At 42.2% G+C, this 132,718-nt stretch overlaps 4 protein-coding genes across 4 annotated transcripts; all 4 read left to right on the forward strand.

Annotated features, from left to right (window-relative positions):
* The first annotated feature begins 1,994 nt into the window (after positions 1–1,994).
* On the forward strand, positions 1,995–28,747 carry LOC115336920 (cytosolic phospholipase A2 epsilon-like). Its single transcript, XM_030004717.1, has 20 exons — positions 1,995–2,136; positions 3,708–3,780; positions 11,251–11,387; positions 11,711–11,842; positions 13,062–13,102; positions 14,001–14,043; positions 14,625–14,688; positions 16,052–16,212; positions 16,425–16,517; positions 17,178–17,215; positions 18,261–18,417; positions 18,907–19,043; positions 19,553–19,775; positions 20,990–21,104; positions 21,733–21,870; positions 22,554–22,661; positions 23,846–24,037; positions 24,514–24,680; positions 26,144–26,327; positions 27,198–28,747. The coding sequence occupies exons 1-20, from the start codon at positions 2,110–2,112 to the stop codon at positions 27,434–27,436; spliced, it is 2,469 nt and encodes an 822-aa protein (XP_029860577.1). The 5' UTR covers positions 1,995–2,109; the 3' UTR covers positions 27,437–28,747.
* A 3,003-nt stretch (positions 28,748–31,750) lies between these two features.
* On the forward strand, positions 31,751–67,141 carry LOC115336931 (cytosolic phospholipase A2 epsilon-like). Its single transcript, XM_030004744.1, has 20 exons — positions 31,751–31,886; positions 34,097–34,169; positions 47,835–47,971; positions 51,462–51,593; positions 52,692–52,732; positions 53,183–53,225; positions 53,971–54,034; positions 54,592–54,752; positions 55,023–55,115; positions 55,548–55,585; positions 56,247–56,382; positions 57,877–58,013; positions 58,495–58,717; positions 59,281–59,395; positions 59,927–60,064; positions 63,152–63,259; positions 64,285–64,479; positions 64,894–65,060; positions 66,258–66,444; positions 66,667–67,141. The coding sequence occupies exons 1-20, from the start codon at positions 31,860–31,862 to the stop codon at positions 66,873–66,875; spliced, it is 2,424 nt and encodes an 807-aa protein (XP_029860604.1). The 5' UTR covers positions 31,751–31,859; the 3' UTR covers positions 66,876–67,141.
* Positions 67,142–75,073: 7,932 nt separating this feature from the next.
* LOC115338603 (cytosolic phospholipase A2 epsilon-like) lies at positions 75,074–110,971 on the forward strand. The gene is made up of 21 exons (XM_030007251.2): positions 75,074–75,186; positions 76,450–76,539; positions 85,126–85,198; positions 89,113–89,249; positions 89,745–89,876; positions 91,015–91,055; positions 92,163–92,205; positions 93,033–93,090; positions 93,546–93,712; positions 93,830–93,916; positions 95,063–95,100; positions 97,015–97,162; positions 98,055–98,191; positions 99,176–99,398; positions 100,878–100,992; positions 102,092–102,229; positions 103,664–103,771; positions 104,979–105,170; positions 105,962–106,128; positions 107,454–107,640; positions 108,805–110,971. The coding sequence occupies exons 1-21, from the start codon at positions 75,091–75,093 to the stop codon at positions 109,011–109,013; spliced, it is 2,586 nt and encodes an 861-aa protein (XP_029863111.1). The 5' UTR covers positions 75,074–75,090; the 3' UTR covers positions 109,014–110,971.
* Positions 110,972–111,377: 406 nt separating this feature from the next.
* LOC115338604 (cytosolic phospholipase A2 epsilon-like) lies at positions 111,378–130,125 on the forward strand. The gene is made up of 21 exons (XM_030007252.1): positions 111,378–111,479; positions 113,466–113,549; positions 115,822–115,894; positions 116,874–117,010; positions 117,416–117,547; positions 119,031–119,071; positions 119,796–119,838; positions 120,612–120,684; positions 120,884–121,053; positions 121,194–121,274; positions 122,007–122,044; positions 122,725–122,860; positions 123,537–123,673; positions 124,095–124,317; positions 125,018–125,132; positions 125,520–125,657; positions 126,914–127,021; positions 127,692–127,883; positions 128,363–128,529; positions 128,906–129,092; positions 129,606–130,125. The coding sequence occupies exons 1-21, from the start codon at positions 111,426–111,428 to the stop codon at positions 129,812–129,814; spliced, it is 2,538 nt and encodes an 845-aa protein (XP_029863112.1). The 5' UTR covers positions 111,378–111,425; the 3' UTR covers positions 129,815–130,125.
* The last annotated feature ends 2,593 nt before the right edge of the window (positions 130,126–132,718 follow it).

The raw sequence follows: 132,718 nt of genomic DNA on the forward strand, positions 1-132,718 counted from the left end.
GTATGGAACAAAGTTCTAGGAAATGGATAGGAGAAAAAGATTCACTCCTATGGAAAAAACAGCTGGTGGTGCATCTTAGAGCAAATTTGGGTGGTGGAAGAGGAGGAATGGGCCATGTTTTTCACCTACGAGCACGTTCATTGTTTTCGTGCACCTGAAACACCTGAAAGGGCACGGTGTAACTCTGTTTTCAGGTACAGTGTTGCATGTTTAAACCTAGATTATTAGTCCTCCACGTGTGTGGCAGCTGTAACTGTGGTTTAACTCCAGCACACTAGAATATCAGCTCATGGGATCCCTCTGGGTCTTTTCCAGAGATATCTTTGGTTTTACTCCCATGGTTTCTAAGATCTTTTTGCTGGAAATGAAACAGAGCAGGGTGGAAGAGGTTTCAGTCTGTTTTACAGGGGAAACTTACTTAACAACAGCATGGAAAAAAGCCAGATAGGTGCATGACACAGCCTGAGCCTGATTAACCCTGCTTTTCATCAGGGTTAATTAGTCCATCTTCCAGCCATGACTGATTACTGTACTGACATAGGCGTGCTGCATCCCAAGTCAGCCTTGGGGTATCTCTGCATTGTGTCCTGCTGGCTGATACAAAACCTGCCTTTCCCTCTCTGAGGGAGTTCCTCCTACTCTCAAGATCATTCTGCAGCTCTTTCTTTCAGCTTCCCCAATGTTTCAATATCCTTTTTTTGAAACAGGGCACCAATAGTGATTTTTTTTTTTTTTTAAATTTCCAGATCATTGATAAAAACATGCAATAGGCTTATAACTGAGCTGTTTGCAATCTCTCTAGGAATATTTTCCTTTGGGGTTACCTTCCTTGGACTACTGCTTTTTGTGAACTGTTAGTTATCCATCCTTAATGTGTTTAAAGTTTGGGTGACATTTGTTGCATCTAGTTCTTAAGTTAGAGTGTCTGAAAATGCCAAATGTTTATGAAATTCAAATTATATCATGTCTGTGAAGTTACCTTTATCAATCAGTTCTCAATTCATTGCAAAGTGAAATGAGATTATTTTGAATTTGATTTCTCTGTTGAATTTCATAATAGCGAGGGTGATGTTTTTTTAAAAAAATCTCTCATTGTTTTTACTTCATGTGTACTCACTTTGTGTACACCCTCACTGAGACAGGGGCCACCTCACATGATGTGCAGTGCCCTGGACAATGAAGCCTTATAAATGTGAGGACATAAAGAATACATGAGAACATAAAGAATAATTAACATTAATATCAACATTAATTTCACCCTCCCAAATGTATTCTCTTGGAGAACATTCACTCAAGCACCTTAATTCAGATGTACAAAGCAAAAAAATTTCTGAGAAAGCGAGTGACCTTTTAAAGCTTTGCCTTTACAAGGGAAACTCTCTTACAGTTTCAACAGGTGAGTTGGGAATTGTTTCACGCAATATTTGTCACTGCAATATCTGCTTGGCTGAAAGACAGCTTACTGCCTGGGTCGAGCAAAATGGAAAGTGAGATGGGGATTAAAAAAATTCTTTCAGATGTGTCTTTAAGGAAAGACCCACCTACTCCCTATAGGCGATAAAAAGCTACAAAAAGTCTTTTGTATGCCCATCGGTTTGTTCGGATGTCCTTGGCCAAAGAAGTCCTTGTTGCCCACTTCTGGGCAGCCAGCTGGACCCTGGCCTGCGTCAGCCACCTGCACACAAGGGGCTGCAGTGGGACAGCCCTCCGGTGTGCAAAAGCACTGTGGCCTCCTCAAGAAGTGATGGGGATGCTTAAAAGTATAAAACATGTGCTCGGTGCCCATAACCGCGAAGGGAAGATCCCTTTCGGGTCTCGATGTCCCTCTAACTACAGCTGCAAAGGCCATCCTTCTGCAGTGCCGGTCTGCAGCACGCACTCACCTCCAGGGCAGCGAGGAGGAGGAGGAGGAGGAGGAGGAGGAGGAGGAGGAGGAGTTGGGGATTGCTCAAGTGGTGGCAGTGGGGTGAGGCGGCGTTGAGTCAGGCACTAACACACCTGCCTGCCTGCTCCCAGCAGCTTAAAGCACGAGAAGCTGCCTGGCTGAGAGTCTCCTGTACCCATCCGCTGCCACGTTTCGCGCCTGGCTCGGACCCAGAAAAGACCACGATGGGGCTGTTCTACAGTAAGAGCCAGGTAAGACAAGGCAAGAGGGGGCTCCGTGATGAGCTGTGCGGGCAGGCCCTTGGCGGCAGAGGGGACCCGCTGTACGAGGTGGTGTTCTACCTCCTGCATCTTCGGTGCTGAGATTTCTTCTTCAGCACCAAGGCTGTGAGAGCAAGGCAGGGCTTCTGCCTGGGGTTTGTGCCTACTTTGTGTTTTGGCCTTCAGGAATGCAAGGACTTCAACGCTGCAGTAATTTAACTATTTTGAAAATTCCCAATTAAAAAAAAAAAAAAGGTCTTTTTGTTCATTGGCATTGTCTTTTGCTTCCATCCTGTTGGGCTAGGCAAAGCAACCTGCTGAGAAAAAATAAGGAGGTATCACTAATGACAATGAGTGCATGGGGAAAGCCAGGAAACTAATATTATGTGTGGAGTTATATATAGCTCTCTTAAAAATTGTGGCAGTTTTTGGGCACAAGGCAATGAATGGTGACACGTTGTTATATATCAAGCTATGTATTCGTTGCAGTGATATTCCCTGCTCTATAGGTAGTGTGCGTGACCTGTTTCTTATATGTGTTTGTCGCATCACTACATTTTGCTCTTCCATTTTTCCTCCTCTTCGTTGTTGGTTGGATTTTTTTGTGGTTTTGAGGTTTTTTGGTTGGTTTTGGTGAGGGGTTTTTTTGTCATTTAGAGCATTAAATGTGCAGGTTTTCCTCCTTTTATTCCTTTAAAAAAGACAATTATCTAGGGAAAAAGTACCTCATCTTCAGCGCCCGTACTTTTGATTAAATACCATGTTTGTCTGATCCTTGCTTAGGATGAGAGAGGATGACAATCAAACCAGTTTCCTGGCAGGTTTGTTAAATGTCTTTTGATAACCACTTAGGTTTAGGTGGTTTCCCAAGATTTCCATTGATACCTTCCTGTGACCTTTGCTTAAAGGAAGATTGGATGAGCTGAATTATTCAGAGAGAAATAATTACAGAGTTGTTGCTTTCACTCCCCCCTTCTGAGAAGGCAGGGAGATAGCTCTCTGGAAGACACTTTTCAGGTCCTCATTGCGTGAGAGCCAGCACTGCTCTACGTCAAACATAACAATGGAGTTACATGGCTATAAACCAGCTGACGAGCAGCATCGTTACACCATGATATCGTTACTAATTCCTGCCCTGCTAGATTGTCTGCTGTTTGTTGTGAAATATAGTGGATATATATGACATCCTTTGAATTTGCACAGACCAAGATGTGTGTCAGCTGTATTAACGACACAGCAAGGCTCACTATCATATGTTTCTCTGTGATTAGGTTGTAAAAGTCAGAGACCTCGAGTTGAGGGTTACCACAAGTTTCCTCAGAATGGAAAATCCAGGATGTCAGAGGCTTGTTCTGTGTTTGAATGTACATTTTGGGTCTCTGGCCACACCTGGCTGCAAACCTTCTGGGAAGAAGGAGAAGACAATGCACAAGGAAGAACCTCAGTTCAGGAATGTTTTGGATGGTTGGAATTGAAACACTGAATTCAATGCTATCTCTGACTGTGCTTCTGTTCTTTTTCTCTGCATTCTCATCCCATGCATTTTGTGTGCTGTTCAACAGACAGAACCATCTCCATGCAACTTGCTCACTGTAAAAATCATACGGATGAAAAATGCCAGGAAAGCAGACTTGCGTGAGTATCTTTGCTATATCCCTGGAGCATCCACATGCTTGTAAAACTACTTGGAATATAACCAAGTGTCACAAACACTACCAAGTACTTATAAAAGGAGAGAGAGAGAAGATGTGTGACTGTGGCATGCTGAAGATGAGGTAGCATAGTTAGAAGATATTATTTATTCTTCTATCTTTGCCAGTGTAACACTGAAGTCTAGCCACCAGCTGTAGTTCGGATCATGTTTGCACAGAATGCATAAAATGTTTTACATCTGAATCTGCAAAGAAAGGGTGTTTTATTCACAGGGAAGACTGCAATAAGAAGTTTAGATAAGGCACTTCTTTCTGTGGTTCCTTCTTACAATAATGTCCACCCTGTGCACCCCTGGACCTAACAGAATATTTTATGTGAGCTGAGGACTGGACGCTTGACATCTCTCATGGACTGTCAAATTTGATTCAGCCATAGGAACAGCCATGTTTCAAAACCTAGTTGAGGGCTCATACTGTTAGCTTTTCTATTCTTAACTATTTTTACAAAATCCCCAGGAATGATAGTTACGTAAAAGTTTATTAATGCTCCATAAATACCTGAACTGCAAAGCACTAGAAAAAAAGGCGTGAATGACAATCATCTCCAATCTGAGGAGATGACCGATTGTCTTGCATTTATTCATTTATACACATAAGAAGGTCTGAATCCAGAAAGTTTCTATAGGAACCAGACCAAGCTAAATTTGTTCAGGAAAAATGATGCAAGACAAGACACCTGTCTGGGCCTTTCCAAAGTAATTTACTTTGAGTTCTGCTATAGTTTCTCTAGAGACCAAAGGTATATGAAGAAGATTTTCTCACTCTAATTTTTATTGAAGAAAAGTAAAATACTTTCTTGTTGCTGAATGTATGGGGAAGAAAACTCTGTATGAACCTTCCCACTGGACTACTAGTAAAGTGCGGAAAGGAGATATGAAGCTCAGTTATAGGCTGGAGACAAATCCCTTGCCACAGCTAAAACCTATTTGAAAATACAAATGTGCACTCTGAACTGAAAAAGGTGTGGAAAACTATAGCCCTTAGATATCTCCCAAATAATCACGTTCTATTAAACCATATGCATGATAATGAGCTTACTAAACTTCCTCTCCACCTTTTTCTCATCTAGGTCAACGCTTTTTATTTTTGTCTTGAAACTATTTTTATTCTGAAGGGAGTTTCCTATGTTTTGATGCTGTCTTTCCCAATACTAGAAAATTTCTAGGGCAAGGGACAGGTACTGAAATGCTCAGGCATTTCTGCTTCCCAGTCCAAGACAGATCCCACCAGCCTGTAAAGCTGCTTAAAGGAGCAGTTGGAATGCCAGAGGTGCTTTTGGAGCGCGGCACAGGGTCTGGAGCAGCAGTAAAGCTGCAGCACAGCTTTCCAGGCTGAGGCTGTTCTGCCTTACACTGTGTGAAGTGTATACTGGCTGTGGACCACAAAACAGAATGACAGACATTCACCACCAACATTGCCAAGCTATCATCTGTTTGAAATGGTAGTATCAGTCAAAATATTGAGGGGAAAAAATTTTGCACAAACAAAACAAAAACGATATTTGCAAAAGGTGAATGCTTTGCTTGTTGGGTACTTCCATCATGTAGGAAAAGAAAATCATACCAGTCATGGCACTGCCTTGCTTATGCTTAATTGTTGAATCTGGTTTTGATTGACAGCTGCTTAATTCCAGTAACATTTGATTTTGCTGAGTGTAAAATTTGTCCATTGCATTTATCAGAAAGATCTGCTTTTAAACCATTTCAGGACATAGTTTTCTATGTAGCCAGACTTGTAGAAGTCACATATTTCAATGGCCTCCCAGAAGGTCTCCCAACCTGTTGCCTCAGGTTAACTTCATTATTCGTCTATCATCTGCTCCATTTTCTAGGTAATGGAGATGGGAAAATTAATCCCTAACAATAGACTCTCAAAACCTCACTAACATCTCCCATGGAATAGATAATACAAGACCTTTAATAGAAGTTCAGTGCATAAGATAGTATTTTTATCTAAGACAATTTGAATTGTTTAATTCTGCTTTTTAAATCCTGAGTCTTTTCAGTGTGCCCTTGTGCTATTTTGTCTTTTCTTCCCACTGATCCATCCGTGTGTAAATTATAACACTAATTTCCACTTGTGTTTTGATGCATAGCTGATACCATTGATACCACCTGTGAATTTAGTGCCTTGTTTGTGTTCTCCACATTCCCCCTTCCCACTGAGCACACCCACATCCCCATCAGGCTCATTGGGGCTCTTGATATTCCTAGACCTGTGAACACTTGCCAGTTCCCAGATTTGGGTGTGTGTCCCATCTGCATCCTGACTCCCTAATGGGGTGAGACTTGGATGTGCACCAATCCAACCCACCCTTAAAAACAGGGCTTTCGCTGCAGAGAATTTCAAATTTCAAGCTTGGCCTCTCACAGTCCTTGAACAACCGCCATAGTTCCAAAAAAACCAGAAGGACATGTCTTTTCGCAGCACGTGGTTCAGCTTGGGAACTCCCCACGGCAGGAGATCAAGGATGCCAAAAGTTTACGTGGGTTCCAGGTGGAGACTGGACAATTTCATAGAAGAAAAATCTAGTGAAGGTTGGCTTAGGAAGTCTCTGAACCTTAAATTGTGAGGGCTGGCCGTCTTAAACTTTTCCTTAGACATCTACCACTAAATGTGAGGCATATTCTCCTCTGGCACTGATGTCCATCCCTAACAAGATGTACAATCCTTCCCAAAAAAAGACAAAGGGGTTAAAGAACAAGATACTGGAGAGAAACAAAATCATTAAGTGGAATTAACAAATGAAAAAGAAAACAGAGTGTTAAGGGTTAAACAAAAAGGTAAAAACAGGTAACTAGATGGGAACACTGAGCTGAGCAATTTTAAGCCATCATTCACTGCTTCCTGAAAACATCCAAAAGCCCTCAGTGGACACTGGCTGTGTGCCCTGGGCTAAGTGGACCTTGATTGGTGTAGAGTTAAAAATATTCTTCAGCATTTTCTTAGTAAGAAAATGATATTTTTTAAGCTTTTATGGATTTTTTTTTTTTTTTTAAATCAGGCTTGTTAATTTTGGAAACTTCCAAGTTTTGGACACTTTTTATATAAGGCTTATATTATTTTGGGTACAATATTTTCTAAAATTATTAAGTATGTTTTACATTTTTATAAAAAACCCATATTTTATGGCATTGCAGTAGCAGTTCTGCCATATATGAGATCAATTAATGTAATGGCCATTGAGATCCTGAAAAGAAACATAGCCAGTGAAATACATTATTGTTTAAGGAACTATGGTTCAATGTGATACTTATTGCAGGAACCCACAGACTTCCTCCAGTGTTTTGTTCTTGCACTGTTGTTATTGTTTCATTGTTATTTGTTACTTACTTCACCATTTAAGCAGTTGCAATTATGTACCAACAGCCTGTTGCTCTAGATGCTGCTTGAAATCTTGTTATAAAATAAAAGCATGTGGACTGATAAAGCCCAGCAAGGGAGAAAACAAGGAAAAAAAAGTAAGGTTATTCAGCAATATCTCAGCAAAGGGATGTTTTAAGGAGGGATGTAAATGAGACTAGTGATACTATTTTAGGGATGCGTGTAGAGTGCTCCACCCAATGTGAAGGGCAGGGTGGGAGAAAATGTGAAAGCTTTTTATTGAAGTTTAGCTATTAGGAGATTAATGCTGAATGCTCCCTGGAGGCAGGAACTGATCTCCCGGGACTAAATGAATTCTTACAGTCTGACTGTGAAGGGCCTTGAGAAGGAAGGTGTTTACTTTCACAGAAGTAACCCACATTCTTATTTAAAAAAGCATGTAAAAAGTTCCAATGATCTAAATTATCTAATATTCTGCACTCTAGAAAACAGCAATGCCTGCCTGTCCACCCACCCTCAGCCAGATCTCTGCTCAGCTCCACAATGTGGGAGGAAGAAGAAAAATGCTTTTCTCAGCTGGTGGGGATAGTTTGTGTTTTGTGACATGGATAGGCCCAACTGAGGGGAGACATCGTCAAGGAGATGATCTGGGCAAACAGTGTTTGAGGCCACATTCTTGGTTTGGATCCCTTCAGCACAATAAGAAAAACTATACCGTAACAGTCATGAAAAAATCTACCCCCTAGAAATAGCCTCAATGCGAGCACTTAAAGACAGCCCAAGAAGAGGAGGAGGATGTCTCGGTTTCTGCCCAGGTTACAGGGGGGCTGGAGGTTGTGTCTGTTAGCATCAAAAAAGGAGGTAGAAGTAAAATGAAAAAATTTTGGTTTAGCCCTGTTTGAATTCGAGCTGTCTATGAGACAGGTGAGATTTTAGCTCAAGCCAGAACAGCCGGTGCTCTGCTCTTGTCTGGGATGCAGCATGGTGCCGGGGCTATGGTGTTTCTGAGCATGGGTCATGTCACTGTAATGCTTTCTAATGGTAAAGCACAATTAAGATCCAGTCCTGCTGCTATCCTGGAAGATAATTAGAAACTTAGTGTAATAACTGGACGAAGAGACCGTGCTGTCATAAATACCTGCTGCCACGCCTGCTTTTGGCAGGATATTGCCCCACGGTGATACCACGGCTGCCACTGCAAGCACGTTTGACGGCTGCTCATGTGTCACGGTCCAGGGGAGGGACACAACAGGTTGCTGCTGTGAAGTTCTGATGTGTGTACCACGTGTGAGTGTAATCGCCATCGTTAGGTGGTGGTTAGGCTTACGTACCAGGGTAATGATGCTTTGCTTGCACGTGGCTGTCAATGGGAACCTCGTACGTATACGTGAAGAGGCACTTGATACGAGGCAATGGGATATCGCGGCGAGACCGACCGGCTCGGGCACAGGATACGCTGTGGAGTGCCAGTTCTCACAGCTGCTTGTGCCTGGAGCTGGTCGGGCAGAATACAGGCCTGAGGTATCCGAGAGGTGTAAAAAAGGTTCCTGGGAGTTGTGAGTGCTTCTCGTAACACCTGGAAAATACTTCATGAACAAGAGGTAATTAGGTTTCAGAGGACACCTCTGAAGTACAAAAGGCATCACCAAACACGTTTGCAGATGGGAAGAGGGAAGCAGGCTTGTTTAGTGGCTTTGTCAGAAGCCCCCCAGAGAAAGTCAGAGACCTGAAATGAGAAGTCAGAGCTCTGCTGTCTGACAAGAAGTTATTTCTTAAAGGTGTATGATACAGTGCAGTAGCAGACAGTGATCATTTGCAGAAAAGAAAGAATTGGTGGACTTTCAAAGTAATACTTTGTTCTTTGCCACAGACCTAGTCAGAGCATGTATTGCTATTTGGGAAATGTCAATGAAATAAAGTTTGGATTGCTCACGAATTTCTGGACTGAGGTCCTTCTGATCCTCTTCCTAGTGGGGACAAGAGCTGACAGCAGTCTGTGCTAATACCAACCTGGACTTCCCAAGAGCCTAAAAGGATTTTCATATGGACATTTCCTGTATACACACAAAAGTTTAGAGTGATTAGGACTGTTAGAAATTCAGGTGATTTCTAGGAGTTTTGATTTTATTTGTTTTTTAGAATTTATATCTTTGTATATGCCACAACTACCTTCATCAGTCAAAGTTAGTCTTTTGTTTTGTTCAGAGTTACTCAAAGAAAGATGACTTAAATCTCAGGGGAGTCAGGAAAAAAAACCAACAGCTGGCTTTGTTAATTCTTCAGTTACATACAGAGTGTGATAAAGGGCCGAGTCAATTATTCTGTGTTTCCCAAAGTCAGGTCTGCCAGTAACACTAGGTGGGACAAGACTAAGTCTAGTCAGATGAAGGTGTGTCTGCTATGCAATGGCAGGAATGCTCAAGTAGGTGGTGTTACAAAGAGAGGAAATATAATCCTAATGATGGGATTGGCATTTATGCGCAATAGTCCCACATGCTATCTTTGGCACTTGTGTGCGTGGTTGTCCCTAACTAACAGATTGTATTCTGTAGGGTGATCATCCCTGACTTTTGAGTGTGGGTCCACAGGATTGTTAATCTCGTGACTCATGTTTGCCTTTTATTTCTTAATAACTATGACAAAACATATTTGCAGGCAGATTATTCTGACCTCAGAATGAAAGTGCTTGTTGATGATGTAAGCACTGCAGACTGCTGCTAACCACTCTTTCATACTGAAGCTTTGGTGCTGAACATCCCTCACCTACAATGGAGCTCAGGTGGGAATCCAAACTTTATAACAGGCCTCTTCATCTGGGAAAGCAAAATGAAAATACTAAAGCTGCCCTCCCTACAGCTGGAAACATTAAAATTCATAAGTGAACTTTATGACCTGAATACACCTCTAATTGAAACAGCAAAGCCAAAGCAATGCAATCTTGTGCAAAGAAGCAATGTGACCTCGCTCTGTGCTGGGAAGCACAGACAAGCTTTCACCTGCCCATCGAGTGTTGCAAATACCCTTATCCCTCTCTGGCTGAGGCACAGAGATGCAGGTGAAAACAGTGGCATTAAGCAAGATTTTTTTATACAGCTTTCCTGGCAAAAACTCTCCTTCAGGACAGTTGCTTCTCAAACCAAATGTTACACCGTCAGTCTCTTCAACATTTCAACACCTTTCTTACATGTGCTCATTTTAATCCACTTCAGAGGATTAAATGCAATTAATCTTTTCCACAGGTGATTAATTTATTTTTCTTGAAATTTTTTTCTTGAATTTTTTTCCTTGAAAAGCTCTGTTGTTGAGCTCTGTGGTGTATGTGTGTGTTCCCTTCTTTAACTTTCCAAAAGGGAAGGCGGCAGACTTTAATCAAATGCCTTGGTGGAAGACCTGCCTTCTGTAACAGCAATGGGGCTTCATGGGAACCTTCAGTGAAATGAGCTCCTGTCGCCACTGCGTTGGCAGCCAGGTGTGCTAGAGAAAAGAAAGGTTGCTCCAAAAAGTAGACAATACAGAACTTACAGCCAGAGCTACCCCAGTAACATTAAAGCATGTCCATGGCTACCTGTGGAAGCCCACTCTGTATGAGCTGGGCTCTGTCTGTCCAGCAGCCCGCATCACAGCTCTTAATGTTATCTGCTCCGTGTTGCTGACAGGCAGCTGAACCATCAACGGCGCCCAGCCCTCTGAGGCTCTCGTGGGTGCATGCCCCTGTGCGTATGCATGGCTCGTCAGTGTTAAAACCTTTGAAGTCTGATATATATAGATAGTCTGGCTGTGTATTTCTCCAAAAAGGAATGCAATGTAACTGCGTATTTTGAATGTTTATTGTTTTTCCAGCACTTAAAAGAAGTGGTCCTCAAGAAGAGCAAACTGCCAGGCTTTCACAAAGAGTAAAGCAAACTGGTTGCGTAGCACTGGCTTGATAGCGCCTTAGCTAGCATCCTGGCCTACGTTCTGCATATTGTCCTGTGTACAGAGGTTAAAAATTCATACACTGCAACACCTTATGGGGTACTAGATGTGTTTCCTTGGTCCATTGCTTTCACACTTTCCTTCTCGTCAACAGTAACCCAGTCGGACTGCTACGTGAGCCTAAGCCTGCCAACAGCGTCTGTGCAGCATTTCCGCACCAAAACGGTCCAGAACAGCAAGAACCCGACATGGAACGAAACCTTCCACTTCACGATTCAGAGCCAGGTTAAGGTAGGAACGGCGGCTAGCCCCAACAGGTATTCTTACCAGATATCAAACCTACCGTATAGCCTTTGCACACTGCGGGTATCTCTGAGTTCCCTTACAAAGTATTCGTACTCTCTTACGTAGTTATTTAACTTTCAATGGTTGGATAACACTGTATCTTCCTGAATAGTCAATTGTCTGTAGAGTGCAACTGCAAAATTTCCATTTTACTGCTGCCTTTGCTTTCATTCTCAAACTTCTTTCCTAAATTCCTTTAGCTAACATGAAATATCTGTGGCATCTGATATTTGTTAAACCTTATACAATCTAATTTTTTTTGATTCCAGAACATTCTGGAGCTGAAAGTTTGTGATGAGGACAACGTAACTGAAGATGACCATCTCCTCACTGTATTCTTTGATGTCTCCAAAATCCAGCTTGGAGAAAACATTCAGCTGTGTTTCCAGCTGAATCCACAGGTATGGATAAAATTCAAGGACAAAGCTAAGGTGATGTGGTCAGGTGAGAATGTAGTTATCTCATCTTTCCTCTTGTGTGTCCCATACACAAGCCTTTATTATTGCCCATTTAGCCACCCGAGTATGTCCAACTGTTTCAGGGGTTGATACCCAGTGTTGCTTCTGTAATTACTGCAAATGTGGGGTGCTGCTTCTACAGCAGGTGGTCAGCATTATTGGACTTGATTGTCTGGTTGCTGTCCTTGATGTCAAAATAGGGAGAATTTAATCCAACAGTTTTGGGCAACCCTTTGCAGTTGGAGCTGGTGCTTCTGAGCTGTGCATTATGTTTTGCTAATATAAAAGTAGTGATCTGCAGTCATAAGCTGCAAACCCAATTTTCATAAGTGAGTTTTTCAGCAAGTCTTTATGTCATAAAGCTGAGACAACTTTATACTGAAGTTTTAATGACAGTGTTTTAAGCCCAGAAATACTTTACTTCAGTGAGTGCTGATTTGATATGATACCTGTTTTGGAAAGGCTGGCTCTCTGTCCTGTATTTTCCTTAGCACTCACGCTATGGGCCAACAAGATGATGGGAGGTGCACCAAAACCTGCGAAGGAGAAAGGAATTGTCAGGGGAAGGGAATTACAAAAGACAAAGATGAAGACTGAGCATGCAATGAGGCTATGTGTGCAGACTCCACCAAACCAAAGTGCACTCTCCAGAACACCCTGGACTTCATACGCCCAAGTGTGCCACCATATTAATGTGCCACCAGGCCCATCTGCACAGGCTGTGGGCGAGGGCTGGGAGAGGGGCAGGATGATTTGGATGCACCGGAGAAATCCAGCCTCGCTCACGCTGAGGATCAGTGGGGAGTGCTGAGAGCTTGTGGGAGAGGAAGGGAAAGGGGATTGCAGGTGGCCTGTGAAACAGTGAGGGGTGAACCTATGACTGCAGAAAGGGGGAGCAACCACCAGAGGCCCTGCACTATGTATTACATTTGGCCTGCAAGGTCTAAACTAGAAGTCTGCTAAAATAATGGGTATAACATTAGAAGTATGTGACGCTAGAATTATAGCAGATAGGACATGAAGAAAATCAAATCTGTTGCATGCACGTTAACAAAAGGTGGACACTGGCTTACAGATTCCCCCAAAGAGAACAGATTCCTGTAGGTTATCTCTCTTCACAGGAGAATCAACCTGCTGTGACTGCATTCATTTTCTTTCACAGGGAAAAGAGGAGCTGGAGGTTGAATTCACAATGGAGAGCAGGTGCGTAAGGTCAAATAGGGGATCAATAGAAATGTAAACCAGAGGCAAAATGTTACTGACACAAAACATCCGTTTTACACTTGCAACCCCTAACACTATCACCATCTGAATAAAGCGGAGGGGAGCTTTGGGTGTTCAGGAAATGCCTGTGTAGGGCATTTAATGGAGAAGGGGTGCATGATGTGTGTGCATCTACGCTGGGCATCCAGGCACACGGAGAAGCGAGCACAGATGCAAATGGGAGGCTAGAGATGTCCCTGATGGCTGCTGTTCCCCAGGCTGCAAGGGGCATTCGGCACAGGGGGAGAGTTTTAAGTTTCAAACCCCTCTTGCTCTTGATACTTGGAATTTGTTTCAGTTGTGAGAATAGGTTAGAAAAATTGTTTACTGTGTTTCCATATTGACTGTACAGTTAATGGAGAGAATGGGTGTGTAAATCAGTCCTAGTGCTGCTGTTGATTTTTAAGGTAAATGGTAGTATTTTTTCCTTTTTTTGTTATGGCATGTTGGATGAATTAACCCATGTTTCAGCTCTGATCCCTCAGGTTTGAACTGAGCAATATGGAGCAATAATGTATTTATGCCATCCCTGTGTAAATTTGCTTCAATGATGTGTCAGAAAACGATCCTGTCTGATAGTGAGGAGCCCTTCTGTTCAGCAGATCTCCATAAACAGTTTAAAGTTCAGAATCAAGCCTGTGAGAGGCAAATTGGATTGAAATTGAATACCCAGCTAGAATTTCTGATGCTCTTTGTGCATGCTGCCTGTCCAAAGATGGACTTTTAAAGATAAAGATAATGAATTAATGATTAAAGAAGAGTTAAAAAACCAAAACGAGACACCAAACAGAAAAAAGAGAGTGTTTTTGAACTGATTGTTTTCCATTTTGTCTTTCAGTCCGGATCCTCCTGAAAACATTGTTACTAATGGAGTTTTAGTGGTAATGTTAATTTCATAATCCTCTCCCTGCCATATAGCAATGCTTATTGCAAAGCTAGTATTAAGGGTACCAGGCAGTTGCTCCGTACGGCGGCGTGAAGGCATCGGCCAAGAGGCAGGCTAAAGCCGGTGTCAGCATTGGCTTTCCCACGCAGTCCCTGCCAGTGACTTACGCTGCCAGAGGCTGCAGCTGCCAAAGCTGTGAGCTGCCGCCAGCGCTCGCCTCTGCCCAAACCCAGCTGGGCTCGGACGGACAACGTCCCTCCGTCCGCCCGGGGAGAGCTGGGCTGAGCACCCTGCCTGGGGAGCCTTCCCCTGTGGCTGATCCTCCCCCAGGCCCTTGAGGGGCTGCTTCTCTCAGTGGGAGCCAGCAGATCCCTTCTCTTTCCTCATCTCTACACGATCTGTTATTTCCCACGTGGAAGCCCGATGCCACCTCCCTAGGCTTGGTAAGGGGGTTACAGACCGGCACCGTCTCTCCCCGCCGAGCCCCTGTGCCTCGCACGTGCCCGAGGGACTGGCCAAGGCAGAGCTCTGCTGACACTGAACCCCTTTTTCTCTTTCCCTCGTTGTCTCCTACAGTCCCGTGAAGTTTCCTGTTTGGAGGTGCAGGTGGACGGCGGGAGGCTGAGGAAGGACAGTAGAGGTGAGCCTTTCGCCGTCTTACGGAGCAAACCTGGATGCTACTTTATGGAAAAAGCACTCAGTGTTTTACACTTGAACACCCTGGTTTAAAGTTATTTAAGATACAAGACAAAATCTCACTGGTGCTAGTGGCCTGTGGAGGGGGCTGTAGTTGGGCAAAAATATACATATTATTGCAGAATATGGTGTGAAGAGCATGTGGTCTGGTTTCCCCACAAAATACTTTCTTCTTTAATAACATCTTGTCAGATGCTTATAATTTTCCAAAGTATTTGTCCAGGGAATTGAATTTTTTTTGAGTCCTAAACTGGAGCTAACTCCTATTGTTTCCTGATTCAGAGACAAAGAAAATGGGCAGGTGAGGACTGGGCCTCTTTTATCAATTTAACTTCTTAAAATTTCTTCAGGCATAAAAATATAAAACATGCCACTAGGTGAAACACAAGACACACAGTGTATTACCAAAGACATTTGTTGCACATTTTAAGCAGTGCATCACTACTATGTTGAGTCCATGCTCGTGGACCTGTGTATCTCCCACACAATTTTTAAAACATCTGACTGACATTTCCTGATGGCCCCAATCCAGCAAACTGCTTAAGCATGTGGATGATCCAGCTGAGCTCAGTTGTCATAGTGAAGAAATTTGCTAGATGTGGCTGAAAATGTTTGAGTGGGATAATTCTTTTAAAGGCTGATTACATACCTTTGAGTGTGTGGATTTACAGAGTGTATTTCACCTTGAACCTGGGTTGCTTCCGTTCTATATAAAGACCATTTGATGCTTATTATATGAAGGCCAAAAACCACCAGGTGTTATTTCTGTAAGTGCTAGAAATTATTTCAAAAGAAATATTACAAGTTGAAGTGAAGGGAAACATGATAGAGGGACTGAGATTTTACTGGTTCCAAAGAGAACTGTGCTCTGCTACCAAAAAAAAGTTTCTCCCCAAAGTCTGAAATTTTCAAAATACCTTATTATTATACCAGAATAATATTTTAGTACCACATACTGTCTTATTGCTGAGGTATTTTGAAAATTTCAGACTTTCAGGAGAGAGTGCTTTTCTCCCCCCAAACTGTTAGCTGTGAGTCATTATCTAATGAATAGAGCACTAGTCTCAGCAATCACAGTATAGATGGAAGTGCAGTGGTACTGTAGCAACAGTTACTATATGGCACATTCTGTACACAAGCTCTAAAGCTGAAACCCAAAGGCTCAGGTAAGTGAGTCTATTTATTTATCCTATAATTGGAGTATCAAAATGAAGTTATTACTTAAGAAAACCATATATTACATTACTGTGCAAACAAATTCTCCACATTTTTTTGAAGACCTTAAGTTTGAAACTCCTTTGCTTCAGAGAGAAAGTTTGCATTAACTGTGGAGGGGTCGTATGAAGGAACCCAGACCCACACACTGAGCTCCTGCCTCTGCCCAACCTCCCCGACCAGGTTCCACTACATCAAGTATAATCAGTCGGCACTCACTGTGGCTCTACCGCGGCGGCGGCGGCTCAGCAGGGTATGTGATCACCACTAATCTGTAGCTGGCTCTTTGCTGTCTACTTCTTTGGAGACCTCTAAGACCTGAGTGTGTGTGCAGGTCTGTGTATGCAGGGAATTGGTAAGTGCATGTATGTAAGTGAGGCTGGGAAGACTGCTTTTACCTCTTTTTTTTCCCCATTTTTGTATAATAGTTAACTGTCATTATTCTTTTTTACCCTTTTTTTCCAGTCTATATCAAGTCAAAATGAAAGGGATATGAACGAGTCTGTGACTCTAGCTCTGAACTTGCTTCCTATACAAGAGAAAATAACAATAGCAGAGGTGAGAAGAAGTTTTTCTTAATAAAAACCAGCCCAACACACATTAAATTTGGTGGGTGATGAGAGTCTTACAGCTCAGTGATTCAGTTCCTGTCAGGCACCATGCATGCTACAGTGTAAGGTGTGAATGACAGTCACTCTGCAACTATGTAATATTTATTTTTTTTCTTTTGTTCTGCATGTGGTTCCAGGCATGCCATTCAACCTTGTTCTGAGTTTACATTAGTTTCCTCAGGACATATCTAATATGTTCATCAACTTAGTATGTGAGTTAACAGTAATGGATATGACAATTAAGACTTATATTTGCAAAGGGAAAGCCTGAGGCGGAAGATAAAACAGAGAACATCCATATGCCTGTGGTTCAGATGCCCAGCTTTCAATGACCTTCCCAGAAAATGAAGGTTAAACTAGATGTTCAGCTATGAAAAGCTGAGGGGCCCCAAGCCCACTTGGCATGGGTGAATGGCCCACTTCTATTCAACCCAGACTGTACTGGAGTTTATTATCTCTCTCACAACTCAGACCATTGCTGGCCAGATTCTGCAGCTGTGTTGCTGACTGCAAAGATAGTGAAACTCAGCCCATAGATGCAGTGGGGGAGGAAGGCGCAGGATTAATGACCTGAGCATGCTTACACTGTTTGTATTGCGATTTTCAGGACAGGACAATTGACTTGTACACAAAGGCAAATGAATGGTAAGTGAGTCTCCAGCAAGACCTGATCCTGTAACTGGGAGACATTTGCACCTACGCAAAGCTCAGTTGAAAACAGCAGGGGTCCATGCAGGCTCAGTTGTAAGCAGAGGTGTGCTCATCTTTGGGTTGCAGACTTTTGTTTGCCAGGTTCTCCTTTTTCAGTGATGGAGACTTAAACCATGGGTCCCCTTTCCTCCAAGTTTCCCAGCTGTTAGTGCAGCTCAGTAAGTAGATCTCGATTTGTGTGCAATTATGCCCACAGCTGGAATGAACAGCTCCACAAAGAAATCGTATTTCTGTATTATACAAACAAAATAACACGAAGGCATGGTAGCTGTTTCCCTAATCAACTGCAGTGCCTGTTGACAGAGGTTATCTAGTTACAGGCACATATGGCAGCACGACTGAAACTTGAAAAATGAATTACATCATAGAATCATAGAATGATTTGGGTTGGAAGGGACCTTAAAGATCATCTAGTTCCAACCCCCCTGCTATGGGCAGGGACACCTTCCACTAGACCAGGTTGCTCAAAGCCCCATCCAACCCAACCTTGAACGGTTCAAGGGATGGGGCATCCACAGCTGCTCTGGGCAGCCTGTTCCAGTGTCTCACCACCCTCACAGTAAATAATTTTTAATAACATCTAATCTAAATCTACCCTCTTTCAGTTTAAAACCGTTACCCCTTGTCCTATCACTACGCTTCCTGATAAAGAGTCCCTCCCCATTTTTCCTGTAGGCCTCTTTTAAGTATTGGAAGGCCACTATAAGGTCTCCCCAGAGCCTTCGTATATGCAAATACAACCAGAAGTGTGTTGTAGGAACCTTGTTACCATACTGGGACAGTATGTCATGTTCTGCTCTGCCTTCCCATTTGCATTCTTGTTAGCAGCTACAGGAATTAGCAGAGGCCTGCCTGTGGTGTTGCTCCTTCTCATTTATTACATGATACTGTCCACAAACTTGTCTGTAAACACACACAAGCATAGCTGGAGTTGACCGCGGTGAATAATAACATAATAATATTTGTGCCCTGGTCTCAGGACTCAGGGTCTGTTTTTCAGGCCAAGAAACCTGGATGCCCGCCTAGGGTTTGACCTGTGCACTGATGAACAGGATTTCCTGCAAAATCGGAGGAAGGTAGTTGCTGCTGCACTGAAGGAGGTTCTTCATCTGGAGGAAGATCTGCAAGACCATGAGGTAACCAGGAAAGGCACTGCTGGGGGATTTTTCTCTCTCCTTTCCCTCAAGCCTGGAGATGAGGAGTGATTTCTCATCTCCATCCAGATGAGGAGTGAGGACCTCAGTCAGTAGCTTCTCCTCCAGGGTACTGTTTGCAGTCAAGGTGATCTCAGCTGGAGAGGTCAACAGCCTGTCTGGATGAGCAAAGTCTCTATTTCCACTTGGCTTTCAAATGAATCATTTGAAGGAGCTTCAAACCAATGAGTTTGGTCCATGTTTCTTAAAAACCCTTCCTGAAGTGCCCAAATCTTCTAGTATACCCCACATGGATGTCCAACAACTTGTATTATTTATAACTCATGGAGCAATGTTGCTTTATCTCTATTCTATGTGTTTTATTTTACTAGTGTCTGGATGTTGCTTTTGCATGTCTGTCATTTTTTGACATGGATGTACCTTAATACCGCTTTCCCACTTGTGCTTTCTGCCCTTTTTTGTGTTGAACAGGTGCCTATAGTGGCTGTGACCACAGCAGGATGTGGGATAAGAGCACTCACTGCCATGTATGGCAGCATTTTGGGTCTTCAAAAGTTGCGTGTTCTGGATTGCGTTTCATACATCAGTGGCTCGTCAGGCACAACATGGTGAGGAGTCATTTTGATACTGTTTTTTGGATCTTGTTGTGTTAAGCAAAACCCATGCTTTGTCTAGGGTTTTAGTTCTCAGTGAGGGTAGAAGGGGTCTATTGAGTTATTGCTTCCATCTTTGGTCTATGAATGCCAGGGTCACCTATGAAAGGCCTATTGTGCATCATACATTTGGTGTCACTGAAGTAACTTATCCCTAACCAAAAGAGAAGACTTTATTGGAAGTGCAAACATCCTTAATCCTATGCAAAATGATCCTTTATGGTTATTCACTGTTGGACAGAAACAGCATAGACAGCTGGTGAAGCTGCTTGTGTTGGATCCCAAATCAAGTGACTTTTGACTGATTGCCTTTGGACTTGCATTTCTGCTCAAAGTAAGCTCAAAGAGGAGAGTAACCTAAAGATAAAATAATAAATGCCCAAAGCTCTGTGAAGTATATCCTCTGAGTTTCAAAAGCATCTTCTTCACTTCTTTCTGCTTTCCACCATGTTTCCTGTCTGCAGGACAATGACAAAACTGTATGAAGATGCTGATTGGTCACGTAAGGATCTTGGAGAAATAATTATTGAAGCTCGGAAGCAAGCAGCCAAGTGCAAGATGGGGGCTTTTTGCTTGAGAAGTTTGAGGAATTATTACAGAGAGCTGAGCCAAAGGACCCAAGCAGGACATAAAACATCTTTTATTGATCTGTGGGGGCTCATGATTGAATCCATGTTAAATGATGGGGTAATGTCTATACATCTTTCTTCTCATAAAGTTGGTGACTTGATCTTTATGACCATGATGACAAATTAAAACCCTAGGAAGAGACACCTGACCAATAACACTGTACTTGGTATGTAGGCAGAACACCACTTACTTACACTGATAACTTGGAGATATAGTGAATGTCTACGCTGGAGCCTAAAGTGCGATTGAATGTGGCATAGAAATGCTCAGACTAGCTCTAAAGTAACCAGCATGCTAATTAACACTGCAGTGGTCCAAGAAATTTTTGAGGTTCTTAGGTGTTTTTTATGGCCCCATGCTTTTATGTCTCCACTGCTGCAACATTTACACAAGGTGCAGTCATACCTTGAATGTACTGCAGATATACCCCATATGTAGTTACTGCACTTTGTGATTTAGTGATGAGAAAGTATATAGATCCAGAGCTCCCGAGACATCTTAGTTAGAGAAACTGTGATTTTGTAGGTGCCTTTTGGCTACTTTGGATTGGATCTCTCAGGACCTCCTGTTCCTAATTTTGTTGTAATGACAAGCAAAACTTTCAATGTAAACTAGCAGACTGATGATAGCTGGAGAAAAAGCTATTTTATCTTAAAATCCTATAAACATGGTCTATATTTTGTCTAGGTGACACAGATAATATGAAATACTCTAATTTCATATCATATTTCACATTGCATTTCTGGCCTCAGTGCTACATAGAAAAATTTGCTAGAGTTTAATTTGGCTGAAGTACACTCAAAATCTCCACTTCATGTATAAAATAAGTTGTTGGTATTGGACAGCTCAAGGATTTTTCCACTGTGGATGATAACTTTCAATATGGTTTTCAAAAAAAATCTTGACTAGAAGGGTCATTAACATGCTGCCTTGAAGAACTCATATGTTTAACAGATGAACCATGTGATAAAAACTGAATTACCCAGATCTGCCCTATTTTTTCACTTACGTTTAGCCATGCAAGGTTAGAATAGCATGTGAAGCAACTCATTACTGTTGTTGTATACTGACTGTAGAACATGGCTGGTTATCCTAACAACAGTTATTCCTGTTCCCATGATTTTCTTGCCCTCTGTTATTCAAGCACATGGAAGTAAATTTAGGAGGAAATTCAGGAAAACGATATCCCATATTCAGACTTTGTAAGCTGATGTCTTTAAGGAACTGTTTATCAGCTAACCTTTTTTTTTTTTTTTTCTCCCCAAATCCAGAAATGCCACCACAGACTTTCTGATCAACGTCGGGCAGTGAATCAGGGTCAGAACCCACTGCCCATCTACCTTGCCCTCAATGTCAAGGACAAAGTTGCCACCAAAGATTTTAGAGGTGATGTTTCAATTCTGGAAAAGAGCTGTGTTTTTGTGTGGGGATACAGTAAATAATGATGAATTGTTTTAAATTCTCACTTCAAGACAGGAAAAGTCCTGTTCAGAGATGTAAAGAGTAACTGGGCAGCCACAGGCTAGACAGCAACAGTTCAGTATTTTGTAAGATCTCCTGGCATGTAAATGTGCATATTCAGACATTAACTTCAGACTAATAACATGACACAGATCTGTGACACTGTCTCAGAAACACTATGAATTCTTAAAGAAAGTGATTCACTGGAGCTTTAAGGTTGCTTAAAATATGTTTTTCATGGTTGGCTAAAGGCAATAAAAGCAATAGAAGTCAATCCATGTTCTAGTCCACCTTCCATGAGAAAAATTCTGCTCTCTTTTTATCTAGCAAGTGGGAAGTTAAGTTTTCCCTTAGCCCTGACATTGCTCTTTCACAAACCTGCAGACAGTGGGATAGCTGGTTCAGTAGCGGCTGTCAGTCAGCAGGGTTTGTTCAGGGCACATGCTAAGCCAGCTTTGCCTGAGGGGGATGACGCCTGACACATTTATTCCACATCTGGCAACTTGACTGTTTTTAGTAGCGGAGCTAACGTTGTTGGTGTATGTGTTGGCAGAGTGGGTGGAGTTCACGCCGTATGAGGTGGGCTTCCTGAAGTACGGTGCCTTCATTCGTGCGGAGGATTTTGGCAGCGAGTTCTTCATGGGTCGCCTGATGAAGAAGCTCCCCGAGTCCCGGATCTGCTTCATGCAAGGTGACTCAGCAGCCTGGGGGAGTGACAAGATTTTCATACAAACACTAATGATTCTGGAAATTAGGCCCCAGAAGCCTGTTGTTCTGCATTTGGCAGCAGAGGTACTGGCTCAGTCAGCCTGAAATTCAGCCTGTCTCCTGAGACTTACTGAACTGCCCTTGCTAGCAAAGGGGGTTTTACCATTTGTATGAAGATAAAATGAAACTAAAATGACAAATAAGTTGTTATGTACCTTCGTGAGTGCTTTTGAAGCATCACCATTTCCCCCATAGCTTGCAAAACATTTTGAAAGTTGGAAATCTATGAGACTTTGTGGAAGCTGGAGGAAATGTTGAGAAGAAACAAACAGGGCAAGAAAGAGGGGAATCAGGGAAGGAGCTGGCTGAAAATATTTCTTTATCGAAGGAAAAAGGAAATGAAAATAGAAAAATGACAATGTAAAATTTCTAAAAAAAAAAAGTTCCAGGTAAAACATGGCGGAAGGGAAAATACTTTGAAATTTCTTCTGAAATAAGTTTGCCTTCTGAGTCAGCTCTACCACTGAAATAGATGTGTGGCCTTATGCAAAAATTACACAGAAATACGAAAAGTTGAAGAGCTGTGGAAGGAGCAGAAAGCAGTTTTTAAAAGAACTTCCTTGTGTTTACCTCAGCACTACTTATTATACCTCTCCCGCTTCCTAGGAATGTGGAGTAGTATCTTCTCCAAAAACCTCTTGGATGCCTGGCACGCAGCCGACAATTCAGAGGACTTCTGGCGCAGGTGGACCCAAGACAGAGTGACTGAAATAGGTAAATCTCAAGTAACCTTTGACTTATGGCCTCCTTCCTCCAGGCCCCTCTGATAGGGTAACTGTGCTCACATTTTTTGAGTTTTTTTGTCATCCTGGTGCTCTCAGCTTTGGGGTATGGAAGGCACCAGGACAATCAAGTGATTTGATTTTACTGAATAGCCAGTGCTTTGCTTAAATAGTGAGATTGTTATTAGAAGGAAAGGCACCATCAGACAGACCTTGACGAAAAGGAGATAGGAGATGGATACATAAGGTGGTCCTTAAAGTGTTGTGTTTTAAAGGCTTGGAAAGAAGAACTTCTGTCAAAGCCTCATGTCAACTATTTGTTAGCCAGAGGGAAGCTTGAGTGTTTCCTTTCCAAAGGAGAAGAGGCACATTAGCCATGAATGGGGATGCCAGTTCAGAGAAGTGCATCCCTCCCTCAAAATCTGACTGAACTGAAAGATTTAGTAGAGATCAAAGGAAGTCAATGTAGTGGAGCTCTATTACACCAGCTGAGAGAGGCAGCTCTGTACTGAAAGACCATTCATTGAAAATACTCGTGAGCATCTTCATGTTAAAATTCAAGCAAAGTCAGTGATTTCATAGTGAACAGACTTGGGTCACATTTCTGTCGGCTATGTTTTTGGAAAAAAACCCTGAACTCTTATGTTTGGGTTTATATAAATAATTTGCAAGTTTGTGTTGAATTCAGCTGGCCAGACCCGAATGAAATCGAACAAACTCTTTTTTAAAAAGTAAAAATGTTTAGTTTAAAAATAAGAAGTTCAAATTTTTCTATTCTTTTCAAAACAAGCTTTGAATTTCATAGTTAACCTAAATCTAAAAACAGTAATCCCCTCAAATGTATAAATAAAATTATTTTCCCTGTTTTTTGTTTGCTTGGAAAAGTGAATTACTTTGACGTGTTCCAAAATCATGTTGTTTTATGAGAAAAATGCTCCTTTAGTCAGATGTAGCCAACTGAGGTTAAGAAAACAAAAGTGAGTTTATATTTTTTGTCAAGAAATTAACCAGAACTCACAGCATGCCATAGGGAAAAATAGCGCAATGCTGAGAGCTGTGAACACACGATTACTATTGGTACAGAATAGTTGCTGACCCTTTCTCCTCTTCGTACCTAGCCTCCTCTAAATTGTGGTTATAATTCAACTGCATGTCATTTATGCTATGTATCTCTAGAGGAACAACCGGACTTGCCCGAGAAGCCATACGAGATGGCTACATGCATGTTCACCCCTACGAGCGGCCTCTCCACTGCTCTCCGGGATATCCTGACGGACCGCCCTGCTGTCTCCAAGTACCACAACTTCCTGAGGGGCTTCCAGATGCACAACGAGTACATCCAGCAGGAGCATTTCACAAAATGGAAAGGTGCGGACAGCACTTCTGCCTACGTGCCTCAGCGATCATCAGGGTGGGCGCAGGGGCTGGGATTTATCGAGGGGCATTTGTACGTCCTGAAGAGAACGGAGTGGGTTTTGTGGTTAGTTGTTAGTGCTTGCTGAGAGGAGAGGAGGGAGAACTAACTAACTTCTCACATCTTTCATTTCCAGTAACACAACTGTTCCATTTCTGGGTCGTTCAGCACTGAAAGTCCTCACTGGGATGAAAATTGCTGGGGTGGGGCTTTGCACATATGGAACACCTGCCTAGGTTTTGGTGTAGTTCATGGGTGTGGAAACACCAACAAAACGTGAATGGAGAGGCTGAAGGGAGATTTAGGATTGCTGCATGCTATCCTAAAGCAAAGGGAATATATGGAAGGGAAGCTCGCCTTCCTTTTGCTTTCTAACTTGACAGAAGTCTTTCTGCAGTGTGCTAATAGCTCTGAATCTTTTACTCTTTAGACACTTCGCTAGACACCTCTCCTAATGATCTGAGAGGCAACTCAGAGCACCTGGAGTTGGTGGATGCAGCTTTCTTCTTTGAAACCAGCTGCCCACCCCTTATGAGACCAGAGCGGAAAGTGGATGTCATCATACACTTAAATTACACCGGTGGATCACAGACCTTGGTGAGACGTCTCAAAACTCTCTTTGTTTAGTAACGCCTTTTCTTTTGCTTTCCACAAGTTTCAGACAGGTGTCTGTAAAACATAGAACTTAGTGGAATTTAGTAACATGGTGTTTCCAAACCTTAGAAGAAGAATGGAAATTCCCAGAAGGGAAAATATCTGTTTTTCTCAAACTGCTTTTGAAATAGCCCTAAGTGCTTCACCAATGAAATACAGAGCAGCACAGTGAAGTTATGATGGCTGAGCTGCAACTTCTATTACAATTATATGTAAGATTTAATAGCACAAATATAGCTGGGAAAACTTTGTGATTCAGATGCTGAATTTAATCTGCATTTTCTTTAACGTATAAGATATTATTGGTCTTTATTTTAATGTGTGATTTTCTAGCTGTCCAAGAACAACCTACTGAGTGAAGAATTTAATCTCTATTTTTATCTCCTTTAATAAATACAATTTTTTTTCCTTAAATAGTGGGCTTGAAGCAAGACATCAAATGCATTTACTATGTTTGCAGAAATCTGATTTGGTTAAAATGTTTATATAGATTTTGAAAGTAGTATTCACCACATAAAAAGACAGATTTAGACTTCCAAATATAGACTCATAACTGTAAACCTGTCCCTGCAGGGCACCACAGAAAATACAAAGTTCACTGGTTGAGGCTTTGTCATTTTTTTCAAGTGGAAGATACTTTAATGCTGCTCTTACACTGTAATGCCACATGAGAAATATTTGTCTCTGTACTGCAGCTGAAAAAGAGCATATGTAATAACTTGCATTACATTTCTTCCTTGTACTCTGAAGTCTTTTGAAAATATTTAATTCAAACAAACTGAGGTGGTACTTCAGTGTTTTGTTAGATAATTTAACATAGTTGATCATCACAAATGAGCCTTCTGATGAATGCTTTTAGTGCTATATTTTGAGGTCTAAAATATGTTAGCTTGAAATCTCATATTATTTCTGAAATTCAAAGTTATAGAAATGGGTAAGTTGGTCTCAAAACCCTGCTAAAGTCTACTGAGGTCAACTCACAAGTAATACTGCAATATAAACAGATAATGTGACTGTGAATCTTACTGTCTTGGATCACAAATTTAGTTTTTAGATCTACATTTTTCTGACTTAGTTCTCCTTTAATCAATGATGCTCTATAACATGCTTTGAATTGATCTGTTGTGTTCCTAAATCATGTTCCCTTTTTAGAGATGTGCCTTGGTACCTATTTAAACCCTCTTTACCATCTTGATATTAGGTGTTTTCCTGTAAGACTATTTGCAAATAGCTCCTTGGGCAAGAGAAAAACAGTCCCTGGGGCTGCAGGTGCTCACATCATTCCTGGCTGTCCAGTGCTATCAGTCTATTTTGTGCAACTTGGCATGAATTACAAGGCTTTGGCAGCAGCCTGATCTTGGGTATCTTTTCTATTCCTTATGCTGCTGTTGTTGGGCCATGAGCAGCCCCTGGAGCAGGCTTGCAGATACTTCTCAGAGCAGGGAATTCCGTTTCCCAGCATTGGGCTGAAGGATGATGAGAAGAACCTGAAAGAGTGCTATATGTTTGATGGTGCAGACACCCCAGGAGCTCCTCTGCTGCTTTATTTTCCATTAGTGAATGACACCTTCCAAAGATATGTAGCACCTGGTAAGTTAACAGTACCTAGCTAATTTTATTGACCTAATGAACTTTCTCACTCCCTGGGTGTTTTTTCCTCATCCCAATACAAAAATCCTTTGTCTGTCTGCCTGTTCCTACTACTAGCGAATACATTGCAAAATGGGATGACACAAACTGTTTGCAAAATCAGGTGAAATATTGTGCAAAATTTTAGTTTGAGTCTTGGTGAGATTCAGTGAAAGAAGAAACATGTTCTTCAAGTAGAGCTAATTTCTTCTTGTGATCTCCAAATGTTTACTTTAGCATGTAGAACAAAGGATATTTTTCAGATGATGTATTTTTATGACGGTCAGATCTAGGGGAGAATTACCTGTACAGTGTAGAATGGTTCTATGGAGGGCCACTGTGCTTTCTAATTGGGTTGTTTAATGTGTTGGTTGTATATGCTGGAAAATCAAAGCAATAGTACCTAAACTAATAGAGTCACTGTGTCCTTTTGGGCTAGTATTTGAGATGCAGCCTTTGTTTTTATGATGATTTCCAAGGCTACTAATATTCTGCTTCCTCCTGTCCTATATATCTCTTTATTCCTTTTACCTTTACAGTATGTATTCTATGCAAGAACCTTCAGGGTAAGACTTAAGCACCTGTGACCACATAAAATGACGTGCCATGAGCTGGCCAGTAGAAGGTGCTGGTTGCAATGGAATGATGTTTAGTGACACTATTTTTTTAACTTCCAATAGACTTTGTTCAGAAGTAGATTTTTCAGAGATTATAGCACTTGTCTTCATAGCAATTGCATCTGTGACCTCTCTAAACTATTCTTGACATAGTCTATCAGAGTTCTGTAACTCCCTGGGACTACACAAACACCTTCCCTTTTTCCCTTGATAGGCATGTCACGTAGTGCTGCTGAAATGGAACTGGGCAAGGTTGATATCTCCAGTTTCTGCTCTCCATACTCAACGAGGGAGGTCTCGCTGAAAGCAGAAGATTTCAACAAGCTCCTGAAGCTTACTAATTACAACATCATGAACAACGAGAACATGATTCTTCAGGCCTTACGCGTGGCTGTGGCACGGAAGAAACAAGCTCCGAGCCAGCCAATATCACAAGCACAGTCCTCTGCTTGAACAGCATTTTCCTTTCCCTTACTAAGTATTTACCATGACAGCACATATGCGATAGCTACTTCACTGTTCTTGGCAGGTGTCATCTCTAACTAAGTAACCTTCTCAAAAAAATAAAACTCAAAGTATTTGTTTCAAAGCCACATGGTTTGGTTTACTACGCAGTAGTTGCTTTTTGATCTGGAGTTGTGATATCAAACACAGCAGTCTATGTTGTTAACACTATCTCACTGTGATGATCAAGAGGCAAAGGTTCAGCTGTGTCTGATAGGGAAATAGTTTTAGCTCTCTATCTCTGTAATCTTTTATTGTCTTGGTAGCTAGTCACTAGGTTTTTTTCACCTGCAAAATATTCTGGCATTTCTTTGGGACCATTAAAAGCAAATCCATAAAGTCCTCTTCAGACACAGAAGGTGGTGACCATGCAGTATCAATTTAAATCATTTTATTGGTTTTAGTAACTTAAATTAAATGGTGTTCTACCTCTTAAGAGTTTTGTTTCCCAGGTGCTTTGCTGTCATGAACTGTTATGAAATATATATATTTTATGAAGGATATTTGATTTTTCAAACTTGTGCTGGATAACAGATGTATGGACAGGTGGCCTTTTAGGTCTTTGAGGACATCTATTCTTATCAATTAAATCAAACTTATGAATTTGTTTTGAAGGACCATTACCATTTCCTCTCACAATCAATGGCGTTCTCTCTCAGATCACGTGTGTGTGCTGCAGTTGCCTCCCCCAAATGCAATTTTGCTGCAGCATTATCTGGAGCTTGTAGTGAATTGAAATATTACTGAAACAGATAGCACGTGAGGGTGATTGCAGGATGTATGGTAATTGCATACAGACAATCACACTGGAGAAATGGAGCAAGACACCGATATTCTGTTCACTGCATCACAGTTGTTAAACAACCATAAAATGTAAAATACAGCTGCTAGGTATGCTGGTACAAATTAAGATGATATGATTGCCACAGCCTAACTAGTTATTTGACAAGTACATTGAAGTGCGGTGGCTGAGGGGGAAAAAGCTAATTTATACACACATAGCACAAAAACATAACAGCTCTCAAACCCCAGTGCAGTGGCCAAAAAACAGAAGAAGAAATGCCTATCCTGGGAATACACAAAATGATGCATGCACACATCTGATAAAGGACCTGATGAGCAATCTACTAACAAAAAGCAGGACTCCTCTTCAAGCTGTACAGGAGAACAGTTTGTAATACAGAAAACAATTGTGTGTCATTCCCAAGAAGCAAGAGTCTTGTCCACCAAAGCATGGATGTCGATCAACCATCACTGCATACCTGAATGTGGATATATAGCAGAATAAATATCTTGCATTTCTTCCTCTTCAGCTAATGAGACATTTTGTAAGTAAATCCTCTGTCCTTTTCGCCAGTTTTTCAGATGTCATGACAAAATATTAACTGTTTAGATAAAAAAAAAAAGAAAAAAGCCTAGCTGTTTTGAGAAGAAGCAAATCTACTTAAACACACTAAAGGCCAAGAAAGGTTCAGCAGAGAAAGACATGTAGCTTCTATTTCTAGTGTGAATTCTTCCTCAGAGGTGAGTTACTGGAGAAAGACAGGTGCTCTTTTCTAGAACTGGAGCTGGTTAAGAAGTTGGATTTTGCTGTCTTTTTGGTCACAGTCCCACAGAAGCATTGTGAAAGAAAGGCAAGTGCTGGCAGCTGGGAGTTCGTCAAAGGCCAGCCAGGATTAGACTTACAGGAGTCCCTCAACTCCTTGTGTAACCTGGCCTAAAAGAAGTAGGCAAGAGCCATAGATGAGTCTTTTCTCGCAACAAATTTCCCAACAAGGTACATATAGGCAATTTCAACCTTATATTCTAAAATCCTGTCCACTGTTTTACCTGAGCAGCCACTGATGAGCTCAAAATAAGGTACTCAAACTGTCAAAATAGCCATCGTGACCGAATCCTTAACACCTGCCAGGCAGGGTGTCATCGTATTTCTCAGAGTCCTCCTGTTACTGCAAAGATCTGGATATTGCATCAGCTTTGCAGTCTGTGGGCCCCGTGAGGTATCCTGGTTCAGTTTCAGTTTTCAGCTGTTGGCCCTCATTGGGGATTTTTTTGTTGGGATTAGATACTCTGCCTAACTTTGCCTGTGGACTTTTTGATAGCAAAGGGTGAGCACCTGCTCCTTCCTGGTTTTATCAGCCCCAGACTGGCCAGAAAACACGTATTCTTGAAACAAGGGAAACAGTTCTCTGAGGATCCCTCCTACAGCCTGCTCCACCTTCTCTATGTCCCTTGTCAGAATTTGTTATGCACCCTAAAATCTCAGATAATCTGAATCAAACCAGAAATAGTAGTTTCTCAGACATTGTCACAACATTTTCTGTTAGTGGGTTTGCCATTTGCTGTATGTTCACGCTACATGCCTTGTCCCAGGTGCCTGTGCTGGGACTACTACCAGGTCCTTGTTCTGGGTTTGTGTGGCGGGGTTTTGAGAGCCGGGGAGGGGGCCGCAGGGCCGGCTCCTGTGAGAAGCTGCTGGAAGCTTCCCCGGCTCCAAGTGGGACCCGCCTCTGGCCCAGGCCGAGCCCGTCAGCGATGGTGGCAGCGCCTCTGGGAGAACAGAGTTAAGAGGGGGGGGAACCTGCAGCGAGTAGTGGGGTTGGAACGTGAGGGGAACCCCTGTGCAGACACCGAGGTCGGTGAGGCAGGCGGGGAGGGGGGGATGCCCCCGCAGCCCGCGGCGAGGCGGCAGGCTGTCCCCCCCAGCCCACGGAGGGGAGCAGGGGAGCAGACGCCCACCTGCAGCCCGGGGGGGAGGAGGACACCAGAGCGGGTGGATGCCCCCCAAGATGGCCGGGACTCCATGGGGAAGCCCGCGCTGGGGCAGCCTGTGACTGAAGATCGGCCCGCAGAAAGGACCCTCGCCAGGGAAGTTTGTGAGGAACTGCAGCCCGCGGAAAGGACTCACGCTGGAGAAGGTCGTGAAGGACTGTCTCCCGTGGGAGGGACCCCACGGTGGAGCAGGGGAGGAGTGAGGAGTCCTGCCCCTGAGGAGGAAGGAGCGGCAGAGACAACGTGTGGCGAGGTGACCCCAGCCCCCATTCCCCGTCCTCCTGCGCTGCTGGGGGGAGGAGGGGGAGAGAACCGGGAGTGGGGCTGAGGCGGGAAGGAGGGAGGGGCGGGGGGAAGGTGTTCTAAGGTTTGGTTTTACTTCTCATTATCCTTGTTTTGTTTTGATTTGTAGTAAATTAAATTGATTTTGTTTTTTCCCCAAGTTGAGCCTGTCTTTTGCCTGTGACCATAAGCGGGGAGTGATCCCTCCCAGTCCTTATCTTGACCCACGAGCCCGCCTTTGTATTTTCTCCTCATCCCACTGTGGCCAGCGGGGGGAGGAGTGAGCGGGCGGCTGCGTGGTGCTTTGTTACTGGCTGGGTTTAAACCACGACAGTCCTATTCTAGCAGAGGCACTTGACCGCCAGTGTCTGGGATGGGCTCCCTCCAGCTCCATGCTCTGCAGCACTTGCTGTGGAGGAAACTCCTGCAGAATGTACCCCTTGGGTAGGAGAGGTGAGTGTATAGTATCACCTCCTGCAGCTCTCAAGTGGTCATCTCATATCAGACATCTGGGCATATTAGTAGCTGGACCTGTGCAAGGGCTATTCACCTGCGTATCTGCTGCTGCACAGTTTTCTGTCAGAAAATGGAAAAGATGGGTGTCATCATAATTTGATGACCCTGCATTATGTTTAAAACATCTAGATGTTAGCATTTAGGATGAATCAGTGTATGCTCTAATTTGGAGGAGAACTTTTTGTCTTGGTTTACTCAGAAGTTTTGTGTTTGTGGAAGGGTTCGGAAAGCACAAAAACATGTATCCGCGTGACAAGTATATGAATGAAATTGGGGAACCATCTACCAGCAAGCAACTCAACCCCCTCTACCTCCAAAAAAAAAGGAAAATTAATAAAATTTGGTTGAAATAGAAGGTCTTTTAAAGTTGTTCCATCTACAATACTTTTGGTTGTTGTTTGGGGTGCTGTAGAGCTCTGTTTTCCTCCAGCCAATGTGTAGCTGCTATTATCTTCTCTGATTTGTGCACTGCTGCCAGGTCATAGGTATCCATGCGTAAGTGCTGTGTGTTATCACTCCCTTATCTTGAGTTGCTAATAACTCTTGGCACCTTGGTGTGTACAGCCTTCCCCCAACATGCACCTCTGGTGTTTAGCTATCAAATAAACTCAGCAAATCCCCTCCCTTTCTCTCTTCATACTTTCCCTTTCAGGCAATAAGGAAGGTGGGGCATGGATAAGCCACTTGCTCCTCAGCAGGTGCCTCCTTGAAGTTTGCAGAGGTACTTCGTGAGTCACTGCCAGCTGTTGCCTCTAACAGTGAAGTGACATCCCTATCTGACTTGTACGCGGCTGGGAGCACGATGGGCTCATACTGGAGTGCTCGTGAGGTAAGAGCGTGAAAATTCAGACTGTAATTCATTAGAAGCTGAAGATGACCTGAGGTGGGTTTGTGACTGGGATTCTGGTGCCTAGAAGAGGAATTGGGAGCTGTTAGTCCCAAATTCATGTATGTATTTACTTATTTATGTCAGGATGACTGATAGCTGATATTGGCTCCCCCTTGGAGGCACTTTTGGTAGTGAAGTTCAGCCACAGTGGGTGATTCACGTGGAGGCTGGGAAGGAGTCCGAGGTGCCTCACAGGAGCTTGCTGTGGATTTGGACTGAATCTGTGGTTTGATGCAAGGATTATGTGAATTGAGCTCTTCCACAGCACAGCATCTGCCAGCTATGAGTGTAGTCATATGCTGTGCCCAGATAGCTGTGCTAGCAGCCACCTGGTAGTGGTGTACACAGGACGGTCACAGACTAAAGACAGTGATTAATCATGGACACAAAGATGGTCCTAGTTTGATATCTGTGCATGACTGACATCCAAGAAAATCTTGATCTGCCTTTGTCCATAATCTCTGAGAATATTTTTTTTTTATTATTACTGTTTTTGTGGAACATAACCGGGAGGGAAAGCCCTAAAACTGCCTGTTGGGCTCCAGGGAGTCAACATACTTGTTCTCTTCTCAGCTCTGAAATTAACCTGCTGTTTGACTATGAGCAACTTATTTAATCATTCTGTGCCCTGCTTCCCCTGTTGTAAAATGGAGATTATAGAGCGCCTCTCTATAACACAGATGTGTGTTAGCATAAGTGTGCATTAATACTTGGAGACCTCAAACGTGGGATCCCCCCGGCTTAAGAAATAAAAAGTGTGAATGTCTAAGCAAACTGGTTAAAGAAATACTAAGGATCTACAGTTTCATCCTTTTGCAAGGAGGGGAGAGTAATGAACAGAGTCTGGCAATGGTCTTTGTGTGGAAAGTACGTGTACAAAGCAAGGAATGGGGCAGTCCTCTCTGATCTTCCCCTTGCCCTTAACCACCAAAACAGCCTCATGAGAAGAGCAAAAGTAGAGGCTTCTTGGTGCGTGTGCGTCGGGGGGAGCAGGAGAATTATTCCATCCAGACACTGAATCCAGACAGAAGACATGAAGACATGCACTTCTGTTTTGGAGTGAGGCTTAAAATACGGACCAAGGTCAGCTTATCATAATTCAAGAGTGATAGGGGAGTTTGTACCCAACTTCTCAGCTGGGTCAATTCCTAACTGGCAAAAGGAGTGATGTAATCCCCCTAAAGGGATTTAATGGAGTCATTTTGCTAGCAGAGAGTGGGAGAAGGGATTAGATCATGACTTCCAGTGAAGCAATAGCTGAAGTTTCAGGTATTAAAATTTGCAAGAGTTAATAATTTGTTTGGGTTCTGTCTAGTTATTTGTCTTTCCTTCTGTGCTTGACGTTTCAGTTAATGATCCTTTTTGCAAATACCCAGCATCTGGTTTATGTGGGGAAGTTTCATTAACATCTCTTCCTAAGCTGTTTTCTTTCGTGTAGGTTCTGCTGCATTTTGCTGGTGGTGCCTCACTCACTGAACAGTTTCATTTTCCTCTGGGACAATTTTACCATGGATTGTTTCTGTTTCCTAGCAGTTCTTTGTATCCCCTCATTTTCTCTTCCTGACTGCAATAGCTGAACACCTCGCAACTTTTCATGTATTTGCTCTTCACCATTTCTGGGAAAAGTTCCTGATAAAGATTTTAAATGGAAATTTGCCATTTTTACTAAGTAAAATTATCTGAAGAAAATATCTGCTTTCTGTGTGAAATTTCAACTCTTCAAGAGAATTAAACTTATTTTATCTTTGTATACAGATGTTTAACAGAGATGCTTCTCATGCATGCTCACTCTTCGCTAGCTTATTTTTCCAGCTTAATTGTTGATAAAGATTCCTTTTACATTAAAATGTCCTGTCATGTAATGCAAGCTTTCATTTTATTTAAAACCATTTTACCATGTTATCTATTTTACTATGTTATCCATTTTACTGTTATTTCTTCCATCAATGACATATATACACAGAGGAATCTTTCTTCTTTTTCTGCCTCTTTTTTTTAACTCTACATAGACATGGTTTTAACTTCCATAGCAGTGCAAGTAGTTCATCTTCCAATTTTGCTGTGTGGCTTTGAAAATTGCAACACGCATTTATGGGAGCATAAACAATTTAATGTTAATGCAGGTAATAACTTTGTAATTTTTTCTGCAGAGTGAAGAATGCCCATGCTGCTCACTCTCTGTGAAAATCATAAGAATGAGAAATCTGAGAAAGGCAGATCTGTGTGAGTATCACAGTCTTTCCTTGTGGTTCCCAGTAATTCAGTTCTGAAAGCAGAGAATATAAGCAAGCACTGTAACTTGTATCTGTGTATGAAGTGTCACCATGGTTTCAAATATTGATGCATACTTGAATTTGGACTATTCTTAGAATACAGTTTTGTATAAACAATATCTTTCACTTTATAGAATGTTACTATTAATGGAAATATCAAAGGTCTACTGTGGTTTACTGTAAAGCATCTTCACTGCTAACAAGCTTCAGAGCCAGTTTTGCTGAACAAATTCAGCTGTTAATTCTCAGTTGCAGTTTTTGATGCACTGAGATTCAGGATGCCCCTCTGTTTCTCAACAAAAATGCCAGCACTGATGTCAAGTGGCTGCCAGAGCCTGTGCTGTAACATGGGAGCTTTGGTATCATCTTCTGTACCTGTCTGTTTTTTGCAGTCAGCAGAAATACATACAGGCACCTCTGAATTTCTTTTTGCTTAAAAAAAAAAAAAAAAAGGAAGAGGAGCATTATATATCTTGTTGTCAAACAACTTTTTTTTCTGTCAAATGTTTACTGAAATGTATTCAAAATACCAGACTTTCAAGACAAAACCAGTACCATTGAAATGTTTCTGGGGACTTGGTGGAATGGGTGGAAGTGGAAGTGAAGAGAGAAAAATTTCAGCAGTTACTCAGGTAGGAGAAAACGAGCTGAAGGTCAACTCAAATATCTGCCTCAGAGAGAAAGAAGAAACCAGGAGTGCAGTGGAAAGGAAGTGAATATGAACCTTGCATATTAAGTAAGACCAAGTGAACTCAGCAAGAGTATTTGCCTCCATGGAAATTATTATTCAATTTTTGCATTTCTGCTGTTAAGCCTAGCACAGGAATATTGCCTTTTCTTGAAAACATCTTTAGAGAAGAATGAAAAGATTGTTCAGTTCTCTCTCTGTCTTTTTAATCTCACTTGAACTGTTTTCTGGCATAAATGATACCAGCCCAAGGGAACGCCTAAGTTGCCCTGACAGCCAATAGCATCAAGATAACCACCTACAGAACTGATAACAAATATCTGCCTCTGGCCTTAAAATCAAATCAGGGATGTTTATTAATTTCTCAGCATTTTGTAATGATTGGAAATGACAGCCTTTACATTGTTAAGGACCAAAGAACTTCCAGAAATCCATAGCTATTTATCTTAGCTCTTTATCTTTTATTAGTCTTTATCCTGTATCTTCATTTTGAGCAGATGTTTGACTGCTTGGTTGCAGGTATGAAGCTATATCACTGGAGATTTACTTCCAAAGCTAAATGTGGATGAAGGTCTTTGCTGGCAAGAGCCAGAAGAAGCAGTGCTAGGTGCGAGGGTCTGAGAGGAGCAGCCTTGTCCATTCCCCATCCCAGTTCCCTTTCTTTATTGTGCAACAGAGCACCACATTTTGTTTTCCCTCTGAGAATCAGGAGCAAGTTTCCTTTCTGCAGATATTTACTTTCCCAGGATTAGTCTTTGCTCAAAAGTGATTTTTTTTTTTTTAATATTTTTTGTGGGAATGTATTTGTCATGTAATTAATGTATTTATTCAAATATTTGTAAATATTTGAAATATATTTGGCTCAAAATATATTTTAGGAAAAGATTATATTTCCCACTCATATTTATTTGTTTTAATCACTATTTCTGTACAATTCAAAGTTGTTAAGAGAGACAGAAGTGAGGACAGAGAGTTGAAAGAAATAATTCAAACTGCAAAGAGCCATTGGTGCTTTGTTGGAGTCAGAGTCTGATTAGACTAAGCTGTGGTTTTTGGAAGACTGCCTGTTAAAGATGAGTATGCTTTGCTTTTCTTCAGCTGTGGCACTCTACAGCTAAAGTGTCCTCCTTGTGCCGAGGGACTGCTACCCACAACCCACAGTGTCTGTGCCTCCTTAGATCTTGCACGTCATATAATATAGGACTTGGTTTTTTATTATGGGACAGCTGTGGCAATCATCTATAATCATGATCTCCTGACCTTTTCCCTTTGTGTCAGACAAAAGGTTGTATTTGTACGTGGTGTGAGCATAATAACAATAATCAGGCTAGTCATGGGCGTTGAAATCTGATAGGAATAAGATTTACTCAAGAATCAGAAGGATTTGCTCCTACATTATGTAGGTTATGAGGCAACTACAGAATAGTACATATCATTCACAAGATATAGCTGTTGCAATTTCTGGACATGTTTGAGTTTGGCTGAATTTTCCCTGTCGAAAGTTGTAACAATAGTGATACCAGACCAGTCCAAAGTTTCATCTGGATTGACAGTATGTCCCCACAACTGGCCTATAATAAATGTTTTGGGGCCGGACAAGCATCGAAGCATGCTTTTCCCTGCCCCACTCTTCCAAGAGATCTGTGGTTCATGAGGGTTGTGGCTCAGAGATCTGGCTCCTGAGTCAAAAGTAGTGTTTGCATTTAATAGCCATACCCAAAATGCTTGGCACTTGGAGGCCACTAAGGGATTTTACTTTGATATTTTTCAGCTCAGTTTGCACTGGACAGGAACCCAGATGCTCTTTCTCAGTGTCATAGGAAAACACCAGGTCCAGTTTCAGGATGTTACTCTTGGGGGGGTCTATATACTTGTATTGCTGATTAAGTAGTTATGGGCATTTCTTTTCTCTCTTTGCCTTGCATGGGCAGCAGAAATGCCTACTTGAGAAAAGCTGGTCCTTTTCAGGTTGCCCTGAAAAGGCCTTTTCTGCATCTTACACAAAGACAAATGCCCCTTTCTATCTATTAAAAAAATGGCAAAAAACTTATTAACAGCTGCATGACTGCAGCTGTCTCTTGCTTTAAAACTGCGAAAGCTTTGTGGCTGTCACAAGCCTTCATAAATGCATCCACCATTTCTGCAAAATCTGGATTCACTGCCTGGATGGTGCTATTTCTCTGCAACTGTATAGGATGGTATGTGGAGATTTTGGAGAGAAGTGTTTAGTTGCCCATGGTCTCAGCATAGATCATCCAGCAGGGCTAGCTTGAGGCACTGGCAAAACAGGGAGCCATTGGCAGCATCAGGAGCAAGAGTCACAAGCTGAGGTGCCTGGGCCCTCCACGTGTCTGCACCCCCATTGTAGTGCACAGGGACACAAGACCAGCTGCGCTGGATCAGACCAAAGGTCTCTCCTGCTGTGTAGGGAGGAGCATGAGAGTAGAGTGAAAGTATATAGTGTGCTCTGCAAAATGTGCTCTCCCAGCCTTTGATCACTTCAGAGTTGGTAACTTTTCAGGCCAAATACAGTTTTTCTATGAATGCAGCAACACCTCCAGAATGCTCTTGAACCCACATGAACTCTATGCATCAACAACAGCCTCTGGTTTCCATGTCACAGAAACCTTTGCTGCAATCTCAATGCCTCATCCTTAGAGTGGCAAAAATCAGTTTTGCCTTCACTGCTGAAAGGCCTTGAATTTGTTCTGCCATCCAGTGACTTCCAACGATCTTCCCTTCCTTTCCCTGTCAGCTGACGTAGTGGAGATTGACTTTGAGAAGGCTTCCTGCTTGTGGGAAGGGATCAGCTGTTGCAAAACTCTTGGTTTTCCAAGGGCTGGTCCGCCAGCCAAGATCGCTGGAAGAGGACGTAGCTTTCATATTCAACTCTGTCCGTCCCCCCCCCCCCCCCCCCCCCTCCATTTCTTCATAGAAGCCTTTGAAGGCCCCTCGAAGCTACCTTTATGCAGTGCTCTGCATTTCCACCATCTAACCATGGGAGAGTTTGTTTCTGGAGAGGCTTCTCTGTTGGCCAAGTACCACTGCATTTCACTCTCTGTGTGCCGATTACAACAGGAACTAGACCCACGCTGTGTAAATTCCCCGGAGTAGATCTTGTTTTCAGTGTGGCTGCCCAGACATGCCTCGCTGTGCATGGTCCTGTGGGAGCACACCCGGCACTCACTGTTCCCAGAGGCTGCCGCTGCAGTCACAGCAGGGCACGGGCTGCCTTGCACAGCTGGTTTGGTATGGCCCTCTTCTCAGTGGCAGGGGTCACTGATTTTCCAGGAGGGAAAATAAATATCTTCTACACTGCAAATTGATACCTGTGGGAGAGAAACCTGCTTGTTTCATGGGCTACAAGTGAAATATAAAGTAACATCTTCTACATACATGTATTTCACAGAAATATTCCCTTCAGGAGACAAAAAAATGTCTTTAAAAATATTGGCTTGCCCTACTTTGTATTTAGCAAAGTCCAAGGCTCCAGAAATCTTTTCTGGGAATGGCCTACAGCTCCTTTTTTTTTAATACGACAAGCTAATCTCAATCAGCATTCTCATTAGGTAAAGCTTTAGGCTTTTCTTTAACCATAGTATTAAATCTGGGTCTTGTTAAATCTGAGCCTTGCTGCTATGTAATTTCATAGCAAACTCAAATACTACACTGACCATTGATTTTAAAAGTTGGAAGGCAGTACTACTAAAGTTTTTCCTTGTATCACCTAAATCCCATGTAACACCATCATAATAATGAAATCCCTTTCATTGCCATGTTCTCCGAAGGAAGCTGTTGTGTGCGGAAAGGACTGACGGAAGATGTGCACGCATCTTGGACTGCAGCACTGGTGTGAGGGGGCAGCAGCAGTCTTTGTGCAAAGAGGGCAGGCAGGTAGCACGGGCAGTGCCAGCAGGCAGCTGCCTGGGCCAGCCAGTGCTAATGGCATTTTTGCTTTAGGGTGAAATTACTTCCCCGTCAAAATGAGTGTGGTCACTGACTTTTGCCGTGATTGAGAGAAATCCTGGGACATGGTCCTTTGAAAGAGAGCACCGGTGTCTTTTCAGGGCATCTCGTCTAAGTTCCTGATGCCGCTGGCTGCTCAGACAGGCTGCCTTTGCGTTAACAGACAGAAATCCTAAAAGCAGCCCAGGACAAATGCTCAGCAATGGGAATCTGCACGAGGATAGAGAAGTAGTTACGTGGATAGCTGCCAAGTTGCAATAAGGCCTGTAAACAAGGATTTCCTAACTGGTTAAGAAACTGAAACAAACAGGTATAAAAGCAACTGTTAATCACCAGAAGCTCCTCCCTGTGATGTCATATCCTGAAGCAGGGCTTTTCTTACTGTAATTGTGAGCTGATTAGATCAAGATCAAGATCTAATTGCATAACTGCTAAGGTACCTGTCAAAATGGAGCCCTGGTCCTGACTGATGTTTATAATAACAAAGTCGTAACCACAGTTAATAATATGAGTAACAAATGAATGGATAATCTCAGTGAATATTATGTGAATCAACTTCACAGCTGCAGTTCTTAACAACCTCTGTTCCTTTCTATTCAATCTTCCTTTTGGTTTCATCTACTCCTGTTATCCAAGTCTGCTCCCACTCTTCCTTGGTTCATTGCTACCACCTAAACACATGCAAAAAACTAGTTTCCCTCAGGTTACCCATTTTGTGTTCACTAGCCTAAGAGATTATTTCCAGGTTTTTCCCTTTCTCAAGTCTTTGATGGCCATGATGGAGTGTAGTGTATAGAGCGTAGTGTATATTGTATTGTATGCAATTGTATTGCATGGTATACATGGCAAGAAGTGTGGAGATGAAAAGCCTGCTTTGTGCCTTGATAGCAACGTAAGCTGCCAGTAAAAAGGACAATGCTATGTATAATCAAGGAGCTCATTAATATGTTATTTGTTTAGGGTTCTTGGTCAGGGCACCTCCCTACAGCTGTGGAAATAATTGCATCTCTACTGCTGGGTATCAATGGATTTTATGTAGGTACATGTCCATCTTCTTGCAGTCATGCTGGCTTCTGTGTACTTCTGTGTGCAAGAACAGAAAGCTGTTCTGGCAGTTAAAGGTATTATGTGCAATGTTCCCCCATGACTTCCTTCGGATTCTTGGTGTAACCTTGGAGAAGATAAGATTCCTCAAAACCTCAGTTACTCATCTCTAAAGCAAGGACCTCAGCAAGGGCATTAGGAGCCTCACAGGGGCGTTAGGAGGATGAACTGATTACTGGCTGAAGCACTGGTAGAATGAGTAAAGAACCTTAGGTAAATGTTAAGCTCATCTCTGTAGCTACCGTGCTCTAATACCGTACCAGCACAGGTGGTATTGCAGCTGTCCTTCATTGATCTTTAAAGCCTTTTGTGATGGTACTACATGTTCCGAGTAGACTTCATTATCCTCTTGTTTAGAGGAGGCTTCTAGTTAACAAGTGATTGAAACAGCTTTTCAAATGTTTTATGATTTTTTGAAATGTCAAAACCTGTTTTAAAACAGGTTTGAAAAGGGTGGAGGCAATGGAGATGAACAAGGGAGAAGCTTGGGTGGAGAAGTGAGGCTGGAATGAGTAGGTGACAATGGCAGCAATGTAGAACCTTTTGAGAGGACACAGGTCCATGCAGCAATTCGCCACCCTTTACTCCTCCTCTGCCATTTGGCTTGCAGAGTTAAAAGGCAGTGGCAGACTCTGCTCAGGTTGTGACTTTCTAGTTTGCACTCAGAAAGTTCCAGCAGACCTGGATGGATGCTTCTGCAAGAGCTGGGACGCGTTTCATGAAATGCTGCGCTAATAAATAACAGCACAAGATTAGCATGCAGTTTCTTTCAAGCCTATGTAAGCAACTTCAGCAGTTGTGAACAGATAATGATGATGAAGTATGTGCTTTGATTTCTGAATAGGCTTTCTATATTTACAAATTTCCTTGGGCTGAACTGTGTAACACCTTCTCACTGCTTAGGAAAGTAAACTGAGCATTGCCTTTTCCCATGCTTACAGTTTCCCACATCTTCTTAAAAGTTATGGTACCTTGGAGTTTTTGATCATCCTCGATAGGGACCATATTTTACTCTATATCCTGCTTACTGTTGCACAATGATGTGTTGAGTTTAAGACCAAAGTATACTTTGCTTGACACTGAACAGTAACCACAAATTGAGTACCAGCAGATCTGTGTTTACAGTACTATTAGTTGTAATTTGGACATTCAAAGAAGTAAATAATATGAAGATTGATAACAGACATTTACTTATTGCAGGAATTTCTTCAAGATTTTTGAGGTATTCCTTTGATGAGGAGAAGGTGGTACAACTTCTCATCTTCACTATTTTGTTGTGAAAAATACATTTAAATGCATTTTTGTTTATTAATTCCCAATAGATTTTCTTATACACTGTTAAAGAACCTCCAGAATCTGTTCTAGTTCTGTCCTGGTTCTGGTTTCATCAAGACAGCAGTAACTGCAGTTCATCCAGTTATGCATTAAGCAGTGTGACTGATATCTGTAATCAATGATTCATTCTTTCCTGTACTTTCTGACCAGAGACCTGTTTTGTTTTATGCATCTGTGCTCTCTCAGTGTTCTTTCACACACATCTAGATTAGTGCTGCTGAGGTGAGCTGTACGCTAAAAGCACAATGCGATAAGGCCTGTGGTATGTCTTAGTTCTGGTGGAGGTTTATTCTGAAGACTCAGAGCAGTGCCTGGGAAATCCTTGCCCACAGCTGAGATTCATAGAGCTTGAGGACCTTTATCAGTGATGGTCTCCAGAGAGGAGCTTCAGGCAACCTTTTTGCCGAACTGAGGACATTGATTACTTGTAGATAAGGACCAAGAACCCAGATGTGATTTGCTGTTATGTGGGAGGCCAGTGTAGAGAGGCTAGATTTAACATGGCTGTGATAATCCACAATTGCTGAAAAGATGTGTGACAGTGTTGATGTGAGACTATGGCTTCTCTCTCGGGCACTCTGTATGACTGTATCCTTAGCAGGAGCCAATAAAGTAGTGCTGCAGTAGTAGCCAGTGAAGGTTAAAGATAAGATTCACTCACAAATTTTGGTGCTGGTGCTTGCATCATATTCTGCTATTAAATTGGCAATCTTTTTGAATGTCTGCCTGGCAAAGGTATTCATCTTTTCCTATTTGTTTAGAACCAGTCTTAACTACCCTTTTTTAAAGAGTTCTCTTTCAGCTCAACAATGAAAACTAGACAAAATGGGTCTTGGGTATAAATGTTCCTTGCAAGTCAGATGTATCTATTCTTAATGCTTTCATTCATTATTACTCACAGGAAGGTTGCTGTAGACTGCTAGATCAGTTGGGAGTCCTGGAGAACTCCAGACAGAATATGAGCTCATTTAATTTCACTGCGTAAATAGGATTAGTTGTGGTCTTGTGGTAAAAGACAGTCTGGAGGCTGCATGTTTATCTGTGGCTTACTTTGATGTGAAAGAAACTGGTGGTGACATCTTTCTAGAAAAGACGTATAAAATGTGAAGACTTGGCTGCCAAAAGCAAAGTGCATGTTGGCAACGCATCCAAGTCATAGTATTTATGTCATGATGAACTGGTGCTGCAGTGTAAGCTTTTAATCCAGGCTGAATGAACTCTCTCCTTAACAAATAAACCAAAATAATCAAACTGTAATCCTCACCTGTGTGTTGTGCCCTGTAGGTCCAAAATTTAATTCACAAAATGGTGACTGACATTTACAGACTTTGGGCTGAATTCTCAGGCACACGAAGACCTATTTACATTGTGGTGTAAACCCTTTTGCTTCCAGTGAGTTGTCCTGGTATGTTATGGAATTTTTCTTACCAAATTAATTCATCAGCATCAATGTCTTTACCTTCATATTGGCTGCTGCAAATGATTCTGTGAGGGAATGAGGTGACTTATTGCATCCTACTTTTGTTACTTAGTTATAACGATATGCTTTTTTATTTCCATGCTGTTTTCTTAGGCATAACTCTTCTAAAAAACAAAGAACATCTACAGGTATCTATTTTTATTTATGTGTACAGAATCTACAGTGAATTCATACAGATTATCAGTGCTAGCTTCTTCCTGTAAGTGAGACCTTGGGATATTTTTAACCTCACTCATCATATTTGCAAATACTTTCTGGTTTTCATATACCCAGCAAAAGGACAACACCTCGTGCCAGTCAGCTGACCTTGTCCTCGCTATCATATTGAGCTACAGCTTTTTGGTAGCTTCCCATTCAGTACCAAATCTTACTTGAAAGAAAAGATATCTGGGAGAAGTGTCCCTGCCATAAAGTTTATTTATTCAGTAGCAAAGTTTTGCTTTCAAAACTCTGAGTCTCAATTGAAAAATTCAAATTGGTATTACTGCTGCAGTGCACTGTCAGTGCTGCAGCTTAGTGTCAGTTCCTGCACAAGATTACATCTCCCATGATGTACTGCTCTTGCTTTTTCAGAAAAATCCTGGAGGAGAATACAAGAAAAAGTACCATTACTACATATTTTTATAAAGCACATCAGAGGCATTTCTGAGTCAAAATAATGACGTTTAAGGCAAAAAAAAAAAAAATTAGTTTCAGCTAAATGTTAAAAACATTTTTGTTTCTCTTCCCTTCCTGAGTGAATAAAGAAAATGTGAGTGTTGTTTTGTTGGTTCAGCTGCTTCTGGTGTTGATTTTGTTCCCACTTCTGTTTTCTTTGAAATCCGAGGCACTTCTGTGTACTGCTTGCAGCCTGTTTCCAATTCTGTTTCCATGATGTTTCCCTCTGATAATGGTTTCTTCAGATGCCCAGCAGTTCTAACTACCCACTGCATCAACAGTGTAGATGCCTGGCCAAGACTTAATTTTCGGCTAGTTTCTTTTTAAATGGAAATGAAAGAACTTTCCAAAAAATATTTTTCAGTGATAGATGTGAGAATGCACCACATATCACTGCAAGAGGGTCTGAGGTGGAACAAAGGAAGTGTGACCTCTTAATAGTATCTCTTGGCCAAAAATATACAGCTTTTTGGTTCCTACTGGCTGATACTCTGAAAGTAGGAAGAGTGAAATAGTGGCAATGCTTATGAAAAGTCTAAAAATGGGTGTACCTATGGAAATACATGATTTCTAGTTCCACTTTGCCAAAAGAGAGCATATGTAAGGGTGATCTAACGACATCTGTGCCTCTGTTAGCATGTACAAATCTTGCAAGAATAGCTGCACGTACCCAAAATGCCATTTAGGCGATATAATTTATACCCTCTTGCTTCATGGAAGAGTTGGGGTGGATGGGAGAAGTTGTAGCACAGCTGTCTGTGGGCTTCTCTGCATTATATTGTGTTGCTTTTTGTATTGTTTCCTTTTGACGATTATATTGGAATGGTACACGGAGGCTCTAGGTATGGATTTAGGCCTTGTTACTTGGACACTGTATGTGTTTGGAAAGGAAAGGTGGCAACTTTTCCAATGAACTTAACAGTCTTACTTTATCCATGTCAAAGAAGGAGGCTTGGAGTTGTTTTGGAGACAGTGCCCAGATATCTGGGAATCGATCTCGTGGGCTGGTGTACAATATAAGGATGTCCTATCACTTCCTTCCCTGACAGTCAAGGCTGGCAGGGAGACTGGTTAGTTGGTTTCCATGCAGTATAATTGACATGACATGATTATCCTGTTTATTGCCTTCCAGCGTAAACATGGGGATCATGTGGCAGCAATTCCATATGACACCTTGTAGGTTCACCTAGGCTGGTCCTCTTCTGAAGCAGGATCAAGTTTACCTTGTCTGTCACTCTTTGATACATATCTGGGTACCAATACCCTCTGAAATGAGTTACCTAGAAAATTTATAACTCTCTTAGAGCTGGAGCAGTTTTCCTAATATTTGTCTTTGTTTATTTCCCTCTGGCCATGCAGAGCCACAGATCATTGTCCTCTTTGTATCAATCATTTGGACATTACAGAACTAACTATTACCATGTTATTTGACAGTCTTCGTTGTTGTTTTTTAGTTAGCAAACTCATTTATTTCAGCTCTTTCTCATATGCCAGGCTAAGTCAATCCTCTTCAATCTGGACATGTTTAATTTTAGTAGCTGGTAACAGTTAAGGCCTTTTATGGTGGAGGGAGGAAGAGAGTGGAAGAGAACCCCAACATGGAAGATACTGAGCATCCACTTGTTCCTGTCCAGGGCTGAGAGCGTATGCAAAGACATCTCAGTGCTAAATTTCATCACCTGCACGTACGTTTAGTATTGTGTATTTGGGATCTGGTCCAAAATTTATCTAAATCTGCGTTGTATGTATAAGTTATCAGATAAGTCCTGCAACATTATAGTTCTGGTGCATAATTTGTTATTCTTCATGCAGTGGCCTGGCTGTAATTGCTTATTTTCAGATTCAAATATCTTTGTCTCTATCTGCATTCTTGTCTTGGGCTATGTTGAGGCTGAGGCCTCGCTGGTTGCTAACTGAGCTGATGTTACATGGGGATCATCAGGTTGTGGGACTTTGTTTTTGCTCTTGTTAAGGGTGAACAGCCTTGCTAAAGACTGGACTAACTTCTCAAGTTGGCTATAGGTCTATTGTGTTCAGAGAATGAAAGACTGAACAGAGGTCCCACCACAGCTCTATCTAGATACAAGATTATAAGTCACAAGTTTAGAGCTTCTTTGATACTCTGAAAATATAGAATGCCTGCCTTCTAAATCAGGATTCATAGCTAGTATGTACAACAAAGAGATATCCCAGACCATAAATGAACAAATTCTCTAAAACACACATATATCAGTAGTCCATAACTGACAGATAGAGTTGCTGAAGAAACATATATTCTCACTCTTACCTGTTTCTCTGACACCATCTGAAGAAGTGACTATGCAAAGTTAATATTGTCTTTTTCAACTGTTAAAAATCAATGGAAGAATTGTAGAAAATATTGTGTGGGAGAGAGCTAAAGAAACCATTTTATCACCTCCTTTACCAATAAATTGTTATCTACAGGTACATTGCACATATTCTGCATTTTAAAATTGCAGTAATAAGTCTAAAAATACCCTAATATTACTTACAAGAATTATAGATTTCTGCATTTGCGATGTTAAAATAATTTCTTCCCTGCTAGGGACAGTAGGGGGGAAACTATCAAATGCATGCTGAAAAACTGGGAGATGTTTCATGTTCAGACAGTTTCCGAAGACTTGAAAGATAAATCATAAATCATACATAAGCTGATTGCACAAATTTCTTTAAGCAACACCTATTCATTGCCACATGGGTTACACCACAAGTTTAAAGAAAGTGTGGTATGAGAACCAAGAGACTGGTAGAGAAAGAGTAACATAATTAGTGATAAAGCACTCTCTTCTTGTGGGTCATGTGGAAATATTATTAACAGTAGTTATTTTTTGTATAATGCTTTTAATCATGGGATGTCAAAGCAGGTTATAAAAGAGGAAAGGATCGTTATCACTGTTTTATTGATGGGGAAATGCAGATAGAGAAGCAAGATAAATGTAAATGGAAGCAATTGCCCAGAGTGACTTAGCAGCCTGGAGGAGAGCTGGGACTGGAGCCAACATGTCATGAGACCTTTTCCAGCAGGTTACCCACTTGATCATGCTGCCTCTCGGCCTGTATCCCACAGTACCAAACTGCCTGTTATTACACCCAAGTCTGACCTGTTACTGTGATTACAAAAGAAGTTCTTAGAGCTGGAGACATTAGAGACCCCTGTAGTTGCCCAACAGATAAAAGAAATGTCCATTGTCTAAAAATAAGTGCAAACAGTGTACAGGACTGAAGGACAGCAGATTTGCTCCAAATGGGAGGGCTGGAAAGGGTGAACGACAGTGTAGAGAGGGCGAGTCCCACCACTCTTCACTGTATTTTCAGGGTCTCAGCTTATTACCACAAGTTCATGAGACATCAACTCTTCTATGCACTTAGGAGCAGATGCCCAGCACTGCTCCCTGCTAAGAAAACCAGCATCTTCTTAGCAGTATCAGAGAGAGTCCTAACCACCAAATACTCTACATCCATCAGGTTAGCACACAAAAGGAAAGTTAGTTGCACAGACATATGAGTACCCAACTTGCCTCTCACCCAAAAACTCTGGCAATCCCCAAGAGACAACTTGTCAACACCCTGTGGCAATGCCCAGCATATGTGTGGTACCTCCCGGCCGGGAGGCGGTTTGTCCCAGCTGGGGGCAGTTCCTGGGAGCCCAACCCAAAGCAGCCCCCATGTATTATGAAGATTTAATGCCATACTTGTAGCTAACTGTGCAACCTTGTGTTACATTAACAGCTTTCTCAGAAATTAGAAGTTTCTTCACTATCAAGGCTCAGTGTTTAAATCAGTAAGGTGAAAGTGCGTTGCTATTTTTGCATATTTGTTGACAGTGAAGAGATGTGATTGCATGTTGGGTGAGACACTTGGCTCATTACATGGACTGGGCTACAGCTGTATGAGGGCAGCAGACCAGAGGGGGAAGATCCTTTGTACCCAGACCATCTTTAGCTCTTCTGTTCCCCTCTCAAGAGCTAAGGACAAAGTTAGACCCTTGTCTAAATGCTCAAAGAGTTAAATAAGTATTTTACCCTTTAAAAGTTCTCTTAAAATGTAAACCTTTTTCTTCTCCGTCTCAGAAATCTGTTGATTTGCAACAGGGGACATACCAATAATGGGTTTTGTTAAGTAAAACTAGTTCTGCATATTTTTTTCTTACCAGTTGTCTTTATTGCCGTAGCTTTTTTGGTTTTCCATTAATGACCAGAGCTCCCACCTGCAGGAGGGAACAAATAGTAGCGAGTGCTATTGAGTAAGAAAAGCAATAGAACAATATCTCCTTTTTGCAGCTTGTGGTCTATACAGTGCTATAAGGCTATGCTCCAAGATATTTATATTAATTTGTTAGTTACAATATACCTTTTCAAATACAGTTAGTCAAACGGATTGCTATGTAAGCCTGTCTTTGCCCACTGCTTCCCCTGAGACTGTCCGGACCAAAACCGTCAAGAACTGCAAAGACCCAGTGTGGAATGAAACATTTTGCTTCAGGATCCAGAGCCAAGTAAAAGTAAGATGCAGAGTGCATTTGTTTTTCTTTTGGGGCGGGGATCTATGTGTGAGGGACTACAAGGATATGGGTAAGGGGATGTGTGGTGTAGCATGCAGCAGCAAAATTAAATTTTATTTTCTGATATATAAAAGATAGCCAAGATATTTCACAACTATTCATATGATGTTCTATCACTTTTCACTTTTTCATCTTTTTTTTTTTTTTAAAATCACTGCTTTTCAAGAGTAAACGTGAAAATTTCAGTGTAAATTGAACAGCATAAAAGACATGTATGAGCTAAGTGGTGGAAGCATTACCATGCTGTACTTTTTAAGTATTCCTTTGGAATAACCTGCAATAAAAAAATTCACAAAACAACAGTTAAAGTTTGCCAAAGAATACCAGCTGAGCTTTTGCCATGATGATAAATGTTAGAGCTTAAGAAGATTTGCAAGTCCCACTATACACTCCCTCCAAAAGGCAGCATCAACATCAGAGTCTAGGAGTCTACAAAGATCTGTGATAGGCCAAGTAAGCCAAGGTTACTTCACACCTGGGGCAATCAAACTCTGCTTTACAACTTGCACCCTTCATTTCCTAGTGCTGATGGCAGAGTGGGACAAGAACATTTCTGCCAAGTGCCAGATCAGCCGGCCAGTCCCCCGGCTCTCTTAAGCATCAATAAACTCCTCCAAAGGAGCATTCAGAATAGTTCAGAGTGTTGCTACACCACAGGGTCTCCAGTGAACAATCCCTCTTGCCTTTGTCTGCAAAAGTTGCCTGTAATACAAGTTCTCAGGCTTCCTTCCGCAGAGTTAGGTGGTACTGGGTCCTGTTTGGTATGGTTTTCAGCTTTAACATGCCTGTCCATCTGTGGCCTACATCCAGTCCTTTCCCTGCAGAACTAAAAAAATTCCGGCTTCTTTCAAAACACTGGTGAGGCACAATTTCACTGAGCCCTGCAGGTTTATCAGGGAGGCGAAAGGCAAGGGGCAAACATTGCAGCATGGGAACACCCACTGATCTGCAACTCTTGCACCAGAGCACCTGCTCCTTGCAATGGTTCATGGCTGACAGGTCTTTCAAAACTGCCATACCACATGTAACAGCTGAAAAAAATGTCTTGGCCACAGGAAGCTGCTTGATCTAGTCCTTCATGGAGTAGTATTTGGGAAGACCTTACATTTACTTTGCAGTAAGTTTGCAGCAGGAGACAAGAGATGTGGCATTAGCCCCAATAATTTTCAGCATGTGACAAGAGCAGTGTGGCAGTGGTCGCTGTGGCTTCAGTGTGGGCTGCACAGAATGTGTCCTGGGGGTTTGGGACAACCAAAGCGCTCTGGCATGTCTGTCACTGCTGCCTTGCAGCTCTCTGGGCTCAACAGACTAGGTTAAGGCTCTCACAGGTTTCTCTGCATACACTGCAATTGCTCTTCTCATTACTCTCTGAGCAGAGCCAGAGTCTGCTGGTCTGGTTATTTTCTCCTCGCCTGTCTTGTGTATCGTTGAGGTATTCATCTTCCTAAATCATGGGAGCCAGAGCTCAGTAAAATCCTATAATACACTCTCACTGTGGAAGAAAAAAACTTGTTTGGGTGTGTTGGGCTGGTTCCCATCAGGAAGGGGAGTGTTTACTGAAAGGCATCTGTTTCGATGAACATCTGATGAAGCATAGTGGGCGAGGAAGGGCTTCCTGGGCTGGTGCTGTGGGCAGCGCTTCCCCAGCTCCAGGGTGGCCACCCTGCCCGGAGCTGGTGGCACGCAGCCCCCCCCCAAGGGCTGGCTCTGCTTGGTGCCTGGCTCCCAGCGATGCTGCCCTCATATCCTCTGTCAGGAGCGGATAGAAACAATGAACTTCCCAGAAAGCCTCTGCCGCTTCCCACACAGCATCCCAGCGGTGCAGCTGGAGATCTCCCTTAGCCAGCCAGCACCCTGTGCATGCCCCTCCTGGCTAGCTGGGAGTAACTGAGGGACTTCAAATGAGTCGGCCACTAAGAAAATAAGTCAGCCATTTTAGCCAAATAAGGGCAGTCTGTTGCAGAATCACAGCTAGGAAATCTGACCTGCTCTTCAGTGGAAGCCTGCCTTCTACAAACGGCAAATAATTGCTTTTAAGCATATCCCCTCCATCGCATATCCCCTCCATCGCCTCCCATAATCCTTTACAGGCTCTTTATGGCTGGCCTGTAAGCCAAGTTGCTGTGGCTGCTTCTCTCTGCCTCTTGTTGGTATGTTTCTCTTAGCAAGTGTGGTGGGCAGGAACCCACCGGTGACCCCGTCAGCCCGAAACAGAATTGTTTTTCTGTCTGAAGCACAGTGCAATGCATTTACATATATGACCTTAAAGGGCAGCAGCCTTTCTGTCTTCTGGCAGCAAACTGCAAACTTGAGTTCACTACAGCTTGCCATCTCTCTCTTGCTGGTTTCTTACAGAAATGATAGATGTCAAAATTGAATACTTGGGTTCTGGATTATCTTCCTTTCAGTATATTTGTATATTCAATCACTTACCAAATTTAGTTATGGACCTTCCTGTGATTCATTAAGAACTTTTAAGGCAACAAAGCTCACATGCTCACTGTTTTTTGTGCATGTGTTTGTGTGTCTTTAATAACGATCAAACCTCTTAGCAAGTGTCATTTAAATCTGATAGATAAGTAGGAATCTCTGAGATAAGAGGTCCCTGTAATTGACATGAAAATGAGCATCTGAATATCTGGAGAGAGGCCTGAATTGTTTCCCCACTGAGAAAACAGCCATTAAAGTTAATTTGCTCAGCACTCTGGGAGGCACCTCTGAGCCAGCCCATGTGCAGCTACCAACCAGGCACAGCAGGGGCTGTTACCCCTCCTGTCCATCCAAACAGGCAGGTGACAGAGGAGGGAGAGGAGGAGATTTGTGCAGTGGAAGGAAGAAAGAGGAGATTGAGAGGTGTACGATATAATCTGATGGAAATAGGCTTTTTTTCTGCTGCTTTCTGTGCATCTTGTCACCAATTTAACAAAAACATACCAGTTTCTGTAGTTTCTGTGGTAATTACCTCCATGTGATCTGTTTAATAATTTACAGGATATAATTATGCAGCCATGCAGTAGTTATATGGTGCTTCCTTAACGTATTTTAATCACTGCTTATATCCAAGGATTTTTTTTTTTTCACCAATAGCAATGAAGTCCTGACTACTAGATGGATTCCTACAATTCAGGGAAAAGTGGTGACCTCAAACCAAATCAGAGGTCAAACATGTTTTTCAATATGGGAGCTACATATTTGATGATTCTACTAGCCTTTGTCATTTAAATTACTCTGCAGGGGAAATTGGCAACAAACCCAACTATGTTAGGTTCAGAATATCTTTCTTCAGCTCTGTGTTGATGAAAAGGTTGTGCATGCTCTCTCACTTCTCCCCATCCTTTCTCTGTCTTCCTTAACATGCTGAGCACATCATCTTGTACCTCCATAAGGTCTTAAAATAGAGATGTTTCTAATCCTGTACCTCTGTTCACAGAATATTCTTGAGCTGAAAGTCTACGATGAAAATGCAGCCACTAAAGATGACCTCCTCTTCACAGTCCTCTTTGATGTTGCTAAAATTCAGCTTGGAGAAATTGTTCACTTGACTTTTCAGCTAAATCCAAAGGTGAGGAATAAAACTGTCTTGGCCACAGGAAGGAAATACATTTTTGATATTGCCTCCTAAATAACTTTTTGTAAAGCAATTGTAGGCAGGAGAGTTTGTTTCCTATTGGTTTGCGCTTCATGTATCCTGTAAAATACCTTCCAAACCTTGCTCAGCAAAGTGGACAAGGTTTACCTCCCTACCTTGGACATAATCCCGAAGGTTTTTATTAGCTCCTCAAACCTCAGACACCAGAGTTTCCTTTTTCCCCCTCTTTCTTGATTCTGTTGCTCAAATAGGGGTTTTTGGAGATAAAAGACTTAATCACCATTGCACACAGTTTCTCTGTTAGAATTTCTTTTTGTGGGACCAGCACTTATGAGTTTGGGCATATTCTGGCACAGATGTTGGAGTATTCACTTAAAAACTGATACCTTGCCCTGTAATTCTTCTGTGTATACCTGAATATAACAAAAAGATCCAAGCTGAGGTGCTAAAACCCATTGATGGTCAATTACTGTAACTATCTCATTACTTCAGTGTGCCTGAATGCATACATGATGACTTCAACATGGGATCTGGATGTCCCATTTAGATACTTTTATAGATTTGCTGTTTCACCGACTTTTCTTATAGGCTATGTATTGGTATTCAGCTCTACGGTGATATCGGCAGGCAGTCTATATTAACTTGTTTGGTGACTGGTCAATGTATTGTCCACGTTACAGGAGTCCTTTCGATCAGAACTGAGAATGCTGTCTGCTATCCAACAGTTTCAGTCTCCTGATAACGTTACCCAGAAAAAACAAGGCTTTAGATAGTTTTAAGCCAACAGTTATTGCAGGCTTAGGAGTGGGGATTGCCTATGTGACCATTTTACTCTGCCTCACTACTGAATGGACAAATACAGTCACCCTGGGGACTGATGGTTAATGAAGGAGGGAAGATACTTTCCAAAATCACTCTAACTCGATTGCTTTCACTCATCTGAGAGTACTCTAGAGCAGGAAGGAGATTTGATTTTAAGAGCTGTTTCAGGAGCCAGAGTAATCATTGACAACCATAGCTAGTGAGAAAGAAAATTAATTCAAATGCTTATAATGAATTAATCTTTTACAGACACAAGAGATGCTGGAGGTTGAGTTTGCATCGGAGAGCATGTGAGTAAAACCCATACAAGACCAAACAACTGTCCTTTGCCAAAGCAGGCAGTCAAACACATGGTAGCATTTAGGATAATGTAGTTTAAAATGCTCAGCATCACAGCAACAGCTGGTGTTTATCTAGTCAGCTGCATATTGGCTAAAACACTGTGTTCCTTATCTTACCAAGAATCATCCTGGATACTACTGTATCCCATTATTTGCTGGAAGAGGGAGAAGGATAATAAGAACTGCAGCCACTGTGCTTATTACTACTATTGTTTACCATTATCATTAAAAAATAAGGAAGACACATTTCAGATGTCTCCCAAAATTAGAAATCAGTGACATATTTGAGACTATGCTGGACGAGGCAACCTTTAAGGAAAGTGTTATTCCTTGGTGTTCATTTAAGGACATATTTAGGTCATATTAGTTCTGATTGCAGTTTTTTTTCCTCTCTTTCAGTCCAGTCCCTCCTGAAAAGCTTGTCACTAATGGTGTATTAGTGGTAATTTTAAACTATTTTTCTTCTGTGTTTGTTTTCAACCTAGTGATGGGAGTGGTGAATCTGGCAGGTGCCCCTGCCAGCTCACTGCAGGCACGGCTGAAGGGGAGGGAGGTGGGGGGTGGGACACTGGCAGCCATCCTGTTGTGCTGCTCCCTGTGCAAGGTTGTGTTAGGAAAGAGGAACGCAGCCATTGGGGATACCCAGAGCCCTGTTCACCACCACCAGCTGATAGCAAGCCTCTTGACAAAGCCTGAAGTGCTCTTTCATTGACTTACTGCCTCTGGGGATTTCTCTTGGGAACCCCTCATGGCCATCCTGTTTTCCCCACCTCCATAGGATGATATGGAAGTTGCTTTCTCGACAGCCCCTAACTCACTATTTAGAGGAGGAAGCACTTGGCTGTCCAACTTCACTAAAGCAGGGCTGCAAGGACAGCCCTGTGATTTGGCTGACCCATCAGTCTGCCCTTGGGAGGCCTCAGCACACTCCCATTCCCTCCCCTGTTATTTCCCTTCCCAGCCCCAGCCCCGTGGATGGACCACAGCACCACAGCCATTTTTCTTTCAGTTGAAACCTGGCATATCTTCAGTGTGCCAAGGTCTTTCTCTTATCAGCCTAACAAACACAGGGTGGACAGTTTTCCAGACCCCAGGGACCCAGGTGACCAGAGACAGGTAGCAGTGAGGTGACTCAGATATGGCATGTTTTGTATACTTAATTCTCTCATTGTTCATCCCTACTACAGTCTCGTGAAATTTCCTGCTTGGAAGTCCTGATGGACAATAGATGGACGAAGAAAGAACTTTCAGGTTAGACTTTAAACTAGAAACAAAAAAATCTTATGCTATGGTAAACTGAAAATTTATCTTTTTTTTTTTGTCATTTTCTTATCTGATCATTTTCCTACCTTGTTGTTACAATTAGAGCACAGGAACTGGATGGTTAGGAGTATATACAGGATCATAGATCCAACAATTATAGTGTGTCTATGCTAACTAACTCTAAAAACTGGATTTTGAAATTAAAGTGAATGATTAGAGTGATAATGAATCTTATTAGTGCTGTAAAATAGAAGTATATATTTCTATCTCAATAATTTACATTTTGCCCAATTTGCCTGTATGTCTGAGTTTTTAAAACAGCTACTGCTAGTTTATAAGCTCTTTGTTTTGTTTTGTTTTCTTTTCTTTTTTTTTCTTCTTCTTCCTGTAATGTTCCATGGTTGCATAAATAGATCCTGGGAGCTTTTAAGCATTGTTGAATTTTTTGCATATAAAAATGACAACTTCTGAATGACCATTTAGTGTTCTATTTCTGAAATCATAGTTACTAACTTCTCTGTATGGTTTTCATCTTTTTCTTTTAGAAAAAGACTTCTTATTTTCAGTGAAGGGATCCTATGAAGAGAGCCAGACCCTGTCGCTGGGCTCTTCCTGGCAAGCTGCAAAGCCCCTGGACTTCCATTACCTCAAGTACAGCCTGTCAGAGCTGCGCATGGCTCTAGCAGAGAAGCCTCATTTCTGCTCGGTATGTGATCGTTAGCTTGAGTAAGCCCAGTAAACTCATGGTTTTCCATACCTGACTGAGGCAAATGGAAAGAATTTGTCTTTTTATTTAAAAGCCATCTTTCATGATCTTCTGCTCTGGAAGAGCACTGTACCCCCTAAGACATCAGAATATTAGATGCCAACTTGGAAACTGCTGGACAGTGACCCCATTTGAAAAAATAAGTTGGTGACAGTGCTTTTTTGTGGTATATACATTAAATATTTTTCTACATTATAATTTATTTTTCAGTGTATCTCAGGTGAAGAGAAAAAAGACTGCCATGCATCCCTCACTATTCCTCTGGATTCACTTCCCTTCAAGGAGAAAGTAGCAGTAGCAAAGGTGATTGGTACCAACTTTTTAGAATAAATGTGAAGCTATGGACCAAAGATCAATGGGCATGAGTTAATTAGATCAGTGTGAAGTAGGGGTTTAGATATATAACTTATAGGGCCCTTACATTCCTAATAGAGATAGTTACGGACCTGTGCATTTTCATATGAACCAAGCAGAACTAAAAACCACAGCGAAACATTTGACAGACGGATTTCTGTAATGGACTGGGGGACTCATGCAGGTCAGAGCAAATGCAAACAATGAGGCAAGATGCGGCACACTGGCAGAGCTGGTGCTGGTTATTACTGTATGCTGCTCTTTGTATCTTTAGTATAAAACAATGTAAAGAAAGGAAACAAAAGGGAAGGGAAAGGGTAAGGGAAAGGAAAGGGGAAAGGGAAGGGAAGGGCCAGTGCTTATATTGTGGCTTTTTTCTAGGATGAAACAATCAATTTACATGTGAAGTCAAATGACTGGTAAGAAATTCTGCCTTTACGTTTTGTGGTTGTGAAAAAAAGATGCTGGCCAGCTTTTTTGCCTTCTTAGCTTTTTCTGTAACTAAGGGAGAAAGTATTTAGTCAGTGATTATATTTACCCCTGTTTACCCCATGTTAGTTACCCATGTCCAGATGTTGAACATTGTCAACTGTGCTGGGTGAAATTTCCTGTTATGCTACTATGCAGGAGTTCAGTTTGTATGGGGAGAATAATCTTTTCTGGCTGCAAAATCCATGGAGCTACAAGTTTAGAAAAATATGTATTTATACCTCACTTTCCTTCCTTGTAAAGAATCCAGAGTATTTGTATTTATAAAATCTAGAGGTCTTCAGGCAACAAACCCTAAATATTCCACTGTTTATAGTATCTGCATATGGATTGCAGTATTTATGTTAGACACTTCTTGAAAATCAGTGTAGCAATAAAAAATATTTCTGTTTTTTTTCTGTAAGATTTTACAACTTTTTAACTTTCTCAGCCTTTTCTCTACCTTGTCTATACCATCTGTGATGTGCTTTTGTGGGGCCGCAATAGCAGTTTTCTAAGCCTAATAGTAGAGTTTGTGACTTGTAAGCATGGGCCCAGACATTAATTGTAAGTGATCATGCACATTCTGTTTAACCCTGGACTTTGTTTGAGGTCAAGAAACTTAGATGTTCGCTTGGATTTTGATCTGTGTATGGAGGAGAAAAATTTCCTGCAGAAACGGAGGAAGTTTGTGGCTGCTGCTCTGAAAAAAGCACTTCATTTAGAGCAAGACCTACAAGACCATGAGGTAAGGGGAGCACCACAGAGACTGGACTGTGCTGTGTAACAGGAGTGTGTTATGATTGTAGCTGTTCGCATATTGTTCCTTAACCAGCCCTGATGTATCCAGTGCCCCATGTAAAGTATTGAGAAATGTTTAGATGAAACAATGTGAGAGCATGGATAGTATCAAACCCACTTGCTACACGTTTGCTCAGAAAAGAGAATGCCATAAATCAGCATTTTTTCCCTGCCTTATTTCTTTTTCATCCATGAACTATAGACCTGGCTAGTCCTGCTCTCTTAGCTCAGTCACCAGGGCCCCAGAAGGTATTTTATATTACCAGATTTTGGAGGGGGAAAACCTAACAGTTAAAGCGATACATAACACTGATGAGAATGTGTTTTATCACAGACTCTCTTCTCTGGTGCTCATCATCTCATCTGTATTGTCACTCTAACAGCACAAACACATCTAACATCTTTCTCTCATCTGTTTGACTGAGTTAGGGTTTGTATTTATTCATGTCCATGCTGGCATGGGGATGGTTGGTGCTTTAGGGACAGAACATGATCTGTGATCAGGCACTTCAGAAATGAAGAAGTTTTCATTTTGAGAGGGTTTTTTTCACCTGTGCTTTTGCCTTTGTCCAGGACAGCTGGACCAAAGGCATATTAAACATTATGACAGAATGGCTTTGGATGCTACAAATGATGTCCCTGCTCACAAAATTATCACATCAGTATACTGTTTCTCATTAACACACTAGTTTCAGTGGAAGAAAGCAGTTTCTTAAGTATAAGAATTTTTTAGGGGAAGTACTTCTAACTACTAATTTCAGATTTTCCAACAAGAGACTGTTTTCTCACAGTCAGGTAAACCCGAATCAGAATACTTTGCTTTGACCTGAAATGCTTGATTTGAATCAAGTCACTGCTGAGTATTTCCTTGATGCAATTGCCTGGAAATGTGTATGGGAAATGTCATTTGGCTCCTCTTCACTCAGTGGGTTTCTTGGAGGAATTTGTCTTCCTGTAACACAGTTTAGATTTCCATGCAATTAGGCTTTGTGGTTCATCACTGCAATTATATACTCTAGGTACTTTATAGGAAATGTAATCTAGTCATTATACTTGACTTACAAGAGAGGATGAGCTCTGCTTGTTCTCAAAGTAGAGCTCTCATGAGATGATGTTCCACTAAGGAAAATGCACTCTAATATTGAAATGCCTTGAAACAAAAAGTTTTGAGCTGTTTTGGTAAGCCAGCATGTCACAATTTAGAATCAAAATTAATTGATTTTGATAAAAAAGTGAAAATTGGCTAATTATAAAATCTTTCTTTTTTATTATTATTTTCTGTGCAAAATCCCAGGTTTTCATCGTTTTCTCCCCTGCTTGGGGAAATGGTGAAATGTTGAAATTTCTTGTGGGACAGAAATGCTGCAATTCATTCAGCTCTGATCACATGTGCTGGTAAACTAAGTTGTTGCTTTCCATTGCTGTGTTGGTGTTTAAACAGATACCAGTTGTAGCAGTCATGACAACAGGAGGTGGCACCCGGGCACTGACATCTCTGTTAGGCAACCTGTTGGGTCTTCAGAAGCTGGATCTCTTAGATGCTATTTCATACATCACTGGATCATCTGGTTCAACATGGTAAGGAGATCCTGAACAAAGATATCATTTGTCACCTCTATAGTCTGCTGTGTGAGAGATTTATTCTCTTTGTTTTGGTAAAGGAAGGTGTACTACTTCACTCTCAAGCTTTTTTATCGCTGCATTAGGAACACATAGGCTGAGCCAGCATATGACCTAGGCACTGCTTACAGGGAAGAACGTTTTCTTTGACTCTTTGTTTCATCTCTAGGATCTTTCCTAGTGAGTGACCTTGGTGCAAATCACTGCCTTGTGCATAAACCTACATAGCATGGAGGGGCTTTTTGCAAGTACTCAGGTTTCACTAGTGATTTGGGGGGTCCTCTAAATCAAAAAAATCTTTTCTCTTCAATAATAAACTCAGTCCAAAAGATGTTTTTAATGAACCCCAGCTAGTTCATTTGATGTGGTCCTTAAATCCAAGTCTAAAATGTGAAAGCGCCTTAAGCATATGACAACATACTTCCTTTCTTTTCCCCAGGACCTTGTCACATTTGTATCAGAGTGCTGACTGGTCACGCAAGGATCTGTCCAGACCGATTGGTGAAGTCCGCAGGCATATGACCAAGTGCAAGCTAAGCTGCTTTTCCCTGGAGAGCTTTAAGTACTATGAGAAGGAGCTAAAACTGCGGAAGCGAGAGGGATACCAGATCTCTAGCGTTGATTTCTGGGGGCTTCTGCTGGAAAAAGCATTAAGTGATGGGGTAACATGTTTATGTTTTCCCTAATAGCTATTGAATACTGTTGCATGGAAAATGAAGCTCCAGGGACAGATGCTAGCCTGAGAGCATGCCAGCATTATCCAGCAAATGATTTCTGCTGACTAACAAAGGGGATTTGTCCCCACATATCTCTCAACACATAATTAGCAGCCCAAGGGGTATTCTGTAGAGCAGAAACCTGTCTCCTTCTACCAGTATGAGTATCTGAGCACCTAACAGCAGAGTCCTGCTCTTGGTTTCTTTTGCTCTGTTCCTCCCTGTGAGAAATTAAATAATCCTTGTAAAGTGGATGCGTTTACTGGGAAGAACAAGAAACCATTGTACCACAAAGTGTCCTACAGCTCACCTGTAATTATGCTTATGTGGATGTGTAAATGTTTAGACTGCTCCTTGGTTAAAAAAATGTCTGGACACAACATGAGTGGAGAGAATAAGAAAATGAAGATGAAAACAGGTATTTGTTTTGCTGTAATCTTGCATGCCCATACACCATGCCAAGAAGGTCCCTTGGTTTTGCTCTTTCTCTGTTTCTGGTCAATTCACAGAAAAACAACCACAGACTCTCAGATGAGCGACAGGCATTGAGTCAGGGTCAGAATCCCCTACCTATCTACATGATCCTCAACATCAAAGAAGACTACAGCCTTTCAGAGTTCAAAGGTGATGGCAAAACTGAGCTGTATCTAGACTCGGTTGGTGTTCAAATGATCTCCATTATCAGTTACTGCATGTCCTGCAACCCCTTGCACTGCTGAAGCATAGCATTCATAAACAGTTCCTTTTCCTCCTTAACTTCCTCTTCCATTTCTAGACTTTGTGCCTAGGCTCTGGGAGGAACCCCTTTTTTATGGGGCAGGAGAAATCTGGGGGAGGTGCTTAAGGACAGCCACAGTACTCACAAGCCTTAGCTCCACATGTGGGGAAAATTAGGCTGACTCCTTTTGGTATAAACTTCACTCATGTCCTATCTGGAGATGCTTGTTGGAAAGTTCTGAATTAACAAGTTCAGGGAAACGTTACTGAGTGGCTGAAGCCAGCTGAATGATAACTCCTGACCCTGAGGAAGGCTGCTCTGTGATCACCCTGCTGATAGACGTTGTCCTGCAGCTGCTTCCTTGTCATTTAAGAGCCCTTCCTGCAGGGGGGTAGGGAAAGGATTGAGATTTAAAAGTTCATTTTGTGCCTCTGCAGAATGGGTGGAGTTCACCCCTTATGAGGTTGGGTTCTTAAAATACGGTGCCTTCATTCGTGCAGAGGATTTTGGCAGCAAGTTCTTCATGGGTCGCCTGATGAAGAAGCTCCCCGAATCCCGCATCTGTTTCATGAAAGGTAATGTGCTCCATTGCAAAAATTTGAATTGCATAAAAATGTACTTTAATATAATATAGACCCTGCATATTGCAACCAGTGCCCTGCAACATGCAGGACTGAAGAAAAGTGTACATGTTTGTTCTCACCTCTGGCTGAATTCCTTAGACACTGGAGATGGGCTAAAAAATACTTACAGGAAATTTCAAATAACACTATTCACTGTTGCTTTTGTCTTGAATGGTAACTCTCATGCCTGAAGTTTCAGGGCTGCTTAAAGAGGTTAGGTGTGTTTTGAACCGATCAGCAGCAGAGTTCCACGTGGAAAACATTTGTATTTTGAAAATGGATTCTTAAAGCCAAATTTGTCTGTGAATGGCATGATTTTATAACAAAAAGCAATGTTGTTACTGAGTTCTTTATAAAGTATGGCAATTTTGAGTAGTTTTCTGAACTGTTACTGATATTTTTGCAAGTTTAATAGTATTCTAAATCCTTTATAATTTTGCTAGTATGATTAAATCAGTGAGTTTTGCTATCCTTATTTCAGTAAAGTGGGTAGCTCCCAGTAATGCATGAAAGACAGCTTCACAGTTTTTATGCAATTCTTGTTTTAATTTTGCGTAATGCTAGAATGCTCTACCATACCCCTTTGTATGCTGGTTCTCTGGGGTGAAGTTGTCTGCAGAAGAGTCCATCTGCTCTTAAATCCCGAACAACAGATGTGTTACATGTAAATAAGCACAACACACAACAGGACAGCAAGGATACCAGTAAGAAAGGGTTTACTTATGAACTGAAAAATCCATACAACCAGCAACACCATGTGGTATTCCTTATTTGGTGGGCAGAAAAGTTGCACACCTTGATGTATGATGCAGGAATCCAGAGTCATATGGGTACAATCATGAGAAAATAGCTGCGCATGAGGAACAGAAGATTATGCTTAACCACACAGACACTAAATCTCAGAGCTTTAATAGCTATGCTTAGAGCTTTTAGTGATGTCATGAGTTAAGAAAAGAGATGGTGCAGGGAAAAGACTCAGAAGATAACACAGGATCCAAGAGTATAAATAGGTCTGAAAAGGGGAGGACAAATTCATGGAAGGTAGTCCCACTGATGGCTCTGAAACACAGTAGTTCAGATGCAGCCACCAGCACTAGAAGCGCCGAATCCAGAACCTTGAGATGCTGGAGAGTATACTGGAGAAGAGATCCCTTCATACTTTCCATTTTCTTGTATTCTTCCATTAAGCACTCTGTGCTGACCGTCAGAGGTAGGAGGTAGATTACAGAGTTAGGTGGGACTGCAGAGCCGCCTTCTGAGAACATTGTGCCTCCGTTGCAGTTTCACAATTCCAGTGGTGTAGTGTGTTCATACCCGAGGTGGCCAGGTAGGAAGCGCACCCAACACATCCAGTCTTGGCTGAGCTCTGTGTTCTCAACCTCAGCGCCTGAATTAGGCTGGTGACCCCACAGCCATAGGTGTATCTTTAGAAAGGATAGAGTGGAGAGGTAAAGCGATGTTGCCATCTAGTGATAAAACATGTAATGCCCTCTTGGGTTGTGATTAAAATGTACTATTGGTTACAGCGTGATAGTTTAAGGATAAAAGCAAGGTGTCATTTGCAGGGAGAGGTAAAGCCTTTTATAAGAGCAATGGCTAAAGCTGGAAAGACTGGATGAGCTTATGGGGATACAAGAGACTGTCAGGTTTCCAGAAGAAAGGTTGGGCTGCATGAAAACTTGTCTGCTATTTTCTACTCTGTCAGCCTAGTAAAAGATACCATCTCTTTTCATAGTTCTTACTTCAGCAAATATAAGCACCATTAAAATTCAGTGCAAGAGGTTAGGGAAACATTGCTACGTAATTATGACCAAGTTCTGGGGGGACAACAATGTTTGGAAGATGTTAAAATGCATGAGCAGTGTGTAACTCCCGGGGCTAGTGGAGCCAGAAGAGTTACAGAGTGAGAAGGCACCAAGTGAAGACAGGAGAAATGAGAGGAGTTGCCTTCTCACAGCAGGCCTGGACAGAAGCTTCTCAAGCTGGAGGGAGATGAGGTTGTGTTGACGGAAACTGACCGGTAACTATCTGCAAATGAAGTCTGGTTGCCAGCTAAGTGTAGAGCCAGAAAACCCCTATCTGATTTCTTAATTATGTATTCCTAACATTTCTCAAGCGAGTCCCGTTCTCATAGGGACTTCCTGTGAAGCAGAAGACCCTTGGCATCTTGTCACACTCCACAAACAAGCCAGGTTTAAAAGGGAATTGTATTTCTGTTGCTAATTTATGGAATACCTAATTATTGTATTGTGCAATTCAAATTATTGCATCCTTTATAATGTATGGCTTTTGCAAAGCTTTCACTGGTGGAGATTTTCAAGGCAAAGCTCAGCTGTGCCTTCTCTGGCAGAGTTCTTCTCATGGCCTGCAGCAGAGCTGTGGAGGAAGAAATACTTTTCAAGATCCAAGAGGCTTTTGGAGATTTCTGCACCGGGGAGGCATTTTTAGATGTTCTTTTAAGTGGGAGGGCAAAAGTGGAAGAAGGACTCTGGGGATGAGATAACAAGGAGAGGGAGAGGAGGCTCACTCAGGAGAACTTGTGGCAAGAGAAATCTTACAAGGGACAGTGAAGATGTCTTGTTTTAGAGAACTGTTCTGCAGACTATCTGGAATTGTGCTCTAACCACTTCAATCTTGTCTGTTCAGGAGCAGCCTCCAAACCTTTAACTAAGTATACAGTTGTATATGACATACTTTGCAGACCAAACCCTTATTTTATGGGAAGTGGTGTGGTTTTACTCTCCGATGACAGTTGCTTATAGGACAGAAAATGTTGGTTTGCAGTGTATTGGTGATAGCTGTATGTGACAACGAATTACAGTGGCTGAAGGCCTAGCACAATGTTTAAAACTGTTTAGGTTCCTCTTTGAGGGCAGAATGTGAGTTGCCACAAAAGAACTTCATACAGTTTTTGCTGAGAGTTTGGAAACCTTGAGGCTTTCGGATACCCCGTGCAAAGCTGAAAGGTTATTTTTTTAAAGGGATATTTTCCATTAAAATGTTTCCAAAGCAGTTTCCCTGTTCTTTACCATTGCACAGGCCTGTGGAGCAATGTTTTTTCCTACAACCTCTTGGATGCCTGGCAGTCGTCAGATCCTACAGAAAGGCCCTCACTGAGGTGTACCCAACAGAGGACTGTTGATGTTGGTTGGTTACGTTTCTGTTTCTACTTTACCTGTTGTCTTATAAATCTTTAAATGAATGTTACGTTCAGATGCATATAGTGTGAAATCTTTGTGAAGGCTTTTTAAATCTTAAAACTGAGGCCAATGCTGCATTGTTGTGGTTTTTTTTTCCCCTGAGGTGTCATGTTGCCAGCAATATCTAATTAGGTTTCATCTCTGAATTCATTCATAGCAACATTATTTCCATTAGTCTCCCTTGGACTGAATTTATGCAAGTGATGATTTGCCACCAAATATCAAACTACTGAAGTTCTTTAACAGATCATTGCCAGGGTCCTTTCAGTTTTGTAACAAATATCTCAGTGCTGTGTTCTGTCTGCCTTGGCAGATGGTACTTTTTGTACGTTGTTGTTGAAGACATGGTTATATCAATTATGTGGAACTCCATTTCAGTTTTCTTTGATCTTCTTGTAAACCTGTGTTCTCTTTAGAAGTGTTGGCTGTCCTTTCTTTGTTCAGATATGGTTAGTGAGTTTGGTTTATGAGCTTTTCATCACTTTCTCCATGGAAGTGTTGTAGAACCCTGACCTCAATAAATGCTTGTGATAGAAAGTCATTGGCCCTCTTTCCCAATCTCATGAGGTGCCATTTAGCACAAACCTTTTTCTCTGCTCTTTTCTGTGTGTCTAAGTCTCCTGACAGCACTCCTTTTTTGCAAAGCTGGTTTGGACTAATTTTGAAAGAAACTGGTCCAGATTCTCAGCATACCCTGACCTTCACACAGGGAATCCACCTATGACTTCTATCAAGCAGTAGATCACTTTTTCCAGCTTTAGGAAGTTTGTTACCACTCTGACTTTGTTTTTCATGGAATATGTTTTACTGAAGATTGATTTTCTTCTTGTTCCTACTTTGACATTGACTGTATGTTGCCCTGTCTTATTAGGATTTTCTTTCCTCTAGGTAATATTAGATGCCTTTTGGTATTTTAAGTATTGCAAAGAACTGTATCAAAACAAAAACATGTTCATCTCCTCTACCCTTCAGAAGGAGATGAGCCTTCCTTACCAGCCAGGAGTCATGAGTTGGAGACTTACTTAGTCACTCCTGAATGTGGCATCATGGGCATCATTCGGCAGGTCCTGACCGAGCGGGTGATGGTTTCAAAGTTCTACAACTTCCTGAAGGGGTTCCAGATGCACAATGAATACCTTCAGAGCACAAGCTTCTGTATGTGGAAAGGTAAACATCCCTGAATATTAATTTTTTTTCTGCTTAGATGGTCAGTGTTTGCATCAGTGAAGAGAAGGCAGAGGATGAATAGGCTTTATTTTTCACTCTGGAAACAAAAATTTCAAGATAACTAGTTAAATTTCATCCAGTCAAATCAGCTCCAAGAAGTCACTTGATTCCAGGGAATGGCAACTACTGCTCATTGGGGACAGAAGAAGAGCAGCATGGGATGTGAAGGAGCTCTGTCTTTTTACCCTGGACAGGTCTTTCTTTTCTGTGTCAAGGCTGAGCTTCCGTAGGGTAGCAGGGTCCTGGAAAGCAAAAGTAATGGGGAGACAAGAGGCATTTTTTCCTCCCTTATTAGCCAAACAACAGATACATTACTTCTTTAGTGAATCACTCATAACAAATACTTCCTTTTAGATACTGTACTAGAGAATTTCCCCAACCAGCTGACAGAAACGGCAGAGTTCATGTGCCTGGCAGACACAGCGGGATACATCGATATCAGCTACCCACCGCTTATGAGGCCGGAGAGGAAAGTGGATGTTGTCCTACACTTAAACTATTCTTCTGGATCACAGACATCGGTGTGATGACCACTCTATCTTCTTTTATAACCGCTGTCTTTTAGCCATTTTTAGCCCTCTTTAACTCCTAAGACGTCAGAATAATTTATGTAGAAGAAACTGATTTTGGGAGAAAAAGATTCTTGGTGTACAGCTCCCATTTTGTAGATGCCTAGGTCTCTCAGTGATGCTGGTATACCATGGAAAATCCACCAAGGAGAAGAGAAGTAGTATCAGTTTCCTAAATCTTTTATTTTAATTAACCCTTTGATAGGTAAATGCTATCTTCTAGACCTGTGTGCTCCTGGGATCTCGCTATGGCTATTGAGGCTACACTCCGTATGGAGTGTTTCTTTGGAACTACTACCACCACTGATTAACTTGTTTTGTTTGTCTTATGATATCCATCTAAAAGACATCCACATGTAGTTGAGTTAGAAGTAATTTGTCCAGTTGTCTTTAGAACAGTAACTGGATGTTTTTTTTTGTTGTTCTAAACTGTGGAGAAGAATTGTCCTTTGATACCATATCTGCTGCTTCAAATACCAGCTAATAACCTGGTCTATAATTCCTGTTACTAGATATGGGTAACACAGAAGTTCTTGAAGACTAAAATTTTCATATGTGCCAACCAGATTCAGGAACAAAAATCCTATTTTCAAAAATGACTTACACACCCACAAGTTTAAATTAACATTTCAGTCAAGATAATGTTTGCTCCCAGATACCTACATCACTTTTGACAACCGTCTTAAGGCATCTAAGACAGTTAGAGGCTTTTAAATGTTTCATGCCAAGTCAACAAAATGTTTGTACCTTTGTGAATTCGTATTTTAAAAACGTACCATTTCAGATTCCTGTCCATTCTGCTCATTTCAGGATTTTCTCCAGTAAGGGGCATGTTTCTGTGTCCTAAGCAGTTAGGTCACCCTTGCCCGCAGCCATGAACATCTTATTTATCTTGCAGATAAAGGCTGAGGAGGAGAAGGAGGTAAGACAACAATCAGGAGTGCAAGTTGGAGGCTGGGTCTTGAACTGTTGTTCTGTTAATAACTAGTACTTAATATCTCACGCAAGAGACAAAGGCTAGAAGAAATACTGACAGTGAACGCTGCTCCCAGGTGTTTGTGAAGGGCCTTTGATGGATGCATTGTGCATTAGGAAAAGTTGGGCGGTAGCAGAATTTCTGACCTTTTCTTTTTTTCTGTCTGAATGCAGCCTTTGGAAGAAGCCTCCAAGTACTTCCTAAAGCAGGGAATCCCATTTCCCAAAGTCCACCTGAGTGAAGAAGAAAAGAAAAATCTAAAGGAGTGCTACATCTTCGAAGACACAGAGACCCCAGAGGCGCCAACAGTGGTGTTTTTCCCGCTGGTGAATGACACCTTCAGAAAATACAAAGAGCCTGGTAAGCAGTGGGACAGAGATGGTCCTCTCACCACCTGGTCACCCTTTGGCTGTGTCGGGATGGGAGACATGGTCAAGCATGGCCCCCTTCCTCCCCTGCTGTGGCTCCCATGGGAGAGTAATGTGGGTGTCAAGGTAGCGAGGAGCAACGTTGTGCCCCAGCTGGAAAGTGGGACATGGGACCACATCTATACGCCATTGATGACCCTTCTTTATTTGTCAGGTGTGGAGCGCAGCCCTGCTGAGATGGCGCAGGGCAATGTGGATGTTTCCAGCATTTTTTCCCCATATTGCTTAAACAGCTTTACCTACACAGAGGAAGAGTTCGACAAGCTGGTAGATCTGACCAGCTACAACATTCAGAACAACAAACATCTGATCCTTCAGGCTTTGAATTCAGCCATAGAGCAGAAACGACAACACAAAAAATAAACACTGTCCTGAGTTTCAGAAAGACACCATATAATTTTTTTTTTTCCCTGCAGAAGAATCAAGACCTGTTTGTGAATGAGCACAATGGTCTTGGGAAAGTACAAAGACTTGACTCAGCCTGTGGTTCTTCTCCACCACGTGGTGATCCTAGATAAACCAATCGAACAAAATAATGGTTAGTCTCATGCTTTATGTTGGATTTCACTGCTGGTGAACATTTTTTTCATGTATACACATGTATATGCAGTAAATCAAAGGTTAGGATATATGGAGCTTGTTGACAAGTTTTTTAAATGCATGAATGTGGGACAGCAATACAAATTCTTTCAAAATTTACTACACTAGTAGAAGGTATATGTGAAGACAAATAAGCTACAGATATTTAATTTATTTCAAATCTAGTGCAACAGAAAAATACATAATAAATGTGGACAATTTCAAAGAAAAAGAGAAAACTGTATTTTCTTACAGTGTCAGCAAGAAATTTTGTTAGAAATAACATGCAAAACTAAACATAAAAGATACAGAAAATCTGAGATTTCACATGGAAAATACACATTTTCTATATTTCTGAATTTACAAGTTTTATTGTAATATTTAGGAATATTTTATTATTAGCAATATTTAGGTTTGGAAAAATCCCCTGGAAGTGACCGTTTCAAACGCTGTTGTGAGTCAGGATAAGCTCTTCTGGTGTTTGTAAGTACCTCACCTGGGGTTGTGCTTTTCACTGGACACTCATTGTATTTAGAGGATCCAGCTCAGCATCCACATCCCATTAATTTTAACAGGTTTAATAGTATTTCTTGTTATTATAGGGTGGGATGCTGTGAGAATAAAAACATCAAAACCTGAAAGACATTCAGATTTTGTGGTAAGAAGGCAAGCTAAGTGCTTTACACTGATATCCATGAGTAATTCATGGGTAATTGCATAACTTTGTCAGTCCCTGACTGTATACAAGTGACACAGGCTCTGTGCAACTACTATAAATAGCACAAGGCAATTTGTTCAAACTGCTTATTTTTGAGATGAAGATCAAAATAATTATTTGCTTTATGAAGGATTTTAATGATGCAAATACTCTGTAAATCTGTTTCATTACAACAAAGATACTAATCTAAAAAAAGATAATGCTTCAGTCAGTATCAGCTGCACTTAATTGCTTCAAATTTAAATGAAACACAGTGACTTTTCTGTGCTGAAGTAACGTGCATTGGCAAACACAGAGCTATGAATAATGAATCATAGCTAAAATAGAAAATAAATCCTTAATTCAAAATGAAATATGAACCTCTAAAGGGCTGAAAATTTCTATTCCCTCTTGCTGTCATCATCTGTCTCTCTCTCTTCCTTCAAGCATTCCTTTATGCCTTGTTTTTCTCTAGCCTTTGTCTTTAGTCTCCCACGCTCACCTCTGATGACCTTAGCCCCCTTAGGGGTGGTGTGTCCTTGCCCCAGCTGCTTTTCAGGCCCTCACACCTCCATCCGATTTGCAGCCCTGGTTCAAACCTCCAGTGTGCTGAAATGGCTGTTTACTTGCCGGTGCTCATCAAGGGCTCCTCTCTTTGTAATCTCTGCTGCTGAGTCATGCAGTCCCTTTCGGCATTGCCTCTCCTCTGTCCCAGCTCTAACTCCCTCTTGGGCTTCCCTGTTGATCATTATGGCAAACCCATTTGGGGTGACACACATGTTTGCTACTTCTCCCACCTGCCCATCTTCCAGCTGGGGTTTTGGGCATCTCCAAGAGCTGCAAATGGAGTTCCCACCCCTGCCATCCAAGTCCTTTGATGACACCAAATTTCAAGAACCCTACCTCTCTCTTTCCATCCCTGCCATTAACTATACCCCTTTGCTACCCTTGCTGTGTTTTTGTTTGTTGGTTTAACACAGGAAAGCCTCATTTATTCCCAGTGTGCCACTAAGGCATGCTCTGCTGTACCTGCCAGGGGCTGAGCCCATCACACCTCCTGACAGTCTGGCCAGGCCCACACAATAGCTCCTAGTGGTGCCTTCAGTATGGGTAAAGCTCTTGGACAATAACTGGGTCTTCCTGTCAATTCTCTCCTTGCAATCCTCAGACATCCATGACTTTCTTCTTTCAGATACACCCACAGCCACCTGAGTCCCACAGCAAGGTCCTTGCTGTTACCCTGAAAATACCCAAACATCCTGCATTGCTGTAGACCCTGAAAAAGGTCTGGCTTAATCCTCCATCCAGCCATCCTTTTCCTGGGGCACTGGAGGCCTTCACCCAGAGATATGTAACAAGCCCGTCAGTAATGCTCTTGAGTTGAGGGGAAGGGCACCAGCCCCACCGTGCCATCTGCAGTTGGTTTCTTCCTCTCTGAGATATTGTAGAGGTGTCTCCAGGTGACTGCTCCTCAGCAGTGGCCTGTTCTCCTGACTGGCATCTAGTCAGCCCTCCTGGTCCATGTTTAGTAAGGGTGCTTTGTTTGTGACTTAGGGGGTTGGTTAATTTGTTGGACTCAGCTTGCTTTTTATCACTAAATTTATTAATTAATTGCACAGAACACTCGCAGAAGATCCTGGCTGTCAGTTCTTGCACGCCAGTGTGGAGGCTTTGTGTGGCTTTGTCTTCTGGCGGTTTTTGTTCTGGTTCAGCTGCTAATAGGGTATGTTTCCCATGCTCAGCCTCTGGGCTGTACTGAGGCATTGAAAGAATGTAGGTAACAGCTGCAGATGTGGGCATTTAAAAGCTCTTTTGGTTTTGCGGGTTGGGAGTGTCCCTTTTTTCACAGGAAGTAGGAGTAATTTCATGGAATTTTCCCTTCAAAGGAGGAAACAAACTAGGGGGGGAGAAGCATTGCAAAAATCCAGGCCCATGCTGTATCACAGTGTTAGTGCCGACAGGAATTAGCATGATTTTTCCTAAATGTTTTAAAAGACAGAACTCTTGGTAGCCGTGGTAATAGGAACTACAGACACTATCATGATGACCTCCTTAATTGTAATTAATATGTTCTGCATCTTTTCTGTGTCTGGCTTCTCCTTCTTAACTATTCATTATCTGTAGGTAAGTGAAGGGATTAGCATGCAGTTGGACCTTTGCCCCAGCCCTTCCGATTATCACAAAGGTGCATAAGAACTGGGCAGCTCAGTGAAGTGATTCAGCCTGTAGGAACCTAAGGAAAGCAGCAGTGGGATTTTTTAACCCCTCATGAGGCGTGTGAGTACTCAGGCAGTCCTGTCAGGTGAGTGCCACTGAAGAAGTAGAAGCTAATGGGATGGTTGGCAGCACCATTTTATGCTGTTCGGGAGCCCAAAGAGTGATCAAACAAAAGATAATTGCAAATAGCCTGAGTGACGTGAACTATTCGTTTATGAGACTGCAGGTTGCACCACATGAGTGACGGGAAATGTGTCTGCTACACGGGGTACCAGAGAATGTGGGTGGTAGAGCAGGACTCACTTCTGAGAAACCCTGTGCCAAAACCTGTTCAAATGTAAAGCTCTGCTGTGTATGTGCAATATCCCGCCATCTCACTAGAGTGACAGTGCTGCAGAGGAGGCCATCAGGGCCTCATTTCCAGCAGGGCTGGTTTCCTCATGCCCTGATAATGGTATGCTGGTCAACAGGCAGCGATGGGCGAGAGCTGTGTGTCTTTCATGACATTGAAGTTTTGTACCTTTGAGCTCCTCCTGAAAGTCTGTTGCAGGGTTTCCACTGAAGCCCAGCACACCTGCAGCATTCATAAAGCACTTCCCCAGCACTCCTCCCACCCCTCCAGGTCTTCATATCAAAACTCTGGGATGTCTTGTCATGTCTCCAGTTTCTTCCTCCTTGGGTCGTGAGGTCTCCTTTGCACTCCCTTCAACCCACTATTGCTTATCCCCTTTTCTCCGTGCAGTTGGGTGTCTCATCCAGATGTCATGGCCTGATCCCAGCTGCCCTAATGCTTGTAGTATTCATGCTTGTTCCAAATATGACCACACCTCCATCATTCAGACTTGAAGCTTCTGGAGGTACCATTACAGTATGGAGGAGATATGTGAGACAAAGGGGAAAAATTAAGAAAACGTGTGGTATAAAAAGCAAGGGAGGGAGGAAGGAAAAAAAAAATTATAATACTGGAATAAAAGTGAAAAAGGGAATTATAGCTACATGGTATTGAGATGGACAAAGGAAGGAAATGGATGTTTTGGAAAGCCAAGAAGGCAATGGGAAAGAAAAGATGGCAGGGAATGGAAAGAAGAAGAGAAAGAGGAAATCAGGAACAAAAAGGTGGTGGAGACAAACATTTTAAATGGAGATAAAGGTATATCCCTCTTCTAGTTTCTTCAAAGAAGTCTTGACAGGCAGTTCCATTAAAAAGAATAGCAACTGAAAAACCCTAATCCAGAAAATGTGATAGCATTAAATGCTACTGCTGAGATTCTGACCACTCTGGGCTTACAGACACCTAATATGCATACTGTGAGTGCTTTCTAGCTTCCAGCTCTCTCTTCTTTTCTCTGCCCTTGAACACTGGGAAAAGATGGTCTTTCGGCCCATAGCAGTATGACTTTTCCTGCCAGCTGCTGCTTATTGCACCCTTCTCTCTCTCAGCTAATAATCTCTAAATATATGAAATGTTTTCTCCTCTCCTATTTCCTTTCTTCTGCTGAGGTAATGGAGTATCCTTAGAGGCTGATAACCATCAGCTAAGGAGCTGCAAGTTTCTACATATATTAATATGCACTTCTAAATCTTGAGCAATTGATAGTTGCTTCTTTAATTTTGCAATTTCTGCTACTCAGCTAGTTGACATCCAAAATTGTTCCAACCAGTCTTGAAAGTAAGCCATGCTCCAAATACCTCCTTGAGCTGCAGTTGTTTTGGTTTGGTATCTACTTTGTAAACATATGATGTAGTTTACTTTAGAGATTTAACAGATGATAGGATATGATATATGATATGATATGATATCCTAGAATTTCTTACAGATTAAATGTTTTGGTCCCATGTGCAGAAGAGTATTCAGAAAATCCTTTATAGACCCTTAACAAATACCTTTTCTGGTCACTTTTAAGCTCTGGTCCATGACAGCTGCTGGTGCAGGAGCTGATGGCCTGTAACACACAGCTGGTTTGGGGCACAGGAGGAAGCACCATACTGGTCATACTGCCCTCATGCTGGTTTCCAGCTTGTGAGCAGATGATAAACTTTCACGTAGCCTGCCGAAGTGTGGAGGGTGAACAGTGATTCAGAAAACTTTGGGAGCCGCTCTTCTAGTTTACTGTACTCCTGGGAAAGCTTCTCCAAGTACAGAAAATGTCCCACAGCGACACAACTCCAGGCACAGAGGACTTTCTCAGTGTACAGGTAACCACTGAGGACTGTACATTTGCAACATGCATAAAATCTGAGAGACATAAAATGGACCATAAATCTCCAATTAGGCTGCTCTAAGACCGGTATGGTAAGTGCTGGGCTTTATCTGGTGCATCAGTAACTGTAACATGAAAGAAACACAGACAAGTATTTAACTGTGAGTGCAGTGAGGTAAAAAGTCATTAATGATGCCAGTCTCTCTACTGGGAAAGTAATACCTTTCAGTATCAGAGCTGTGTTATATGCTAGATGCATACAAATGCTGATGGATATAGGTAATGGAGATAAAGTGCCATACTTTTCTCAGTATGATCGTCATGTCCTAACAGGAATATATTCTAGTACTTTTAAATTCTTTGGTTAAAGAGTAAGACAGGGTAAGATGACAGACAGTAGTGTCCCTGCCTCCTCTGAGTTTCCTCTCCTGCTCCACATCTTACTTCACTAACTGCACAAGTGATGGTCTAGGACACTGCTCCTCCTGCAGGAAGAGGATGTAGCTGAGCCAGAATGCCCATCTGACTCTGCTCTCTAATGCAGTTTTTTTATATAGAAGTATCTACATGTCTGAGAGAAGTGAGGTGGTCACAGCCGGTCCTGGTTGTGGTCCAGCTTGCCAGAATAGCCCCAGGCTCATTTTGCCTGGCCTGTTCGAAGGCTAGGCAAGCGTATAGGGTTGCAAGGCATTTAGGGGGACACTGGTTATCAGCAGTTTTGGTCCAGTCCAAGGCTGTGATAAAAGGAATCACAAAGCTATATTTGAACATGTTGAAAAATTTTAAGTTTGTCAGGGAGCTCCATTTCTCCACAGCCTGTGTCTGCAGTCAGGCGTGACACAGGTACCTTTGCCAAGTGAATGATGCTTCTGCAAACTGGGTTGTAGTGTTAATAAGAAACCTAAGTATTTAGAGGGAGTATGAGGTCTAGCAAGCACTAAAGGATGAGAGTAGTGTGCTGTTTGCTGCCAGGGCAACTACAGTTAGATCTGTGAAGCAGATAGTTTATGTTGCTTCATCTCTCCTTAAATTACTGAAATATGGAACGTAAAGAAATAAAATCATTCCACTTGGAGCCTCTGCTTTTCTTCTACAAATTGAGACCATCCAGTTTTGTACATTCAGATTTTAGATTAGATAACACTAGTTCAGTTCTTAATGAAATCCTCAGAGTTTTCTTTCTTTATGGCATTCCCTGTGGAGTCACTCAGGTGGGAGCAGAATACCCTGATTTAGCTGAAGGCTGTACAGATCATTCCAGATGGCCGAGTGTGCATATAATGGGGAATTAACTCCGCAGACTTGGAAGTCTGTACACAGAATCAGCCTGTTCTTTTCCATGGGTTTCCTTGTGGACAGGAAATCTCAACTTTCTTAAGATTTGTCACCTTTAGAGGGGTTTCTAGGTGAATATTATCACTTATGCTAATGGTCTTCCAAACTAATCAGCCTTGGGAAAGCTGGCCTGCTCTAATGACAAGTGTACTGCTATTTTTAGTGTCCCATGGCAGGTCTTCCAAGGTCAGACAGGTCTTCTTTTCTGATGAGGCTAAAAAACCAAAGATGAGTGATTGCTCTCTAAATTAAGCTGCAAGAGGAGTCCTCCAGGATGCAGCTCAGGGTGTCTGTGACCTGAGGCCAAAAGATGCTCTTGTACTTCATGTGTGGGCAGAGCTACTTTTCATGCTGGAGATGCAGATGCTATGACACAGCCTACTGTTACTGGGGCTGCTAGTTTGTTATTCATTTGTTTTTCTGTGTTTGAAGATGGTAATTTCCACTGGGTATGCCTGGAGATGTTCATGTGCTCTTTTGTTCATGCTCTTTGGTTGAACAAAATCTCTGTAAAACAAAACTAATAAAACTAAAAACCGCTGGATAGTATGTTCCATTCATCTTGACATGAGTTTCCTGCAGTTGCCGTGTAAAGTTCAGTTGCCTTTCCCTGGAAAATGTATGAAAGCATAACTCTTATCTGCTTTGCACAGCTATTATATATTTCCTTGCTTTTTTTGTCGAATTTAGGGTGCTGCCAGGTGCACGAGTAGTCCCAGGTAACACTTGTAGCCGTAGGCACTGACCTCAAGATCTCTGCCAACCCCTGCAAATGTCCACCTCCTCCTCCCCTGCCGTCCTCTCACACACAATCTGGTACTGCTGCTCCATGCCCCTCACTCACCTCCCCTACCTCCAGCTCTCCTCTGCAAACCAAAGACCCGGCCCCGTGCCCGCGCCTTGGCCTTCTTCCCCCGGGAAGAAGAAATGGGAGCAGCCCAGGAGCTGGGACCCGACGGTCCACGCGGTAACCTGCCAGGTGGTGGGGGTGGCCCTTCCCGGCGGGTTACCGTGTGGTGCAGGGCAGTGAGTTCGGGTTCCCCCACCTGCAGGGAGGCCGTGGCCGAAGTGGGCAGGTGGGTGCCTGCACGCAGGCAGGTCACTGGTAGTTATTTACACACAGAGGCTTTTTTCCAGGGCTCAGCTTCCCCCCGACAGGAGCTGCCGCCGCTCTCTGCTCGGGGCCGTCCCCATGCGGCGGGTGGGGAAGAGCTGGGTTTGAAGGAGCAGGCTTCAGCCGTGGTGCTTCTCCTCGGCTTGGCAGGACGGCCTGGGACACTGCTCACCACAGAAAACGGTGGCAGCCGTGGCAGGACCCGAGGAGCGAGGCCAGGCTGGGAGAGGTTCCCGGCCAGAGGAAGGTACCGCGTCCCTTTTGGCTGTTGCGCTTGCCCCGTAAGATCCTTCCCCGGAGCAGTCATCCTTGGCGTTTTACCGTCTTCGGCAATGGGAGGGGAGTCCTCTACTTATAGAGATGAGATGGGTGGGGCCTCAGGTCATTTTATAAAATAACTTGTCATTGACTCCTACAGGAGTAAATCCTGCAAACATGTCTCAGGAAGTGCTGCCCGTGGAGGTGCCAGAAACACTCTATTACTTGAATCCAGGGAAGACCATGATGCTGTCAAATGCAAAAGGACTACAGGTAAGAAAACGGCTTTAAAAGTTTGCTTAAAGGTCCACTGCATTTGACATGCGTGTGACAGAAAACAAAATCTGGCTTTGTGAGCGTGTTTATATACAAACTACTGTACAAACTTACTGCCTGATGGGACTGGGCGGCAACGTCTCTGCCTGAAGGAGTTTAAGGTGACATGTTGTTTTCGTGGCTATCAGTGGCAAAATTCCTCCTGACTCCGCTGGAGCCAAAGATCTCGGCTTCATAGGCAAAATGAGAGAAGTCAGCGTAGCAAGGGGACAGAAAAAGAAGAGAAAGTGGAAAAAATGAACAGGGAAGGGAACAATTTTATGGGACTGAATTATCAGCCTGAATCCAGACCCAGACTTAAAGAATCTTTTTTCTTCCATAATTAAATGCTACTTTTATTAAAAACTTAATATTTCTGTATCAATAGCAAAATTTTGACACGCATATTAATGTGACAACCCCATTTTATGTTATTGGAAAAGGGATAAGGACAGGATAAAGACTAAGGATAGGGAGTTGAATTTTATTTCCACATTCCCATTTTTGTTCTGAATTTTCCATTTTACTTTGCATTCTCTGGGTCATTTCAAGATTTGCATTTAATTTTAACTGTAGTACGTTATACATTGTTCTTGTGCTCTTTGACTGGACAAAGGCACCTTGTTTCAGGAAGTACTCTGGAAACAGAAACAGAATACTTTTGACATTTTTTATAGGAACTGTCCTTTAATGCTATTTTCCTACAAAGCATTTCAAAAGGGGGCACCCTATGTTGTAGAAGTATTTTGGAAGTTCTGTTTCCTGAAAAAATTGAAATGTTACATTTAAAATTTTGCAATTGCAATGTGTTTCATGGTCTGGGTTCAAACCCAGAGAATAGATTCTGGGATTTTTTAAATTGAGATTTAATACTCCTGAGAGCAGGAGCAGATTGTCAAAAGATCGCATTTGAAACAAAAAGCAAACCTTTATTCTCAGAATAAATGCAGAAGCACCTTTTGGGTATCTCACAGCTGAAATGGCTCTTTCTTCATTGACTTGTTGAAAGGGTACCCCTGACATGGATTTTGTACCAGTGTGTGCCAAACCACATGGTGGTCTGTTCGTTATGCTGAGCGCTGTGACACAGCTGGGTGTAATCAACAGCTGTTCTAATTGGGGTTTCAGCATAAGTTATTGCAAGTAGGAATTAATTATCTACCCTGATAATGCTGCTGTTGTTGTTTTAATGTTATAATTTATCATTCTTTCTTTCTTCAGGATGAAGACTCAGACATTGATTCTTTGGGAGATGGTGAATTGCAAGAAGAAAATGAAGGAAGTACTGTACCAGACAAAGGTGATTTCAAGGTATTATGAGCAAGAGAATTTCAAACCAAAGTGGGCTGAGAGTTTTGTTTTGCTCAGAAAGGGAGAAGGCTCAGGTAGATAAATAATGATGGCAGCAGTTTGAATGTTACAAGGGAAACACCCTTAAGTTTATCGTTTGGATCATTTTATTCTACTTATGTTTATGATTTTCCTAATTACTTGTTGTATGTCTCTGTTATGTTTTATTGGAAGCATGGAGAATATCTACTGTTTTAATCCCTCAGTTACTTGTAAAAAAAATCCATTAGAGGGCTTTCTGTTCCACAGTGCTTTTTGTAACTGAAAGGGCCAAAAGTAACAGTGATGCATGTTCTGCTGTAATGGCTTTGGCAGTGCAATCTCTATCCTAGCAATTTATGGGCGAGTCCTGGATTATTAAACCCTCATTTTTCACCACTTTCAGAAAAAAACTGTAATGGGGGATTCTGTGAAAGGAGTGATGCTTGAATGTGCCAGCGCTATTTCTTGTATTAGAAGACCAGTCATAGGTTTATTCTTGTTAGAAATTACTGATTTTGGTAGGGGTTCTCATTCTGCTACTTTGCTATCTGTGCAGTAAGTACAGGCATTGTTTCCTATCTGTCAGGATTACAGAAGTTAAATGTGACTCATACAACAATGTTGTCCCAAGAAGTGTCTGCTTCTGAGGCAGATACTACTATGGAAATTTGCATTATAAACCATGCAGACAAGTTATACTGAGACAAAAAGAAGCTGAAAAGGAGCTTTATCTGGAAGTTGAAGTAATACTGTAAACAGGCAGACAGGTGAGCTTTGTGATAAGCTAATTACCAGGTAGTCCTGGTACAATTTAGGCACTGAGAAATTAGAACAAATTCTTATTCACATTCACAGTATTTTTACTTTTTCACATAAACTTTTCAAAGTTTAGCTTTTGTGTTCGCCCAGTGTTAGGATTTTTATTTAAAAAAAATAAATCAGTGGCATTAGAAGATTATACTGTATTTTCTCATGATATATTCTATCAGTCTTGGGCCTTTGTGGCATTTCATCCTGCAAATATTTAGCTTAAAATGTCTGGCATCTCCAGCCTGTGGAGATAATGAAATTCTGGACCATGTATAGGGTGAAGAATTTTGTAGATAATAAAAACAGGCTGAAAAACAATGAATTGATCAGTCTTTGGTATAACATCTGCTCCTTACAAGGGGTAAGGAACCTAAAATCATGGTGAGAAAAACAAAAGATTTGAACTCCTGGGTTATAATTACCTATGATAATTATACATATGACAGGTAACTTCTTGTCTCCATTTCTTAATCCCACACAGTGATGTGTTTGTTTTTCCATTATCTGCTCAGGATAGAGGCTTAGATCAAAGACATTTAAGGGTCGTGAAATTTCAGGGGGGTAGGTGTGATGGTAGTGGACCAAGAGAATCATCTTATGTGTATGGGACCATAACCTTCTTCTAGATGACTATATTGCCCCTGTCTCTCACTGAAGGATTATTTTTCACATTTCAAAATTCCAAAAATTCATGACAATCCATTGCTGATGGACTGAGTTGTCATTCTTGCATCTGGTTACATAGTCAGTTTTTTCGTCTTTGATCAGAGCATAGCACTCTATCCTATGCACTTGCATGATCATGACTTGATTACTGCAGCATATCCTGTGTTTATGCGAAGGATGCTCTCATCTTTTGCTCAGTTTTTCTCAAATGTAAATTTTTCGTCACTGAAACTACCAGAAGACTTAAAGATGAAGGTCTCTGCCTGCTAAGAGGGATCATCTATTAGAAACATACCACAGCTTATCCCAGCAACTGCATGTGCCTTTACGCCAACGTGCTGATTTAATTTGCATTAAGAAATCTGTATTATTCAGGCCTTGGCTGGTACTTTGCCCCATGCTAAACAGCAAGCAGAGCCAGCTCTGGTATTTCAGACATCAGTGCTTATATTAAATTATTTAAGGATTGCAGCAGGTCTCATACAATAATTAGTGTGAGGGAAGGGGAGGGGAAAAAATGGATGCATAGTTCTGAATTCAGCATGAGCCATGTCTTAACAAGGGTAAGATGCCTCATACCTCAGGTCAAGTGGTACCTCATTTCCCTGCCAGGCAAAGGCTCCTTTTTCTTGCAGGGTTTGTGCAGCTGGGAGAACGACAGCCCTTTAACAGGAGAGGGGCAGGTTAAGCTCTCACCCTTGTGCAGAGCAGGAGCTCTGGCTTCTGCTGGGTTTTGGAAGCTGGCAGCAGCTCCTGAGATCATGAGAAGAGTGGGGACCTGCCACACTGCATGGTGAGGTTAGGAGGAGGTCGCAGCTGCTGCCTCTGATACAGGTGGGACTCCGTCACGTGAACCAGGAGCTGAGACAGGAGGGCTGGGTCTCTGCTGGTGCCAGGCATGGGGTCCCCATCTTCCACAAGGGCAGGAGCTTGCTGTTGGGAGCAGGTCCAGCCCTAGGCTCAGCAGCAACTGGAAAGGAAGGAGGCAACAAACCCTGAGCCACCCCCAGCCCCGTGGTGCTTGCAGGAATGTGGCACCAGTAGTGGCTCTGCTCAGCTGCAGAAGCTGTTCTGAGCCCAAGTGCCTCCCCTGCCACCCCGAGTGGTGGTATGGGGATGCCTGAAATACAGACTGCTGAAATGACAAGTTCCAGCATGCCTCCCACTTCAAAAATGAACCTTGCAAAGTCAAAGGAGGCCACTTCCCATCAGCTTGTAGCTTTGAAATATGGTTTCTCTTATCCACATTTGACATAAAAAATGTAAAACATCTGTGTCTGAGATAGACCTCTAGATTGCCTAGAGAATCAGTAGTCAGAAATAGAGATTTTCGGACTGTGATGCATGTCCTGTGGTAATGTCCACCTTAGAATGAGACTCCAGAAATGCCTAACAGCTGTCAGATGTAAACACCTATTTTACAGCTATCTGGAATTAGGTGTGATGAGTCTCAACCCTCAGATGGTTAATACTCAGTCTAGTTTCTTTCTCTCATATTTGTTCTGGTTGGGAAGGGCAAAGCAGTGTAAGAGGGCTCTGTCTTTTCACGGATGGACTATCCTATTCCCCTGGCTACAGTTCTATATATGGAAATAATTTTGACCATGCAGTTGAATGCTCTGTGTTTTCAAATGGGCCTATTTTTCAAAATCAGAAAAAATCTGGTTGTTAACCATCTGGAAACACTAAAAGATGGAGGACAATGTTAACAGTACTGGAAGGGCTATGCAACTAGCCTGAGTTATCAGTCAAATAATAAATCTCTGCAGAAGTTGGGGTCACTGTGCATTGAGAGTATCCATGTTGTGTTGACCAATATTTGAAGTTCTGCTTTTGGGAAATGTGTTTCAAGCACAGTATCATGTGCACAGTCTTATTCCTCGACAGTGTTCCGAGTCCCATGACAGGTATGTGTATGAGGAAGCAATGATCTGAAGGACACAATTCTTGTAGTCTTGCATATACCCGTCATGCTCCTGTGGACGCAGATAAACTTTCCCTGCTGAAACCAGGGTTACTGTGGCCATATGCATGGAAGGGGTGCTTCCATCCAGCTGTGGGAGTTTTTAGTTCACTGATATCCAACCAAGATTTCTCCTAATTCTGGTGAAAAACTGGTCTGATTAGAAGAAGTTATATTACTAATAAAAAACATGAAACACATGGCTTGTGAAAAGCAGCCGGTGGCAGCAGTGGTCCTCAGCACCCCGCAGCCCCCCAGCTGTGGATGGAGGTGCCACAGCCCCAGCGCCTGGAGGAGGTGAAGGAAGGAAGGAATTGGAGCGGCTGCTTTTCCAACATGGAGCCCAGGTTTGTCGAGAACGAGGAAGAGCTTCAGAGACACGGCCAAATGCAGCAGCCAACCGCCCTCGGACCAGGCAGTGTGCCACAGTGGGGTCCCCTGGCACATCCCACAGCAGTGGGAGATAGGCTTTAGCAGGCAGGGGCAGGGCTTGGCTGAGTGATGTTCACAGCCTGAAGCATCCCAATTACAACTGTAAAAAAACTTGAGGATACACATTCTCTAAGAAGACCTGACTCTCAGACAGCTCAAGATGGGCACTTCTTCACACACCACCAGCTCTAGATGCACCGTCAGCAGCAAAGTATTTTAGTTCTTTTGATTTGGTTCCTGGCTACCATCTAGTTAAATTAGCACCTGGAGATGAAGAAAGGAATGCCCTGGTGACATCCTGTGAATGATTTAATCTCAGCAGAATGTTTCTCCAGGCCAGGAATGCAGGGGGACCTTAGCCAAGGCAGGGAAGCTATCTTTGCCAGGAAAGGCTTGCTGTGCCAGTAGATGAAATAGAAACGGATAGAGGCATTATTATTGGGTGACTGCAGGAAAAATGCGTGTGTGGAAGGGAAGCTCTTTTCATGGTTTTCACAGATAACACAATTTTTTTCAGGTTGGTCTGTAGAAACGGCCTTTTTCAATGTTGAAAAACTAAATTGATTGTCCTCAAGGTATTTTTGAACCTCGTCTGATCTTTGCAGGATGGCTTGCGGAATAGCATGCAGTGCAGTTGCACTGAAACAAGTAATGGTACCAGCACACTGTGGCACGTAATTTTCTCTGCTTCCCCATCACAGTTTTTCATCCAACATGACAAAGGCCACCTTCCTCACGAGAGCAGATGGAAGGCATTCCACACTTCATGTAGAAAAGCAACAGCTGAGCATCTGCTGGGAGGACAGCTGCTTTTTCGTGATGATACAGTTTTCATCACACACACTGAAGATGAATTTCAGGATCTCCGCATTATTTTTCTGTTAGCTTATGATTGCTTTGGAATAAATACCAATCTAAAAAAGAGCAACAATCAAGACTGAGAATGTGTTGGCTGCTCCTGGAGGTTCAGGAGTAAATTCTCCACTCTGGATCAGTGTTGTTGGGGGACTGCTTTCTGTTTTGGGAAGGCAGCTACAATATTCTGCTACCTGATTGAACGTCTATGGTAAAAAAAGGAGCTAACACTGAAAACCAAAATATGCATTGACCCAACACACATTTGACTGTACTGTTGAGGAATTGCGAGACTGGGGTAGTCTACAGTAGGCATGGCAGAGTGGTGAATGTCCGTACCATTGATATCACAAGCTGGGAAGATGCTGCTAGCAATAGCCCCTGCTGGAAGAGTCTGTTAGATGATGAAGCCTAGAGGCTGAAGAAAGGTACTGAGAGTAAAGCAAGTAAAAAAAGGTGAGGAAGAATAGCCATCCTCTCATCTCATTGACTCTTGTCTTATTAAGGAGTATGGTCATTTTGGAGCTCCACAGCCACTTGTGATGTATTATACAGCTAAACTAGTGGAGTAATTTACAGCAGTGCTTTTCAAGATGGATGCATGCCACACATACCTACATCTGGATATAAGCGTGACTTTAAAGAGGGCTGGGATAGACCTACAGAGGTACAAATCTGCCAGGAATGCAGACAGCCTGCATCACCAGAGCTCTCATGACAGAGAAATTTCTGTTTTCAAATTCTTACTCACCCACGTGGGAGAAAGTTGGACTCATTCACATGACAGAGGAATCCTCTACTTCCACAAAAATGGTAACTTGGTGCCAAGTATCATACCATGTTATTCTTTTTTACAGGAACTGGTGGAAAATTGGAAGAAGACACTATGAGGTCTGCTCTGCATTTGATGGAGCTGTTGTTTGGAAAATCCCAGTAAAGCTTCATTTCCCTGGGAGTACAGAGAAACTAGCAGTGTACATCCTGCTCGTGTACTGGCACCACAGTGTGCTATATTGCATACAGCTGTGTGATACACGTGTGTACATGAAGCACACAAGCACAATTTGGGAAGCACTGAACTGAAGACAAGCCAACAGATTGACAATCAGTGAAACAAAACAGTCATAGAGTGACTACATCAGTCTTGATTTTATCAAAAGCAAAGCTACAATGTGACAGCGCTAAATGCTGAGGAAACCTCTCTGTATGTGGAACACCACGACATAGCAGCAGCCTTTTTTTTTGTTAAAGGGATCATAATAGGTTTTAAGTAAACAGAATAACAGAGCTTCTATCCTTTGCTTTATACATGCATAGCTGCTATTTTTTTTGTTTGTATAACTAGACCCTAGTACATCATGTTATGGTTGTCACAGTTGCTATTTAAATATATTTCTTTTGTTTAATATGTTACTGGAATTAATTAAAATAGCAAATCCTCCTGGGAGCAGTAGAATTAGCAAGGTCTGATCACCGGGTGATTTCTGCTCTCCCTGTTGTCTTTGCTACCCCCACCAGCAGGAGCCAGGGGCTGCCAGGATGGCTAATGCTTGGCTGCTGCCTCTTCCTCGGGTAACTGGCTGGTGGCATCTGCCTCTCCTCCAGTGCAAGCACAGGTCCTGATTTCTGTAGCTTCTGTGAAGCCACTGTTTTTTTTTTTTTTTGTGAAACTTCAGTAAGTGTTTCTGTGAAAGCTGCATCACTGAGAATTGATATCCCCATGCCATATGGGGAAATTTGGCTAACACATTAGAAAGTCATTACATGGTAACCAGGAGACAGGTGATCAGATGGCAGAAACCCTGTAATAATCGTTAAAAAAACCCCAACCCACCGCACTTCCTTAATGTCTCCTATCTAAGAATCTCAAACCGCTTTGCAAATATTGAATCCATCGGTTCTCACTCAAGCAATGCCATTTGCCTGAGGAAGCGTAGCTGGAGCTGATCAGGAGCTGGCAGTGCCTTGCGCAATCTCTGGAGATAAATGGCTGCAAGAATTGCCCCGTGCTCATACAGATCCTCCTGAACAATGAGTTTCTGCCTTCTAGGGCATATGCTGAGGTGCCCAAGCTCATTCCTAACATGTGAGTGTGGTGATCCACCTTTGCTAATTACCCATCTGAGAAGAAGGGTTAATTAACTGGGTGGAGAACTGTATTAATATGGCTATACTGTTTCTGAAATGTGAACCGGTGTCCTTGCATGGGGTAACTCTGAGGACTTATCCCGCCATCAGTTGTTGTTTGCAAATTTTACAGCTTCTGTTAGGCTTCTTCTCCTTTGAGAACACTTGAAATGGAAGGTGGATGGATTGCTGAGGGTGCATTTCATGAAGAAGTACTAAAAAAGGAAGAAAACTAAGAATTCTTGAGGCACATATAGGAGGGGTGAAAGCAGGAACCCTTTTTAAGATCTCAGCAAAAACATTTTAACATAACATGATGTGTTAGGAGAGAGAAAAGAGGATTTTAAACACACATTGAAAAAGTAATTTCTTGTGACAAAGGAGGCCTAATTGTCTTCCCATGTGAAAATAAGGTCCTTTTTGCTCTGTTCTCTTAAAAAAAAAAAAAATTGGCAACATTACACATATTGTTTTAAGTGAGGTTCTTCCAGCTCTTTATCTGCCTTAACATCTATTTTGTCTGCTTGTTTATAGTCATTCTAGGAAGTCTCTGAAGTGCTATAGAAATAGAAGGATGCTCCTAAATGAGAGGAAATCAGTTGATAAAAATAACAGTTGTCGAAAAGAATGATTTGGAGGGCTCTGCTGTAACCACTTATGCAGGTGGAAATGTTTCTAGGAGTGTGAGGAAATGACCATGTGTCACAGCCAAAGGAAATGCCGATTTATTTATTGGCTTTGTCAGAGTAGCCTTCTGCCTACAGGTCTGAGCCAGAGACAGCTTTATGGAATGAACCAGCAGGAAATCACCTTCCTTAGACGAAGGAAATCACATTATCCTCTAATAATAAATAGGAAGAGGTCCCTGCAGTCACAAAATCTGGAGAGACTTGTTTTATAGAAGGTTATGGCTGAGACATTCAAAGGGACCAAAGGAAGTTAAGCACTTTCAATCTTAAGGGGTTTTTGGAGGGGGATATTATTCTTTATTTTTCCCCAATGGCAACCCCTACCTAATTTCTTTCCCCTAAATCCTCTGGAAACAATTCTCAGCCATTGGTTCATCTCATAGTTGTGATTTACAAAAGCTCAGGTTATTGTTACTGTTTTTTTCCTGTAAAATTGTAAAGGGAAAAAAGAGAAATCTATGTTTTTGAAGCAGAAGGGAAAACACGTCTCTGAGAGTGGTACTTCGGGTTTATCCTGTGAGAGTCAGCAACAACAGATATTCTCCACAGTGCTCTTTTCAATGCAATGGGACCTCATGGGTGGTTACTAAGGGGAGTGACTGTAACTTTGAGTAAGACTGCTGGTATTTTGACAACTCCATCATGGTGTTTGCCTCTGTTCGAGAGACTTATTGTAGCTATGTTGTAGAGCTGAAGCCTGCAATTTCAGAGCAAGGGGGTTTGCAAGCATCTCACACACAGTATCAGTTGGCAGGGTTTTATCCCTTTCTGTTCTGTTGTGATGAGCAATCCAGACTCTCAGAGTAACACAGCAAAAAGACAGCGCAATGTATAAAATATGAAAATAAGACTTCTTTAATGCAGAAGCTTATGTTGCAGATTTTCACCTGCAGAATAGTGAGATGGTTGACACATTTTTTACCGACTGTATTATTGTTCTGTAGCACTTGGTTAGTTTGCTCATTTGATACTTTTTCCCACTGAAGGCTTATTCATACTCTGTTTTGTACTGCTCTTCTCCAGATAGAATCCTCTCCCTGCTACCTGCTGACCGTAAGGATCATCCGAATGAGAAATCTCCAGCGAGTGGACACCTGTAAGTATCTCCATTCTTAGTGGTCTCTCAGGGTACAGGCAACAAGTTCTCTTTTATAATGTATAGCAACCTTTTCCAAGTGTTTCTGAAATAACCCAGTGTTTATGTAAACTAATTGTTATAAACCAGGTCAGTCCTTGCTGCTTGCTGCTGGTTCATTGAATGTTATTCCTGTGCTTTCTGGTTAGTTTTAAGACTTGAATGTGTTTTTGAGGATAAGAACTTTCTCCCAAAGAAAGGAGACTTTCTGACACAGGTAGATGAAAAAGACTGCATCCCATATTCTCAAAAGCAAGGGGTAATTTTGCCTTTGGGTTGTAGCACCTTGGGAACTGTGGCTGGAAGGAGCAAACTTTTTCACCAAGACCTCCCCAGTCTTGGTTCTGACACAGATGAAATGAACAAGAAAAAACTTTCTAAAATCATTACCACCAGGCTAATGCCACTATTAATTACCCTGAAATGACTGTCAAAAAACGTGCTGACTGAGAGCCGGATGCCTTGTCCCTTCTAATGCTCTTGCAGCAGTCTTGCAGTTGTGCAAGAGTGTGTCACACGGTAGGAAAGTGGTGGGAAGTGAGGGAGCAGGAAAGGAAAATACCACTGTTTAGTTAAAGGACATGGACTATCCACATGTGCAGTGAGGAGACGCATTTCACACAAAATAGACAAATTAACAGTTCATTTTGTTTGAATCAATACAGCTACATGACCACCTGTGAAAGGATGCTGAAAGTAGCTCTAGGGTGACCATGGAAAGGAAATGGTGTAATCCTGCTGTCTCTCTTGATTCTCCTGTTTCACTGTGAGCGGCAGCGATCAGCACTATAGTTTCTTGCACAGGAAGAGCCAGGGAAGATGTTCTGAAAGACAAATATCTGGATTTACCATGCAGTACCTTTTCCATCTTACCCTGCAGTTGTCACATGTATTTCTGGATGGTATATCATAGGACTTCCCTGTCTCACAGCTCTGAGTGAGGGATGTACTAGCCATATCTTAGGTCATATCATTGGGTCTCTGCACCTGCACCTCCCTCTTGGTCCATGGCTGTGGCACACGTGTGATGATGCAATAACACAGACGGGTTTCATCAAGGACACATCTCAGATCTTCTGCGTGGCAGGCAGCAAGACAAAATCACAAATAACTAGGTTGTAGAAAGAGATTGTGCAAGCAGAACTGAAGCAATATTTTGCATTAAATACACAGCTGACTAGTTTGCCTGCAACTACTCATATAATTAAGGATTGTTTGATATGCTTTTTATCTCAAAGTACAGTTAAGATACAAGAATGACAAATCACATCAGTAGAACAGAGTACTTTGCCAGCCAAACAGCCAATAGTCATTGATCTCCAATGATAAACCTAAAGTCATGCAGTAGTCATACAGAATTACTTTAAAAACAATTAAAAATCAGTATCACTACTTCTAGGATCTCCAAACATATTCAAATACCTATTTTTGCAGTTTCAAAATTCTTCAGAGCATTATTATCTGCATGGAATTTCCCAGAATAAAAAAAAAAAAAAAAGAAAATAATAAACAGCTATACAGAATCAAACTGATGTTTATACAGTTCTCTGAGGGGGATGTATTTGGTAAGTCCACTGCAAAACCCTCTGACACTTGAGGAAATGGAGTAACAAAAGAAGCTGTAGAAAGGCACCAACTATGATGACAGATCTGAAAAAACTTTTACATCCAGAGGGACTAAATAGGCTACAGGCCTTAAGAGTGGAAGGGAAATTATTGAGGAGGACATGGAAGCTGTCTCTACAAAAAGGAATAAGAGAAAGTGAATAACGAGTCATTTTTCACCATTTTCTACAATGCGAGAATAAAGAAGCACCCAATAATATTATCAAACAGGAAGTTTAAAACAAATAGGAGTACACAAGTAAACTGTGGAACTCATTGTCAAGGGAATGTATGGATGTTAAAATATATCTGTTTAAAAAGAAATTATTCGTGGAGCATAAGTCTAGCAAGGGTTATTAAATGTGGTACTCCCAATGCAAACTCTGGTTTGGGAGCTCCTTACTCTGGCATTGCCTGAATGATGCAGGGTGGATCAGCTGCAGTACTACTCTAGAATTAGTTTGTTTCTACTACTCTGGAGCAAGGTGTAGCAGGGCTATTACCTGGCAGTGAAATGATTAAGAATTTCTTTTTTAACATGAAAAAGCCTAATGTTTTTTTTCTGTCTCATCCTTGGGAAAAAGCTAAACTCTTCCAGATGAGACTTTCCCAAAATGCCCACTCCAAGACAGACATGCTTCCTGGAAATGCATAGACTGAATACTGGAATTTGACAAGTAGTAGGCAGTTAGAAGTGGTGTCTTAAGACAGAAGGAGGGCAGTCTTAAATATAGGTCTTAAATCAACTCTGTCTACAAATGAAATAAAGACAAGCAACTTCCTTTGCAAGGAAAAGGTGCAGATGAGAAGTTGTTCCTCCTTCAGAGAGATAGTAATGTGCCTAAGCAAGGCAAAATGTATAAGGCAGCCAGACTGGCCAGGCTGACTAGACGTACCCTTACTGGGGAGACATTTGGTGTGAGCAGCCGATGTTTTCAATGTTAGCAGTCAGTCTCCTGGCAGTCTGCTGCAACATGCATCATCTGTGCAGTGCATTGTTTCTGCATTGTTTATGAAGAGAAGAGAATATTTCAGTTGGAAGGGACCTACAACAATCATCTAATCCCACTGCCTGACCAGTTCAGGGCTGACCAAGTTAAAACATGTTATTAAGGGCATTATCCAAATGCCTCTTAAACACTGACAGGCTTGGGGCATTGACCACCTCTCTAGGAAGACTGTTCCAGTGTTTGACCACCCTCTCGGTAAAGAAATGCTTCCTCGTGTCCAGTCTAAACCTCCCCTGGTGCAGCTCTGAACTGTTCCCACGTGTCCACTGGATACCAGGGAGAAGAGCTCAGCACCTCCCTCCCCACTTCCCCTCCTCAGGAAGCTGTAGAGAGCAATGAGGTCACCTCTCAGCCTCCTTTTCTCCAAACTAGAGAAGCCCAAAGTCCTCAGCCGCTCCTCACAGGACATGCCTTCCAGCACTTTCACCAGCTTTGTTAGTTACCTTTTGCAGTACGTGATATCTGATCATTTTATTGTTAAGAACTGTGTAAGAGAGAGTTTCAAGGTGCTGAAGTATTTTGTGTAACCTTCATGAAGAAACATTGCATTCCCCAGGCACACAGTACATTGCATTTTTGGCTGTAGCTGTTTGAGATATACTTTAATTTACGTGCCTTTGAGAAATGGGATGGACTATTCTTCACTAACCTTCTCCCAGTGCATTTCTGGAGAGAGACTTGGTCCCGCTCTTCCTGAAGGTGGCACTTAGTTAAGAACCAATGTCTAATTCAATGAGCTCCTTCTGGAGGAAGCTTCTGCTGCCTCCTACAACAGGGGTAGTTCTGCAGCTGCTTTCACAAACCCTCACCATGAAAAACAGTGAAGGCAAGGCAGAGAGGGAGACTTTTTACGGTTGTTCTCAAAACGTGGAGGAGGTTCCCAGGCCCCTCTCATCAGACAGCAGCTGAAGGTTAGTGTGTGTGTGCATGCACACATGAGCACAGGAAAGCTTGTTCGTTGAGAAACTGAAGAAAGTGGCTGACTAGAAGAGGAAGTTCTCTCTTCTTTTATACACAACATCGCTGTTTTCTGTAACTCATGCAAGAAACAACAGAAACCACCTCCTGTTCTAGGTCATCTTATGATATGTGCTTTTTCCCTCTCAGAAGGATATCTTGGAAAGAGCTACATTACATCAGGCACTTCTGTCTTTAAATAACTCATACTTGCTGTTGTTACCACGCAGTAACTTTTCCAGTGTCATGCAGCACCACTGACTTTGCCACATGAACAATTGGTCTGTCTCTTTCCCTACCCAGTAAGCCAGGCTGATTGCTACGTATCGTTGTGGCTGCCGACTGCGACACGTGAAAAGTCCCGCACTAAAACTGTGAGAAACTCCAACAATCCTGTGTGGAATGAAACCTTCTACTTCAGGATCCAGAGTCAGGTCAAGGTAAGGAGCCAAAGTTGTCTGCTTGAAGCAGCCTGAAGATTTTGTGTGTGGTGGGTCCTATCTATCTCCTGAACTGTGCCCAGGAATTGTTTTAAGAGATGGCACATGATAAGGGCCTGTTCAAGTTGTTCAACAGCAGAGATGACTGAGTTCCCATGCTGTTCAATGGTGCTGTTTAGGAGGGCCAGAAACTGAGCTCAGTGTTGAAGTTTTAGGGAAACTAGAGACTCATATGAATCAGTGCAAGGTGGATACAGAATTTGGGAGTTAACTAAGCTGTTGTGTAGGTATAGCCAATGTATTACTCATGTTACAGCAGTTAAACTGAATCAGGGAAGAATGAATATTTAATTTACAGTATGTTTTTTCAAAGGGGCATGATACTTCATTTCTCCACTTTTCTTCTCAAGCACATCCCCAACACTCCTTCTTCCCTAGAGCTAATGATGTCCAGACTGCAGAAACTATAAAAAACCCTTCTCCCTCTTTTTCCAGAACGTGCTGGAGCTGACAGTGTATGATGAGGATTTTGCTACTCCAGATGACCATCTCCTCTGTGCGCTCTTTGATACCGCTAAACTTCCAATTGAAAGAACAGTGCTCCTGTATTTTAAGCCCAGCCCGAAGGTGAGAGCAAAAAATAAAGCAACTAAGAAACCAGTGGAGAGTTATACAACACTTTCAAAATCTTGGGGTGAGATTTCTGAATCCGCCATGGATGACTTATCCCAATAATGGGTACATGAATTGCCATTCAAAATATAAACACAAAAAATGTGGAAAAAAATATGGATTTGAGAGCCTGAGCCCTTCCTCCCAGTATTTTTATAAATTATTAATGAGCATATGACTGAAACAGTGCAGTAGGTAGGGGAGGGATCAGACTGTGAACTATCTCTGAGCAACACCGAGGCTGCACAGCCATTGCAGGGTGAATAATTTGTAATTATTTTTCTTCCATGTAATTCATAGCCACTAACCCCTGTCCCTTTGATTGTATCTACTTTCACCCCAAAGGCAAAGCTGAAGTTGCCCCTGTGTGTATCCCAGCATTGTCCTCTGCAGTGATACCTCGGGTAGGGCTGAGCCTGCTGACTCGTCTATCAGAATTAGTGCAGTTTTGGAGCTCTGAATGACTGATATACCCTGTTTCTCAGTTTCCCATCTATAAAATGGGAAAAAGAGTCTTGATTCCCTTTGAAATCTGTGGATGAGATCAGTGAAATATCTCTCTCGCATGCAACTTCTTGCTACCATAGGCAGATTGCTTCTGGTACCCAAACTAGGTCACTCACAGCTAGCTCATACATATCAACACTGCCTTACAGGGGGTTGCATAACTGTAATTCTGAATCACTCAATAATACCAGTCTCTGTTTATTATGTTAAAGTGATGGGTGGAAACTATCTTTAACTTCCAAGCTAATAGCAAGGACAGTAAGTCATGTCAGGACAGTGCCAGGAATAATTAGGAGAAAAAGGTAGAATTCAGAAGAAAGAGCAAGTTGCAAATTGTCTTTCTGCAGCAGCTTCAGACTAAGAGATAGAAGTACAGGTTGTTTTGATGATACCTTGAAGAAGGAAGGAGGTGAGGAAGGAATTGTTAAACTATCTGGTTTGAAATGGTATTTCAGACCTTCCAGTCTGAAATGTTTATCACAGGCTGTGCATTGCAACTTCAATATTGCATACCAGGGACCTGGGTTTAGACAAGGGAGAAAGCACTGTGTAGCTACTTCATTTAATTTCTTGTTCTTGCTTTCAGGCCAAGGAGGAGCTAGAGGTTGAATTCAAATTGGAAGCCGCGTAAGTGATATACAGATTATTTTAAAAATGCAAAAATCATTAAATGCTAAAACAAAGACATAGCATTAGAAGTCATGCTTTGTGGAATTTCTGTAAAAAAAGTGCCAGACTTCTCCTGCATCATTACTGCAGTCTCAGACACCCTGCTGATACCTCCAATCATCTTGTTCTGTAGTTTAGTTGCTTTCAAAGACGCACCTCCCAGCATTGTCTCTTCTACCCACAATGTTGGATTTGTCTACCTAGGGACATTTCAGAAGACTTTCTGAGTGTGTGTGCATGAGCTTGTGTGTGCATGCATGTCTATCAATCTTTCCATGCCTGTTTCAGCTTATGCATTCGACAGACTCTTAATGTTGAACCATCCTGGTTAGGTTTCTAGTGTATCTCTGACTCCTTCGATTTTCCCTTGCAACAATGTTTTGGTCCTAGTAATTCTATTTTCTTTCTCTCAAACACAATGACAATGTGCAGGGCTTTTCCTCCAGCATGGTCAGCCTGCCATCCACGTGAATCAGTATTTTTGTCTCTGTGTTGTCACAAGGTAAATAAGGCATGGCAGAAATAAAGTGACCGGCCTAAGGTGAGCCCTCGAACTAGTGGGGAGCCAAGACCAGAATTCAAGTCACTCCACACCATCTCCTGACTTCACCTGAATGATCTGGAAAGCTTTTTTTTTCCCATGTAGCTGGTACCCACCGCCCTGCGCCCCTTTGATTGTATTTGCATACCATCAAATACATGGAACTGGGCTTCCCACAGGGATATGCTGGCATATTAGCATGTTACCGCTGAAGTACGTGTACTTTACATGTTACAGTGAGGAGAAGAATTTGACTGCCCAGCCGCAGATTCCATTTTAGATGATCACGAGATTGCACTGCAAAAAAGTAGCCATGATACACATTGCTCAGCTTTGGTACAGAGGCAAGTCACCTCAGAGCAGTGCTTAGTCCAAGCAACCATGGAAAGGAGTGTGTTACATACCTGCTGGGGTCCCTCTGGCCATCCTTCTTCTAAATGGGGAGAAAAGGCAACACCCTGGGCAGGGATGAGTAGGCATTTGTTTGATCTAAAAAAATCCTTGTTTTTCATTTTGTTTCCCAGTTCTGGTCCTCATGAAGCCATTGCTACCAATGGAGTCCTGGTGGTATGTGTCTTTTTCCCAAGAAATTTTCTATAAGTGTTTCATTAATATAAAGGGGAAGGAAGGGTGGGGGTTAGACAAGCCAGTAGGCCAGTTATTTCTCTTTCTTCCCTCTTTTGTATTTAGATACTTTGAGAATGGGATATATTTTTGCCCTGTTCATTGGTGATATCCTATTATTTCCCATTTGTCCTGTATTTCGACACACCACACACACACGTGCACACAGAGAGCTTTCCTCTGGTATCAGTATTCCTTCAAAAAATGTACTGCTATCTATCAAAGCACAGTGATAAAAAGACTGTGAAGCCACTTGCTAATAACCTACCCAGCCCTTTCCTCCCCTGGGAGATGAGCCATGCCCGGTGGGTAAGCTCAACACTAAGTATTGACCTATCGTAATTACATTATGTGAAAGAAGAGTGAGCGCCGTAAAAAAACCCAACCCAAAACATTAAAGCAATGCTTCTTCAGAAAACCCTTTCTACTACTGACTCTTGATGTCTCAGCAATGTGTCTTTCATTTATGTTTTTCCCAGTTTAACCCTTTATATCTATGCTACTATCCTGCAAATGCTCCTGATTTTCTTCCTTTGTATCTTCCTCTTACTGTGCCCAGTCGTATGTCATTGTCACAGGAGGATGCTCTACAACTCCCTCCAAAGCTTTTCATTTTCTTAGTCAGTGGCTGCTGGGCAAAAGCACAGAAATGCCAGGGAATTAGGCACTTCAGGGAACTAGACATGTCCAAAAGCTGAGTGATTCACAGCTCCCCGTAACGAGGTTGAGGTGTGATGATATTTCTCACAGATTCTTGTTCTCTTTTACAGTGTCGTGAACTTTGCTGTTTGGAAGTAGAAGTGGCGGAGAAGATGCAGCAAAAATCAAGTAGGGTTATTTCTTTCTTACCTATTTACCAATAATTGCATGCTTACTGATGAGAGGATGCCCCTTTCATATAATGTATTAGTGGAATAAATAGTATTTACAGTATTCAGTGCAGTTAGCACCAGGTAAACACATTAGGTTGTTATTGATTTCAATGACTGCATCTTGTACTCCCTTAAGTATATGTAAATAAAGTCTATTAGACCTGCATTAAAGTTGAAATCCCAGCTCTATATAACATTGAGAACATTCAGAGCACCCTTTCTATGAAAATAGCATCTGCTTTGCTCCCTTCCCTTTGCTGACAGTACTCCCTTCAGAGCACTTTTCACTAGACAAAGCTGTGGTCCAAACTCCACAGCTCTGCTACCTGCACCCCACCTTTAATCAAGCCAGCGCAATTTTCTGGTTAAATCATAGTGATGTTTCTCACGGCCTTTTTTTTCCTTTTTTAGAGAAGGAGCTTTCCCTCACTGTGAAGGGCTCCTTTGAGGGGACGCAGGATATTACGCTGGGCCCCGACGGAGTGGCCAGCCCATCGGGTCCCACCAAGTTCCACTACATCAAGTATGCGGAGCCAACGCTGGACGTCATGTTGCCGAAGAAGAGGCACTACCACCCTGTATGTTGGAAGTGACCTGAATGATGAACTGACCATGAGTGCCCCTCCAGAGAGTGGCAGGAGGGGGAGAGGGTAAACCCATTACTGTTCTTGTCCTAAAGCATGTTGTTTTCCCAGTGGACCTGTAGGTACAGTACGGAGACGGGCTCCCCTGTCGTGATGCTGAATTCACTGCCCATGGGAAGGAGAACGACCATTGCAGAGGTGAGCATCGCTTCCAGCTGTTAGGAGTAAAATGTCACTCAGGTAGAAACCATTCCCCATAATATTGTCCCAGTTGGCTGCTAAGAGGGTCAGAAATGTTCTGATTTTTTCTCAGACCTTGAACAAACAGGAGCTTTGTTTCTCCAGCTGTTTTGTCCACAGAAGCAGGTTGTGCTTCCATTAGTCTCTGTTATGTGCCAGTAGTGGATTCAGAGACCAACAAGGATGTCAGAAATGTGGTGATTCCTTCGGTACATCTCTCCCTGTTTACCCAAAGACTCACTGACCCCTCCTTTGCTTAGGCTCCAAACTGAAAGTTGCTCCTTGGACACAAGCTAGGAAAAAGTCAATAAACCTGCCCTTAGTGAACCATGTGCTTCAAAGGACAATATATTGAAATACATTGGAACTATTAGACAAAGCATATGGATTTTAAAGAATGTAATGAGAATATTGCTTGAAATAGATGTATGTGCTGTATAATTTTGAATGAAATTAATAGAAGAAAAAGATCCTTACTATAAAAAAATGTGTTTCTGCCAAGAAACATCTACAGAAGTCCAGATTATTAGGGACAATCTTATCCAAATATTAATTGTTATGTTGTGAAGAAGTAGGAGAACATCGGATTCCAGGGCCATTAAAACATCCTTTCAGAACAGAGCACTTTTTGTCAGTTAATATGAAGGTTGCAATAACAATTTTAAGACAGGATGAAGTCTTGGCAGAAGCAAATACAGACTTGCAATCTCTTCACTGTGAGAATGTGGCCAGGATGTCAAAGACCTGCTGTGTTTTAGAGCATAAAGAACGGGAAACGTACAAAAAAATGATATTTCAGGATGCTGCAGAAAGCCTGTGAATAACACGGGAAATGGGACCTACTGCATGAGTCTCAGGAACCTCCTATACCAAGATTGTTAATGGTTTCTGCAACCTGGAAGCATTTGGGATCTGTTGGTAGGGATGTTCTACTAAGGAAAAGTGAATGCTTTTGGAAATATATGCCGAGATCTCAGACATTTAACTTTGTGATTGCTAGAACTTGCTGGGGTCTAAATCAAGCTCTGACCCCAAGACAGAAAGGGAGAAAAGAAATTTTAAAATGAAAATTAAAAAAATATAGTACACATTCTTGTTTTCCAGGAGAAAAGATTTGACTTGAATGTGACAGCACAAAGCTGGTAAGAGATCTTCTTCTGTTCCTAAAGACTTGGGTTATTGATTTAGATATTGTTTTAGCCACATGGAAATTACAGAAGCTGGCATTCTTAGTCTGAAAACTAGAATGTGCTTTTAATAAAACATAAAATACATGCACAGTATAAGATACATAATTAGCCTTAGGAATATTTGGCTTTAATCAATAAATGTTGATAAACATGTATTTATTTTAGCATTATCCCTTCCCTTCTGACCACAGAATATTATTTTTGATCAACGTCAGTCTCTGAAATTCACAAAAAGAACAAAGCTGACTAAAAAAGCAGAATAGACAGGAGTAAACATTAAACTTGATCAGAATTTATGAACATTTTTTTTTTCTTAACTGGCAATACACAGTAGCAATAACTTTGTATTCTGTTAAGTCCAGTTATACTGTATATTGAGTAGAAATTAAGGTAGACAATGTGGCTAGTGATTTGACATTTATAGACATGCTCTTTAATACTCATCAGTAAACATGAAGAGGTTTCATGTTATCCGTAGCTATATGTAACATACAGAACTGAGCAAACTGATCTTTTTGTGTGTGTGTCTGATGAGGAAATAAAAGGGAAAAATAACTTAATTTTGAATTCAAACAGAGCTTTCTATCATTCATTTCAGAAAGGCTAGTGATCAATGACAACAGGAAACCCAGTGTTATTCCAGGATAGGAAAAATGCTTCCCTCTTACTTATTTTACTTCCAGAGAACTTTAAAAGTAGTTTGTATCTTGATTTACAATGAAAACTGGCTTTTGCAGCTCCACCTAACTCAATTTCCCTTGCATGTCTTCATTTACAAATACAGTTGTAATAATTTGGCTGATTTTATCCAAATCTGACGGTGGAGAAATCTCCTAAATAAATTTAATTACTAGTTTCATTGAAATTATGGACCCAGTAGAAGAGAGAACTTCTGTCACTGAAAGAAAAAGCAAACCCCTGCCATTTTACAATGCCTGGCCAGGGCTAGCTGGCCAGCCAAGGAGTCCACGGGTAGCTCTGGCCTGAAGACACCATGCCAGATCTCTTGCCCATTGAAGTCTTGTAGGCACGGGGCAAGAAGAGAGAGGAGGGAGGAGGTTAGTGAGCGGAAGAGCACAAAAGCCCGGGGTAATAAGCTACGACAGTGGAGTTTTAAGGAATGTCTTACTAAATTTCAAAACTGATGCAGATGAATTCTTCCTCTGAGGAATATTATGGTTTACAACTTTTGAGTCAAGGTTGACGTGAAATACAACTGCCAGCGTTGACCTGTGAGACGGCTTGTGCAAGTGCAGGCAGATCAGAGCAGTGGGGGTGAAATCCTGCCCCACTAAACTCAGTGACCCATCTCCATCCATCCAGGGGCTGGATGTCACCAAGGTCATGCCTCCAGCGAGCAGGGTTACCCGGCCACCCGTGCCCGGCAGGTGGGTGGAGGGGTTTCCTCCCCAGCGATGCTCACCGCTAGAGGGGGATGCGTTCCCACTCGAGTTCCTCAACACGAGAATTTTCCTTCACCTTGGAACCCTCAACATTTGAAAATCAGGTTTTATTTTAGATTTAGAATGAGAAAATAGCCTATGAAATAGGAAAAAATACACACACTTTGGACCATTTGCACAGATTTTCTAAACTTGTAATTCTTTTAGTTTTAGAATATTCATTTGAATGTTTTGTTTCATTTGTAAATACTGTACATTGTTTCTTCATCAATTAGTAGGAGCATGGTTAAGCTTACTAACTGAAATAAGTTTTCTTACTTTTAAAATAGTCAGAATATTCTTGTTCCTGTCACTTTGCATCACCGTGTTTGAAGGGAAGGGTGCTGTAAATTATCTTTGATCGAAGTCCTAAGATCGATATGGGTGTGTTAATATGTAAAATATGTGCCTGTTTTTATCTTAGTAATTGTTCATGCCACCAAGACCTGGACATGCGCTTTGGGTTTGACTTATGTTCAGAGGAGATGGCTTTCCTGGGGAAAAGAAAGAGATATGTAGCAAGTGCCCTGAAAAATGTTTTTCACCTACAACAGGATCTGCAGGATCATGAAGTACGTGTGTGTTGGGGAGGTAGATCTTGAATTTCTAGTGCCTTCATGTACTCTTCTAGATGAGCGGTCAGCAAAATGGGCCACATGTATCTGTTGTGCGGGTACCAGCTTGTCCATGTGTCTTAAGTACATTTGCTTCTGCTGCCAAGGTTTGTTATTGCAAGAAACACTAGTTGCAGTAATTGTGTCCTTCACGACTGTCAATTTGGAATTTGTCAGATTTGAGGTGTGTTCATCTCTGCCATCCTATGCTGTAACTGGCTTGGTTCAGAAATACTGTATGCAGATTAAATACATTACATAGCAAAGATTTCTTCCCTTGTTCAAATTTTGTCACTTTGTGAGAGTTCAGGATAAACATCTCTGAGTGCTTCTTATAATATCTTCCCTTTCTTGCAGTTTTGAAATTCCTTAAAATAAATATAATTTACTTCAAAGTAACTTCACGATACTGAAGCATAACAGCATTGATGAGGGTAGCTTAACAACACTGGCTGTGAACTGGGTGTATTTCTTCATGGGGTTGGTATGTGGATTTTCATACAGTAGTAGTAGATGTGTGAAAGAAGAAAAAAGTGGCAAAGGAGTAGGACGTGTAGAGAAAATACATTGTTTCCTCCACAGAAAGGTTTCTTCTTGTTCATCATCTGTGCCCCTATTTGCCCTAGAGATGGGCAAGAACCCAGGTTTGGGTTAATCTCTGAACCCATGTTTATCCAAAGGGAAGCAGCAGTAGCAGTCATTGCTTGGCTTTGGAGCCTTTCCTTCTGAAAAGGGACCCGAGCTCTTAGATCAGGATCTGGGCTGGGTGTGGTGGCTAGATCCCATTGCAGTCTGGGATGCGATGTTGAACGCTGTTGGTGTGAATGTCCCATCCTCCTCTGCCCAACAGGTCCCCGTTGTGGCTATCATCACAACAGGCGGAGGACTGAAGTCAATGACAGGACTATACGGCAGCCTCATGGGACTCAAGAAATTAAATCTCCTGGACTGTGTAACATACATCAGCGGGCTGTCCGGCACCACGTGGTAAGCCAGCTTGTGCAGGAGGCTTGACCGGGCCTTTTGAGGGTGATGTCGCTGCAGAGGGGAGCTTCTGAAAGCAGACAAGATCAGGAGGTTTTCTTCAAACATCATAGAAACAAAATGTTTCTCAGTAACAGGCCATTAAATATTAGCTTGATCTGATGCGCCGATTTTTTATTAGCAATTCTTTACTGTGCTTTTCAATTCCACATTTGCAGCAGTTAAATATGTATATGACAATTACACCTGTCAAAATGGTTTCTAAGTAGTTATTGTGGATGTAACTGTGGATGCCCATAGCATCATGTCTCTTCCTCTCTCCGCTGATGTCCCAGTTGTTGTTCCCAGTAACTTCTGAGATTGGCTCTGCTTTCTAACTGGTCACACAAAGAAAACTGCAGGACAGTGCACACTTACCCCTGCAACGTGTCAGTTTGGGAAAGGACTAAGTTCCCCTGGGCAGCATTATTCCCTGCTCACAGGACGTACAACTGCCGAACACCTGATGGTCCTACATAGGGAATGTTGGTAAAATAGACGATGGCGTTAAAATAAAGCATAGTGATACCATAAGATTAACAGTAAGTGATACAAAGCCAAGAGACAGCAGCTGGTGTGAACTGATTTGTGGTTCTAGAAAAAAAAAAAAAAGCAAAGAAAATTTATGATAATTTTCTGCTCAATTTGTGCTTCAGAATTGTACCTATGTTCACGCCTGGCAATTTTATCTCTTAAGCTGCTGCCAGTTCTGTTTAAAAAAAAAAAAAAAAAGAAAAGAACATATTAAAAACCCCTTATCCTTCAGGGCCATCTTTAAAACAGTCATAGAAACTCTGGAGTGTTCACGCTGCTGGAGGGAGCAGCAGAACGAGAGTATGTATGAGCAGAAGTGCATCCCTAAATGTAAACCTCTGCCCCCAAAGGCACAAAATTTCAAATCTTTTTGTGCTCCTTTTGACTTTTGCTGTCTGTATTATCTTTCTCCAGGACCATGGCCAACTTATACAGAGATGCCTACTGGTCACAGAAGGACCTAGACTCGCATATTGGTGAAGCCCAGAAACAAGCAACCAAATGCAAGATGGGCTGTTTCTCTATGGATCGCATGAAGTACTACAACAAGCAGCTTTGTCAGCGGAAAGAAGAGGGATACAGGACGTCATTTATAGATCTTTGGGGGCTCATGATTGAGTACTTACTAAATGATGGGGTATGATGTATATTCCATTTCTTAGAGAACCATGTATTTTTCTCTTAGTGAATGGAGAGGAAACTAGCCCATCATTTGAGAGAACGTCCCTCAAAATAGAGTGGAGTTCTCCATGTCAACAAACTCTCAGATTTTTTAATTTCCTTTAAGAGTCTGCCTAGGGAGAAATGCATCCTATATGTTAATAAATTAGGTTGTGGATGCAGCCATTTGAACTCTGGCTGGTATTTAAATAGAAGTGGAGGCAATCTCGGGCAGTCTGCCTAAGATGCAGATTATGCATGCAAAAGTTGTTCAAGATGCAAAGCAGAGTAATCTCAACAGTGTGAAAACTATCTGAAGCAAGCATGAAACAGCTAGAGTGCTTGGTGATTTGCATCCACTGGCAGGTAACTTGATCTGCAGGTACACTAAAGGCAAGTGCATATTTTACTTTTGCTGAGAAGGACTGCTCAGACAGTAGCTGGTTTAAGTGATATTAATTTTTACAAGCAATAACAAAGTTGCTTTTCTATTATTTGAAGTGGTTTCTACCCCTACAGTACAGCAGTCCACTCCCTCTTCTCTCCAGCTGGACCACAGTTCAAGGATGTGTGCTTTGGCACTTGCCAAGCAGGAAGGGATGAGTGGTTGAGGATTCAACAGAAGTGTCCTCCAGTAAGATCAGAAATGCTGCAGTCATTCAGCCTTTCATTTGGGTTTATTTATTTATTTTTATATAAGTACATATATACTATTATATATATGTAAACAGAAAATAAATACATACAGAGAGGAATACTAAACAAAGGTATAAGCTGAATAGGTGCCTCTCTTTTAATATCACCTGGATGAGGTCCCCCTCACAATCTAGACAAACATCTTTCCCTTGAGCAGTGCTGACTATTGCTATGTAACCATTAACCTCTCTCTAATCTGTCAGAACTAGCTGCTCTTAAATTTGTCAGCAGTTCATGAGAATTTGTGGTTTTTACAAACCTCTTCAATGAGAATATGCTTTTCCACAAAAGAAGGGAAGCTGGGTGGGATGCAAATAATTTGCTACCAAATTCCAGTCCCCTTGCAACACTGGACTGTGATAGCTGTTGTGTACTAAGAAAGGAAACTCGATGCCGACATGCTCAATGGCTTCCTTCAGCCCCAGGAGAGCAAGGACTGCTCACTACGCTCCTCATCCTAAGGGGCAGCTTGCCCTTTCTCCTTCTTGCCAGGGCAGTGCTTTCTAGTACGTACAGACATGTATGCAGAAGTAGTTTTCCCTCTCTGCATCTTTTTGTGAACCCGTGCACAAAGTCAGGCTGGACCCTGGGAGACTGGTTTGTCACCGGTGGGTGGGTGCCTCCAATACTCTGTGCAATGGACCTGCCATGGCATGTCCTGCACGCTGGGGGCAGAGCCACCCGGCTCCTCCAGCACTGGGGCCATCGACCATGCATTGTTTCCATCTCTTCTCACAAAACTGTTTTTCTTCAAAACCAGAAAGACCCCCACAAACTTTCAGAGCAGCAAGAAGCACTGTGTGACGGCCAGAACCCACTGCCCATCTATGTGTCGGTCAGTGTCCGGGACAGCTACAGCACCAATGATTTCAAAGGTAAGGATGATGTTTCAGATCCTGTGGGGCTAAAACTGGCAGCTGAATTCCTGTGATTCACTCTTCTCTACCGGGCAGCACTTGGAGAAAACAGTCCTGGTGTGTTACTTGCTTTTTGGAGAAATAGCCATTACCGCCATGCCTTACAGTTTTAATACAAGAGCTTTTTGAGATCAGCATTTCACTGTCTAGACATACACAGTCAAAATCCTGCCAGAAAGGCCATTTTTGAAATATTATCTGATCCACCTAGAATTAAGAAGTACTGGAATTTTCCGAGAATTAAATACTGCTTTTTGTCAATGCCCTGTTATAGTTTCAATATGAAGAAAGACCACATAGTTATGATAAAGTTTGGGAAAGCATCCAACCTACTCCCAACTGAATCTTTTGCTTTGCTCATTGTTTTGGTTATTTTTTTTCCACGAGGAGAAGCAGCTGGAGGAGGAGAAGAGGCGGAGAAGAAATTCAGATCAAATTTTTTATGGTTGAGGTGAAAAGATGAACCACTTCTGAGTGAAAAGGAAATTACAGTCCATAATCTTTCTGTCCCAGTCTTTGCTCACACTGCAGTTATATCAGAAAACTGCACTTCACTTGGAGACGATATACGAGAAAGTCAAAGACTAGTTCTGTCTTCCTTAGTAGCACACATACAGAGTGTAATTGGCCTCTTACAAAAAACCTCCCTTCTGAAGAGCAGAGTACCTGTCTTTGTACATAACCAATTTATCCAAGGGAAGTTAAATTATCTGTATCGATAACCGTGGAAGTATTTTCACCTAGATGTGGCATACGCAAGGGCAGAGTGAAACCTTGCACACGCGGGAGAACCCTGGACTGGTGCGTGCATATGGGGCGTGTACGAGCTGGAGCCTTGCCGTGCTTGTGCCACCGGCAGCGCCGCCATGAGCAGCGTAACTGCTCCTGCCTCCCCATCGTCACAGCGTCTGAGCTCAGCTGCCTGGCCCCGCAGGAGGTCACGTATAAGCAAGGCTTTGCCAAGGCAGCGTAGCAAACAGAGGTCAGACCAATGCGTGCCCCTCTCTCCACACCCGGCTGAGAGCCCTCTAAGTGTCCCGTTGTGGCTGTATTGCAGAGTGGGTGGAGTTCACCCCCTACGAGGTGGGACTTCTGAAGTATGGCGCGTTCATTCGCACAGAGCATTTCGGAAGCGAGTTCTTCATGGGACGCTTGTTAAAAAAGCTCCCCGAATCCCGGATCTGCTACCTTCAAGGTGATGTATTGCGTTGTCTTGGCACGGAGGCACTTTGGAGGGGTGCAATGCTGTTAACCAAAGGGTGGATGTTTCTGGTCTAACGTACTGAATGCTGCTATGATATCACCTGCTGGGAAATGGCGGTGGGGGGGGTAGTTTGTCCAAAAGAATACAGTAAAAAATCCCACATCTTCAGTTTCTTGTCACTGTCTTGGTATGCGCAAACTTTTTAACGTTGTGTGCTATAGATGGAATAGATAAAGCTCCTTAATTCTTTCATTGTAAGGAATAGTTTCCACTTCTTTGGTTATTCTTCCAATTCGTGTCTGAATGCACTCCAACTTAAGAAAATTTTGAGACAGCAGGAAACCTGCAGCCGTGCTTCCACTGCGAGGTTTAACTTCAACTCCATGTAGAGAATTCCATCTACTAAAGATACAGGCTGCCCAGGATGAAAAATGAGACCAGAAGTGAAGGGTCTCTGAATCTCTCTGGTCAGTCCCTGACTTGTACTGATGGGTGTTTGTAAAAGTAATAATATCCCTTTACCGAGGAGTCAGAATCACTGGCAGGTGAACACAGAGCAGTGTGAGTTCGATTTCAGTCATGTCTTCTTACACTCCTGCTGCTTAGAAGCTTCTTGGTTTCAGTAAACATGCTGTGATATTAAATAGTCCATAATCCCAAGGAGTATCTTTAAAATAATACCTCTTGCGCTGGCCCTTTTTACCTGGTCCACTACTGGGAAATTAATTTTCTACATACTGTACTGGTGTATGCTGTACTGGTATCTTGTGCCCCACTGAAAATGAAGAAATCCAATTGTGGTAGACTAATTAGAACACATATTTAAATTTACAGTGGCAGATGAAATGGTGGCATTGTGTTTTGTCAACAAAGCCACCAGCGCCCCTGTGGGGAGGCAGAGAGGGGCAGCCCTGGATGGAAACAAGAGTGCACAGTGGAGCAGGAGGCCACTGTGTCTGTGAGCCTTTACATGCTGCAGGGTGAGATCTTCTCTTACAAACCAAATGGCTGAAAAGTCAGTTCATCCCACTGTGAAATAATACAGGGCACATGAAAGCTGATTAAAGTGTGTGCAGAAAAAGAAGCTGGAGTAAGGAAGACAGGGATGGAAAGGATGTTTTTATGATGTCTGCATTATGTGGGCTCTTATTTCGCTTCTTAAGCGAGTGGGTTTTTTTCTTTTACTTCTCTCCCATTCTCCTCTCTCTTTACCGTGTGTCAGAGCCATGCGGTAGGTTAGGCACAGAACTGATGGCAGCATGACCTGAACCAGTGCCGTAGAAAGTTAAGAGGAATTTAACAGCCCAAAAGTTTAGAAATATTTGAATTAAGACCATTCAAAAATTAATCCAGGAGGTTAAAATAGAAGGACAAAGGCAGTTTCTTGTTAGAATGTGTCCTTGTGTTCACTAATTTCTTTTACAGGTATGTGGAGCAGTATATTTTCTGTGAACCTATTACAAATATGGGGACTATCCCACAGTTCAGAGGACTTCTGGACAAGATGGACACAAGACAGAATAGAAGAAGTTGGTGAGAAATCGTTAAGCCTTTCACTTATGGTCACTTAGTCTTCTGGATGCCTTTTGGCATCATCCTGTCAACTATGTTGAAGCCAGCATCATAGGATCCTCCCAAGAGATAGCAACTTCCCCTCCCACCATAAAGACTGAGAGGAAAAGGGTAATCAGGGAAATGCTGCTGTAATTACCAAAGTTACTAAAACCCTACTGATTAAAAGGCTCTGTCCTTAAGAGGAATTTTTACAGGGGTCATGCATTTCTCAGGAAGTGTTTTGACATTGCCCATTCATACTCAGCCATACAGAACCAAGAACCAGTGGCAGAGAATAAAGTTATTTTTACTGCCTGTGCAGAGAATAAACCTGAATATCAATTGGTTAATCAATATTTCCTGGGTTTGTATTCTATTACTCGGTACAGTAATTGCTGCATTGGATTCATCTTGGCACAAAGATAAATGAGGCCCAGAGGGTATTTTCTGAAGCAATACAGAAACCATGGTTTTATTGCTAAATCATTTAATATGATAGTAACTATAATTACAGACATCCCGAAAATAAAGAAATACATCTGTGCAATCACGGAAACCACCAAGCCTCTCCTGCTGCATTGTCAGCCACTTGGTCCAGCAAAGCAGGTTGTGATTTCAAAATACCACACCTTGTGCCGTTTCTACTTTTCACCCACATATGTGGCCACGTAGTCACCCTGAAAACTACCTGTAGTTTCTAAATACGAATGTATGCCCCAGGTTTTCCTGGGATGCTCTCACTGTACTGATTAAGCATATGCTCATGTAGCCATGGGTGATTATAGGGTAGAAGCTGTCACTGTTGCAATAGACCCCGTGGTGCCCTGTTGTTGCCCATCTGACTGAGTGGGAGCATACGGTTCAGCCCCATTTTCTCCATGCTTGCCTCTGTTTCATGATATCTTCCTGTGAGGATATGTAACTTCCTGACAGGACATTCTCTGAATTGCTTCGTTCCCTTAAGGTGTCCCTTTTCCAGGACTAAAGACTGCTTCTGATGAACTTCAGGTCAAAGCTGAAGACCATCAGCAGAGCTTTATCCAGCAGCCACTCCTCTCCTTCAGAATAGTTTTTGTGTGCTTAGTGAACCATCCCAGAACACCCCCTGAGATCTCCTGCACACCAGGACAACCAGAAATGAACATCAATTAACGAACAGTTCACCAATCTTTCTCCCCTCCTCTAGATGAAGACCCAGTGTTGCCGACAAGACCCCACGAGCTGAGGACTCGCATGTACACTCCTCCTGGCCCCCTGTCCAGTGCCCTTCGGGGAGCACTGACTGATCGCTTCTCCGTTGCCCAGCACCACAATTTCCTGAAGGGCTACCAGCTGCATAACAACTACCTGGAGAACAAGCACTTCTGTCGATGGAAAGGTAATGGAGACTAATATTTAACAGGTGTCATTTTCAGGTGGTTTTGGGGTGGGGAATTTAGGAAAGAACCCTGTCAGGCTTGGCAGGGGAAAAAAAAATCTCCTGAAAGGACATTTCTTTTTTGAATGGAGAGAAGAGACTAAGACTGCACTGCTGCCAGGTATTTAAGACTGTTTTTAAATGTAAGCATGTGTTTATGTGGTTTAGCTGAGATCTCTGTGGTCCAGACTGAAAGGGTAGGCTTGCAGCCCACAGAACCAAATTTAAAGAAACAAAGAGCAGAGTGAACATGGGAGAAAGCTTAACTTGGCAAGACTGTGCCTCTGACTTCAGATGCAACTGGAATATCCCAGAAAATATGACCTACAAGAGAAAGCTGGAAGGGAATGGGGCTTTGGAGTCCAAAGAAGAGGGGACTGAGGGGGAGGCATAAATCCAAATGTAAAAAGGGATGGGAATATTTTGTTCTCCAAATCAATGGCGGACAAAAGATGAAACAATGATTGAAATGAAGCAAGGCAGATTTAGGTTAAGTATTAGAAGTAGCTTACTGGCACTAATGAGTATGACAAGTTACTGGAATATATTGCCTGGAATCTCAACATAGAAGATTTTTCAGAACAGAAACTTAGGTGGCATTTTGCAGACCTTCCCATACCTATTTGACAACCCAGTAGTATGGTAATTAAATTAAACCAGGCCTCTGGGACAGTCAGTTCCACCTTGAATTTCTTTTTCCAGCCAAAATACCTACAGATCATTTCTTATTTCAAGAAATATTTTCCTTTTAGACACTGTGTTAGACTCACGTCCCAACCAGCTGATGCAAAATTCTGATCACCTGGGCATGATAGACGCTGGATTTTTCATCAATACCAGCAGTCCACCACTTTTAAGGCCACAGAGGGAAGTGGATGTCATCATATATTTAAGTTATACTACTGGATCTCATATATCGGTGAGGAGGATGTTGTTACTGTGTGTTGTCTCTCCTTTTGCTTGTAGATGTCCAGCCTGTAGCACCTAGAACTGCTAGTTATTTCAGCTGTTCAGTTTTTAACTACTGCATTCCCCTACCTTTTTCGCTGTAGTGATTAATATCATTCCTATTTCTTCCTGCCACTCCTGGAATCTCTCTTGCTGGTTTATAAACATGTTGAATTATTCAAGAGGACATCAGCACGGTCTCTTCCAGAATGCTGGGAAGAGCCTCTTCTGCTTTATGCTGAACCAAGCAGGTTTCCAGACTCTGCACAGCAATATGCATAAAGATGAAGAAGTGATTTCTCCTGACTTACGTTACAATATAAAAGGGGTAAAGTGGATAGTCAGAGGCAGATCATTCCTGGGTTGACAAATAAGATGCTACTAGGAAAATTCAATGACAAGCACCTTCCTGCAGAAACTCCAGTTTTGTGGAGATAAAGTTAATTAGCTGTCTATAAGGCCTTGCAGAAAAGAAATTTGGGTCTTTATATCTCAGAAACTGAGGTTAGTTAGAAATTTGCTATTAAGCATCTTGGCCCACTTAAGTGGAATTATTTTTTGTGAATGAGAACACGTGTGCTGCTGTTAATAAGCCATATGATGCATGAGACACACACGTAATGAAGTTTCACTTCAGCCTCATACATTGCCTACATTAATTTTATGAAGAAAGGCTGCTGCAATTTTAAGCACTTTAGTAGAGACTGTTTCCTATTTGATAGTGTCCAATGTTAGGTGGTGCAGAGTAAATAACACAGTACATAGTAGGACATGATATCGTATTAAACATTTCAGGGAAAAAGTACAGTATAGCCTAGTACTTCAGACTTTCTCAGTAAAATATCAACCTTGATTAACATGGTGGCCATAGTGCCTGCACAGGCAGAGACATAATTGCACATTCAAACTTAACTGTCTTATCTTCTGGCCTCCAAGCACATAATAAGATACCTTAAGCATTTTCTTGCTGTGGTTTTCTTTTCTAATTAATTCTATACAATACATTAAACACAGGTCTTTCATTTACTAAAACGACATGCTTTACCTTAAACTTCTGCAAACTGCTTCCATTTTTTAAAAAGCAGAGTCCTGGATTCTCTAACTCTGAAATTGTGTTTACACCTTTTGATTAACATTCTGGTTACTATGTGTGGTAATTATGTGTAGAGTAACCCTTGATAAGAAGGAACTCACCCTATGGATCTGAGTCACTAAATCTTAATACTAGATAAGAGTTTGGGGGCTTTAAGACAACTAAACAGAATTCCAATGCTGACTATTTCTGTGATAATCCAGTCTCTAGATAAGGCGTACAAATACTACTCGGAGCAGAAAATCCCATTCCCCAAAATTTCTTTGACTGATGAAGATAAGAAAAATCTGAAGGAGTGCTACCTATTCCAAGATTCAGATTTGCCAGGATGTCCGATCGTGATTTTTCTTCCGCTTGTGAATGATACCTTCCAAGAGTACAAAGCACCTGGTAAGTTACAAGTGATGGCAAAGCATTAAACAAAAGACACTACTACCTGCTTCCCTGACTCAGACAGAGCCTTTTTCTCTGCTGCTGGCTATCTTTGCTGGCTGGGTTCATGGTGGAGCACTTTAGCTAATGAAAATTGTTTTCCCCATCCCTGCCAAAGCTACTATGTTCATTCATGTCATCCTTGTGGCCCTAAGAGGACAGACACAGCCCTTGTCTTCCGGATGGTGTTTACCTTCATGTCTCTCCCATTTGTGACATAAAGTGTTGCTAGCTAATTGTAAAATTTTTTTCCTGGAAAAGTATAACTGTCTCAGATTATTTTCCCCTGCATATATTGTCTGTTGTCCAGGGATTTCATTCTACACTTGAGGCGGCATAGTGTCATGTATGAGCAGGGTGGGAGCAAGAACCTGGCTTTCAGGCTGAACTCCTGCAATGTCAAGACCATTGTGTCTCCTTTTGGTACAGCATCAGCCCAGGGGTCATTTTGCTCACTGTGCTGTGCTTGGGGCCTGTCATTCTTTTTCTGCCAGGCCACCTGCTTTGTATTCCTCTCCTTTACTGCCAGTTACTAGGATGCATTTCCTTTGCTCCTTGGTAGCAGGGAGGTAAAGTCTAAAATTCTGCTTTTGTGGAGTTGGGGAGATGCAAGAAATGGAAAGGCAGAGATGGATCCTGGTTGGCAGGCCCCCTGAGACTGCATTCAGGATTGCAGGAACTTTAAGTTTCCATATATTTCTGTTATTCCTTTCTCACTTGAATTCTATTCTGTTACTATCAACTCGCCTCCCTCAGCCGGGGTTCGTAGAGGTCCCAACTGCTCAGGATAAGACCTGCAGTGCACCTGCAGTGGCTATCAGAGTGCCCTTTCAGGCTGATACCCTTGACTGATCCATGGCTTTAATGAGACGGATGTTTAGGAGTAAGCTGTAGATGACCATTACAATGCCATCCCTCACCTCTCCCTTCTGCCCTCATCATTTCAGGCACCCAACATTCTCTTGACCTAGGGGTGGGGGGTACCTGACCTGCATTATTCATGCATTTAAACCCTATGAATTTTCTTCCGGAGAAAAGTCCCCCTCTTTGGGCTGCTGTGGACAGCTTGTCACTGACTGAGATAAACACCATGTCACAGCAGCAACTTCTCTTTCTCTCCAGGCGTCAAGCGCTGTTGCTCAGAGATGGAGGAAGGACAACTTGATTTGACCAGTCGCTTTTCCCCCTACTGCATGTTCTCGGTCAGGTATACCGATGAGAATTACCGCCGGCTGCTGAACCTCAGTGAATACAACATCCTGAACAACTCACAGATGATTATGCAGGCCTTGCAGATAGCGATGCAAAGAAGGATGCGAAACATGTGCTAATCACCTGTCCAACTGCCCCTACCTTCTGTCATGCTCTAGGACACAGAAGGGACATAGCTTTTTGAACACTGGCCGTTCTGCACTACAGAAAGAAACTAGCCCAGGTGGCTCAGTGGTTTGCTGGGGTTTTTTTCCATTCCCAAGAAATGGCCTCTATAGGCAAAGACATTGCCTGGGAAATTTTTACATATGCTTTGTTCCCTAAATTAAGGTTGTCTGTAGAACACTCTTTACTAAAATACTTGTTAGATTTAAGAAATAGTGTTATTTTAAGCCTAACTTATTATAATGTATGACATATAGAAAAATCATTTTTTACCACCACAGTGCTACAGTAATGCAACCCAGCCAACATACCTACAGGCCGTAAGAAAGGGGTATAAACTTCTGCTCCCCACAATTCTTCTTCGTGGAACACAAGGTGCATCCAACACTGGAAAATGAAGAAAACCTGAGACACGCCTGGAAGCTGGTATTGGATCCCTGGGTCAACTCGGTTTTGCAGGTGTCCTGAAGAGCAGCTGCAGAGGTTGGAAATGTAAGAGGGACAAGTGTGGGCACACAGCCAGCCCCATGAATCGCATCCACCTTCTGGGCTCTCTTGGGCTGTGAATGAATCATACGTAGATGGGAAGGAACAACTTAGGAGGAAGGGGCGTAAGGTTTTTCAAGGAAAAATTTTTTTAAAGTGAAAGGTGTAATTTGGGCACATCAAAATTTCCTGTGAATTTCTGTCAGTTTTGATTGTTGTGACAGTATATAAAAAAGTCGACATTTTATTTTGACGCTTTCAAAATAAAACACCCTGGATTTTTTTTCTCCCAGTTGAGTTACTTCTTATATTAAACTTCCTTTCTTAAATTATAAAGTGCTTGAAATGAAAATATTTTACTTCTATTAGACAATGAAAACTTTGTTGTTTTACTCAATGTTTAAACAGTTTAGGACATACGCTCATCAACAAAAATGCTGATTTGTTTAGTTCTGCCTGTTCAAACTGCAGATAAACAGGAGTGAGTTAGTAGTCTGCAACAACTAAGACCATCTTAAAACAATCTGAACAGACCCTCCATGGGATCTAGCATAAATCCACCAATAGCATTTGTTGTGGGTTTGCATTTTTAAACTTTGTTCATTTTCCTTTTTATGGAAAATATCTTTTCTGGACTGCTGAAAGTGCTGAGGGTGAGCTGTAAAAATTATAAATCCATAACAAGCTTTGCATTCCAGGAGCAAGTAAAACTAAAAATACATTTTTTTTATTAATAAGTTTTGTGTCCTAATGACAAATGGGGAAATTTTGAACAAAGAGTCTATTCAGTGAAAAAAAAAATCATTCAACTAGATGTCATAATCTGGGGCTAAAATAAACCAGGGAAAATGCTTGGGTAAGTTGAAACATTTCATGTTAATATTTTACAAAACGTCTTTGTTTTGAAACATAGCTTCTTTTTAATAGACCACCTACCTCATCAGCCCAGGGAACGCAACCTGAAAATAACAGGTTTCATTTACAGCCGAATAACATGTTTGGCTTGGTGCAAAATGACACTCTGAGGATTTTCATTGTGGCAAGAAACAATGACAAATTATTTTTACAAAGTGGTTCACAATGACTTTTGCTGATACTTTTGGCATTTATGATGTCAAACCAAAGCCTGCTTTTTTTGTGCAACTGTAGCCTAATGTTGCAAGCCTAAAGATCAGAGCATAAATATTAACATTTGAAACTCTTTAGATTTTAAACAAATATGCACTTCTGCTGGGTTTTTTTGTTCTATAGTAGTTTCACCAGTCATAATCAGAAATACGGTGCTATGTTAACCCTGGGAATTACCTCCATTTGAACCTGAAATCCCTGGTGTGAAAAAATAAACACAGGTTTTGGCCATAAACTCATGCCACCTCCAGCTCTGATGAAATGTTATTTACACGCAGATATTTCTTGTATACAATACCAGACAATAAAGGCTTGTTCGCAAAACGAATATTCTGCCTTGCTCCACATATTCAGGCATTTCAGTAATATGCTCCAGGTTCACAGTGTGTTCCTTGTTCCAGGAAAACAAAACTTGTTGTTATCTTTGCAAAGAGCATAAGATTATACCAAATATTTGCTGTGAGCATTGTGGATAAAGGAACGTCTCAGAGACAGACTGCAGGGGTACAAAGCGAGCCATGGTCCCTCCCTCCCACAAGGGCTGTCTCTGATGTGGATTGCAAATGTTATTTGTGAAAATGAGAGGTTTTTGGCCATTGGCACTGTGGGAGTGACAGTCTCAGAGCCCCAGTTCTGGTGAACAGTCTGGTTTATAGCTTAGTCCTTCAAGGAGATGTTGTAATAAAGCACTGCCTTTAACTATGACTGAAAGATGCCGATGTTGCCAAGGGTTTTCTATGACCTAATGAAAAATGCATTTCATCAAGCTACATCATTGCAGGTGGCACACGGAGGAAACATGCCACGTATGTAGACACAACTCTTCCTGGTGTTGTGAAATAACATAGCCTACAGCAAAAATTTATTCTACCAAGTTGACCGTGATGACTGTTGATATTATTTTGCATGGGAATGCTCAAAGGGGAACTGTGCTGGCCGGTAGCAACATTTAACCAGTAAGCTCAAGAACGCTCGGGGAATGGGTAACTTTGTGCTCATAGACAATGTACGAGGAGAGCAGGGAAGCCAAAGGATTCCCTTGCCCCGGAGATTTTAATTTGTTATGACCTGCGGAAGATACAACAGCTTTTGGCTGCCCTTTTTAATCCTGTTCCAGTGAGTTGGGACCCATGCCGGTTTCGATGGCACAGGGGTCAGTTGGGTGCTCACAGAGGCAGTGCAGGTGTCGTGCTGTGGCGGTGGCTTCGCAGGTGTGCCGAGGATGGTGCGGAGGCTGGTGTGCAGCCGGTGCTGAGTTTTGCCTCTGGCTGGCAGGGTCTATTGGGTCACGCACAGGTGCTTAAATGCAGCTAGATTACAGCCAGAATCAGCCTGAGCTGGAAAGTGGTGCAGAAGTATTCACAGGGGGTGGAGCTAAGCTAAGGAAACTCATTGCTTCAGGACTCTTCGTCTAAACAAAAATAATAATAACGAGCCATAGGAAAGAAGGGGGAAAGGATACAACTTGAGGAGAGACCCAGCCCTGCTGGACCAAGGCTGAGTAGATACAAACCACCATATGAGTGTGTCTGCTCTGCACACCTAGACCCGGGATTGGAGCGATGTGTGGTACAGAAAGCCTTAAACTGGCTTTTGCAAGAACCAATTTAGTTTGAGCGCAATAGTGTTGTTCCTTTATTTTCATTAGCTGTTTTATCCTATCTTCTTACTGTCACAGACAACCTAAATCCAATTAATGTGCTGTTGCTGCATCTTATTGCAGAGTATGTATTTCTGTAGGCTTTGAGGTCTTGCTAAGTGGAAAATTCAGTGCTCACATAAAAGGCCATACTTCTCTTACCATTAGTTATAAACCTGCCATTGGCCAGTATTGGGCAAAGTGACTCAAACAGCATACTTCTACCTACCGTACAGGCAAAGGTATTTTTTCCTACTTATTTGACCACAGGATTCACCCTCCTAGCATAAGAAAATGGGAGGGGAATAACTAGGTTTAAGAAATCAGGCAGAGGTGGGGCTCTGAGTCAGTTTATAAAACAGTTGCTCACCTGTGTATAAGACATTTAAACTATTGGTGTCTGTGGAAGCTGGGAGATGTGAAATTGCATTGCCACAGATAAGACTGGACGTGTATGTGACAGTGACCACAATGGAGCAAGATGGCATTTTGTCTCAGGTAAGAAGAGTGCAGAGCAAAGCAAAGCATCAGGGATCTCAGCTGGTTATGCTGCACATAGTGCAAAGGTGGTACTACTTTCTTGACCTACCATTGACTATAAATGACTCTGTGTGGGATGAAGAAAGTCAGTGCCTCAAGAACTCATTATCGAAATCTAAAAAATGACAGCAAACCATAGGAAGGAAGTGAAAACTACTTGGGGAGTAAGAGTTTATTTACAAAGGGAGCATTTTGTATATTTAGGGGCTTTTTTCATTTTAGAGACGTGATATAAGCAACTTCAGAATAAGTATTAAATAGTACGGAAATGTGCTTCAAGGTGAAAGATCAATGACGGGGTGTGTTTACGGGAGACAGATATGCCGTTCCTTTAACAGCCAGGGCCGGGAGCTGCCTTCCCTCCCCGTGTGTCATGCAAAGGGTGGACCTTTTGGTGGCTGCTACACCTCTGCTCAGGCTTACTGGGACAAGCACGGCGCAGGCAGCGGCACCGGGCACAGCAGGAAACAGCTGTACCTGCCAAGGCTCTTCGGCCCGCGCTGACCATGGGCTCCCGTCCACTGCTGTTCTGCAGTTCTCAGTTCCCTAGGAGGATTGCTTTGAAGAGACGGGATGGTTTTTCCAGGGGTAATGTCGGCAATTCTTGTTGCAGGAGCTGATCACTCAAACCCCTCGGCTAAGAGAAGGAATTATGCGGCTGAATCCTGATGGGGAGCAGTCGACTCCTGTTACAAAGGTACTGCAAAAGAGAATTTCAAAAGAAAGCTGTAAAGGAGACTTTCCTGCTGGGTGGAGCCTGGGTGAGAACAGATAAAGTTCAACATCTGCCAAACAGTCTAATTAGCTACCATAACCCATCCAGCTTCCTCCATGAAACACTATCCCGCTTATCATTTTGATCACTTCACTTAGGCAGTCTTGCTTCACGTTAAAGTCCTAGTGCTGTTTTCTATCCTTGGCACATGCGAAATGAACCCTGTTTTAACAAGACTAACATCTTTAAAAGGATGGGTTGGAATAGGCTTTCTGCTACGTATGTCTTACTAAAGCACAAGGGCAAATTTACTGCCAGTGTAGGTAGTAATAGCTGTGAAATCGTGCCACTTACTCCTGCAAAGAGTATGGCACAATCTTGAAGTGGATTTTCAATGCCTGATTTCCTGGATTAATCCTTTTTCTTACCTCTACAAAAACCTAATAGTTTTCCAGGAGACTTCAGACACGTTATATGAAATCTTTCCTCTAGGAAATGAGAGGACCAGATGTGGTGAAAAAGTTTTTTGACCTTGTTCTCTGTAGTTTGAGGCCACTTAGTAATAATTAGGAACTCTCCTTTGTTCTGTTTCAAGCTGAGTTAAGCTGCTGAGCAGCAAGTGTTGTGCTTACAGTTTAAGGAATTGCCACCCCTTTCTGTTGATTAGTTGAATGGAAAACCCAAAGATGAGAAAATACTCCCTAAAACACAACTCTTTACACTGCAGGGATCACGGCAGGTTCAGAAGAACAAACCAAACCTCTCAAAGTTTTTAGGCAAAACTCACACCGCTGATGGGATTTTGGCCATTTGTTATTTATACCTCCGTGATGGCTAAGCCAAGGCTCCCTGGTTATGACAGGGCACATCCATGTGCCTGAGTACTTTGTTGAATCTGCGCTCCTTCCCTGGCTCTTTGGGATCACCATGAGCCACGAAGGTAGCTCCAGGGGAGCCGATCCCTGAAACTGGGTTGAGCCCTTCCAGGAAAGTGCCTTCTCCAAAGCCAGCCACTGGCAGCACTAGTTACTGGCTCTGTAATTACCGAACACTTTCCACCTGTACCTGCCTCATTTCTGTGCCTCAGGAGTTAGCTTTTAGACACAAATGCAAGTGCCTTTGATGGTCTTATCCACAGCTACTCTTTGCACTCTTAGCAGTGGTTTGACATCCTTGATTTGCACACACGGTTACCTGCTGTGCAGCTGAACAGCACAAGTGTCGTTGGTGCCTTTTCCTAGAACGGGGTGCTTTGGTTACCTGGAGGCTAATTTTACCTGTTTCTTCATTAGCCTACTTGCTAACTGCCCCCAATCTCAACAACATATATTCATTAGCCCCAGCTGCGTGCATTAATACACTCAGGTTAAACATTATGAGAGACATCACATGGACATATATATTCCATTGAGACTATGAATATCAATACACTTCACTATTTATGGACAGTAAGCATGGCACGTGATTAACACAGTACATACCAAATTATTTTGCTCAGGCCAACTAGAGCAAAAGTCCTGCTCTCCTTTCCAGCAGTACCTGTGTTACACATCCTTCTCAGCGGGACTACTGAGGTCAGTGTTATGCAAATGCCACTTCAGGACTGGCAATGGTCTTTTTATAGTCATTTTGCAGTATAGATGGAGTGAGCAGGAGGTATCACTATCTGTCTGTGGGCCTGTAGTTGCACTAAGCGCCTTTTCCATTTTAGAACTTTTGGAGCAAAATTTTCCTGCTGATTTATATTCCAACATATTGTGTCTTTTCCCCCTTTCTGTGACTGTAGAAATAAAAGGTTAGGTGGAAATGGAGATTAATGGTATTCATTTGTTTATTTTATGGTAAAAGGAGAAGGAATATGGACTTGTGTTTGGGCTCCGACATGAGACCAGAACAGCAATATGAGAGACTAAGTAGTCAAGCATGAGGCCTTAATGTCAAAGACATGGGCTAATATGAAAGAGGGAAGCCAAAGGGAACAAACAAGAGTTTCTTATGTGTAAAACACCGAGTTTGCACTTCTTATCCAAAACAGTGCAAAGAAACTCCAGCCATGCAGAGTTTACATGGTTCAAAACTAGAGAAAATCTTCTCACAAGAAAAAGTCGGAGGTGAGCTCACCCCAAGAGGGGCAGTTATGTCCCTGTGAATGGTATTTGGGTATTTCTCTCTCACGATCATTTCTATCTTCTAAATATGTTATCTACCTTTAGCATTCATTCCTGTCTTTTGTATGGCTTTTTTTCCCCCACAGATAGAATCATCTCTGTGTTACTTACTGACTGTAAGAGTCATAAGAGCAAGAAATATCCACCAGGCAGATGTCTGTAAGTATCTGTAGTGCTCTGTACGGTCCCCTTAACCTTCATGGGGTGCTAGCTAGTCTTGCTACATGAAAAAGTGCTTTCTAGATTTCTTCCATGGATGGAGAAAGTCCTCTCACTGGCATGCTGGTTCCAGCAATGAACACAGTATGTCGCTTTTCTTTGCATAAGCCCTGTTCTGTGCAGAGGTAACTCTGTAAGGTCACAGCTGTACCTACTGCACATATTTCTCTGCATCACCAAAGGGAGCAGGGAAAGCTCTGCAGTCTGTTGAAAGCAAGATATGTGGAAAGATCTCCTGTATTTTCCTCTGGAGTATATTTATGTAGCAAATACCACACAAACAGATTGGGATAATGGAGCAAATACTGAAAATGGAGTAGCCTTATCTCAAATTTAGCTTGTACTCAAAGCTTTCTCAAGGCGAACTAATCCAAATTACCATACCCTGATTCCCTGTGTACCAGCTTTCACAGATAAAACACCATTAGGTGGTGTTACATTTTGTAGGTTCACTTCTGATGGCCTGCAACTGAAATATAATAGAAGATTATAGTTTTACTTATGCAGAAATCAAGAAGCAATTTTTTCCCCTATGTTTTGGGCTTTAAAAAAACTTTCTGTCTGGCTAAAATAGAAGTTATCGCTGTGTTTCCTTAACGCTTGCAGACATAGGATGCTGTGGTTGTACTGAATTATTTTATCCTGGGCTAAACTGATTGCCTGATGACATAGAAGGAGGAGAAACCCCTTTGGTTTTAATGCATTTATTATATCTCTAATCATATTTATTCAGAGAAAAATCGTGTCCCTCTTCTTTTTTCTCCATTCCTATTACCTAAATTGTAATGTTTATGTTGGACAAATATGTCATCATTATCACAGTGTGTCTCTCTGCAAGCAAAGCTTTATGTTGTTCAATTCATTCTTTCTTCCAGGGCAAATCCTCATTTTAGTTGTGTTCGTGTTTTTTAACATACAGTAAGCCAGACTGACTGCTATGTGAGCCTGTGGCTGCCAACTGCTTCAACTGACAAATTTCAGACTAAACCCATCAAGAATTGCAAAGATCCAGTCTGGAATGAAACCTTCTACTTCAGGATCCAGAGTCAGGTCAAGGTACTGAGCTGGGACTTCCCTGTTAACCAGGACCTAGGGAGCAACTGCCAGGTTTTATCCTTTTGTAAAGGGGACATAAGTAATTTTCTCAAGAGGCAAGGAAAGATGCAGAAAGATGTGAGGATAACACATAGTTTTATGACAGTTTTCCATGCCATGAAAGACAAGTATCTCTCTCAGCCACAGGTAGAATACGACCTTTGAGATGTCTGTGATTTCCTCTCATTCCTCCTTGTAGGCAGATGCCTACATGGGGTTGATTTCCCCTCTGCCTCCTTCCTTTCCTGCTCTTTTTCTTTACATCCTCCCACTCCTCACAACAGCTGACTAAAACAGCTGTCCCCAGGATCTCCTGCTTTGAATGAAACCTGACACACTTCTAAAGTCCTTCCCTTCCCTTTCCAGAATGTGCTGGAGCTAGCGCTCTATGATAAGGACGTGGCTACTCAAGATGACCACCTCTTCACGGTGTACTTCGATATAGCCAAACTTTCCCTGGGAGAGCAAGTCTTCATGCACTTCAAGTGTGATTCACAGGTGAGGTCTGAAATAAGAAATGGAATAGGATGGAAAGAACATGTTTGTCTGCTTTTCTGTCTAAAATGTTATTTGCAAAATCTTTTTTTACTTCTTGTGTATGGACTGCCCAGACACATGAAAGGGAGTCGTTTTTCACTCTGACATGGGAAAGCCTCTTCACACCTGGATCTGTAGGCACACTGAAGGGTTTGGTATTGGCCACAGAGGCTCACAAAATTCAGGTGTCTTTGCAAAATTGTCACTTTGCTGAGTCTGCCCCCACCGAGGATCGAGGACTGTGTCCACACCAGTACATGATGCTTTTTGTCAAAACTTGTTACTTAACCTAGTAATTAGGAAGTAATAACCCAGTGATAAGAACCAAGTGTCAAACCACACTAGTTGCTAATTATGAACTGTGGCATGGGTGTTTAAATAAGGTGCCTAAGTCATGCCACTCCACTCGGCAACAAGAAATATTCCTATTTTGAATGTCCAGGGAGGCTCTGAAAGTCGCACATCCCACCTCCTGGTATGTTCTGTCCATCCCTCTCCTTTTCCAGTTCCCTCCCAGTCTCTTGTGCATCTGTCATACTCCATTCCATTGATTAATTACCTTATATACACACTCCCAAACTCCACTCTGCAGTTCGTTGCCTTGAAATGTCTTATTTGACCATTTCTTTCTCTACAAAATACCAGAGGAGCAGTGTGTGGACTTCCAGTAGCCCTTGGTAAAATAGAAACATTTGGCTAGTTGTAACCCAGCTCATTACTGTCTGGGTGGTTACAGGTGCCATATCCAAGCCTTTCATTACTGCGTTTGCACAGCCACAGTAGTAAGAGCTCATACTCTTCAGGCCTTCGTAAATTTTTTTTGTCCTGTATTAATAACTTTTGGGTGTCTTTAATGCAATAGGTAGTTTGAGCAACTAAGCAACCTACAGCGTGATCTCAATTCTCTGTTCATCACCCCTTCTGTCCCCACCTTTGTTTTCCTCTCTCCTGTGCTTTCTTCCTCCTAGGGATTATACTCTTCTCCACCACCCCATAGACCAGGCCTTAATGTCAGATTTACCTCTGCCCCAGTGCCCTCAGCATGTTGCCAAACGAAGTGGTTGTCCTCTTCCACACCTGCTTTGCATGTCACCATTTCTACTCCTTACACCAGAAGGCTTTGGCTGCTCCCCTCAACAGACCCTCTTTCTCTGGCTGGCAGACAGCACCTCTGCCTGGCTCTGTCCCTTGTGTCCCAGCAGAAGCAGGCAAGCCAACTACTTTCCTTGTTAAAAACTGCTATCACAGCCATCCAGAAACTTCCTATCAATAAAGAATCTTGAGGCTCAAGACACACAGATGTGGGGCGGTGGGGGCCTCTATTTTACATGCTCTGCCAGTCGCAAATAGTGCTTGCATACCTACATTGTGAGAGTGAGAACTTGCATTATGAGAACTGCCAGTAGACTAGTGCCAAAAACATTTTTCTTTCTTTGTTTTCCAGAGACAAGAGGAGCTAGAGGTGGGATTTGCATTGGATAATATGTGAGTAAACGTGAAATGCAACATAATCTGCAGCAAAAAGAAACAGCGATTCAGAGGCATGAAATAATCTAGCCTAATTGTCCAGTGTACATCATTCCTTGATGATGCTGATGATGAACACTGTTTCCTGAGGAATCTGTGCTATGAGCTGTGTGACGAATTGGTGCGTGCCAGGATGACCTCCCACGAACTTCAGGCAGACAGGGAGAACACCCTAAAACCTTTTCTTTGCCCAGTGTAATGAATACTATTTAAGACGAGAATACTGGGACTGCTGTTTCGTTACACATTTGTCTTTAAGATCAGCAGGGAGGTTCGCCTCCCTTCAAAGCCCAACATGGAATAACGCACCGGATTTCTGATCTAGAGCCCTTTCTGTCCCATCCTCCAACAAACTGCAATTTTTAACAGACTGGATTCCGTGAAACCATCTGTAGCCTCAGCTTGGGGCTCAGCATAAAATCACTGCATGGTTTGGGCCTGCAGTACCTTTTTTTTTTTTTTCCCCTGAGCTCCAGGACTGGATGAGCCGGTAGGATGACGACTGTGCCTTGACAGAGTTGAGTGAGGAAACTTGTATCACAAGTCTCCTGGGACTTCTCTTTCAAATCCAATATGCAGCCAAAAATAAGCAAGAGGAAAATCAGGAGAGGGGTGTGTCTCATAAATTATACTGTAATTATACTGAGTTATTAAAAAATGTATTTTTCTTTCTGTTTCCTAGCTCAGGCCCTCCTGAAACCATCATTACTAATGGAGTGCTAGTGGTGAGTGTTATGTTTTGTCATCTTTCTTGTCGTGTTGCCACACTTGTTTCACTTGACTCACAGTCATCAGGCCAACATACCCTTGGACTGAGCAAAGCCAGCACTGAAACACTGTGATTTCCCACTTCATCGTCTGCCTCACGACACATCCTCGTGGATGGCACCCGTGGAGAGGCTGCGGCTGGAACAGCAGGGAGGTCCCCCATGCTAGCATCCCTCTGGTGTTGCAAAGGCAATGCATGGAAGTGGTTTAGGTCTGAGACATCGGCGCAGCAGTGAACTCTCCCTTGGACACCACTCCTCCCGAATTCCCGTATTGCCAAAGCGGTGGGGTTTCTCCTGTCCCAGGCACATGTCATTTCCTGCATTCATAACTGCGCTTTTTACACAGGGGCTTCCTGGCCATGCCATTTGCTCATGTATTAGCTTTGTTTCCTCATTATTTTTGTTTAAATCAGTCCTCTGCATCTCTGTCAGCATCCTGGGAGTGCTGTTTTTCACTTTGCCCTTACCTTCTCCCTTCTGCAAGCCCTGTTCATCCACGCTGCACCCCCAGCCTTGCCCTGGCTGCATCCAGTTTCTCAGAGACTCCTCCTGTTCCAGCCAGCATCTGAAATCAAGGTCATGGTTGAGAGAAAATGTTTTCCTCAGGACAAAGTGCACTGCCTGTGTAGCATTCGTATCATCATCAGTAGGAGCTTAGACTAGGAAACAGAATCTCAGACTGGAAAATTCCCTGCCATGGGGTATTTTATTGTTCGTGTCTCTTACAGTCTCGCAAAATCTGCAGCTTGGAAGTTCAGGTGGTTGAGAAGAAGAAGAAGAAAAAGAAGAAATCTTTATCAAGTGAGGTTATTTCTCCATCAGCTATTTTTAAATCTTGATGTGCTGATACTATGAAGGCAATTGGCTTAATGTAAGAATGAAAAAAATACCCAACGAATCCAAAACATGAGGACAGCCTTGTGATATACTCTGTAAGATCCTTTGTTTCCAATTTTGATGAGAAAACCACTCTGTGTCTGCTTTTGTATCACTTCCTTAGAGAAAGAATTCTCCTTTAAAGTGCAAGGCTCTTACGAGGGCACCCAAGACATTATGCTGGGATCGGATCTGGTCTTCAGCTCCTCCTCTCCTGCCAAATTTCACTATGCCAGATACAAGCAGCCAACGCTGGATGTTACGCTACCAGGGAAGAAACAACCTCCCTCCTTTGTATGTTATAACTAGACTTTATAAAACATAATAGTGGCATGTAGAGTAACATGCACCATAAATAGTGACATTAATTTGCATTGTGGAAAGAGACTAACACTCCTTACAATATAAACTTGGATATATTTGTATTTTTTCAGCACTCCTGTGTGTGTGATACAGGCTCTGCAAACGTGGAACTTCATTCCCTTCCAAGTGGAAAAAACATGATCTTAGCAGAGGTGAGTGCCTGCTCTTTTGTGGGAGAGGTTGAGAAAGCTGAGCGTGGAACTCTGTATCCCCCTGACGATTACAAGGGTACTTTCTGACGATCAAAGCCTACAGACAAAAAATGTCACAATCTAACAGTGATAAGGCCAGGTTGTGCCTTGTTCCCTTTGAATGGGTATGGGAATACAGGGGATCTTGTTACTCCATCCCGATCTTACTTCATGCTAAACGCGTGCTAAACACACACCAGTGGGGCACCTGAATGAACTGAAGTAGCGCCAGTCTTTTGCTGATGCTGACTACGCTTTGCAAAGCACTTTTAGATTCATGGTTAAAAAAAAGCCATACAGAACGAAAGGATGACAGCTGTTGTGGGGTGTAAGCCACAGAAAGGGAGGAGCAAATGCTGCTGTGTAGAATAGTAGTGTGGTTGCAGCCTGGCTGGCTGCCTAAGAGAGGTAATGTTAGTAGAGGTGGGTAAGGTATATATTATCATTACTTTCCTCTGTAAACAGCAGTTGTCCTCAGACGTTACATTCACTACAGAACACTGGGAATTACTGCACAACTTCCCTGACAATAAACCAGTGCAGTCAAATCACAAACGTTGCTGGATTATTCAGAGTTTCCAATCTGTACCCACATTGCTAGGACAGCACAGGCTGAAATTCCTCCTGGGGCTGCAGGGGAGGAGTACTAAAGCAGGTTGTCATGCTTACATTGTTCACATTCTTGCTTTCCAGGATAAAGGATTTGATTTATATGTGAAGGCAGAAGACTGGTAAGAGACTTGGCTGCTCTTGGAGGCTAACTCATCCTTAGCTGAACTCATCTCACCCTTGGCTCTTTACTGGGGAGGAGGCACTCACAGTAGGATAGTAGGTTGTATGACCAAGTGATGTGGAATTCACATGAGCTGAAAGCAAACTATATGTGTAAAGTTCACAACACGTGTAGATAATCCATAATGAGACATGAATAAAAAAAAGATGCATAAAATAGAAGAAATAATATTACAAGCCAGTTAAGCTAGTCGGCATTATGCTCAGCACAGTCTGTAAGCTTTTCTTTAACACTGTGTAAGAGTGCAGCTGATCACCTGGTACTGTTGATCATGAAGTAAGTAAACTTTGCTGCCTACTTCAAGGCAAACATGAGAAGTTTTTCTTACAGCTCTCAGTGCAGGCTAAAGTATGAGAGAATCCAGACAGCAGATGTCTCAGAAATTATCTGCAGGAATGTCTTTCCTTAGGTTTTCTTTTGATAAATGCTTAGAAATTTAGCAGTCCCTTTTTCTATCATTCTTTCATGCAGCATTGTATACCTGCTTGGGAGTGTAGGAAAGGCTTCTCCTGTAAAAGCGGTACTTTGTGAATCTGGTTTATTTCCTTGTCTTGGAAACTCTGAGCTTGTCTGCCAATAATAAAATGGAATATTCTTTTTTCCTGATCTCTGCTCCAGCCCAGACCAACTGGATGTGCGTTTAGGGTTTGACCTCTGCATGCAGGAGCAAGACTTTCTCTGCAAAAGGCGGAATTATGTTGCTCCTGCTCTGAAGAAGGTCCTGCAGCTGGAACAGGATCTGCTGGACCACGAGGTCTGTAGGGCAAACATTCAAAACATATAATAAGTGCTTAGCAGTGGGGGCATAACAGCATAATATGACCTCTTCTTTTTCCCAGTTAAATTTTTTTCTGGTCTTTTCTCATCTTTGAACTTTTGTACACTTCCAATACTGCCCCATACCTCTAATTTTGCCCTGTTGTTTGTGTCCTTTGCAGTTGCTATCCTGAGATTAACTAACTCCTCTCCTGCTACACCTTCATTGCAAGCCAGGCTAGATATTCCTTATACAGAAGTGGCTTCTTCCACAGTCGTTACCCTATGGTTGTTATCCTTGACAATAATCCTTCCTCCTCTTTTCGACCTGTGAGATTTCTTTTTAATTCCTGCCTTTACAACTGATTTTTTTTCTCTCTTACTCTCTCTTTTGAAATAATGCATTTTCATTTGTTTTTTACCAAACATCTGTGTTGAACATGTCGGAGACAAGTGTCAGTTATCTAAGCAAAAATTGTCATTACTTTTATTCCTGTTCTCCTTTATAAAATAAATGGTAGCTTATATTTCAGTAGAAATCATTTGGAAAGAATTCTGTGTCTGGGCACGTGTGGTGCTGTCAGGCTTTGTGTAGCAGGAGGTTTCTGCCGAGAGCCACAGTGAGCTGCAGCCCGCTGTCTGACGCCAGCCCTTTCTGTTTGCGTGCTCCACAGACCCCAGTGGTGGCCATCATGACTACGGGAGGAGGGATGAGATCTTTGACCGCCCTGTATGGCAGCCTGCGGGGGCTCAAGAAACTCAATGTCTTGGACTGTGCCACGTACCTGACCGGCTTGTCTGGTACTACATGGTGAGTAAGACTGGGCAGCTCTCGGCTGCAGTCTTTCTGATGACACCAATGCGCTGAAGTAGGCTGGGGCTGATGTGCAGCAGTCTACCTATAATACCTTCGCAGCAGTCCTCTTTTTTTGATCTTCTTCCAAAATTAACAGATTAAAGTCTTTTCACGGGAGAAAGTCACATAATGTGCAACAACATTAAAACAAGTGTTTTCTAAGGACAGCTTATGGAAAATTTCTCAAGCCATTTTGTCATGGGTAATGACTGTGACTTCAAAGGGACCACGATAGTTTCTTGGGGAACTGAAGACGGGAAACCTTTCCTTAATTTCAAGTCAAGAACTTAAAATAGAAACATAAAATGCAGCCATTGCCTACTTCAAACCTTGGTGTGTTTTTTTTCCATCTTCAATATATATTTCCTCTTCCTAGGACGATGTCAAACTTGTACAGAGATGCTGACTGGTCACAAAAGGATCTCGACAAGCAAATCAGCGAGGCTCGAAAACATATGACAAAATGCAAAATAAATTCCCTTTCCTTGGAGTATTTGAAGTATTACAAAAAGCAACTGTGTCAACGGAAAAGAGAGGGCCGCAAAACATCTTTTATAGATCTCTGGGGGCTTGTCCTGGAATCTTTGTTGCATGATGGGGTACAGTATGTCATAAAGCAGCGTTTACAGTGGCTTGCAATTTTCTGAAAATTAATTTCTGGAGAAGATATTTTCCTGTTTGTTCTGAGAGAAGTAGTTTGCTATGAGACTGTGTGTATGCAAATACACAGACATTTCCAAAACATTTAGCAGCAGTCTTTTAGATACTCAACCACTGTGGAAGTCAGCATTATTGCTTGTGAGATTTTGGGTATGTTTTTCTGAGAAAACTCCAAGATTAACATTTTGAAAAAATATTATATTTTAAGATTTTTTTTATATATATTCTGCAAGTATTTTATTCAGAAATAGCAAATTTATAGACATTATCAATGCCCATGAGAGGTATTAACAAAAGGACCTGCAGACTTTTGAAATATGTGGGAGGTCTTACATAAACTTGCAGCATAATATGTTAAGCTGGTTTATACCAAAAGTATTGCTTTCTGCTCTTCATCATTTCCTTCCATTTTCATCCTAATGGGTTGTCAAATAATCTGGCATCAGATTGGATGCCTGCAGATATTTCAGTAACAGAATGCTCACAGGAATTTTGAAAAATATGGAACATTGCAGAATTTAAGACCAGCATGCATTATACATTAGAGGCAGAAATTTTTCTGACCTACAAGCTTAGATGCAGAGAAAACATTCCTGTGCTAATTTTCATCTCAGTGTAACCGTATTTCTGGAATCACAGAAAGACAACCATAGACTCTCTGATCAGCAACGGGCCATTGATCGTGGTCAGAACCCATTGCCTATCTATACTGCAGTCAATGTCAAGAACAACTACAGCACTCTGGATTTCAAAGGTAATTGTGAGACTTCTGAGAATCATTTGTCTTTATGTTTAAGCTAGTAAATCATGGGACAGTTTTTATAGATAGTCTAAAAAAAGCCCTCTCATTTAAAGACCAGAACCTCAGCTGATGTCTATTCATATAATGTCCTTGTAGTCAGGTGAAAGTTTGACTGCCTATGCAGCAGACTCAAAAATATTCCAAAGACTTCTCATGTTTATGAGTTTTCATTTGTACCATGCTTATAACTCACTGCTATTGGTCTGAAATATTAGACTTAAATGCAGAAATTATTTTAATTTTTAACTCCTTTCATTCCCATGATAGCAATACCATTTTAATCTACAGCTAAGGGGCTGTAGTAAAACATTGTTCTCTTCTTTGTGTTCCTTTTCACAGAATGGGTGGAGTTCACCCCTTACGAGGTGGGATTGCAAAAATATGGAGCTTTTGTTCGTGCTGAGGATTTTGGCAGTGAGTTCTTCATGGGTCGGTTGATGAAGAAGGTCCCTGAATCCCGGATTTGCTTCTTAGAAGGTAAGCTGTTAAAAACATTGGAATAAGTTTTGTTTTGTTTTGTTTTGTTTTTTTAATTGTGAGCTATATAAACTAAGCACTGGTAAAACACTGGTGCATGACTGACAGGGCAGTTTCACTGTAGAGGATAAATATCTCATTGCTGAATTAATACTTGCTATAATGGATTCAGTTTACTGTAAAAAAGAAAATTCAAAATGACAGACAAATGGTTATTTTCACTTTTAAAGCTACTTTTCAATAAAAACATAGTATCACTTCCAGTCCAACAATAAAATTCAGGTCCCTGGGAATCCACAGTTCTGCTCATGCTACTCCAGAAAGGTGAACTCCAGAGCCTCTTGCCTGTCTCACAGGTAGTCAGTAATTTGTGTGCTTCCTATAGACAGTTAACATGAGCCTTCATGCGGATTCTCCACTGCATCAGGGTGTGTTTGGGCATGCCAGGTCCCCCCAGCTCCAGAGAGTCTGCTTTGGCCACACATCACTGGCTCCAGTTTCCACATTGTCTGGGCAAGCCCTGGGGGGAAAACAGCATAGTCATAGCCAGAAGCATTTTTGCTGTTGACTGAAGTAGAGCATGGATACGTGTTTTCCAGACAAAGAGACAAGCTGTCAACTTGTGACTGGTTCGAGATGCAAACTTCTCTTCAACTGGCCACTTCACTTAGCGTGAGGGAGATGCTGTACTATTTTAGCCTATGCCTATGCTAGATGTGCATACATTTGCACTTCCTGAACCAAAAAAACAGTGAGAACTTGTGCCCTAAGGGATAACCAAAGAAATTTTTTCTCAAGTTCAAAAATGCATGGTCAAAACTGATCCCTTGATGTGCTAACAGGCTTATTCACAAAAAAGGAAGTCTACAAATGCAGAGGCTGTAAGATCACATTGTAGTTAGACCCTTATCAATATAATTCCCCATCAAATACCTCAGATTGCAAACTTTCATCCTTTCTTTTTATACAAGCCTTGTGATACTTGGGTTTTTTTCTGAAAACCCAAGGTCCTTAGGTCATATTAATTCACAAAAATCTCACCATTCGTTAAAATATATATCCAGCCCTAAGTACCATAAGACAACAACTGGATACCAAAGTAAGGTTTAAAAACCACCAGCCAAATAAAAATGACACATCATCCATTTAAAACAAACTAAGGAAAAGCATAAATCTTGCGAATCTCATCTCATGAGAACAGTTTTGTGATCCATGATGTGTGAATGTTTGAGTTAGAAAGCTCTTTCCTTTTACAGGCATGTGGAGTAGTTTATTTTCACTGAATGTGTTATATATCTGGAATTCATCCCATTCATCGGAAGATTTCTGGCACAGGTGGACCCGGGACAAAATCGACAATATAGGTAAATCATCATACTTCTTCCTTACTGTGTATTTATTGTTAGATAGAGTTAATGTCAGATAAACCATCACACCCATCTGCTATGTGAGATGTGCACAGTGTATCTGGCATTTTTTGGAGTGTTTCTTCAAAGGCCACATTGCCTTTCTGGAAGGAATTGGATTCAAAGTCTCATACTGCAAAACTTAATTGGGTAATTTAAAAATCTCCAGTCTTGTGATCTACGTGCTCACTGAGGGCTCAACACTGATGTTAGCAGAGGAGTAAAATGTTCAGGAATAATAAGATTGATTTGTAAATGATTAATAAAGCAAAAAGATTTTGACTACATAAAGTAGGAGCTACTGTAATACAAATAAGTACAACACTTATCCTTTTCCAAAGCCTGCATTCAGTCTGTTCCATAAGTGTGCATATGTCTGGTGCAGATTTTTATGGCTGCCTGATACTGGGTCTTGTTTTTTATCTAGATCTGGACTGTGTAAAGAAATGGTATTTGGCTGGTAAGAGTGGGGTTTTATTTTCTTTTTCATTTGGTCACTTGTGCTCATTGAGTCTTTTATCCTAGGCCTTTTAAATAAATGAAACACTGATTTTTATTACTTACCTTGACATCTTGGGCAATGACCTTGCTGTAGGCAGGTAGAATTTAACAGCCTTCCCCTGTGCAGAGGAGGAACCCCTCCTACCGCTGAAGCCCCACGAGCTGAGGACTCGCCTGTGCACCCCTCCCGGCCCCCTCAGCAGTGCTCTCCGCGGCGCTCTCACCGACCGCCCCTGTGTTGCCCAGGAGCACAACTTCCTAAAGGGTTTCCAGATGCATAACGACTACCTGGAGAACAAGCACTTCTGCAGATGGAAAGGTAAGAGAAGACCTGTGTGCCTGGAGAGAGAATAAAAAAGCAGAACAAAATGAAACCCCAGATTTGATATTAAAGCCTATCTCCAAGGTTAAAGGCCATGTTTGGGCAGAATCACTATTAGACCAATCGGTTGTGGCACACTGGGATGTAGCATGGTGTGGTGTTGAGCTCCATGCCAATGGTTTGCTGGTGGCACACACCTCCTGAGGCAGGGGCACCGGGTCCTGATGATGGTTTTCCCTTTGTTTGAAGACACACTCGGTGGGGAGGCACAAGAAACCCCCTTCATGAATGTTGCCATTGCAGGTCGAAACTGCAGGTGGCTGGAGTTGGGAGGGCACAAGAGAAGGGATACAGTGAATCTCCCTTCCCTGAAGACAGAAACCAGTTAGGGCTCTGTGGTCATGGTGTAAGAGTGGAAAACAGGCTAACCAGTTTTGCACTACTGCACTTACAGCAAGAAAAATCTTTCCTTTTAGACACTGTGTTAGACACATTTCCCAACGAGCTGACACAGTCAGAGGAATTTCTGTCTCTGGTAGATACAGGATTTTTCATCAATACAAGCATCATGCCACTTTTAAAACCAGAGAGAAAGGTGGACGTCATCCTGCATTTAAATTACAGTGCAGGATCCCAGATACAGGTGAGAGGAATTGAAGCAGTCTCTGTTTCTTCTTAAACAGCTGTATGCCTGTAAGTTTTTAACACTTAAGTGCTTTCTCTTTTGCTCCTACTAGAAGCCTTAACCACTAGCATTTTTAGCTTAATGCTGCAGTGTGATACTTCATTTATAGGCTGTACATATTCTCATTTGTTTTTCTTGTACGATACAAATGTTTTGTGCTAAGAACTCAGGGAAAACAAAAACCTTCTCTCCAATGATGTAGTGATTTCCAATAGGGGTTTCAGAGCTTTCACATAGCTAGCTTGGAAAATGCACCCTTTGTTACTGGACTCCAAGAAATCCTGCACCCTGAAATCCTCTTTAAGTCTTAGTGCTGTTCTGTTCATTGACCCAGGCTCTGGACCAGACCTGCAAGTACTGCTCAGAGCAGGGAATCCTTTTTCCCAGGGTGGACTTGAGTGAAAAAGACAGGAAAAACCTGAAGGAATGTTACCTCTTTGATGGTGCTGAGACTCCAGGAGCGCCAGTACTGCTATTTTTCCCACTGATTAATGATACCTTTCAGAAATACAAAGCACCAGGTAAGTAATCAAACATGTTAAAAAAAAGTTGACATCATGGCCAGCCTATTAAAGGGAGTATATTTAATACGCCAGCCCTTGAACTTCACTGTTGGCTCATTTCAATACATCAAACCTCTCTGTTGCCTAAAGTTACTTTTTTTACCAGGTCAGATTTGATGCCATGGCTGTGCTGTTTCAATCTCTAAGATAGTTTGCAGGTAACTTTGATGTATCTATGTGAGCCACAGGTACAGCTCAGAACTGCAGTGTAGACCCACGTAAGAGGAATAATCATCATTTTTCTCCCCTCGTCATGTGAAGCAGCTAATATCCACCTGAGCCAGGGACTGAGCTGTCAGTCTGAAAAAGAATTATTTGTTTAAAAAAAAATTTAAACTTGCAAGAATAATTTAGATTATGAACTCTCTCTGTGGAGAGACATCTCCTTTCCCTGCTCTGTTAAGAGTTTGCTTGCTTCTGACCAGAGTAACTCCCATCTCTCAGCAGTGATTTGTCACCCCTTCCTCCTAGGTCAGAAGCGCTCAGAATCAGAGATGGAAGATGGCAAAGTTGATCTCTATGGCCGCTGTTCCCCTTATTCAACATATTCAATTCAATACACTGAGAAAGCATACGACCGTCTGGTTCAGATGGGTGAATACAACATCCTGAATAACAAAGACCTCATTATGCAGGCCTTGCACACAGCAGTGGCACGGAAAAGGCAGAAAAAGAAATAACGTCAGACAAGGGACTATGCTTTTGTGTCCCTTAACCTCCCGAGAGACTGAAGCTCCCTTACGATCAGCCAGCAGGCTTCAAAGGATTCCTGCTCAACCCCACTGAATGGCAATCTCAGATGAGCAAAGAGACTGAAGAGAAACTTTTCTCCAAAGAATTTCACTGTAGCAATTCATTGCAATTCAGCTACAACAGTGGAGTACAACTCCCACGTGGAATAAGGTGCTAAGATGATAATGAGCATGGTGCTAGTTGCCTTGAGAAAGAGTTTGAAATGTTTAAGTCCAACAGATTCAGGGCAGACCACATTAAAAGCATATTTTATTAACTTGGCTTGTATTTTGTGTTTGTGAGGTGGTGGTAAGGCGAGCAGCAACCTGTGGGCCAGGTTTGTGACTGGGACCATGGCACATTGTAGGGAAGAATTTAGAGAAAGAAAGGCACGTGTCATATGGCATCCTGTGGGCATAGATCACCTCCAAGGGAGGCTTTGGACAGAGGCAGAGGAGACGCAGGCCATGGGTATCAAATCACCCAAGAAGGCAAAAGAGTCTTGATAAAGTTCTCCACTGCTTGACCGCCAAGCTCCTCTGTGTGCTTCCTCACTGCTTCTTGGCTACCCATCCTCCTTCCCACCCCTGGTGTGAGTGGGTAGTAGTGTAGTAACTAGAAATACAAGCTGAACAGAACAACACTCTGCTGGCTTTAAACCCCCTCAAAACAAGAGCAAGGATGTGCAGACCCTTGAATTCCTCAGTTCCGCCTGCCCTTGCTGTTGGCTGGGTCTTGCACGAGCTCGGCACCTGCAGAATTAGGAGGCACCCACATGGGGGACAAAGGGCTTTACATGGTCTTGGTGCGAGAAGAAAGATTTTGTGTTTTGCAGTAGGGCATCTAAAGAGGATATCCTGCTCCAGGAATGTTATTTTTCCCTCTTGAGGTAGCAAAAATTTATTTTAACTACAGTGTTGCTGTGAGCCTTGTGCCAGCTGTGAAGAAGACAAGAAAGGTGCAGACCTATAGAGATCCCTGGAAACTCTGGGAAGGTTTGCTATAGCAAGTACATCCTTCTGCGTGGCAGGCTGCTGCAGGAGGATCTGTGCCTCCTGAGCTGTTATTTTTCTTGGACTGGCTTTGCACCAAATCCAGCACAGACATGCACAGGGATGGCATAATTTACCCATTTAGGCCAAATGTGCTGTGATGAGAGGTTCTCTAACCTAGGCTTCTGTCACCGTTCCCAGGGAGGAGATAGAAGAGTGCTTTGCTTGCATCCATAGCAAAGATCCTCCAGCTCCTCTTGCATCCCTCTTGCTGCCCGATTTGTTCCCTAGGGTTAAGATTCTTTACTTGTTCATTGAAAAAAAGCTTATTTTGATTAAGTTCATCGCAGGTAACCCATGCTCTAGGTTGAACTAATAACATAAAACACAGTAATACTTTACAGACCAAATGAGTTTCTCCCAGAGCATTCACTTCTCAGTTACTAACAGACAATAGAAATTCCCTAGTTCTTTGTAGGCACCTATGTTATTAACTGAAGTAATATTGAAAGCAATAATAAAAATAGGACCAACCTATTTTTACAGCATGTAACAAGTATCTCAAAGTAAGTAAAGCCTACTCAATATATGCATGCATTTCTTTTTTTTTATGCTGTAGTAATTTTAGAAGGTTAGGTTGGAAGATGAAGCTTAAGTTGTATTGAGTTTCTCAGTGTACGTAACAGTACAGCATGTACAATTTGTAGCCTACTAAAACCACCTGTGATTACATTTCAATGTTAAAATTCTTTGCATTGCAGAAGGAATAGAATAGAATAGAACAGAATAGAATATTTCAGTTGGAAGGGACCTACAATAATCATCTAGTCCCACTGCCTGACCAGTTCAGGGCTGACCAAGTTAAAACATGTTATTAAGGGCATTATCCAAATGCCTCTTAAACACTGACAGGCTTAGGGTATCGACCACCTCTCTAGGAAGCCTGTTCCAGTGTTTGACCACCCTCTTGGTAAAGAAATGCTTCCTAATGTCCAGTCTAAACCTCCCCTGGTTCAGCTTTGAACCATTCTCACGTGTCCGGTCACTGGATACCAGGGAGAAGAGCTCAGCACCTCCCTCTCCACTTCCCCTCCTCAGGAAGCTGTAGAGAGCAATGAGGTCACCTCTCAGCCTCCTTTTCTCCAAACTAGAGAAGCCCAAAGTCCTCAGCCGCTCCTCACAGGACATGCCTTCCAGCCCTTTCACCAGCTTTGTTGCCCTCCTCTGGACGCGTTCAAGGACCTTCACATCCTTCTTAAGTTGTGGCTCCCAGGAGTGCATGCAGTACTCAAGGTGAGGCCACACCAACACCAAATACAGCAGGATAATCACCTCTTTTGCCCGGCTGGTTATGCCGTGTTTGATGCATCCCAGGATGGGGTTTGCCCTCTGGGCTGCCAGGGCACACTGCTCACTCCTGTTGAGCCTGCTGTCGACCAGCATCCTCAGATCCCTTTCTCAAGGGCTGCTCTCCAGCCACTCTTCTTCCAATTCATATTTGTGCCTGGTGTACAGGATTCTGTATTGGGTTTATATGGCGAGGTTTTTGGTAGCAGGGTGGGGTGCTGCTAGGGTGACCTCTGTGGCTTCCAGCCACATTTCAAGGCTCATGTGCAGGATTTTATCTCTACTTTCCAAATGAGTAGATAAAGGTATCCACAATGTGCTTGGCTAAGTCATGTCACTCTGAAGCTTTAAATAGCATCATCAGAGCCTGGTGGAGGGAGCAGGACACAGTGTTTCTGTAATGACACACCAGCCAAGGACAAAAGTGCTCTGTGCAGCTCCCTATTTTAAAATACAGGGGAGAAGGAGTGTCAGGAGAGATGTTTGTGAAATGCCTGCCTTGTTCCTGTAAAG

This window comes from Aquila chrysaetos, chromosome 2, assembly GCF_900496995.4.
Source record: "Aquila chrysaetos chrysaetos chromosome 2, bAquChr1.4, whole genome shotgun sequence".
Taxonomy (NCBI): Eukaryota; Metazoa; Chordata; class Aves; order Accipitriformes; family Accipitridae; genus Aquila; species Aquila chrysaetos.

Bases quoted from the DNA above. Each gene is read 5' to 3' on its own strand.
- LOC115336920 (XM_030004717.1), top strand. From the start codon at position 2,110: ATGGGGCTGTTCTACAGTAAGAGCCAG. The intron at 14,044-14,624 runs GTAATGTTAATT...TGTCTCCTACAG, and splicing joins TTACTAATGGAGTTTTAGTG to TCCCGTGAAGTTTCCTGTTT. The intron at 26,328-27,197 runs GTAAGTTAACAG...TTCCCTTGATAG, and splicing joins CCAAAGATATGTAGCACCTG to GCATGTCACGTAGTGCTGCT.
- LOC115336931 (XM_030004744.1), top strand. From the start codon at position 31,860: ATGGGCTCATACTGGAGTGCTCGTGAG. The intron at 53,226-53,970 runs GTAATTTTAAAC...TCCCTACTACAG, and splicing joins TCACTAATGGTGTATTAGTG to TCTCGTGAAATTTCCTGCTT. The intron at 59,396-59,926 runs GTGATGGCAAAA...GTGCCTCTGCAG, and splicing joins CAGCCTTTCAGAGTTCAAAG to AATGGGTGGAGTTCACCCCT.
- LOC115338603 (XM_030007251.2), top strand. From the start codon at position 75,091: ATGTCTCAGGAAGTGCTGCCCGTGGAGGTGCCAGAAACACTCTATTAC. The intron at 76,540-85,125 runs GTATTATGAGCA...GCTCTTCTCCAG, and splicing joins CAGACAAAGGTGATTTCAAG to ATAGAATCCTCTCCCTGCTA. The intron at 85,199-89,112 runs GTAAGTATCTCC...TTCCCTACCCAG, and splicing joins TCTCCAGCGAGTGGACACCT to TAAGCCAGGCTGATTGCTAC.
- LOC115338604 (XM_030007252.1), top strand. From the start codon at position 111,426: ATGCATTTCATCAAGCTACATCATTGCAGGTGGCACACGGAGGAAACA. The intron at 121,275-122,006 runs GTGAGTGCCTGC...CTTGCTTTCCAG, and splicing joins AAAACATGATCTTAGCAGAG to GATAAAGGATTTGATTTATA. The intron at 122,045-122,724 runs GTAAGAGACTTG...TCTCTGCTCCAG, and splicing joins TATGTGAAGGCAGAAGACTG to CCCAGACCAACTGGATGTGC.